The sequence below is a fragment of the Haemaphysalis longicornis genome, unplaced genomic scaffold, assembly GCF_048455015.1.
Source record: "Haemaphysalis longicornis isolate Haplotype H1 unplaced genomic scaffold, Haemaphysalis longicornis Haplotype H1 scaffold_13, whole genome shotgun sequence".
Lineage (NCBI taxonomy): Eukaryota > Metazoa > Arthropoda > Arachnida > Ixodida > Ixodidae > Haemaphysalis > Haemaphysalis longicornis.
This window is the reverse complement of record NW_027526233.1, coordinates 77,254,194-77,398,372: the sequence shown is the minus strand read 5'-3', so window position 1 is coordinate 77,398,372 and position 144,179 is coordinate 77,254,194. Positions and strand designations below refer to the sequence as shown.

Genomic DNA, 144,179 nt, shown 5'->3' with positions numbered 1-144,179 from the left:
AAAGTCCCTTCATCGGCTAAAGTCCCTTCATCAAGCCGATGAAGGGGCTCTACCTTCCATCTCCCTCTCCTAGTCGGAGGGAGAGGAACCCGCACTGCGAGATCACTGCACCCTAGTGGGTCAGAGAACCTTCTCCTACCTCTGCGTGACGAACGACCTACAGCAGACGGACGAAAAGACCCTGCCTACAGCATACCCGCTGTTAAAAGTGAAACAGAGCTGGGAACCGAATAAAAACAGACGTGTGTACTGATTGGGATTGCGCTGCGCGCGATCGAACTTGCTGAGAGCGAGAGGGAATACACTTTATTTTGAGGAATATCAGTGATGATGCATCTTGAAAGCGATGCTGGTGGTTATATCACGTTGGTGGCTGACAGCGCGAACTGATCAGCGACCTCGGCAGCCCTGGCGACCAAGCGGGCCTGTAGGTCCGTGTCCGAGCTGCGCAGCGTGGCCTCCCACCGTTCCTCGAAGGGTATTTCGGAAAAGGGGTTTTCGGGCAATCCCAGATATTAAATAGTGTGGCGTGACCGCCACATTAGCAGCAGGCCGAAGTAGGGTATAAAGTTAGGTGGATGTGGGCCAGGACGGCAGGATTTAGAAAGGCGCTTTTCTGAAGAAGTCGCCACGTGGGGGCCTTTGAATTGTCTAAAGTTTTGCCCGCCGGAGGATAGATCAAGCGGGAGAGGAGGTAGTGCATAGTTATGTCGTGAAAAGAAAGCAGGTGATCCCCCGTAGATCGCGCCCCATGGTAGGGATAGAAGCTGGGCCCAGCCCAGTGTGTCCTCGGGTGTGTTCGTGGGCCGGCTCGTTCTCTTCGAGGCCGGAATGCGCGGGCGTCCTGGTCAGAACTGGCTGCCTAGGGTCGGGCAGAGCTCCTGTCAAACTTTTGAGTGCCAGCTGTGAGATTCGTCCGGTGGATAAATTTTGAAGTGCAGTTTTGAAATTAGAAATTATCGTGCTGGGTGTGGAGAAAGAGACGAGCCGCGAAGACCCCTCCCGATGATGCCTTTAATCGAACACAGTTAACGATGATGATAGTGGGGCGCGAGAGAAGGATACTCACTTATTTCACAACATCCGGCGCATCGTCCGTCAAGACATCACGGCATTCATCGGCTACGTTGAAGACCTTCTCCCAATGACACGACCCTCAATAAGTGAGTTGAATAAGCTTGCTACCAAGTTAACAGTACTTCATGATGAATTACGCAAGATCAACCGAGAAGTGGAATATTCTGCAGACAGTGATAATCTGGAGGCTGAGATTGAAGACGCATTCAACTTTGACTACCTGGTTTGTGTGGCAAAAGCGAACCTTGAACTTAAAACAATTGAAACAAAGAAAGATCAAGAAAACCTGAGGACGTTTACCAAAGATAGAATTCAAGCAGAACATAGGGAAAAACGGGATAACAGCACCAAATATTTGAATAGTGACAAATCATCAGATGGAAATCACACTCCAGAAGAGACTCAATACAAAGAAGTGGTCACCCTTAATGCATTCCTTGCACGAAATGCTATGATTTCTTCCTGGAATGGGCAATCGCAAACAATAGAAACCCAGAATGACATTGACTCCGATGACTTGACTCCAAAGATACTCCAGTCCTGAGATGTCTTCTTGCAAAGGGGAAACAGCGCTTTACTTGACAAATGACGGAGACGGTGATTACTCTGCCGAAGACAAAATGATACATCTGTTATGTCCTGGCCTGCTTTGTCCTCCAATGTTCAAACTTAAGGCACTGCTGAAGCAGTACACGCGAAAGGAACAGAGAACTGAAAAGAAGAAGCGTTCAAGGACGGAGGACCTCAAAGGGGGCTCTGCTCATACCTTACCACAGTTCAAAAAGAATCAGCCACGCCAGCTCGTGTTGGGAAAACCAAGAAAACATCTCCACCACCTGAAAAGAAGGCGTGCAGTGCACCCCGGCTTAAAGCGCAGAACTGAAAGAGCAGCGAACACTAGAAGCCGAACCGTGGGCTCTGAAAAGATCCGCAACGAGAGTACGACTCACGTGCAGCCGGTTCTAACAAGGAAAAATAACTTGAGGAAACAGGAAGAAGTACATGCAGCCCGGACAAGCAAAAGAGTGCACCAAAGGGCTGCAGTAGCTTGGTTCACAGGTCAACGAAAGCCAAGGCATTGTTTCCATCGATGGAGGTGGAAGCCGACACGTGTTGAACTCTTTTCGCCCACTCGGACATGAAATTAGCTCTCATGGACTGAACAATTTCTTGAACACGAACCATACTCATTGTCGCGCGGGGGAGGATGTTGTGAAATAAGTGGATATCCTTCTCTCGCGCTCAACTATCATCATCAGAAGTGTGTTCGAATAAAGGCATCATCGGGAGGGGTCTTCGTGGCTCGTCCCTTTCTCCACACTGGGAGTGTGGTCGAACATAGAGGGCTATGGCCGCCTCTTCCCGCGTGTCTGGGCAGGTGGATCCAAAGGTGGACGAACCGAGGAGTTACTTGCGGTAGTTCGTGTCTACAAACATCTATGTGTCGTGGAATCTGTATTCTGCCGCGTCGACATAGACAACTCGGGGATTTTTGCCGCACATCTTCTGGAGTGTTTCCGCTCGCTTCAGTTTCCTAGTGACGTGGTGCACGGGGTGCAGATTGTGGGGAAACGGTTTGTATATTAGTTAAGAGTGTATTGACACGGGGATGGGATGTAGTTGTGCGAAGTTTGTATGGCGAGCGATACCCAGTTATTAAAGTATATGCGCCTCCGTGCTCGTTCGGGCCTATCGCTCATACTGACTCGTTAGGTGGGCTCTATCAGCTCTGGAGCTGTATTCTGTAGACCCATCCCTTCTAATCGGGCAGTGGAAGTGGCGGGAGTGAGTCGGAGCGCTAATTTATAGGTTCGCCTAATTAGCACGTCTATTTTATCGAGGGCGGCTTTAGTTAGGTGGAGATAAGGAGGGAGTAAACTAGTCGGCTTATGACAAAGCCTTGGAGAATCGCTTTCGGTAAAGACCCTTATGGCGGTTTATGACCCTGCGGACTGGTCTGCGGCTCGGTTCATTAGGTTTATGAACCTATCACTTTGCGGTTGCTTTGTATTCTTAATACTAAGATTCGGATTATCGTGACCTCTGGGATCGGTTTGCCGTTTATCCAGGAGCCTTATGTTCTGTTTCTGAGGTGTTGTTTGAGCCGGCGACAGAAGTAAAAGAAGCTCGGATTTAGATGCAATGCAAAAGAGTCCGGCTCTGCCAGCTTCCTCTGTGACGATGTCGATGCCCATCTGCAGTATTTCCTCAATTTGGGCATCGCTACCTCTGGTGGCCCACAGGGTGCTGTCATCTGAGTACAGGTTATGATAAAGCCCTGGACCTTTTTCTACTCTTCTCGGAATTTTTAACATGGCCAGATTAAACAAGAAGAGGAGAGAACAACTTCTTGAGGAGTGCACCTTCTTTAAACCGAGAGTATGGGGGTGACGAGGTCACCACGTGTATGATAGCCGTTCTGTCCAAGAGAAAGTCTTTGATGTAGTTATAGGGCCGTGCTCCAGGATTGATCGGTTGCAGGCCTTCGAGAATAGCCCCGTGGCCATTTTCAAAGGCTTGCACGCGCGTGGCCAGCACGCGCTAGAAACGGTGGCAACCGGCTTCGCGAGCTCGGCGTCTGTAGAGCGAGCTATTCTGTGCTTCGCAGTTGAGGCACGAACGCAAGTGAACTTGTGAGGAGAAGAGCACGCGGGAGATCACGCCAGGAACGCTGGGCAGAGTGTTCTAGAAGGCCGGGTCGTCCCGGCGCTCGATGACGTCATCCCTCGGCGAGGTTTTCCTACACATGTTCGTCGGCCCGACGACAGCTGGAGAGGCGCCAGTTACTGCGTTTGTCACGTTCCCACAACTCCGATATAGAGGCCCCTACGTCAGGGAGATAAAACATTGCATGTTATTCCTCCCGTCACGTAGTTATCGACGCACTCTCCACAACTTGTCTTAATAGCAACTACGGCAAGCAGAATAAGACTTAAAGTGCCACACAGCCCGTTCCTTTAAATCCCGGTATGCAACAATGAACGCTTCATGTTACGTTGATTCTTCCATGAGCGTGGCGTCTGCTAACTTCTGTTTCTGCCTGTCTATTTTCGCAGATATTGTGTCGTGGCTTTTGATGCAGAAAGGTTGCCAATCTTGGTGTTAGAAGCGCCCGCAACGAAGGGAAAAAGAAAGAAATTGGCCACGTATCTGCTCATTTCGCTGCAAACGCCATTCAAAGATGGCAGTCTTCTGCCGACCATGCCATGGAAATGTCTGTCTTCTCTCTCCCGCCAATCTTTCACGCTCTTCCCTTCCGATTTCGCTCCTCCCACGATTAGCTTTAAAGGAGATTTGCCGAAATCCGTTCAGTTTTACGAGTTGTACTGCTCACGCGCTACCTGTTGCTACCTTTTGTGGCTGTTGTACTTTGAACGCCGCCACATGGTGCCGACTCGATGCGCGCTCCCATTGTAGTTTTGGGCCAAAGTATTTTTTAAATGCGTATTTTTTTTATTCCCAGTCTAAAATCAGAACTGGGATACCGCAAAAACCTAACAGGAATTCCTTTCGTAAAACAAAAACATTGTTGCCACAACAGAGTCCTGTTCTTACTACGACAAAGCCATCTGTTGTTACGACACACATGTCTGTCGTAACGACAAAGTCAATTTTGCCAACGACAAGCATTACTGTAGTCACAACAAAACTACCGTTTACGCTACTCTGCACAATCGGCACTAACATTGAAGCCATGCATGTGCAACTCCTGTTGGTACATCAGGATCACAACAGGAAAGGAGTTCGGAACGACGGAACATCAAAATCAGGACAGGAATACTACACAGGACAGAACATCAGAAGCATGACACGACAAAAATACGAGAAGACGACAGTACGACACGCGAAAATACGACAGGCTAGAGAAAATTCTTTTGTCGTCTTTTCTACTGGGCTTTCTGTCGCAAAAATCAAACAGCTATGTATATTTAAATAGAAGAACGCTGCAAATACCACTCAGTACTCATATCTTGCTTCAGATATGCCTAATATTTTCTTTTTTCTCAGAAATGTTGAAAAGTATGAACATCGCGAACATATTTGGTAGTTTGGAAATATTTTAACGCGAAAGCGTTTTATTCCAGGATACACGAAGATTTAGCTGACGTCGTATCCATCACGGAAGTGACGCCAGTACAGTGAAGCAAGCGGCCAGTAAAGATTGCTTCCCTGCACACAGGGTCTTCTTGCGGGGAAGCAACCTTTAGTACTAAAGAGCACATTATACTTGAGGTTGTTCGTTTTCAGGTTTTATATCTTAACACGAAAGTTTTATGCCGCGATACCCCATGATTTCACTGACGTAATATCCATCACGGAAATGACGCCAGTGCATCTTTGCCGTAGCGACCCGCCAGCAGGACGCCACTCGCCAAGCACACCCACAAGACAGCCGCCAACCCTCAAATCATGCTCACCTGCAGATTTCGCTGCACATTTCACTTTCGTGTTTCACTGATTCCTATGACAGAGGAATCAACCACAGTTTTTTTATATAAACGTTTAGGTCAAGAATTCTTTTAACCGTTGGCCCGGCGGCTGAATCGAGGGAACGACAGAGAGCGAGACGAAAATTTCCGCGTTTAAGTATCCCGTGAAAGAGATGTGCTCCGTATTCATGTTGCGTCCCTCACCACTTCTTGTTCGTTGCAGGTGCTGCTGTCGCCGTCGAGGGAGGAGACATCGAGTGGGTAAACGACATACGAGAGCGTCGTGGCAAGCTCGGCGACTACGAACAGTACTTCAACACGCTGTTCGAGCACTTCGTGGGCGGGAGCAAGGCCGGCATCACCTTGAAACAGCTGCTCTGGCGTGAAGAAAGCGTCCTGGAAACGCTCACGGAACTGCTGGACGAGAGTCCCACCCCCGTTCCGTTTACTCCCGACCCCTAACGGCTGACTTCCTTAAAAAATGAAACAAAACACATCCAATTGCTTCGAGGCAACTATTGCGAGATTCGTTCCCTGGCTATGATGTAACGGTTAGCATTAAATCCATGGGCTGTGGGGCAATTTTGTTGCAATGATTTCAGTTGATGCCGTCGTATTATTTCAAAGTGCATCTTCCCATTGCGTAGTTGATGTACCACTTCTCATTTAGAGCATAGCAACGGAAGCACTCTGAAAAGACTTGCTTGGCACACAAACGTCCTGTCATTACCCTTTGGTAAACCATAGACGTTTCCTTGTAGTATCTAGCCGTTAGTTACCCGCTGTGAACGCAGCTACTTAAAATAGGATTTGAAAATCTTACTCTCGTGGATTTCAGCCCACCTTCAATGTTCTATGCATCCACAGCCACCCTATAAGTTGTATTCACCGGCGGCAGGCACACATGCAGCCAACCATGTGAGTGGGCCGTCACTGGTTACGTCGGGCTCCGAGGAATGGCGGTACGTGTCAGTGCTAAGCGCGTGCTTTGTGTTGGACGTTCCAAACTTTACCTTACCGAACGCAAAGTAATGCCTAGACTCCAATGTGAATGATGTTAATAACATCTCTGTTGACACCCCCGCTGAGACAGAGAGAGAGAGACAAAACTTATTTATTGAGCTAAGTTTAGGTGGGGTGTTCCTCATTTCAGAATCGGGTTGAAACGGAGAAGACGACGCACGTCGGTGTTTTTTTTTTCTGTGGCGCGCGGCCATTCACGCCATGTCCGTGGCGCTTCGGCCATGCCCGTTGCCGTTTCCAGTGTTGCCAAGCGAAGAAATTGGCAGCTAAACCTTTCGGTGAATACCATTTATATTCGAGAAAAGCGAGTGCTACGGAGAACATCGCGTTTTAAAAACGTGGGGCCCGTGGATGCTTCATGCAAGCTAACGAAAATACGGGAGGTGAACTAACGTTTCGGGGAAAATGACTTGATTGAATAAATAAATAGCAAAAAAACGTGGAAAATTAGGCAGATTCGAAGAAGGGAAAGAAAGATGACAAATCGAATTTATCTTGACGGCAATAGAAGTGCTGCCAGCAAATAACTTCCTCGGCCAGTTACGTCTACTTAAGTGCTTCGAATGCGAAAGCGGGGCGGAACTAAATAAAACTGTGTACGGCTACATTGCATTTCCACCTCTTCAATGCATTTGGTGTTTTGGCGGGTATTACTTCGAGTGATTCGTTTTCTGCAACACCGTGCACCTTTCTTATGCACATCTTTCTTACACCGCATCCTCTCTATAATCAGGTGTCTGCATTCTGCAGCCGTTCTACTCACGTACCATCCCGTCAAGGTGTCACGCGGCACGCACTAATCTACAAAATTGTAAAATTTCCAATTGATAGACGTAAATTTTGCGAAGCGGGCACACTGCCCTTCAAGGCTCCCAATTCGTAGCCAATCCCTCAAGTGTGCACGTGATAGGAATAAGGGAACAACCTTTGCTGTGCGCTGTTGACGGGCGAAAGGAGCGCAGTTGGCAGAACAGGCTGGAAGCCCATCGGAGCACACATACGTTTTATCTGCGGAGCACTTCAGGAGCCAGGCTTGTCGTAGTTCGTACGGGGTCACGGTCTCTAGCCACCGTAGTCACGCGGTGTCACGTACTCGATGATGGTTGGATGTTAATGGCGCAAGACCAACTGGGGCAGAGAGCGCCAAAACAATGGTTATATATGAGAGGTTATAAACCATAAACACTAAGATAGGTAAGCAAAAAACAAAAGTAAAATCAGAAATCGGCAATAAGCAGGGCTGGTGTATAGGGCCAGGGAGTGATCATGCATGGTATGAGATTAGGTCTAGAAATTTAACGTCTAAATATTTAAAAACGCACTTGATAGAAAACATGGGATCGTCAGACAGAAAAAACGCTGGGTGCAGTGGGACGTGTAGTCTGTATAGTTGTGGGAAGTGTTTGCGTCATGTGGTGTGAAGTGCTTTGAATCAAATGAGTATGTGAACTACGGATAGGGCCTCTCCACACCTGCCACACAGAGGTCTTGAAGACCCCGTGAAGAGATACGAGAATGTGACATGTGTGTGCCCTATAGGTCACCTATCAAGGGCAACGTCTGTGTATCTGTTGCGTGTGTCAGTGGTGTATTGTCCCAAGCGTGGTTTTATGACATGTAACTTGTTATCTGTCTGTTCACTCTAGTGTGTTTGCCATCTGTGGCGAAGTTGGTGTCTGATGTGTGGTTTCATGTCTGTGTACAGCATTGTTTATATGTCCACTGTATTCAAGAGTGTAGTAGCAGTGGCCATGGATGGGATGGATGGAAAGGACTTTATTGGGTAAATTTTCGATCTGCGGTTTCGTTCCTGGCAATTCCAGGGTGGCCTGGAACCCAACAGAAAGTTATTTCATGTGCAGCTTTCCCGCTCATGGCAGTCCTTTCAGCAGCGATTACTCTGCAATTTTTTAGCGAAATAAAAAGTTCTTTTGCACAGCTAATATTTAAGGTTAATACTTGCTTTGTGCACAGTTTCAAGTCGCGCACATTGCGCGACTGGGTTCGTGAGCCATGGGAACTATCCCATAGAAATGCATGGGGAGTTAGATTTGACAGAGAATTACAGAAAAAAATATTAAGAAACCTGAAATATTATTTTAGTGTTTTAATCTTCACGTTGACTTCTAGATTTATGCCAAATATCAATTTCCTAAAGTGGGTTTTCTAGGTTCCCGAGAGGTCGTAATTTTGAGCGAGAAAGCTGGGTATGTCAAGGTTTGATGCATATCCAGACATGATAGCCGGAAAAACATGAATAATGACAAAGTTTTTAGAACGCTTTCTGGATGCAAGTGCGCGTAAACGCTAAGAGAGTCTGTGTACACGATGGATTTTAAGATTTGATTTTGGACTATGTGATTTAATACCATTAAAATACCGCGCATGCTTCCGCTGTGAATATACTGCTACAAAGGTTCATTGTTTTACTGGCATGAAAGTTTGGCCCATGCGCAGCACAAGCCACATCACTTGTAGTCTTGGACGCGTCACTGTACAACTCTGCACAACGGTACTTATCCTGCACTAGCAAGAAATGCTGCAGAATCGCTATTCTTGGTGACCAGTTCTTGTTAAATTGCATAAAAGAGAGGTCACATGACACAGGGCGGAGATGCCATGGTGGAATGGACTCAATGATGGGTGTCTTGTGGATGCCTGAAAAAGAGACTGCCAGCTCCGAAGCTTCTTCTCGCACTCCTAAAGGAAACGGCATAGAGATTGATGGACGATTTAAAAAGAGTTGCTGTGAGGATGGATCACTAAGGGTCGGAGTAAAAGGTTGAATTGTCATAGACGTGATTTTTGAGGCATATAAAACGTCCATGTACGCCCTCTGGTGATCTAGGGACCATTTATTGCATTCTACATACAGACTTCGGACAGGGCTGGTGCGAAAAGCGCCACATGCAAGGCGTAGCCCTAAATGCAGCACCGGGTCCAACATTTTTAGTGCCGTTTTTGTTGCCCACCCATACACGACACTTCCATAGTCCAAGCGAGATCCCACTAGGGCGCTATAAACACGCAGGAGTAGTTGCTTGTCTGCACCATACGTCTGGTGGGAGAGCTTTAAGAATATTCATAGTTTTTAAGCATTTTTGTTTAAGATGTTTCAAGTGTGGAACAAATATTAGTTTGTTATCGAATATTACGCCTAAAAACTTGTGCTTCTTTTCAACAGGAATTGAAACGCCATTAAGAGTAATATCTGGGCCCGGACGGATCCCACGCTTTCTGGAGAAGACAACGCAAGGACGTTTTTCTGGGTTGAGTTTAAAGCTGTTCTTGTCTGCCCAGCTGGCAAGTTTTTTGACACCGAGCTGTTCTTGACGCTCACATATGGATCCATGATATAAAAGATACCTGGACGTCGTCTATTTACATTAAATAGGAAAGTGTTGGTGGTAGTGCCTTCCCAAGGGAGTTCATCTTAACTATAAACAGACTGCAGCTTAGAACTCTACCTTGCGGAACGCCGTTTTCTTGCCCATGTACCCTTGAGAGTGCGCTACCAACTCTCACACGAAATGTTCTTTCGGAAAAATAACTAGCAAGAGTGTTCATCATGTTGCCTGAGACACCAAATGACTTCAGGTCACTGAGGATCCCGTAGCGCCAGGCAGTGTCATAGGCCTTCTCAAGGTCAAAAAACACCGTTGCGCAAAACTGTTGATGAAGTGTCACGTACTCGAACACAGGCTTCGAAAAGGTCACCGCTTCCTTTGTTGGTAGGGATCGAACCGGGGTCCCTCGCGTCAATCCCACTCCACCAGGGAGCCGCACGCTCTTCGTATGCATCTATGCGCTTCACCGTTGTCACGGAGGAGGAACTCCGGGCCGCCCTTTAGCGACTCGGTGCACCAAGTCACAAACTGGAAGTCTTTCTGTTCCCAACGGGTACGGACACCTTCCGACGGGAGGTCTTCCAGCACCTCCTCAACTAAGTGGTTGTTACAGGACTAGTGCATCGTTTGTAGCCGTCGACCCTTGGAAGAGGCGAACGCTACATAGACTGTACCCCACTTACCTCCTTCCCCCTCTTTCTGTCTTCTTATCCTTTGAACCCCATTTCCCTTTCCTGGACTGGGTTGTATCGAGGGTGAACTCCCCGTTGAGTTCAACAATATCCCCAGTTCTTTTCACTGCCCTGCTTGGCTAATAAATCACCACCACCACCACCTCTTACTGCCGCCCCCTCACACTTTCTCCATGCGTCGCCGCCAACGCCTTCACGTTTTCACCGTAGACGCTGTCCCATTTGCCGCTAATACGAACCACGTGACATTTGCGCAAGAGGCGAAAACAAAATTTGCAACAACACGCTGGCCGACGGTAGCGACGCGCTGGGAGATGACAGTTTTAGCATAGAGGGTACCGTCCGCTAACTATACGACGGCGGGTTACCGGGACGCGACTGCGCATGCGCGCGCAGGGAGGGCGAGGAGGTCGAGGAGGTCACCCCTCACCGGAACGAATATCAAGCGTGTCCGTCCAGGAGGGCACCTCCACTTCACCTCGTCTGGCGACCACAGCCATCTCATATTGCAGAGTTTTAGCATAGCGGCTAGGGTGGGCTAACGCTACGGCGGCGGATTACCGGGACCCAACTGCGCATGCTTGCGGGGAGGGCGAGGAGGTCGCCCTTCAGCGGAACGAATGCGGGGGCTTGACGAGGCACGGACGCCGTCCCCGCGAAGCGAATGCGCACCTGCCTTCTTGGGTCCCAGCATCCGCCGCCGTAGCGTTAGCGGGCGCTACCCGCTATACTAAAACTGTTTAACAGCATAGTAGCGCGCGCTGTCGTATGTTCTACGATTGCTCGATCACTTCCTGAGAAGCAGCAGATCTGCGTCGCGACCCAGAAGACTGCGCCTCGCGCTGCGCCCAAATTACGCATTAGGGAGTATACTAATCAGCAGTGCATTTTACCCGCCGCGGTGGCTCAGTGGCTAAGGCGTTGTGCTGTTGAGCACGAGGGCGCGATTTCGATTCCCGGGCGCGGCGGCCGCTCTTCTGATCGAAGCGAAAAGCAAAAACGCCCGCGTGTACGAGATTTCGGCGCACGTAAAATATTCCCAGGTGGTCAAAATTAACCCGCAGCCCTCCACTAGGGCGCGCCTCATCGCCTACGTTGCATCGGCGCGTTGAACCCAACAATCAGCCAATCAGCAGTGCGTTTTTTGTCACCAGGTTCTCACAACTTCACCCCGTTGATTTCAGTGGCAGCATTGTTAGTTTCGGAAGGGTCGTAGGTCATGAGCATGGCTGTGTCCGCAGCAGAAACACTTCCCGCTCTATTGTCCTTTGTCCTTATCGGGCAGCGCCGCTCGGACCTGATAAGGTGTCGGCACCCCACGCCAAACAGCTTCGGGCCCTTTTCTCCACTCTTTACCCCGCCTCTTAAAACCTGTTAGCTTAGCTTAGAAGCGCCGCGCAAAAGCTAATAGAATGAAAAGAGCTTGCCTCTGTATAAGGTTGAGTTCCGTGAGACCAGCCTAGCGAATAATGTCGTTCTTCCCGTGGGCGTGCTGCTCAGCCGAAGCTTTTTTCGCTTACAGCCGCAAATTAAGCAGATGCTTTCGTCAACGGTCTGCGGAGTGGTGACATACGTCGCGATTTGCTCACTGTGCTCGGGGTCAAGCCAACTGCTACAAGTTACGAAGCAAACGTTTCGAAGTTGAATGCGCTCTTTAATCCAACATCTGTGGTCATCACTCAGTGGTTCCCGTTTGGCAAACGTGTCCGGCGACTTGGTAAGAGCATGGTAATATAGTTGCGTCTCGTTTTGAAACACTACGACATGGGGTCGGCACCTGCCGCCATGCTTCGAAACAGGTTGAAGCGCAGTGTCCGCGACGACGATGTTCCGTGACGGCTTCTTCTGGCCGAGCCCGATTTAGCCTTAAGGGTAGCTGAAAGTATGGGCGCGCAGGTGGCCCGCTTGATATGTTCTTGGTTCTCTCGGGAACTTGTTGCATCCGTCGCTGAAAGCCTTATCAAGAAGGTTAAGGCGGGTGGGTACCTGTTCTCCAACAGAAAACGGCGCCAGCCAACCCAGGTTGCGGCGGGAAGCACTACCGTATGTTCACCAGCTTACGCACCGCTTGAAAAAAGTGGGCAGAAAATGCGGTGTCGATGTACTGGCAACCGCTCCTGGGAAGTTGATGTGGATGTGCCCAGCCGTCAATGAGAATAACAGGCAAGGCTGCACAAAAAAGCACGCCACCAGGTTTGTCACCTGTAAAATTGGCGTTGTTTACAGCATTCCCTTGTCCTGCGGCAAATGCTATGAAGGACAGACGGGGCGCTGCATAAATGACCGTCTGAGGAAGCACCGAGCTGCAGTGTCATCGCTTGCCGCGGGGGGGCCCTTGGCCGGCCATTGGAAGCGGTTTCTTGGTTGTGTCCCAGCATTTGATGCCACACGTGTTTTAGGCAGTGGGCGCGACTAAGGGAAACGAGACATTTGTGAGGCCTCCCATATTCACAGGGAGGCAGATAACTGTATCAGCGTGCCTTCCATCGCTGTTACGGCGAAAGAGCTAAGCTTCTTCCAAGGGCGCATGGGCGGGACGTAGCTTGGCCGTGGGGGGTGGCACACATCGATGACTGTATATTGTTTTTTTATCATTTGTAAGTGTTATATTTTTACCCCTGTCTATTAGCGTTTTCATATATTACGTGTCTCAAGTAAAAGCTGTTCAGTTGAAGTCGTCTAGCTATTGTCCCGTCTACTTCTTTCTTGGTGCCTGTCCTTTTTTTCGCTAGTAAAATGGTTCTAAGTTATTCCAGTCACACGAGCAGCACCCCTTCTGTTCCTGCACTCTTGGCCACTCATGGTATGCACAGCTGCACACGCAACAGAATGATAGCTTGTAAAGTGTTGAAACGGGCTGTTTGGTACATGACCGAAGGAATGAGAACAGCGTTAGGGACTGGACACAAGGCAGAAGAGTCAAAAGCTAAATTTTATTCGCGTTTCAAGGGACCAATCGTTAAGTAGCGGAAACGTCCGCTGGTGGAACCCATAATTAAAACAATTAGAGGTGTATTTTAAAAGAAAATTTTGAACATCAAAACAAAAACCTTCAGCGCAGCCGACAGGATTCGAACCTGTGCGGGGAGACCCCAATGGATTTCGAGTCCATCGCATTAACCGCTCGGCCACGGCTGCGTGACGGACGGTAGGCCTTATTTACGAGCACTGTCATCCCAGATTTATTGTGCGGCTCGCAAAGCATACATACAATACTTTTATACTAATGAATGCTAGAGGCGCCAGTGTATAGGCGAGCCGCGGTTCAGTGAGCGCGCCGTTATGTACCACAGATAAGCGTTCCGCCGTTACTTGGTCTCGCCCATGAAGTTCTAGAGCGAAATGAGACCACGTGGCAAGCCAAGCCAAGCCAAGCAGGGCAAAAATGCTTCCAGCTGCTATGGCGGCGTTCGCGTCTGCTCGTAGTTTCAGCGGCAGATTTCCCCCTGGCATCTAATAGCATGACACTCTAGTAGTAGTTGTAGTAGTAGTATGAAACTTTATTGAGCCTTATAAAGTAGGAGTGGTTCCCTAGTCCGGGAATCCAAGTAACGACCGGGCGACCGACGCCCTAGATGCCAGTAGTTGCTGGACGTCCAGGTGGTCGCTGGTGATCAGGTTCTCCCACAGCTCATAGAGGGGGAGAGGGGAAGGAAAGGGTAGGAGGTCAGGGTTATGCGTACCCTCTAATAAAATGTGGACGAGTGTGCCAGGCTTAGAGCAAAAAGGGCATTGGGCGGGAAATTGAGTGGGAAACATGTGGTGTAAGCGAATTGAATGGACGAAGGTATCCGTTTGGATGCGACGAAGAGTCGTTTCTTCTGATTTGGACAGCTTGGAGTGAGGTTGAGGGAATTGTTGCCTGTCGAGTCGATAGTACTGTGTAATGTCCTGAATCGTAACCAGTGGTGTGGACTCCGCTTGTTCTTCTGGGGCCTGGGAGGAGAGTGCGCAGGCTTGATGATGGGCAAAATTATTGCCTGTCAATGTACAGTGGGCGGGTGTCCAGACGACGGCGACGTTTCTTTGTGGCTGATGTTGCGAGAGGAGGCGGAAAGTTGGTGGGGCCACCCTCCCCGCCAAGAAGCTCCGACAGGCAGCTTGGGAGTCGGTTAGATGGCCGCGCTCTTGGTGTGAATAAGTGCGAGTGCGATCGCCAATTCCTCAGCAATATGCGCGGATGTCGTGGTAATTAAAGCACAGGTATAAGGTCCGATTTGGTGGTGACGGTTGCAACCTTGTGCTGCCCGCCTGGATACGAGCTAGCGTCTGTATACGCGACGTCCCGACGGTTCCCATAGATGTTCTCGTGGGCTTGACTCCGTGCTTGTCTTCTGCCCGGGTGGAGATCAGGGTGCATGTTCTTCGGTATTGGGCGAACCCGCACAGCAGATCTCCAAGCCTCGGGGAGGACAAGAAGAGCAGGAGGAGATGCTGGGTGCGCGAGTCGTAGGCGTTTGAGTAACCAAAGGCCCGCAGGTGTTTGAGTGAGCCGGACACGTTGGCTGGCATATTGCAAGGTGGCCTTCAATTAATGTATGGTCTCGTTTCGTGCGGGTTCTGTGGTGGGCGGGGAACATAGGAACAGATTTTGGATCCTAACGTATACCGTGTATAGTACGAGGAACAATCGGCTGTGCTCACACGTGCAGAGTTTTGGGAGTGCAAAGACGACAGTGAAGCTACGCTGCCCAGCGCCTCGCGCCATGCTCTTAGCGTCGTGCGCGTTGCGTCGAGTGTGCGTTCCTACCAAAGCGGAATACTACAAGGCGGGTTAGGCTTCGAGCCTAACCGATGCCCACGCGGCACGCCAAACATAACAATAAAATAGTAACCGCGTGAGCCACTGAAAGTGAATTTATTGAGTTCAGATAATTTCTACAACCGAGTTAAAGCGACACTAAAGGTGGAAACAAGTTGGCCTGTATCGATAGCTTAAGATGCCGGGAGTCCAAAATCACCATTCTCGCAACTCGCAGTTCTTTAACAAGGCAAAAAAAATTCACCCCACCTCCCCGAAGGGAATCGTGAGGAAATGCGAATGCATACTTGCGACCGAGCGAACGGGAGAGTGTAGCGAGCGTCGAGAGGAGAAGCACCGAAGCACCGCGCCTACCCTCGCCTACACTCTCCCACACACGCGGGAGCTCCGGCGAGCTCCCGCGATGCGAGCGCCCTCAGACGCCCGAGCGCGCTCCTCCTCTCCACTCACTCGCCGCTGATCCGCTCGCACCACCTCCTCCGGTTGCTAGGGGTGAGGAGGAGCGCGCGCGCTCGCAGCGGTTGCTATGGGAGAGGGGGTGAGAGCGGAGAGATAACACCTGCGGGCGCGTGGACGCCGCACGGCGCCTGACATGGCTCGACTAAGAAATGCATTCGCATTTAAAATGCCATAAACGTGAAAACAGGTACCGACGCCCCGCACACTTTCGGGTAATACGGTTTGTGACGTTACGATAATTGTGCAGGGCGAGAGCTCATTGGAGAAGCATCTATAAATGTTTTTTTCCTAAAATAAACAGTTCCGAAGTGGTTGAGCCGGTGAAATAAATGTAAATCAAAGCTTTCCGTGAGCTGACTTTTTTTTTTTACGCAGACAACAGATTTTATACACTGCGAGACAGGCTGCTTTCCTCGCGCTCGTCAGCCTTCATGCTTTCAGTTTCGTTTTAAAAAGCATTGATGCGCAATTATAGAACGGTGAACACCGGAGCTTTCTGCAAGCAATATCTCCGGCAGGAAGCGGCAAAGGGAAAAGATGCACTGCAGGTGTTTAGCGACCCGACCCGCCTGAGTTTCTAATCCGTTAGCCAGCCGCCGCAGTGGCTCAGTGGCTAAGGCGTTGCGCTGCTGAGCACGAGGTCGCGGGTTCGATTCCCGATCGCGGCGGTCGCTTTTCTGCTGGAGGCGGAAAGCTAAAACGCCTGTGTGTGCGAAATTTTCGCGCACATTAAAGATCCCCAGGTGGTCAAAACTAATCCGGAGCACTCCACTACGGCGCGCCTCACCGCCTGCGTCGCGTCGCCGCGTTTAACCCTTTCACAACCCCACTGCGCATGCGCAATCCCCTGAGCGGCCAAGTCCCTAAGCAGTCCGGCAGGGGCAACAGACGACATTACCCACAGCTCCCGCACAAGCGGGAAGGGTTCGTGGTTGTATTTACATCGTTTGATTTTTTGCGTGTGCTCGTTGTGCGCGGAACAATGCCCACAACTTGTGCTGCGTTCCGCTGTAACTCGGAGTGCCGAAAAGGGCACGGTGTCGGCTTCAATCGCTTCCCGTAGGGCGCACGCGATCGGCTACGGCGGCTTGCGTAGCTCGGGTCGGCTCGGATGATGGGAACTTTAGGCTTAGTATCTTGGCGGATATTTGATCGCCGCTATCTGTGCAACTGCGAATGACAATCAGTAACACAATTTTTCATCACACTATCATCCCCTTTCTCGCATGTGGAACTTTATTTAAGCTATAACTGCCGTTTGAGCAATCGGTGACCAAGACATCTGCGTAGCCTGATTCGATGCTTCCGTGCAGGTATCGCCATATCTCGGCCGCTCGGTGCACCGCGCACCGCGCGCCGCGGCGACCGGTCAGCGTAGGCTTGCATCGCGGCAGATATCTGATCGCCGCTTTTAAAATAAGCCCTGACAACAATCCCTAGCACAATTTTTCACCACACTAACACCTACTTTCTTGCATGTGGAACTTGTTTTTAGCGATCAGATTGATTCAGAAGAGCAGCGACAAGCGCGGTTGCTACCGTGGCCTGCGTCGGTTCGAGCCGCTGTGTGTGCCGAGCTGGCAGGCGCGGCCGGCGTGTGCGCGGACTGTTTCCGAAGGCAGAAAACGCTTCACGATTGCTTGCTTTATCCATTTCTTGCGAACAAACGCGCAGAATCTACAAATTCAGCTCAGCGATCGTCGTAGTTGACCATGGAGCAAAAACAGTGGGCGGAGCGACGCCGACGACGCATCTCATGCGCGCATCGGGCCATGTGTCTCAAATTAAAGGGGTCCTGAAATACCTTCCGCCGATGCATGGATGTACATGTAACCAAATAAGACAATGTATGAGCAATCTCCTCCCGCAAGAATTTTGTTAAAGCGATGAGTATTAGCTGAGAAATCGTAAATCAAAAACCGCCTATTATCGTCGCGCCGCGTTTCCTCCTCCTTTCAACTTACTCTCCGCTGTTGACGGCGCGAGCCTTCCCTCCCATGATGCTGCGCTCATCGGCGGTGACGTACTTCCGCTATCGCGCTGCTCATACTGCCGTCTGCTACGGGCAAGCTTTGTTGACACCTTGAATCCCTCACTCCGCTCAAGGCTGGAAAAGCGAACGAAAAATCTGGCCGCATTTGTGCGGCGGCCTGGCCTTGCCCTTTCGCGGAGTGCGTTGCTGCAGGGCAGCACGTGACTTTTAATCGGCGGCGAACTCGCAGCCGCTCGGGGACGATCGTGCTCTCGGTCCCTCATGCACCGCGCACTGTTTATCCAAAAAGCGCCGTATCAGATATGGCCCCGCTGGTGCCGGGTCTTATATTGCGGCGGTGGTAATTCCTGCCGGCGGCATGTGAAAAAGACCTTTCAAAGCGATACAGAACCCGTGCACAAAACGCTTCAATCATGTGACCAGTTCAGCTAGGGGCGACGCGTGGTGGAGAGCGGCAACGTTGGCAAAACATGCTCCGGCGCGGCTCTGAACTTGCTAGCGCTGGAGCGAGCGCCATTTCTTTGACAATCTCAAACATCGGTTGCCTTGGCAACAAGGCACAAACCGCCCCAGAAGTCAGTTACGGTTGCGTGATCCCGGTTCAGCTCGGGGCCCCACCTCGCGACATGTGGGCACTGCAGGCATACTACTCACTCCCATTTGGAAGTGCGAGATGCGTTTGGCATTACAGGAGGCGATGGTGTGTGTGTTGTGGACGCCTTTGTTTCGTGATGAAATGCGACGTTGTGCTTCGGCGGGTGGATAGGGCTTCCCATGGTCTGGATTATCTTTCTCGAGTGACGTACGACTCAACCGCGGAATGGGTTCGTGTGTTAGGCTATGTTCAGATTACCGACACAAAACCCGCACCGTGATCTGTGGGCGTAAAAAAATGCCATGTCACGCATCGGTTGGCTGAGACGTGAAATGACGTCATTGAATATAGTCATTACGACAGTGGCGGCAACAGTCTGAACCCGGCCTTATAGAAACAGTAAGATGCTTACGACGAGGGAGGGACACAGGCAGTCACATGTAGCTTTGCACGAACAAAGCTTGGATTCGTCATGGGTTCATTAAACTAATTGGCTCAAGAATATGCTCCATCGCAAATTACGAGAAACGTGTTTTGTTTCGTGCACTCCGTGGACAGCTTTGCCGGTCATTCTTCTTCACAGAGTGAAAGGGCACTATTTTTTCTCTAAGCTTTTTAGTAGCGCGCATTACCAAATGTAAATTTTATGTACACCATTCTCACCTGAAGTCATTTGTAGCGGACACCAAAACACCTTTAGTATTTCTGAATAAAAGTTCTCTTCTGTGTAGACTTTTGGGCTCTGAAGCAGAAACACAGACGCCGGATAAAAATTTAAAACTATTGTCGTGTCATACATTACATACATTACATCGAGATGTGCGACTTTAGCCCTGACCACCCTCCTCTATTTCCATCAACTACCCAACAAGAGCAATGGGAGATGCTGCTGTCTAGGCCCTCTCTACCTACCCAGCTTCAGCGGGTGGACAGAACACAGTCCGCGCGGACTGCATATGGGCCCCGCAGAAGAAGGAATCACTCCCCAGGGCTGCACTCTGGACCGTTCAGAAATCTGAACAGAAGTGTTTCTTCTTCCTCCTCCTTCTCTGCCGCAAATCTCGTCGCCTCCGTCCGCAGCGTAGAGACGGAGAAGACAGATCATCTAACACCGGGTTGGAGCTGACTTTAATGTTATATAAAAAAAGTTTCCACTCTTGTGCTACACCAATACAGCTCAACCAAACACCGTTCATGCTTCATGCATTGATTTAACCTTAACAAGAATATCGCTTTGGAGTAATAAATGGTGTGGTTAAGTGCATTTCACTTCTATCTGGTTTTGCTATTTGTAGAGCAATGTGAGTGAATTTAAGTGACGTCGCATGGGTAATCGTTATGGGTGCCGTTTACAGCTTTGCTTTCCAACCACATTCACGGGGTGGATTGGCGCGATTTTTTTCATTTTGAAAAACATCTTATTGCTGTGCATTAGCATTTATGCCTTCCAGCTCACGCTGCGCACAAATTTTATATTAGGGAGTGTAGTAATCTTCAGTGCATTTTTGCGGTCGTCCGTGCTTCTGTTTATTTTTTGCTAAGATCTGATAACCGCGTACCGCCGTTAGCTGCCGACTGCGCAACTTGCCAAAGGGGTATCGGTGGAGGCGAGGGGGAAAATAGTTGTGGAAAAGGTCTTAACGGTCGTGAGGAGGAGCCCCGGAGCGGCGACGAGTAAATCGATGACAGCTGAAGGAAAAATTGGGTGGTTAGACATGTAATGCTTTGCAGTAAAACGGATTCATTATATATTGGTTCACCTGGTAACGTATCACATGAAACTGTCTGCTGCCCTTCAGTTGTTGACGGTGCCGCGCGGTACATGCATTAATTACGCCGTGTTTATTAAGATAAACGCCGAGGTCTGAAACGCACTACAACCTTCGACAGCCACTCTCTCATTGTGCACAGGCCACCGGAAAATAATAACCAATGACTGTGTCGAACTTTAGCGAGGTCCAATGCAGTGTTTTTACGAGAGCACCACATACGGTGCTAAGTTGCTGCGATGATCAAGTCTGAGTACTCGCTTGCCACAGAATCCCAACACTGATGAAATCTACAAGATTATAGATTTGAGCAAATCAATACGAATGTGAACGTACCTGTCTTTGGTAGTATCAGTGCATTTGAGCGGTACCGTACGCAGTCCGTAGCCTTAATTGTTGTAACCGCATCTTTTTTAGGGCATTTCACTTTGTTATCGACAAGCGACGCGAATGACGCGAAAGTGATCCTGTCGACGTGCTTCACGAACGGCACGAGCGCGCACAAAACCGTTGTAGAGAAAAGAATTGAATACACTGTCAAAAGTGTAGTCCAAAAGAGGACGTAAAACGAGCTACAGCGACATCCGGGCTTCTGCACGTACGCCAATAGGAGCTGTCAAACACGTTTGGAATGTGTGAAATGACGCCGGGCACAGGCGCATGTAGTCCCTGCACAATTTAAAGACGTTGTTGCTTTTCAGTTTGGGATCACTTATTGTTGAAGTGTTTTACTTACGTTGTAAAACGATTAGTGCACTTTATGTTGTTATGCATTTTAAAAGCTCAAAGTGCTACAATGTTCCTTTCCAAGAGCACATCCGGCTGGGGCTGGAAATATCTTTTCCAGCCAGAATTAGGAATTCCCCATCAAGCTGTAAATCTTTCCGGATGGATCAGAAATTTCCCGTGACAAAAATTGTGTTCTGGCTGGAATTAAACTTCTGCTCTGGGACGCCCAACACCCTGTACCACATGGTTTGGGAGTGTAAAGGCGTCACCAAACTACCTGAAGTCATCGCACCGACACAGGAGCAGTGGGAGGTCCTGCTGAGTAGCGATGTCCTGGAAAACCAGCGTGGCCTGGTGACCAGGGCCATTCGAGCTGCAGCTGGCCATAGCATCCCGGACTAGGGACGCCACTCACCATGGATGACCGACAACCATCCCGCGCTCCTTTCTTCCCGTTCAATGGGAGCAATAAACGTTTTTCTTCATCCTCCTCGCTGGGAACGTTACGTTTCTATCAAGAAACTGATCATCACAGCTGCGCTGGAAAATTACGCTGTAAAAGTGGCTGTAAATCCTCATTTTCAGCAAGAATATGCCCTCCATTTTTTTTTCTTCTGGGGATCATTTAGCTATTCACCTTACAATTATGCTAAATAGGAAAGTGTGTATTGTTTCTTCCACCTATTTCAACTACACCCAAACTAAACTGAATTTTTCTCTTGCTCTCGTTTGGCAGCATGTCCAAACCATGTCCCGTGGTCTCAAACATTCGCACAATTCAGCCGACAGCACAAGTTTACAAATTTTGCACTCTGCTGGTGTTCTTTTTAAACATTGTATTAAATTGGCAAGTTAATGCCAACAAATTCGCCCACAAAAACTGGCGCAAACTGCACACCACTCTTTGAAGGCAGCCAACGAAGAAATGAGGCCAGAGAACACAATGCTATGTGTGCAAAAGGTTTATTTACAACCCTACAATTGCAATCACTGCGGAGCAGGCACAAAGCTGCCGAAACATTGACTCCTTTAAACTAACAGCAACTGCAACAAACCTAAAAATCCTTTGCAGGTCAGTGCTAAAAAGAATAATCAACCAGAATAAATATATTGCAGAATCCATGCACAAAGGGCGAGATCAAAAGACATTCACAAGCCCGGGCCCCTACTACAGCCTTGTTGGTACTGAAGCAGCAATTCTTCAAACAAAAATGTAGGGAGACAAGAAAGAAATGCTGTATGTGCAATAGGTTTATTTACAACTCACAATTGCAATCACTGGGTAGCAGCCACAAACCTGCCGAAACATTGCCTCCTTTAAACTAAAACAACTGCAAAAACCTAAAATTTGGTTGCATGTCAGTAGTAAAAAGAAAAACCAACCAGAATAAATATATGGCAGAAGCAATGTACAAAATGAGAGATCAAAAGACATCTACAAGCCCGGGCCCCTTCTACAGCCTTGTTTGTACTGAATCAGTAATTCTTCAAACAAAAATGTAGGGAGACAAGAAAGAAATGCTGTATGTGCAATAGGTTTATTTACAACTCACAATTGCAATCACTGGGTAGCAGGCACAAACCTGCCGAAACATCGCCTCCTTTAAACTAAAACAACTGCAACAAACCTAAAATTTCGTTGCATGTCAGTAGTAAAAAAAAAACCAACCAGAATAAATATATGGCAGAAGCAATGTACAAAATGAGAGATCAAAAGACATCTACAAGCCCGGGCCCCTTCTACAGCCTTGTTTGTACTGAATCAGCAATTCTTCAAACAAAAATGTAGGGAGACAAGAAAGAAATGCTGTGTGTGCAATAGGTTTATTTACAACTCACAATTGCAATCACTGGGTAGCAGGCACAAACCTGCCGAAACATTGCCTCCTTTAAACTAAAACAACTGCAACAAACCTAAAATTTCGTCGCATGTCTGTAGTAAAAAGAAAAACCAACCAGAATAAATATATGGCAGAAGCAATGTACAAAATGAGAGATCAAAAGACATCTACAAGCCCGGGCCCCTTCTACAGCCTTGTTTGTACTGAATCAGTAATTCTTCAAACAAAAATGTAGGGAGACAAGAAAGAAATGCTGTATGTGCAATAGGTTTATTTACAACTCACAATTGCAATCACTGGGTAGCAGGCACAAACCTGCCGAAACATTGCCTCCTTTAAACTAAAACAACTGCAACAAACCTAAAATTTCGTTGCATGTCAGTAGTAAAAAGAAAAACCAACCAGAATAAATATATGGCAGAAGCAATGTACAAAATGAGAGATCAAAAGACATCTACAAGCCCGGGCCCCTTCTACAGCCTTGTTTGTACTGAATCAGTTATTCTTCAAACAAAAATGTAGGGAGACAAGAAAGAAATGCTGTATGTGCAATAGGTTTATTTACAACTCACAATTGCAATCCCTGGGTAGCAGGCACAAACCTGCCGAAACATTGCCTCCTTTAAACTAAAACAACTGCAACAAACCTAAAATTTCGTTGCATGTCAGTAGTAAAAAGAAAAACCAACCAGAATAAATTAATGGCAGAAGCAATGTACAAAATGAGAGATCAAAAGACATCTACAAGCCCGGGCCCCTTCTACAGCCTTGTTTGTACTGAATCAGTAATTCTTCAAACAAAAATGTAGGGAGACAAGAAAGAAATGCTGTATGTGCAATAGGTTTATTTACAACTCACAATTGCAATAACTGGGTAGCAGGCACAAACCTGCCGAAACATTGCCTCCTTTAAACTAAAACAACTGCAACAAACCTAAAATTTCGTTGCATGTCAGTAGTAAAAAGAAAAACCAACCAGAATAAATATATGGCAGAAGCAATGTACAAAATGAGAGATCAAAAGACATCTACAAGCCCGGGCCCCTTCTACAGCCTTGTTTGTACTGAATCAGTAATTCTTCAAACAAAAATGTAGGGAGACAAGAAAGAAATGCTGTATGTGCAATAGGTTTATTTACAACTCACAATTGCAATCACTGGGTAGCAGGCACAAACCTGCCGAAACATTGCCTCCTTTAAACTAAAACAACTGCAACAAACCTAAAATTTCGTTGCATGTCAGTAGTAAAAAGAAAAACCAACCAGAATAAATATATGGCAGAAGCAATGTACAAAATGACAGATCAAAAGACATCTACAAGCCCGGGCCCCTTCTACAGCCTTGTTTGTACTGAATCAGTAATTCTTCAAACAAAAATGTAGGGAGACAAGAAAGAAATGCTGTATGTGCAATAGGTTTATTTACAACTCACAATTGCAATCACTGGGTAGCAGGCACAAACCTGCCGAAACATCGACTCCTTTAAACTAAAACAACTGCAACAAACCTAAAATTTCGTTGCATGTCAGTAGTAAAAAGAAAAACCAACCAGAATAAATATATGGCAGAAGCAATGTACAAAATGAGACATCAAAAGACATCTACAAGCCCGGGCCCCTTCTACAGCCTTGTTTGTACTGAATCAGTAATTCTTCAAACAAAAATGTAGGGAGACAAGAAAGAAATGCTGTATGTGCAATAGGTTTATTTACAACTCACAATTGCAATCACTGGGTAGCAGGCACAAACCTGCCGAAACATTGCCTCCTTTAAACTAAAACAACTGCAACAAATCTAAAATTTCGTTGCATGTCAGTAGTAAAAAGAAAAACCAACCAGAATAAATATATGGCAGAAGCAATGTACAAAATGAGAGATCAAAAGACATCTACAAGCCCGGGCCCCTTCTACAGCCTTGTTTGTACTGAATCAGTAATTCTTCAAACAAAAATGTAGGGAGACAAGAAAGAAATGCTCTATGTGCAATAGGTTTATTTACAACTCACAATTGCAATCACTGGGTAGCAGGCACAAACCTGCCGAAACATTGCCTCCTTTAAACTAAAACAACTGCAACAAACCTAAAATTTCGTTGCATGTCAGTAGTAAAAAGAAAAACCAACCAGAATAAATATATGGCAGAAGCAATGTACAAAATGAGAGATCAAAACACATCTACAAGCCCGGGCCCCTTCTACAGCCTTGTTTGTACTGAATCAGCAATTCTTCAAACAAAAATGTAGGGAGACAAGAAAGAAATGCTGTATGTGCAATAGGTTTATTTACAACTCACAATTGCAATCACCGGGTAGCAGGCACAAACCTGCCGAAACATTGCCTCCTTTAAACTAAAACAACTGCAACAAACCTAAAATTTCGTTGCATGTCAGTAGTAAAAAGAAAAACCAACCAGAATAAATATATGGCAGAAGCAATGTACAAAATGAGAGATCAAAAGACATCTACAAGCCCGGGCCCCTTCTACAGCCTTGTTTGTACTGAATCAGTTATTCTTCAAACAAAAATGTAGGGAGACAAGAAAGAAATGCTGTATGTGCAATAGGTTTATTTACAACTCACAATTGCAATCCCTTGGGTAGCAGGCACAAACCTGCCGAAACATTGCCTCCTTTAAACTAAAACAACTGCAACAAACCTAAAATTTCGTTGCATGTCAGTAGTAAAAAGAAAAACCAACCAGAATAAATATATGGCAGAAGCAATGTACAAAATGAGAGATCAAAAGACATCTACAAGCCCGGGCCCCTTCTACAGCCTTGTTTGTACTGAATCAGTAATTCTTCAAACAAAAATGTAGGGAGACAAGAAAGAAATGCTGTATGTGCAATAGGTTTATTTACAACTCACAATTGCAATAACTGGGTAGCAGGCACAAACCTGCCGAAACATTGCCTCCTTTAAACTAAAACAACTGCAACAAACCTAAAATTTCGTTGCATGTCAGTAGTAAAAAGAAAAACCAACCAGAATAAATATATGGCAGAAGCAATGTACAAAATGAGAGATCAAAAGACATCTACAAGCCCGGGCCCCTTCTACAGCCTTGTTTGTACTGAATCAGTAATTCTTCAAACAAAAATGTAGGGAGACAAGAAAGAAATGCTGTATGTGCAATAGGTTTATTTACAACTCACAATTGCAATCACTGGGTAGCAGGCACAAACCTGCCGAAACATTGCCTCCTTTAAACTAAAACAACTGCAACAAACTTGAAATTTCGTTGCATGTCAGTAGTAAAAAGAAAAACCAACCAGAATAAATATATGGCAGAAGCAATGTACAAAATGAGAGATCAAAAGACATCTACAAGCCCGGGCCCCTTCTACAGCCTTGTTTGTACTGAATCAGCAATTCTTCAAACAAAAATGTAGGGAGACAAGAAAGAAATGCTGTATGTGCAATAGGTTTATTTACAACTCACAATTGCAATCACTGGGTAGCAGGCACAAACCTGCCGAAACATTGCCTCCTTTAAACTAAAACAACTGCAACAAACCTAAAATTTCGTTGCATGTCAGTAATAAAAAGAAAAACCAACCAGAATAAATATATGGCAGAAGCAATGTACAAAATGAGAGATCAAAAGACATCTACAAGCCCGGGCCCCTTCTACAGCCTTGTTTGTACTGAATCAGTAATTCTTCAAACAAAAATGTAGGGAGACAAGAAAGAAATGCTGTATGTGCAATAGATTTATTTACAACTCACAATTGCAATCACTGGGTAGCAGGCACAAACCTGCCGAAACATTGCCTCCTTTAAACTAAAACAACTGCAACAAACCTAAAATTTCATTGCATGTCAGTAGTAAAAAGAAAAACCAACCAGAATAAATATATGGCAGAAGCAATGTACAAAATGAGAGATCAAAAGACATCTACAAGCCCGGGCCCCTTCTACAGCCTTGTTTGTACTGAATCAGTAATTCTTCAAACAAAAATGTAGGGAGACAAGAAAGAAATGCTGTATGTGCAATAGGTTTATTTACAACTCACAATTGCAATCACTGGGTAGCAGGCACAAACCTGCCGAAACATTGCCTCCTTTAAACTAAAACAACTGCAACAAACCTAAAATTTCGTTGCATGTCAGTAGTAAAAAGAAAAACCAACCAGAATAAATATATGGCAGAAGCAATGTACAAAATGAGAGATCAAAAGACATCTACAAGCCCGGGCCCCTTCTACATTCTTGTTTGTACTGAATCAGTAATTCTTCAAACAAAAATGTAGGGAGACAAGAAAGAAATGCTGTATGTGCAATAGGTTTATTTACAACTCACAATTGCCATCACTGGGTAGCAGGCACAAACCTGCCGAAACATTGCCTCCTTTAAACTAAAACAACTGCAACAAACCTAAAATTTCGTTGCATGTCAGTAGTAAAAAGAAAAACCAACCAGAATAAATATATGGCAGAAGCAATGTACAAAATGAGAGATCAAAAGACATCTACAAGCCCGGGCCCCTTCTACAGCCTTGTTTGTACTGAATCAGTAATTCTTCAAACAAAAATGTAGGGAGACAAGAAAGAAATGCTGTATGTGCAATAGGTTTATTTACAACTCACAATTGCAATCACTGGGTACCAGGCACAAACCTGCCGAAACATCGCCTCCTTTAAACTAAAACAACTGCAACAAACCTAAAATTTCGTTGCATGTCAGTAGTAAAAAGAAAAACCACCCAGAATAAATATATGGCAGAAGCAATGTACAAAATGAGAGATCAAAAGACATCTACAAGCCCGGGCCCCTTCTACAGCCTTGTTTGTACTGAATCAGCAATTCTTCAAACAAAAATGTAGGGAGACAAGAAAGAAATGCTGTATGTGCAATAGGTTTATTTATAACTCACAATTGCAATCACTGGGTAGCAGGCACAAACCTGCCGAAACATTGCCTCCTTTAAACTAAAACAACTGCAACAAACCTAAAATTTCGTTGCATGTCAGTAGTAAAAAGAAAAACCAACCAGAATAAATATATGGCAGAAGCAATGTACAAAATGAGAGATCAAAAAACATCTACAAGCCCGGGCCCCTTCTACAGCCTTGTTTGTACTGAATCAGTTATTCTTCAAACAAAAATGTAGGGAGACAAGAAAGAAATGCTGTATGTGCAATAGGTTTATTTACAACTCACAATTGCAATCACTGGGTAGCAGGCACAAACCTGCCAAAACATTGCCTCCTTTAAACTAAAACAACTGCAACAAACCTAAAATTTCGTTGCATGTCAGTAGTAAAAAGAAAAACCAACCAGAATAAATATATGGCAGAAGCAATGTACAAAATGAGAGATCAAAAGACATCTACAAGCCCGGGCCCCTTCTACAGCCTTGTTTGTACTGAATCAGTAATTCTTCAAACAAAAATGTAGGGAGACAAGAAAGAAATGCTGTATGTGCAATAGGTTTATTTACAACTCACAATTGCAATCACTGGGTAGCAGGCACAAACCTGCCGAAACATTGCCTCCTTTAAACTAAAACAACTGCAACAAACCTAAAATTTCGTTGCATGTCAGTAGTAAAAAGAAAAACCAACCAGAATAAATATATGGCAGAAGCAATTTACAAAATGAGAGATCAAAAGACATCTACAAGCCCGGGCCCCTTCTATAGCCTTGTTTGTACTGAATCTGTAATTCTTCAAACAAAAATGTAGGGAGACAAGAAAGAAATGCTGTATGTGCAATAGGTTTATTTACAACTCACAATTGCAATCACTGGGTAGCAGGCACAAACCTGCCGAAACATCGCCTCCTTTAAACTAAAACAACTGCAACAAACCTAAAATTTCGTTGCATGTCAGTAGTAAAAAGAAAAACCAACCAGAATAAATATATGGCAGAAGCAATGTACAAAAAGAGAGATCAAAAGACATCTGCAAGCCCGGGCCCCTTCTACAGCCTTGTTTGTACTGAATCAGCAATTCTTCAAACAAAAATGTAGGGAGACAAGAAAGAAATGCTGTATGTGCAATAGGTTTATTTACAACTCACAATTGCAATCACTGGGTAGCAGGCACAAACCTGCCGAAACATTGCCTCCTTTAAACTAAAACAACTGCAACAAACCTAAAATTTCGTTCAATGTCAGTAGTAAAAAGAAAAACCAACTAGAATAAATATATGGCAGAAGCAATGTACAAAATGAGAGATCAAAAGACATCTACAAGCCCGGGCCCCTTCTACAGCCTTGTTTGTACTGAATCAGTAATTCTTCAAACAAAAATGTAGGGAGACAAGAAAGAAATGCTGTATGTGCAATAGGTTTATTTACAACTCACAATTGCAATCACTGGGTAGCAGGCACAAACCTGCCGAAACATTGCCTCCTTTAAACTAAAACAACTGCAACAAACCTAAAATTTCGTTGCATGTCAGTAGTAAAAAGAAAAACCAACCAGAATAAATATATGGCAGAAGCAATGTACAAAATGAGAGATCAAAAGACATCTACAAGCCCGGGCCCCTTCTACAGCCTTGTTTGTACTGAATCAGCAATTCTTCAAACAAAAAAAAATTTCTGCATTTCCCCGAGGGGAAGAATGTGAAAGTGCGAATGCACGAGTTGAATTCGCGCGGTTCGGTAATGTTCGCGAAAGAGAGATCACACACACACACACACACAACTACAAAGAAAGAAAGATGCATTTATTCACAGACCCCTATTTGTGTTGTCGTTGTACTTGATTGCTAGAGCGGATCTCAGCTTTGAAATTTCGTGTCAGTACTCCTTTAAGCGGGTGCATTAGCCCTTCTCACGCCCGATTCCTGGCCAATCCCACACGTGGGTATGTGCCATGTCAGCAGGAACAACAACAAGAATGAGCCATGGGGACGCGGCCAGGCAGCGCGCGCCCATCTCCCCCCGTTGCTAGGGAAGACGAGGAGCGCTCGCACCCGCAGCTGTTGCTATGCGGACTACGGCGGCGGACGATTCAGGCTCGCTTAAGATGTGCATTCGCACTTAAAATGTTGGGAGACAAGGAAGAAATGCTATCTGTGCAATAGGTTTATTTACAGCCCCACAATTGCAATTCCTGGGGGAGCCGGCACAAACCTGCCAAAACGTTGCCTCCTTTAGACTAAATAACTGCAACAAACCTCAAATTTAATTGCATTTCAATACTAAAAAGAAAGCCAGAATAAATATATGTCACAAGCCATGTACAAAATGCGGGATCAAATGACATCTACAAGCCCGGGCACCTTCTAGAGCCTTGGTTGTACTGAAGCAACAATTCAATATAAAAAGGTCCAGAACTGGCCATGTTAAAAACACCCTTGTCAATTCCCCACAAGTAATATATCACTTCATTCGTAAAAATTCTTATATCACAGTGCACCTACATGCATAACACATGTATTTCGTAATGAACTCATAGGCAGCAGTGAACAGTTTAAGCATTATTTTTTAACAATTTTTCCCACTTAGACATTCCAATGGAGAAGCATATCTTAGGCCACTGTGCAAAAAATGCTTGATGTAAAAAGAATCACGTAAAAGTACAAAGGCTTGCACGTTCGCAAAGGAGTAGAAAAAAGTTAAGCTGCACTATTTACAACACCTCATTTTGAAGGTGGTCACTAGGAGGATAAAAGCAGTTATAAACAGTGTGGTGCAGTTAAAAAAGGTATGCTAAGAAAAAAAGCCTTTAATAGCTGACGTGACTAGGCAGCCCTCAGTGCCGACGGATAGGGGTGATCTGCGGGCCGACATCGTTGTCCAGGGAAGGGAGGTGACCCCTGCAAAAGCAGGAGTTGCAAGTTCACATTTTCTTCAATGGGCAAAATGCTTTAACAGCAAGATGCTGCAGGCCGAGATATATGACAACGTCCATAAAATCGCACCTAGGACATACGGAAGGAAGCCACAAAACCCTGATTACTTTCTTATCTTTAAATGTACCAAAGAAAGGTTGCATTCATTATTTATTTGGCTGATTATATTCACTATTCCAGGATGAACAAGCATAAGAGTGCCGATTCCCTCGCATTATCTTCTTGACAATCAGTTGACAGCTGTGACGACACTCGCCACTTCACCAGGCAATTCAAGCTCTAAACCTCCTTTCAGTAGTTGAAGGATTACATAAGTTAACTACGCAGAACAGCCCGAAATAAATGTTTTCTGGGATTGCTTTATTGAAAAGCAATTCCACAGAAAAGCTTGATTCATTGGCAGCTGTGCTTGATTTACACAATAACGTTTAACTGAATACCAGAGGTCGATTCCTTCGTTCTAAGAGGAGCCACACAGGCCGCATATCCCATGACATTACCTGCAGGTAATGTCATGGAATATGCGGCCTGCATATAAATTCAAATTTAAAAATTGGAAGAACATATATATTCAGGTAAACTAAACACACGTGCACGCTGACTGTGTGCGTTGCACAAAACATGCAATATTTTGACAGTCACCCTCGACTTAAGCCCCGGTTTCACCACATAGTAAAAGCGGGGTAAGAAATGAGAGAGCGTCTGCATTACCCAAGTCTGCATTACAATTACAGTGTTGGAATAAAACGAAAATCGGAACCGAAAAACAGAAAAACGATATTAAAAACTTTGTTTTCGTTTTTTTTTGTTTCGGTTGTTTTTGTCTTACGCCAGTGGCCTAAGAAAAGACAGCGTGGTTGGGAGGTGGTGCAGGGTTCCTCTATGAAAAGTGGTGGCACCATCAACTTTGTTATATGTGATATGGTAAAATACACTGCTTGTAACAATGGTCATTTTTCTTATTATTGGTTACAACAACTGAGCCTGACGGTATGAGCCTGCGTAAAGTATGGTATTTGGATATCTGTGAGAGATCATGGCTGCATTGTGTGTGACCAAGCACGACTTTTTAAACATGAACTAAGTCGAGGCAACTACTATCTTTCCAACACTGAGAAAAAGATGGTGCCTTTTATGCATTCATGCTATCCCTGAAGGAAATGACCTCCTGACTGCCCCTCTCATCTCCTGCTGTCAGCTGGTTTAGGCAGTAAGAGAGGACGGGGGCAGCTCTTCAACACTGTACAGATTAAAGTAAAGCTACTGTTGATTACCAGTGTTAAAAAGCAGACAACGCGGTATGTCATGTGACACTTTTGCAATGAATCTAAAATTATCTTTCAAACAATAAAAATATGCAGGGACTACAAAATGGTCTGTCGCGCGGCAGATAATAATAGTAATTACGGAATGCTAGATGTAGCGGCTGAAGGGCAGTTTGTGGTGCAACAGGTAATTTGTGTATTGCCTACAGGGTGTTGCACAACAGAAATTTCTGTCGTACAACAGAAATGTCGCATGCGACAGACATTTTGTAGTTCTACTACAAAGGTTTTTGTAGTGCACCATGGGACTACAGAATGTCTGTCGCATGATAGATATGTGTGTTGTACTGCATGAATTTCTGTCGTACGACAGACATTATGTCATCACACTACAGAGATTTCCATCTCGCAACAGACCATCCTGCATTCCCTACAGAAATTCCAGTTGTGCGACGGAAATGTCTGTCGTACGACACATTTTCTGTAGTTGTACTACAGAAATTTCTGTCTCACGACCGACCTTCCTGTAGTCTCAACAGAAATCCCCGTCGTGCGAGAGAAATGCCTGTCGTACGACAGATTTTCTGTAGTTGTACTACAGAAATTCCTGTCGCACGAGAGACCATCCTGTTGTCCCAACAGAAATCCCTGTTGTGCGACAGAAATCCCTGTTGCGCGACAGAAATTTCTGTTGTGCGACAGAAATTCCTCTTGTGTTTTTCGACTGGGCTGTGCCACTTTACTAACATGCAATCTGCCAATCATCAAAAAGAAAGCAACAGTCAAGGATTTGATGCGGAGACCTCCTATGTGAAGGACGGTGTTCTTTTGTAGGGCTACTGTGAAGTAAGTTGGCACACGCATGGCTGCATCTGGGTGGTCGGCCATGCAAGTACAATTCCGTTTTGTAAATACTGGGTGAAAACCCCTAAATGTTTACAAAAGGAACTTTTTCTGCCCAAACTGGCTGTAACAATTACTGATTATAACAATGGCATTTTTGTAGCACTTCAATATTATAAGAACAGGTTAGACTGTATAGAAATCGGTAGTGCAGACTATTCACTGCTATTTTGGGGTGAAACGGTTAAGTGTAGGCCCTTTTGTCTTATTATGGACACTAATCCACAAAGCGAAAAGTAGAAAAAATGACTGGTAACCCCAAGAGGCCCCAGCCAGTACCAGGAATTGACTGTTGGCCGAAGCATACAAAACCGAAGCATGCATTTATCTCTGAACGCTCTTCCTGTACCATCGAATCAGATCGAGAACATTAGGTACACACCTTCGCTATTAAACAAGATTGCCCGGCTCGGCCACCCCAAAAAGAGCAAGTACTGAGGCTGAAGGCAAGATAACAGGACAACAACAGGCTGCGACAATATTCGCTGCACTTAAAAGGCAAGGCTGTACGCTTCTCTGGTCAGTTCGACGGAGGAACTGGCTGGTGTTACGCATTAACGAACCGCCCTTCCCGATCTGCTTAAAAAGAAAAATATGCCAATTCAAAAGCACCACACCTTCAACATCTGTTCAACAGGTGAAAGACTGGAGTAAAAAAAACTTTGGCATTAATCTGGCGAAGCGGACGGTGCCCACAATTTTAAAAGAACCCACACCTCCTCGTTCTTCGGCTGAATAAACAGTGTTCTTTTCCCGAACGATTATTCCTTAATGTTTGTGTTTTTCACCCTGAATCGTTCTTATGGACGATCCACATTACGGAGCGTCGATATTACATGACTGCAATTTAAACACGATATACTAACGAAGAAAAAATGCAACATTTGGCGTGATTCTAGTAATACACAATCAAACGCGAGAACAACAGATTACAGCAGCAAACTCAGTAGAAACAGCTACAAGGTAATGTTGCCCCTGTATGTATGGGCTGCCAGACCACAGTGGGGAAAGCTTTCACAAAGGGCCGAAAGAACAGTGCGAGGCGGGGCATTTGTACATTTCTTATAGTTTTTAGAAACAGACTCTTGTAATACAGATGTGTGCCATGAATATTCACCAATTTTCTATTTTCTCGTCGCCTGAATGTATAGGTGGTGGCTGACAGTACTCATGTTGATCTGTTGCTACCTCATCTCATATCATGCTTTAAAATTAAATAGCAAAAAGGTGCGCCGGAGTTTTAGAGTGCCCCAAGAGACAGAGCATTTGAAACTTGTAAAGATAATATCACAACTATACGAGGTGTTTAATTTCCTTATTTCTTCCTAAGATTTTTAGTGGTCGGGTCCATGACCAAGACGGTATACTCTAAATTTGAGCGCATGCGCGCAGCACGCTGGTATTCTGAGCACTTGGAATGTTCGCACCTAATAGTATACCTCACGCCAGTAGAGCGCCACAAAACACTACCGTCTAAATCAAACCTGGCTGCCAGGTTGAGGAACGTTGGAATCTAGTTTCTGGTAACCAGCGTGGAAACTCTCAGCCCTTTACAGCTGCGCCATCACGAGGTACGGCAAGAAATGCTTAGGGGTCCGATTTTTTGCGAGCAGTTGAGTCACGTAATGAAAATTTACAAAAAATTAATTAGTATCACCTAGAATTAACACTCTCATAAATACCAATTATTTAAAACAAACTCACAAATGTCGATTTTTCGCACCCCTAAACACAAACCATTATGAACCATTACAAACTATTAATTTTTTAGTTCGAGAGCTGAACTGGAACGCAACGTTTCTTTGTGGAACAAAACAAACTGGAACAAAAAACATTTCGTCTTACATCCTGCGCACAATAAAGAGTTCATAGCACCAAATAACCAATGCTTTTTTCCCTCCTCTGATCACACAATGAAGGTGTGTTGCTATGCGGGCAAGATTTTCGCTCAATGTATGATGAGAGAAGGTGCAATCGAAGTGACTGTCGTGTGATGGACGGGGCACATACCAGTCTTTACATGAAGGGCAATGCAGACCCATAGGAAACGGGTCACTGCAACCTATTCCAGGCAATTCCGTGCAGCCAAAGCTATGCTGGGGCTCATAGCTCTTGCTAGATACCCTGTCTACCATACCTGTAATAGCTAGAGCTACAATGGACCACACACGCACAGCCCATCGTTAACACTAAAGTACCCACCGAACGGGAGTAGACGACAGCCGGTTCGAAGGAGACTCCCGCACGGGAGCGAGTGGTGCCGCCCTTGTGGCTGCAGAGGAGCCTGCCCTGGGTGGCAGCCGTGAAAAGCCTCCAGCCACTGGTGGAGAGAAGGGAGAGGGAGACGACTTGAGAACCCCGCTCACTGTTCTAACAGAAGTCTCAGACTTTACGACTTGAGACATCAAGTCAAAAGCGATGAAGGTGATGAGGCGCGCCGTAGTAAAGGGCTCCGGACTAATTTTGACTGCGTGAAGATTTTAACGTGCGCTGAAATCTCAAACACACGAACGTTCTCGCTATTCGCCTTTATCAGAAAAGTGGCCACCGCTACCAGGAATTGAACCCGCGTCTTAGGGCTCAGCAGCACCACGCCTTAGCCTCTGAGCCACTCCGGTGGGTCAAACAAAGCAAATGGCTATTCGCTGGGATAGCAGCAAACCGAGTAGTTTTAGCAACAGTGCACACCAAAACAACAGCTAATAGTTGCCAAGCCTCCCAGTTTAGTCTGTGTACACTGGAATGTCATTGAATATAGATGTGGTAAATTTCGCACTATAAGAATATGGACAGGCCTGTATTCATACTTGCTTTAACTCGTTAGAGTGTTCAGAGGTGTTCGATCGGGTGGGGAGAAAAAGAAATGTTCACTCATACTCATGCAAAAGCAATTTTGCAGATACAATTAACTAAAATGGTAGTAAAGGGTGGTGGACTGCAGACGTAAAAATTCGAATTATTGGTGCAAACAAAAAGTTAATGTGCACCTTCGGTCATCCACTGTTCGCAATATTCGTGTCTGCAGCAAAACAGTCACCTGAACCCAAAGAAAAAAACACCTTGGTGAGGGAGGGGGTCTATTAAACGCAGTGTCAGGGTGACGTCCGAAGTAACACAAAATCAGAAACTAAAGTTACGTCCGACGGAACTTTAAGACAGTGTCTAGAGTCACGCCCGGCTTAACCTGTAAATGATATTGAAGTTACGTCCAACGGAAATTAAAGGTACGCCGGACGTATCTCTACCTGAGCGGTTAAAGATACGTTGGACGTACGCCGACCCCGGAAATCTTACGATACGTCAATATGGAGTCCCTCCTCAGTTGAAGGGACTTTACGTCGGACATACTCGATGCCCAGAGGCTAAAGAAAGGTACGGTGGACTGACAATGCAGGCCAGTCCGACACACCCGCAGGTGTATCCTAAAGGTTGTGCGATGTGGTGGCCTTGGTCGCTCGATTGTTCGTCTTGTTGGGCGACTGTTGGTGCGATCCCGCCTTGCTTCGTGGCGGCGAGGAACCGCCTCGCGCTCGTGAACACGAGTACTAGGGTCGAATCCCCCTGGTTTCCTTTCCTTTTGTTGAGACAATGACCATTGCTATGCCTTTTTCTATCATTTTCATAAGATGAACCTTCCTAGGTGCCAACCGCCATTCGTAAGTTTTCCCCCGCACGCGGTGCGAAAAAAAGAGGACCCATCTGTAGCATGCGATCTATGTCTGTGTTGCTTTAACCAAGTCTGTCCTTCCTTGACCAGCCGAAACAGTGTTTCATCGACAACCCACAACTGCGAAACGTTCATTTGTGTGCAGTGTAGCATATTTAACTTTCATTCCTCTTTTGTAAAGAGTTTATGGTGAGCCTGTCCTAAGTTCCTTGAATTTAAACCCTGTTTTTTTACGCTGTGTGGACCGTAAGCTAAACGGTACCGCTCGAAATCAGTTTCCAAAAATCGAGTGATCGTTGCAGTGCTTCATGTAATGAAAGCAGCGCAATACGTACCACTGCCATCCATCTTCTAAACATGATGCAGAAATGTATAGCAATGGTCATTATCACAAAAAAAGGAGGAAAGAAAGTACTGGAGCTGGTGGATTCGAACGTAGGACTTCTGTTCACGAACGCGAGGCGGTACCTTGTCGCCACAAACATAAGAGTTTCATACTAATATTAGTAAGAAATTCTATGGCCACGAAGCCAGACTGGGTCGCATCTTGAACAGAGACTTAACAAGACGAACACTCGAGTGACCAATATCCTAGCAGTAATCTCGTCCGATATAAATCGTATGAGATCACAGGGGAGGCTCTTCCTCCGTGGCACCGGATTTGGATTTTCAGAGGGAACTACATAGAACAACCTCAGGATACACCTGCGGGTGCATCCGACCGGCCTGTACAGGCATCAAAAGGCTAAGTCCGCCGTGCCTTTCTTTCGCCTCTGGGCATCGGGTACGTCCGACATAAAGTCCTTTCATCTAAAAAGAGAATTTATTCCGACGTAACGTAAGATTTTCGAGTTCGGCGAACGTCCGACGTACCTTTATTTTCACTTACGTCGGACGTAACTTCTATCATTTACACGTTAAGCCGGGCGTAACTCAAGACACTGGCTTAAAGTTCCGCTGGACGTAACTTTAGCTTTCAATTCTGGGTTCCGTCGGACGTAGCTCTGGAGGCTTGTATAAAGTTCCGTCGGACATAACCTTAGTTTTAAACTTTGGGTTACGTCGGACGTAACTCTAGACACTGCGTTAAATAAAATGCAGAAAATAACCTTACTAGACCGCCCATAGGTCCACTAGAAGCACTACACAACAAACATCATTTTCACAAACAGGAAAACTCGTCAAACAGGCTATTACTGAAAAAAAACTATTGACAGAGGTCCGCTAATTATCTAGTCTAGATGACCTCACATGACTTTGTAAAAGTAAAACAAAGAAAAGAACCTCGAGCTCTCGGTGCTGCAATGCGTGAGCGAGGCAACTGGGCCTTCATTGGCTGCAACTCCCCACGCGGCTCTGGATTCGGCTTCCCGTTGGCCAGAGGTAGCTTGGACAGGGCCGCCCGCCCCTTCGACGCTTCTCCGAGGCCAGTCGGAGCAGACGGCCTCGACATCTTGGAACCTACATCGACGATTAAAGCAAAGAAAGCAGAGGAAACACATGCACTTAACATTCATTCCTCCATTTCTGCTTTCAATGTCTGGAGCATTTCACGCGAGTTAACTGTGCTGATGATTACTCTCCAGCATTGGCAACGGGCTTCCACTGCTCATCCGAGTAGGTTAACTTAGACTGCGGAGAAGCAGGTGTTTGGGGTAGGTTGTAAAAATGCGGCCGAAGATGGCGGAAACTGAGGGACAAGCTATTCGGATGTGAAGGATCGCGAATGTCCTTTTAGGCCCAATGGAAGGCGAGTATCCTGTCGTGAAGAGGCTATGGAAAAATGGGTGCAAGAACAGTGGCACAACGACCTGAGCACCTACCATATTGTTCAGGTGGAACATTGCAGTGTCGCAAATGAGGAGGCAACCTAACAGGTGAAGTTTGAGGAGGCACACCACCGTTTTCCAGAAGCTACCCGATGCAGTTCATCAGTGAACTGAAGGTGTACGATGATGAAGGCGGTTGCTGATCTGCCCAATATACAGGCAGTGAAACCTCCCGCCTCGCGGTTCGCTGTCTCCAGACGTTTGAAAAGGCGAATTGCTTCTCTGCACAACACTAATAGAAAAAAATGTGCTTGATCCCTCTTTCATAGGAATCGGTAAAATACGGAAGTACTATGTGCCTTCACAGTTCAGTTGAATGTTTATTCTGCATCATTATGAACTTGCACATCGCTATATTTCGTCGGTATGACACCATCAGACGCATCAACATCAGACACTGGATTGCCCGTGCCGGAGCACTGCGTAAACCTGAATGGAACTACATGCGCTCACGAACAATGCGAACGAAACCGAACGGGTTGCCAGAAAATTGTTTGGTGAACTCACGGTCCGCTCAGCGAAAAAGTATGGTTGGCGGGGCTGCCTTGTGGGTGTGCTGGGCAAGTGACGACTGGCGCGTGGCTTTGGCAAATGTGAGACCACTGCATTCCTGCTCCGTGTAGTGTACGCAGACGGTTGCGTTCCGACGAGCTCAGCTGACGCCAACTGTTGGCGCTCGTTAGCATCGTGATGCACTACTTCGCTTCATCTCTCCTAGCAGAACCATCGAAATGGAGGTTATAGGAAGGATATATGGCGCGTACATACAGCTGTCTGCGCTTCAGCTCATATAGGAGTTGGTAAAGCGCCTGGCACCTCCCCTTGCGGCGTCGGAGTTCCCGGCTTAAATCCTGGCGCAGCCGCGTGAAGGAAAGTTTTTCTGGCGATGTCATTTCCGTGACGGGTATGGCGTCAGTCATATCTTGGTGGATCCCGGCATAAAACACTTTCGTGTTAAAAGCTATATTCGGAGGTACGCCAAGAGCAAAGGCAGTTGGGGTACAAACAGTACAAACACTGCAAGCCATTTAACTCTTTCTTAAACGTAGTAGCCCGAAGCACAATACCGTTTCTATTGAGGTTTTTTTGGGAGGCTGCTGGTTGACCAGCACAGCTGGGGCATCGTTTCAGGGTTGCAAGAAAGAAAAAGATGGAATCAGTCATCCGACACAGTGCACCCTCCGTGCTGTCCCCTAACTTCGGCATAGAAAAGGAAAACGGCCCCCTTTAAAGCGGTGCATTAATGCATTCGGTTCTATGGGAAGCAAACCGATGGTCACAAAAAACCTGCGTTATATCCCCTCCAGCACTGTAAGCGGTTACATTATAAAGTCTACACTGTATAGATATGTTTACCTTTAGCTTATCTGGGACCCAGGGGTCAAAACCCTAGCGAAAATTCCAATAGAAATTTGTATTGGTCCAATAGAAATAATGTATTGGTCCTATAGGTCAGGCTATTGGTTCTATTTGAGTATCTATAGGACCAATACAAAATCTATTGGTCCGATAGAGTGACATGTATTGGTCCAATAGACCAATTCGTATTGGTTCTATTGGTCCCAATGGGACCAATAGCTATTAGAACCAATAGCTATTGGGATAGTGGGACCAATAGTTATTGGTTGTATCAGCCTAATAGACCAATAGGGTATATCTATTGGTCAAATACATTGTTCGGGGCTATTGGTTTAGAGACACTAATAAAAAGTAGAGCTGTTAGCTTTTTTTAGGCGGTGTGCTGCTAAGCCCAAGGATGGTGGTGCGATCCCGGCCGTAGCGGTTGTTTTCCAGATCGAGGAGAAAAGTAAAACCGCCCGTGTGTCGATCTCGTGCTGCGGCGCTCGATCGGTACACACCACCGGTGGTCAAAATTAATCTGCAGCCCAGCAAGCAATGTTTCTGCCCAAAGACATTCGATTCACGTTAGCGGCAAGCATTTTGCATTTAGCACGCCTCAAAAATAATGTCCCTGTAGCGCTCAAAAATTTCCTGGTAGCAACGAGTTGCAGCCGCCGGCGCATGATTGTTGCCCGCAATGCTTGCGATAAGCAAAAAACACCAAGCGTGTGATTCTGTGCCTACAGTAGTTACAGATTTTTTTCGCGAGCGTCAGCGCTCTCCTTCGTAACCATCGCCTCAAATTTTTCTAAACTCGCTGTGCCGCGGAGCGGCCATATTTGTTTTGGGTGCCGATTGAACGGCCGATTCTTAAGATAGGTGTCGTACTTCATATATGTTTGCAGAAAGTAAAGCCTACAAAATCAAAATTAACACCAAAATAATTAACCGCGAATTTTAAAATGGCATCATAATTTTTGGGTGAAATACATGCATTAAAACTGCTCAATAATGCTTCTCTGAAAATATGAACCTGGCGGAGGTTCCGTATGCAAGAAAAAGCAAAATGGCTTCTTCCATGTCCGGCGCTTCGGCAGCTTCGGCACGATCCGCGGCGTGGGCGTTCATCTCAGCGGCCAGCCACCGTGTTTGTGAATTTTAGTGCCACACATTTTATTTGTTAGTTTTAATGTTACGAGGACATCATCTGTGGAGCACTAGAACGTAAAGACACCTTCGACGTCGCTCGTATTCAAGGTATATTGTCTTCACGCACGGCGAGGTGACGAACGTGCACGCATTACGCAGCTCGGATTTTTGCATTGAAGGTATGTACAAATTTCTTTTTACCGTGAAGCTGTAGAAGCTTTTTATTTCCTGATAAAATTTTTTATTAAAAATAGCAGAGCAGGTCGACAAGCGGCGCTTTCATTTTTGGAAAAGCCACTATCGATGCAACCACGTGTGAACTGAGTACAAATGCACGTAGGACTTTCTGTTCCGATTAACGACTGAAGTGAAGTGCCGCGAGTAATGTTTCATCTAGATGGAATCGAAACGTAATGTCTAGCTTTAGAAGCGTTCCGACCACATCGGCGTACTGACGCACCGTAGTTTGTTGGGGTCGAGTGGTGTGCTGCCGTAGAGTAGTATGTTTCGCCTGGACCAAATGCTAGTCACACTTATAAAATTGTGCAGTTATTGCGGAAGTTCCTAAATATTGCCATACTGTTTTTGCAGGTCTTGCAGCTCTGACTCGAGGAATATATGCACCGGAAATTCTACAGCCTGTTGGGCAATAAAACTGCAGTCAACCAGCACTTATGGCTTTGTGGTATTTAAAGGGTAGTGGGACCACGTTGTGTTTAGAAAATTGCTGAACCAAGTGTAGCATGGCCAAATGAATGCAGTGAACTAAAGGCCTTGGCATGCATTTGGCATTGGTGCTCCAGTGGGCCCATGATACCAATACACCTATAGGTACCTATACACCTATAGAACTAGACCAATACACCAATAGGTACCAATACACCTATAGGACTAGACCAATACACCAATAGGTACCAATACACCTAGAGACTGATACACCAATAGCTATTGGTGTCAATAACCCAATAGGCTATTGGTTTTGTCTATTGGTAATTTTTGCTAGGGAAGCTACAGCGGGGGGCAACTTACATTTAGAGCCTACTCATAAGCATTTGCACAATATACGGTACATATTAGAAAAAAAAATGGTGCATGTTGCACCAGTGGTGCAAGGCTGGAGCAACAGCAAAGCTGGAGGTTGACCTAGCTTCTCTCCACACTGACAGCGAATCCCAGGAGAGATGGAGTGAAAAATCATTTTGGACGGCACTGGGCCATTAAAGTATGTACAATGTTTTATTTAGCCGCAATCGCCGTCGTTCCTTTCGTCGTCGTCATCGTCTGACGGCACAGCCGCATAGGGCAAATCCTCTCGTAGCGTGGAATTGAACTCGGGGGTCGTTTTGCTGGCGATTCCGCTCGTACTCCACATCATGAGCACGGTAATCCAGATTTTCCTCTCTTCACTGCCATTTGGGTGCAGTGGCTTGGATCGTAGCCATTTCATAATGTGCTTTTTCCTTGGGAGTTAGGCTTCTTTCGCCTACCTGCATTTGTGAGATTGTAAACAGTGTGCGCAGTGCAGATTACCGAGGTGCTGTGTGCTGTAGCACAAGCTTTTCTGGGCATCGCACTTGAACTGGCGAGGAGAAGAGCGCGCAAGCGATCACGCCACAGAATGTTCTAAAAAATCGATCAGTGTGGGTGCGCAGGATGACGTCATAGGGTTTGGCTCCACCTACTCCGCTGTGCAATCGTCATGCCGGGCTCCTTCACGCCAGAGGACTTTTTCTTGGTATTTCCTTTGCAAACACCAACAAACAAAGCTAAAGGTTGAACAGCTCAGTAGTTAAAAAGGGAAGATTGAAACTCGAGTGCTAAGCTTTACTTTCCATCTGTTGTTGAATCTATCCCGGCATTGAGGCCTGAAATGCTAGTCAACTGCAGGAGCACATTGCCCCGTGAGAAGCAAGGATTGCTATTCGTTCAGGAGCTGCGATGTTTGCGAGCATTTGCACACTGCAGGGCCTACCAGCCAAGTCACATCTTACTCCTTGGGGAACCATTTCTAGTGAGCGTCCCGAGCCCCTATTCAAATGGTCCAGTCAGGTTCCACTCACTGGAGGCTGCACTATTTGATGGGGCTAGAGGCCGCAATGGTGGTCGGGTGGCCATCGATGGTGCCGGGGGCACCGCACTCGTCGCCACCACAACTGACCGCCTGGCAGACACTGTCCGTCTCACAGCCCCAGTGGCCACACCCGGAGCTGCATACGGGTTACAAGAGCGAAGAGGGTTTCTTGGACGGCACATTGGCGCTTCCAATTCCACTAATTCCCTGATGCTTGTCCATTGTCAGAAATAAATGGTCACCCATGCCAACATGCATTCGCAAGGAGACTACGGTGGAAAGCACAGGAGAATGGCATAGCGACTGAAACTGCATCCCACATTTCGATTTTGGCCACTACACCCTCCTAGGGTTGGTTCGTACAGAAGGCACCACTGCGACGGAAATGGCATAAGTAGCAATTTAGTTCTGCTTTCTCACGGATGCCGGTGGAAATCGGAATGAAAATCAGCGGGAGGCCGAGAAAACCTTTGTACTGCACAAAAGAAAAACCGACAAAGCACATGGGACAAGCAATAAAGATAATCCTGTTCTTTACTGCACATTAGATGGCACAACGCACGTGTCATCTGATGTGCCGTAAAGAACTAGAAGATTCTCGTGTTGTGCTATCTGGCGTGCAGTATCAATGCCTAGCACTTTGCAGGCGTTGTCCTTTCACTCCATTCTCCTCGTTTGGTAAGAAATTGTCTTGTTACCATAACTACAAAGAAAGCTCGTCAATTCAAATTCAAATAGGGCCATCAATTAGTTTGAATTAGGTTAATTTTGAACGAGTGGGCAAACGTTATAATGAGTGGCCAACTCATTCTCACACATCCTTACATTGCAGCTGATTTCAGATTTCATACTATAAAGACCTGCAATGGCTCACACTGGAACATTGGCTGTTCCGGCCAAAACTCACAGCATGCGAAAACTGAGAGCAAGCACCGGAGCAGTGGCATGCGCTGACTCCGCCAGTCAACTCCACTTCACGTCTGTGCCTGCTTATGCTGCTCTCGTTTTGAGGCCAGTAAATTCAGTTTCATTTTTTTAACGGATTCACTCACTATAATGGGCCGACTTCTATCTCCAAGGAGCGGTGCAAGCCAGGGGCTGCTAGTATGTACCAATTGAACCATTGTGAATACGGTCGCGAATCATCGGTAGTTCGAAAGAACTACGTTCGCATTGACAGAGTAACTAATAAGCTTCCACAGTACTAACTAGCCCACACTGACACTCGCATACCCGGCATGCTCTGCCTTCCCGCAGGAGAGGCTGCCACTGTAGCGGCTGCACTCCCAGGTCCCCGGGGGGCGGGAACCTTGGGCCGTACCGATGGTGGCTCCTGCAAAAAAGAAAAGGAGGGAAATCGGAAAATAGCCCCTCTCAAGTCACACGTGGATCATTTCACGGCACTGAAATTTTATACCTCAGTAAACAACAACAACCAAAAAAAAACTCCAAAGAGATTAGGAAGCCAATTGAAAGATCTGTTCGTAGAGCATTTGGGATTTGACAAAGTTGCACGCATTATGTAACCAAGTGCCTGTGAATAGGTTGTGAATTTCACTGCTTGAGGTGCCCAAACAAGGGCACACGCATTAGATCCACCGCAGGTCAAAGTCATGCACGAAAAAGTATTCCCACTTTCGCTATACGATGTTTGCGTCCGCTTCAACACGCACACTCAACGTCAGCTTCAACTGTGGATCATTTAGGCATCAAACAAGGCCATCGAAGTGGAGACGCGCACCTTGCATTTCAGAATGGACATAATCCAAGGCATAACCAAATTCCATGTTGTTATCTGCTTGCAGACACGTGATGGCCAAATACAAAATACTGGCCACTCCTCCCATGCTTTCGATGCAAGGCATCTGAAGTTTCAATCCAACCTTGAGGCCTGCTGGTGAGCCCATGAGAAAGAGGAGTTGCCAAACAGTGACAAAAAAAACTTCCATAGAATTGGAGGGGGAGGGGTCCATTCCTGAAGCAACACTGCATTTTGCTTTCTACATTTGTGTCCAGCAAGCCTGCAACAGCCAAGTGACACTACACCAGCCCAAGAACAGTAAAGTGGAATATCTCAAGTCAAGATTTACAGAAGGGGAGAAAAATGCCGGGGTTGTGCACAGCAGAGCCCCCCCAGGAAAGTGCCCAGCCCTGCTAACCTGCTTCTTAGTCTGCTGCCGATGGGCCACCTTGAGCACACCAGAATGGGGCGCCGTCGGTGCAGCAGGGTCCAAGGCGAACGTCGCGTCCGCAGGTTTGGGGACGCAACCAGGTCGACCCAGTGGCGCCTTGGCCTTCACTGGTGCAGACGGCCCCTCTGGACGCCGAGATCCAGTGGGTGGCGCTGCAGAGACGAGCATATGATAACCGACGTGTGCTATTGGTGTGGAAGGTCGCCCAGGTACCTTTCAAAGAGAAGTGACAGAGCTGAACTTAAGTGTGGAAACCAAAAAAATTGAAGGCCAATTTTTCAGCTTTAGTTTGATCTTGAGTAAACTGAAGCCATACAACAGACAGGTGGGATACGTGTTGTGGGCAACCCAAAGATTAAGCTAACCGAAACTATGTTCTGCAAACGTCTGAAGAAGGGCATATTTGCTTTGCACTGTCGTCGTTGATTATGCTTCCACTAAAATGCCCATTTACGCATTTCTTTTGGGCAAGTTTGTTCATCTTTATACGTGTTAAGCTCATTGTATGCATGCACACACTTCTATCACCAAACCAGTCTAATCCAGAGGACAAGCTGAATGCACCACCCACAGCTACAACTACAACAACTACAACAGGGACATAGGCTCTTACGCAAGAGGCTTTTTCGGGTGGCCAAATTGCTGCCGACAGGCTTGGACACCGACTTGCGTGGCACCACCACCACGGTGGAGTTGGCCGCTGCAGAGGCCTGCAGGTTTGGGGGGAGCAGAAGGAAAAGGATGCACGCTATCCAAGGGGAAAACACCGGGCAGCAGAGCAGGGCAGTGCGGAAAACACTGGTCTCCGTTTTATACGCTGTGACAACTGTGGCCCCAAACTTGGGCATCCTTCTCTTCAAGGTGAAACACAAACACTTTCCCGAGTGTGAAGCCAAAGCTTTGTCTTCTCAACGTCAACTGCCCGATGTTTCAAATTACGCAGTTTCTATGCTACTGACCTCCTAGAGTAAGTACCCTCAAGTCTGCAAAGTAGGGAGACGTTCCTGGTATGTCAAACTTCTAATACGCAGCACTCTAATACTCTATAGTATATACAGTCACGAGGATACACACCAGATATGTTTCTTAGAGATATAGATGCCAGACAGTTAAAGCGTTTACGCATTTCAGAAAAGAGCTAAGCTGTGTTTAGCTCTCTATGAAACAACAATCCATCATCCCCATTCCCTTCTCAGGCACTGAATGATTTGAAGGTAAACACGCACCCTTATGGCAATCAGAACTGCGGCCACATTGCCTGCCAAGCCAAACAGCAAAAGTGCCACTACTGGAGTACAGATGAAGCCAATCATGGGAAATTCTAAATAAAGCCTTGGAAGGGAAACCATACAGCAACAGGTGGAGTTTGAGTGTGTCAATAACCTCACTGAGAGTCAAGGTTTCACAGATATCAAACCACAATTATCTAGGTGAACGTGCTGAAGAAAAGACATGTGAAACTGACAAGCGAATAAATCTGCCACAAGTATGTCACCAATACTTGGGTTATTGGGTACACTCCTTACAACAGCAGTAGAACAACTGCATATAGAAGCCCCACCTCGTGAATTTCTCAAAGGAAAAAAATTCGGCCACCTTTGCTATCGAGATGTGAAGACCGATGAAACAGCAATGCTGGTGGTGTTCACTAGCTATAAATTGGCTTTTCTTAAAGGGGCATACCTAAGAGAAAAATTGTAAAAAAACGACGCTTTCTCCACGCGGACCGAGTCAAATCGAAGTCACAATCCACCTTTCCGGAAGTCTAAATTCAAAACTGTCACAGTGCACTTCAACTCAGCTAAGCTTCAAATCCAACACCCGCACTACAAACCCAAAGGAAATGCCATGCGCACCGAATCCAATGATACGGCATTCGGATAGGCTCGAGTTTCATGAGGTTCCAGGTTCTATTGCGACCACGGAAGATGTTATTTCTAGGGGCGCGCACTCCACACACCTGATCGTGGGCTACTTACCTCCTTACCCCTTTTACTCACACTTCTTGGCCTAGTATTATTATCGTCTTCACTTTGCAGAGCGGAATTTCCTGTTACCAATCCACATTGACAGAAAAAAGTTAGATCTGTACAGCCAATCTGAACAGCTAATCTGCACTGCTAACTGAACGCGTTGGCAGCGACAATGCGTTTCGTTAGCATGGCGATAATGCACCCTGTTCCTATTGTAGAGACCCAGGCTCACTTCCCAGATGAATTTCAAGGTGGCTAGACTTGATCTTTACACCAGTGGGCGTTTTCTATACTGCACAAGGGCAACGCTGGTTTTTCATACAGTTGGTTCCTTTGAACGGACCATGAAGGCAAACTACAACCTTGCTAAGTTTGCTAGCAAGGTTGTATTTTGTAGCAAGTTTGTAGCAAGTCCTGCCTACGCACATAGTGAAAGCTCTCATGATAGCTACAGCGGCATCTTTGGCGCCCGGTTATCGGCACTCACGATGCTGCCCTACTGAACTCTGGTGCTTCAGCGCATGCGCACAGCCTGGCTTAGCAGCTAGCACTATCGTAAATTGCCGCTCTGTGCATACGCTGGCACCTCGTTCTTTGTTTTTGTTAACAGTTTTAACGACTGTACATTATCACTCACATGACATGATGCTCAGTCATTTTTCTTGTTGGTGGCTTTCGTCCGTGGTCGCCAATTGCACGAAGATTCTGATGTTATAGAGACGTTCACAAGAAACAAGTGCTGGGGAGTCGCCGCTGCTTCCCCCGTTTTGCTACATTATTTGTTTGAAGTTTGCAGTAAAATTGTTTTAATTGGTTTATAAAAAACTGCTTTGTCCTCATAACAAACTTGCATTTTGTCTTCGTGGCCCCTGGAAAGGCACAAAGGTTAAGCTGGAACACGAGCAAAATGTGGTGCCCAGGCCGACTTGCCTTCGTGCGTGGCCTGGCACCTGGATTGGTCGGAGGGGCAGGACGGGCAAACGTCCCCTCTGACGCGGGCAAGTCCTCGGAAGCATCCGAGGCAGCTCCCGATGCACTGAAAGTATGGTCTCGGTCACCGGCAGCTGGATTGTCACCCAACAGCCCAGGCTCGTCCCTCGAGATGACAAATGACCTCCAGCTGGGATGCATCGGGGAGTCGTAGGCGGCTGGGAAGGGAACGCGATGTGGAAAGGAATCAACTTGAGAGAGCTTTTTCACAGTTGACTTGTATGGTGACGGCAAAGTTCTATGCAGCAACAAAGGAGCATTAAGTGACTTCGAATTTTCGCGCCATCACTGAACATTAGAAGTAAGGGGGTAATTGCGCTCTGCAGTCTCTGCGGCGCTTCGAGAATTTAAATTATTTGCCCTACACCATATTAGATGAAGGCATCCACAGAAACACAAACAGGTTAGTTGCGTGTATGAAGTTCAGGAGTTCCGTTGAAACTGTCCGTGCCCCCAACGGTGCAGGTAAGGAGGGAGGCCAGGAGTACATGTTTGTACGCATTTTCAATGGCTCTACCAGGACTAATTTATATAACAGCAAGCGCAAACTCCGAAACAAAACAGAAAGCAAGTTGAAAACATGTGCACCATTTTGACAACTTGCAGCACAAGCTTGAAACACAGTGCCCGAGTGTTTAATTATAGTTTGACTAATAATAAATTAAGAATAGTTAAAAGGTACTTGGTACGTATATATGGCTTGATTCGCGCACGTTTCGGCTGTAGTGCAGTATCACTTATAAAGCAGACTTAATTAAGCAGTTTACTCCGCACTGTCAACTGTAGTGTACTGAAAGCCCACAGTCTCATGGCTTTACCACTTGAGATAAAATAAAAGGCACCAAGAAAAAGCTTACTGACGAAACTGTCCTCTCCTGTCAAGGATGAATGTGTATGCGAGTCACCGGTATCGCAAGCAGCCGGGAGGTTTGGCGAGGCGGTGGCAGCGGCCTTGTCAGCCTCAACAGGCTCGGCGGCTGGGGTCACGACAAAGCTGAGACGCATGTTCACGGTTGTGTTAGAGGGCAAAGGCGCACAACCTGCTGCCTCGTCAACCTCAGCATGATCCACAGCCAGAGCCACAGCCGGAGCCACGATGAAGCTGACGCTCCTGTTCAGGGCCTTGTCAGGAGGCACAGGCATGGTAGCAGTCGCAGTGGCCTCGTGAACAGGAGCCATGGTGTCAGTCTTGTTGAAGCCAAGATGCCTGTAGAAAGGCACCAATAATTGCTCCTCTGCCACCCGATCGAGAACACCGGCTTCCGAATCTGACTTGGCCAAGAAGCCATGGGTTGGCTTCTTAGGCCCGTCCGGGGTGAAGTAGATGAGGGGCATTGAGTCCCGGAGGGGAACTGGACACCCCTCCAACGGAGTCGAACTGATGGTCGGAGCAGTCAGAGCAGCTCCAGCTCTTCGGCTCTCGAGGAACGATAGCTCGTGATCGTCCAAGAGAAGGCCTCTACCTTTGATGCACTTGTTGGAATTATCTTGACCGGCCTCCTCCAGCTCAAAGGTCGGTGCTGGCTCCGCCATGGAACGATGTTCTGGATCGTCATCGGACCTGCCGTTGTCATCGCCGAAGTGAAGATTGTCCATGGCTGTGGCGAGTGAAGCAATGGGCCCGGAAGGTGAACGCTCCGTGTTCGTTCTGTCCAACAGGCTGCCGATAAAAAAAGAAATGTGACAAGATTGGTGTGAAAACATGCCACGACACTTATGTAACTGTTGACCATTGGGTTACATTGACAAAGGGATGCCAATGCGTAACTATCTCTACCAACACACGCCAAATGTGGAGCAAAGCCAAAAAGTGTGATTTACCTATTGCTAGCAGTAGTGATTTGTAAACATTGCGGGATTACTAGCGCAAATTGTAGTCCGGAGTCCATAGGGTATGTTTCGACCACTCCAGCGCGTTTACGCGAATTTATTTAGTAGAAAAATCAATTCGAAAATGCTGTCCTCTCTGCATCCTGGCCCATTTTCCATGGCGTTTTCGTGTGACGTCAGGAGGAGATGAGCTGGCAATTGGCTGCGCTACTGCACGGCTCGTCAACCTTCCGACACAGTCAGTCGGCCCAGCGTTTAGTCCGACGGCCGGCGACGGATCGTCGCAATTCGCTCGCTCAATTGAAACTAAGCCACAACACGTTTGTGAATGGAGGAATTTGCCTTTCTTAACTTTGTTGGTTTGTACACTGTATCAAGCTCTGAGTCCGGGTCGCTCCGCACAAGCCCTGCACAAGTGCACATGCGACGCTTCGCTGACTGGTACGCTAGTAGGAAAATCTAAGGCCACTTGAAGGAGGAGTAGAGTCAGCAAAGTCAGTATAGGTACTAAACAAATAAAATCAACTGAAACTTACCATACAGCGTGAGCCGGAAGCTCTTTTTTGCGCTGGGTGAACAAGCACAGCGGTCAGCTGCACGACCACACATCTGCGAACGCTTTTCCGTCTAAGAAATGCAATTGCTAGACGCGAGATATTGTGAAAGTTTGGAGGATGCTTACTGCACGAGCGCTATACAACAAATAGTCACCTAAGGTACTTGAAATGCTAAAACTAAATAGAAGTGTAAACTGGTTGTACATTATATACCTTATATATCCAACCTTGACCGCGCTGGCTCATGGCCGAGTGGTCTGAAGCGCTAAAATTATTGTTTTGCAAGTAGCAAGTTCGAATCCCCGAAGGTACATGCTTTTTTGTAAGTTGATTTTTTCGTTTGCGGCCGGTGTTTTCTAAACTGAGTTCACCAATTTTGAGCCATAACGTTCACTTCTCCTAGAGTGAGTTCGCAGAACGCGCGCAAACTGCCACTGACGCGCTAGTGAGTTCTCGTTGGCGTGCTGTTGCCACAAACACCGACTACTTGCGGGCAAAGGGCACAGTCCAGAATCACCAGACCCTTGGCTTGGTACGAACACCCTTTTTACGTACAGGCATGAGTGAGGCAAGCTCCGAATATGCGGGGAAAGCGCATGGCATTTGAGAGTCTGCAGTGACGCGGAGGGCGTTCATCCACTGCGTAGGCTTCGGCTAGTGATCGCTACGATTCCAAGCCGTCCTGGGATGCTTATCTTTGGCATTTTACTGCCGACAACATGGCAGAAGCGTAGTACGACGATTACTGAGATATCGAGAATGCCCATCCAACGATCGCCATCCTATGTCAAGCATGTTTTACAGAACTGAAACCGAAGCTTGTTTGAATGCTAATCTTGGACATCGTCCAATCAAGGTGCATCTCCTCCTGTCGTCACAGCCTTTAGTTGGTGCGGCCGCCACAGACCGCGCATGGTAGTTTTTCTTTCCCGCTTTATAAAATAATTACCGGCGTATTAACCGGACAAACGATGAAAAGTATCGTAATTTGAGCCCGTCTACCAGGTGCAAGCAAAACCGGGAGGTTGACAAAGTCGCTTCAGTGTCCCTTTAAGAGGGGGAGGTGGCTTTCAATGCGAACTTTTTTTTTTGGCTTAGAGCAATGAACTTGGAAATGGCATTAATTAAAGAAACATGAAGTTTCACCAAAATATGTCGAGCTTTTTTCTACGAATGTTTGCATTTGCTTGCTTATGACAAGCCTAGAATGGTAATGCAACACGCTAGAAAGCTGCGATTACTTCTCATGTTTACCTCAAGATATGGTTTAAAAACATCTTTCATTGCCAAAATGGAGCTTGGCAAGTTACCAAAGGCTAGTTCTTGCAAACCGAACAAACTTGCACCTTGTCTTCAAGGCCCCTTAGAGGCATTCACGTCGAAAAGCAAACAACGTACCAGACTGCGCCTTCTCCCCCATTCTGTCCTGCTGGCGACAGGAAGAGCTGGCGACGTGCCACGTCCCCAGCGTCTCCCGGAGTGCTCGACACTGAACTGGACAGGGTGAAGTCCACGAGGCTGGGCTGTTCGATGTCTGCGATCGGAGTGGCCATAAGCTCCGCCAGCTGGGCCACTATACGCTTGCCTTCCCGCAACGCCATCGAGTGGCTGAGCACGGGGGACTCCGCTGCGTCCTCCTCAGACTTCTACAGGGAGAAGGGAATGGGAAACGCCAATGGTTGAATTCTAGGGTCTAAATTCAAGGCACTGTGTGTAGCCTTTCCAGAACCTTTTCACAGTCTTGTAAACCTAACAAAACGAAAGGTCATGGAAAGAGGGAGGCGCGGAATGACGAGAAATCACTGAAAATGGGATCGTTGCTACAGTTAATTCTTCAACAAGTCCCTTTTTTGAAACGATTATTCCACCTATTTTGAATAACTGTTTGTTAGAGTGACACGAGTAAACGCTCTTAAAGTGAAAAAATGCAAACTTATAAATTTGCTACGGAAGATCCAACAAACACTCGTTCAGTCCTTGTGTACCCTCATGTCGCTTCAATGCTTGGGATCTAAAAAGGTAAAACTTTAATAAGATCTTATTGGTGTAAACACTCCGGGAGTTTCGATACCTTAAAAGCAGCCCCTTAAATTTTAAAAGTTATGAACTACCCATATAAACCCCAAAATTTACTCGTGCACAACCAGAGAAAGGAATGTGGCAAAACCGCCAGACTAGTGCTAGCCAAGGAAAATACAGATGTTACAACACAGCACGCATGCTGCTGCTTTTGACTAGTTTTGCGGTTGCACTGTTATTCGTAGCAGTTTTTCCACAGAGGGCAAAACAAAGTCACGCTATCTCACACACACAGTGATACCACAAAGTTACTGCAGTAGTGCAACTTAGAAAGCAAACAACCCATTTCAATCTATGCATAGATTTGATAAAATAGTTAACCAATCCAACCAGCTATCCACATAGTAAACAGATGTTGAAGCTGCCCTGTTAAGTTGCTTCGATGCATGGGTTTAATGTGCTGTCTGCCTCTTTGTTAGACCAATTTTAGCACGCATTGATGACTTATGTAACATCAACACTTCCTGGCTTGGAACATTTGAGGGTCACTTAGCATCTACATGCTGACAGGGTCAAAACTTCTGCGGCAGAGACACTGAATCGTGTTCCAGAAATATCTACCCTGCAGTGTTCGAATAGCGGGCAGAGGCATCATTCAGCATACAGAAAAACACAGAAAATGGCTTTTCCATATTCAGGAACACTGTGCTGCATGTCAATGTTAGAACAATGTCCACACACAGTGCGATGAGAACACGTGGGAAGAAAAAGAAAGGGGGGGGAGAATATATTTGCTCCTTAGTAGTAACTGTAGTCGTGTACTTACAGGAGTGCCCTCTGCCATTAATTGTGTTGGAGCTTGAGCACGTCCTGTGAAAAACAAATCAGTACAACTCAGAAGCATTACATCAGCACAGCCAAAAAAAAAAACGAAGGCCCGCACAACTTGTGGACTACAAGCTAAAGTGCACATCACTCAAAAAAAAATAGCTCAAATCCACACTGTGAAGCTGGTTGGAAAGCAAAGCTTTAAACGACACCCACAACAATCGCTTATGCGACGTCGCTTGAAATGTAATGCCCCCCACACACATGGCTCTACAAAGAGTGAAACCAGAGATTCTACCAGCCGTTACCCGAATTCGCGGGGGCGGCGTCCCGAAAGCAGCAGCAGCGTCGGCCACGGCCGAGCTTTATAGAGCGGCGGACGCCGCCGCTGTAGCCCGGCCGTGACTCGGGAGAAAGAAAACAGGGAGGGGTGTCTTTGTGTGAGACAGCGGAAACTAGCCATCGTGACGCGCTAGCTTGGGGCTACACCACCCCTCGACACAAGCGCAGACACCGAAACAATGCGGCATGTGAGCTTAGGGATTCCCATTTATACCGATTTAGACTTGTTACTTTAGTAAGATTGAGAATTGTGAGAAAGATTAGGGAACTTTTATAATCGCTATATATCAGAACCAGTTGCTACTTTCGCCTTTTCTAATATCTCTCAAGACATAACCGAATTTGTAATCACCAATTTAGAAAACGGAGTCTCATTCGTGGCAAGCAGTGCTCAAAAGGTAGCGTTGCTCCAGCGGCCATATGTCTTCATGCGGTTTGTACAGTCGGGGACTTAATTTTACAGACCACGCGAGCGCCTGGCAAAAGCCACCGATGCGCGCTCTGGAGGCCCAGCGGCCCGGCGCCTGTTGTCGAGACCGGCGCGGCGCGCATGCGCGTCCTGTTTTACTCGCAGGCACGGCGATTTTCTCGCTTACTGCAACGGTGCTGCAATGATCACTCAAGCACCGCATAGCGACGCCCTTGTGGCATTCCTTTCTTCCCGATGGCACATTTGGGGCCTAACCAAGGTTACATTTACCTTGACCTAACGTGACGATTGCGAGGGCTTTGGCGCAAGTGCTCCTCGAGTCCTGATAAACACTTGTGCGGAATGTTTTATTTGTTTGTTTTGTGCTTTGTCGTTTATGGACGATGAGACTAGCGGCTTGCGAACGGCGTCCCCGAATGAAGCGCGTACGAAGCACAGTCTCACGGTACCGCGCTACCGACGACGAAATGCCAGCTATACGAATAGCGAACCTTTATTCGCCTTGTTTATTTTGTATTTTGGCCACTGAATATATATTTCAGCTCGCTCTCAGCTGCCAATAAAATAGACGATTTTCCAAGTTTTATAAAAGAACTCCTGTTTTATTTTTAATGTCTACTTGCTTACTTAAAAATGATTGAAAGAGATACCCATTTAAATTGTCTGTTCGTTCTGCGCGTCGGCATTATTCAAACGGCACCTCGACCTGCAATCGAAGAATGCCATAACATTAATCGCTACTTTTCGCCGTAATATTAATAGCTCCTTAGGGCCTTTCGAATATTTTTGTAACTAATTAATGGGTGTTCAACAACTGAAAAGCCATCAGCTGCTTGTCCTCCTGTTTCGTTGTTGACCTTGTACAGCCGGCAAAAGGCTTGTGTATAACGCGCGAGAGGCGTGCTCCAGACTGCGCGGGAAACATCTATAAAAAAGTGAACGCCTGGTCTGAGACCAGTAGAATGTGAGCATGCGCGACCCGCATCAGCGCGATGGCTGTTTCCCTTGTTTCGGTGCCCGTCGCCTTGGCTTCCGTACCTGGGCCGGGAGACAATAGTGGAGATTAGCGATTGTTAGTACTGCGTTGGGTGCGTTTAACTACGTGCAGCGCTTAATTTTTGCGACGACCTACGCAATTTAGACAGCGGGTTTCTTTCTGTGTGCGAAAATACGAACAACAATCACCGAAAACGCATCGGGGCCGGTGTTCAGGGTGACTATATATCGGTTCGTGTTCGCTTGCACAGTGCATTAAAGGAGTATTGACACTAAATTTCTCGCTTCCAGTTTTTATGCTGTAACGAATACCTATTGGCCCAGTAATTACGAAAATCTAACCGAAAGCCATCAGCCGCCAACACAGATTTAATTATAGCACGTTTATTGCAACCAGTTTCAAATTCGGCCGCCGCGCGGGAAAATGGCCGTTCGAAGGCCACCCTGCAAGCGGGCCAGTCTGACGTCACGGTCTCACCCGTGACGTCAGGGACGTTCGCCGCATCGTCTGCTACGATTGCACATGGTCCGCACTCGCCCGAGCAGTCGACATGTCGTCTGAATCGTCAGACTCGGATGAGTCGCTGCCACCCGACAGACAGCAACTTTATTTGGCCAGGCGATTAGGCCGGCGATGTCTTCGCCGTCGTCCGTTTTTTAATATCACTGCGGCTCGAACCGGCGCAGACCGTGACAGCAACAGCTTGTGATCACTCTTCTAATCAATCTGATCGCGAAAAAGAAGCTCCGCATGCGAGAAAGTTGATGTTAGTGTGGTGAAAAATTGTGCTAGGGGTTGTTATCAGCGCTGAATTTAAAAGCTGCTTCAGACATTTGCGGCGATGGTAAGCCTACGCGGACCGGCAGCGGAGGGTCGGCACTCTGACCCAGCACTGCCGGCACCGCAGTGCGGCGAACGGCCGAAAGATGGCGCCACCTGCGCGCTAGAATCAAAACAGGCCACGGCAGATGTCTTGGTCACCGATCGCTGAAACGGCAATTATCGCCAAAATAAAGCTCAGTATGCGAAAAATTCCCCCCACCTCCCCGAAGGGGATCGTGCGGAAATGCGGATGCATTGGGTGCACCGAGAGGAGAGAGCCCGTGCGCGAGCTCTCTCTCCACCGAGCTCCGCGATGCGAGCGCCCTCACACGCCCGCGCGCGCTCCTGCTCTCCCCTTGCCCTCCACTGCTCCCTTCGCCCGAGCTACCACCTGCTCCGGTTGCTAGGCGCGCCACAGCTGTTGCTAGGGGCGAGGAGGAGCGCGGAGAGATAACACCTGCGGGTGCACGCCGGCCAACGGAACACGACAGCCCCCGACTAAGAAATGCATTGGCATTTAAAAGGGGATCATGCGGAAAAAGGAATCGTGCACGGGCGCCTCCGCGCACGAACATAGTCTACGTTTAGCGCTGCATGTCGTCGCGTGGAAAATAATGCATCTTGGCGTCGTCGTCGATTTGCTCGGACAGGCTTCCACGAGCAGTATTTCGCATTCCGCGAGCTTGCCATAGCACAACTTGGGCGAGCTCGGCGACGCGCACCGCCGCGTCGCCGCGGTGCGCGTCGACATCGCGCATCGCGCGGTGCCGGCACCGCGCAGTTTTCGGCACCAGTGCAAGGGAACACCATGCGCCGGCCACGAACTGAAGAGCAAAGACGTCGAACACGCAAAGTGCGCAAAGTTTACGAGCATTGCTCACAGAGCTACACCCGTACGCCTCCTGCCCAAACGAATACCACCAACAGCAGCACGGGATATCGTTTCCGGTTCCGAAAACAACTATATGACGTCAACCTGAACCGGCCAGACACGCCGGCCGATGTTTCGTCACGCCGAAAGCGATTTCGCTAGTGCTGCCGATTTGTGGACGCTCGCGGCCGGGACAATCAAACTAGATTTTAGATGTGATCCCGTCCTCAGTTCGCTGCAAAAATTTCTGTGAGGCATCTGTACAAACTAATGAAGCCAATTATATCATTTTTAGGCGTCAAAATTTGGTGTCGGTACTCCTTTAAGTATTGTGGCATTAGCCCGTCAGCAGTGCACGACGTGCAAAGCCGACCGCAAAAACCGAATAGTGGAGCACGCGGCACAGATGCGGCGTATTGGCAGCACGATTACGCAATGAAAAGCTGTGCGCCAAAGCCAATGCAGACGAAAAAATTTCCCCCACCTCCCCGAAGGGTATCGTGAGGAAGTGCGAATGCATTTCTTGCGCCGAGAGTACACGGCGTAGTAATTCTGACATCGCCTTGAGAGGCGCCCAGCCAGCGAACGGTCTAAACTGGAGCAGAGCGAGCCAGGAGACTAGCGAGAGAGCGCGCGCGAGCCGACCCACGGAGGTCTGGCAGTTTATCGCTGCATATATAGGGGGGGCACGCCGCGCCGAGCGCACCGAGCCAGGTGGCTGAGAGAGGAGGCGAGCGCAAGGGGAGAGGGACGCGCGCAGCGGCGCACAGCAGCTGCAGCCGAGCGAGGGGACAGGAGGTGCGGGTGCGTGACGTCACGGCGCGGGGAGGGAAAGTGACACGCAGCGGCGCACGGCAGCTGCCGGGGAGAGGGGTGGAGTGTGTGACGTCACGGCGCGGGGAAGGGATAGGGACGCGCGCGCGCACGCCGTCGCGCCGCGAGGAGTGGTGAGGGGCGTGTCGTCACGTGGTGAGTGACGTCACTGCCCCGTTGCTACCGACGCTCCTCTCCGCTCCACGCCGTTGCTAGGGAGAGGAGGACTGCGGACGCCGCCGCCGGCGGTGGAAGGTTTGGGGTCGCTTATAAAGTGCATTCGCACTTAAAACTCGCACAGCGCGCTCTAAGGCGGGTAATCTCCGCTTTTGTTTCCAGGCCCGGCAGCGCAGGCATGTAGCGCTTATTATGGTCAAAGGAGGTACAGAAGCCAAAGCGACAGGCACAGCGAGGAGGGACACAGCCACAGCGCTGATACGGGCCGCGCATGCTCACATTCTACCGGTCTCAAACCAGGCGTTATCACTCGGTGTCTCCCGCGCATTCTGGAGCACGCCGCTCGGGAGTTATATACAAGCCTTTTGTCGACTGTGCTCCCGCTCCACTGGCCATCTGCAAAGTGGCCGTTTTCTGATGGCGGCGAAAAACGTAAATGCTCATGTGTGTCCGGGATTTCGGCGCATGTTAAACATCCCGAGGTAATCAAAATTGATCCGGAGCTTTCAACTACGGCGCGCCTAATCGCCTGTGTAGCATCGGCGCGTTAAAACCTCACAATGAATCAATGCAAGCCGACCTTCAAGAATTGCTCCGGCTTTGGAGCAATTCATCCCCGTAGGCATGAATTCCTCGACTAACAGCATCTCTTGGCCTATTAGTCAGACGGCAAACGTCCCTTTGAAAAACGGCTTCTCAAAAGTAGCGAATAGTTTTACGGCATTCAATAGGAACCCGAGGTGACATCTTTAGGAATGCGACTGGCAGAGCGAACAGCCAATTTATACGAGTACGTATTTTTATCATTTTGAAGAAATTAAGTAGGCAGCAAAATCACCGAAATAAGTTCTTTTATAAGACTTGAAAATCGCCTACTTAATGGGCAGCGGAGAGCGCGCTGAAATATATCTTCAGTGGCCAAATTACAAAATAAACAAGGCGAAATAGGTTCCCTATTCGTATAGCTGGCATTTCGTCGTCGGTACCGCGGTACCGTGAGACTGCTTCGTACGCGCTTCATTCGGGGACGCCGTACGCAAGCCGCTAGTCTCATCGTCTATCAACGATAAAGCACAGAACAAACAAAACATTCCGCGCCAGTGTTTATCAGAACGCGAGGAGCACTTGCGCCAAAGCCCTCGCAATCGCCACGTTAGGCCCCAAATGTGCCATCGGGAACAAAGGAATGCCACAAAGGCGTCGCTATGCGGTGCTTGAGTGACCATTGCAGCACCGCTGCAGGAAGCGAGAAAATCGGCGTGCCTGCGAGTAAAACAGGACGCGCATGCGCGCCGCGCCGGTCTCGACAACAGGCGCCGGGCCTCCACAGCGCGCACCGGTGGCTTTTGCCACGGGCTCGCGTGGTCTGCAAAACTAGGTCCCCGACTGTACATTTTCTTTCGCCGCCCTGCAAACCAATCCTTAACGTATGTTTGCCACTTAGTTCCATCAGGTGCAGGTTACCCTGGAGGCGCTGTCGAACAAGTTAGGCCGTGCGAAGCCACCGTGCAATGGGCGCGAGGCTGCACCAAAACAGGCCCAAAATAACCGTCGCTAAAGCAGACGACAAAGCCGTACCGCCGCCGCTGCTGCCGGCGAGCAAGCGGAGAACGCTGGATTAAGGGACCTTACGCTGGATAAATTCGCGGCGCCATCTACAGTGTGCTACGTGAGTGAAACCCTCCGCCCCCTCCCCTTCCCCGCCGCCGCCTTTGACACGTTAAAGTTTGTTTTCCCGCACGCAACGAAAGAACCAATGGCTGGTAGAGCTTGAAAACTTTGCTTTAAAAAATTGGGGCAGCTTGCACTACTGGTGCAAGGCTAGAGAAACTGCCGAGCTGGGGGCCCCTAGCTTTCCCTTCGTCGGAGATCCGGCGCTTACTTTACCATCAGCAGCAGCCCACTAGGTCCACTGCAGGACAAAACCCTCTCCCATCGACGTCCAATCACTCCTGTCCCGTGCCGCTGGAGTCCATTCCTTGCCTCAGAATTTTCTCATTTCGTCCGTCTATGAAGTAATCGGCCTTTTTCTTTTAAACTGAAGCTTTTTTCTTTTAAACTGAGGCGTCGAAATCTTCCTGAAGGGGTGTTGAGTGGGTGTATAAATCCCTGCCAGGTTTGACTCCGACCACTGAGAGGTTTTTTTTTTATTTTATTTTATTTTTGCTTTTCAATTCACTGCACGTGTTATTGTTTCTCAACGCTGCAAACCCCTAACCACTCGCACTAGGACCTTTAGGGTGGCCCCATGGCTACGTCGCCGGTTTCATGGTATGCAAGCTTTGCCCTGGTATGCGTGCTTTGCACGGGGCAGCAATTGCCTGCATCTTGCGCTGTCGCGCGTGTTTTATTAGCCGCAGAGGTCTGCGTTGCATCCTTAAGAGAAGTCAAATTTTCCTGGATTATTTTTTAACCGCACAGTTGCTTATGCATACAAACATCCGTCCGTCACACACACACACACACAAACCCGAAGCCTTAAGAAAAAAAATGTGATTAGGGAGGTCCCAGCTTAAAAAAGCTGTTAAAACAATCCAGGACAATTTTACTACAGATAAGAATGCGAGGCCTCTGCGGGACTCTCACAGGCTTCATTAATGAAATGCACGCGACAACGCAAGGCAGAAAAATGTTGCCCCTACTGCAAATCACGTATAAAATGAGAATGCGTTATGAGAATGGTTGCGCTAGCGAAAGGCATATTTAATATAAGGACCAGGAAAAAACGTCACAAGGACATGTCAGCGCAGGCGCTAAACAACTAGATTTAAAAATGTTTATACGTTCGCTTTCCCTATAGTCAGCATGGCAAAGTCAGAATCGAGATAGCAAATTATCGCTTCTTAATCGATTTGGAAAGTTCAAAGGACGGTTGGTGCGTCAGGGAGTTTCGGAAAGCTTACGGCGGTTGTCCCCTAGTTTTTCACACACTGGAACGCCTTTGCGATATACGAGAGGCCATTAGCTGAGCTAACAGACTGAAAACTAGTGTTCCAGCTCAGGTCCTGACTATAGCTTAGGTTTTCGCTGGGGAAGGAGGGGGTGCGGAAGCTACGGGAATGAGTTAATAGTCAAGAAATAACCACGAAACTTTGATTTTGAAGGAATATGCGAAACGATAAATTGAGTAAAGTGAGGTCGCGCCAGTGACCGGCTCTCGGCCAACACCCCTCGGTTCTGCATGGCCGAACGCAATCATGGGGTCCGCCCCCCACGGCTTCCAACAGCCACCGTCCCCCAGAGTCCGACTACCATTCGAAAAAGAAAGCAGCTGAACGCTTCGCACTGCAGGCTTTGCCCTGCTGATAAACTGAACGGCAGAAACGGCTGCCTCGGAAGAAAGTCAGCGCCGTGCACACTTACCAGCTCTGCTGTGCCGCTCTTCGGCCCGTCGGTGCCGGCGACGAACGGCTGGCAGACTGGCGCGGCCGGAGTCAACCCCCGGTGTGTGACTACAGCGTGACTGCCCGGTTGGCCCGGTTCGAACGGTGGCACGGGCACGGGAAGCACGGTCGGATCTCGCGCTGCTCAAAATCGAATCACGCGCTTTGTGCGAGACTGGTGCGAGAGAAACAAAGTTCCCCGCATTTCCCCGAGGGCAAGAATGTGGAAGTGCGAATGCACGAGTTGAATTTGCGCGGTTCGGTAATGTTCGCGAAAGAGAGATCACACACACACACACACAACTACAAAGAAAGAAAGATGCATTTATTCACAGACACCTATTTGTGTTGTCGTTGTACTTGATTGCTAGAGCGGATCTCAGCTTTGAAATTTCGTGTCAGTACTCCTTTAAGCGGGTGCATTAGCCCTTCTCACGCCCGATTCCTGGCCAATCCCCCACGTGGGTATGTGCCACGTCAGCGGCCAGGCAGCGCGCGCCCATCTCCCCCCGTTGCCAAGGAAGACGAGGAGATTCCTGGCCAATCCCCCACGTGGGTATGTGCCATGTCAGCGGCCAGGCAGCGCGCGCCCATCTCCCCCCGTTGCCAAGGAAGACGAGGAGCGCGCGCACCCGCAGCTGTTGCTATGCGGACGGCGGCGGACGCTTCAGGCTCGCTTAAGAAGTGCATTCGCACTTTAAAAAAAATTCCCGCGCCTTCCCGCAAGGGGAACACGAGTAAATGCAGAGCATTGGGGCCTCCGTACTGGTTGAAGGCAGTGTTGCTTCCATCGCTTCTTCCGTGATGCTGGAGTAGCAGACACGAGTAAACATGGGAGCGAGCGTCAACCAAGGAAGGAAGGAGCAACGCAGTGACTTAAGCACGAGCGACCGCTAGCCGCTTTATATTTGCAGCGCACGCAGTAGAGGGAGAGCAGTACGGAAGGGAGAGCGCGCATACGCAAGCAGCGCGCGCCCTTCCACGCCCCACCGCGGTGCTATCACGCACCTGTTACGCCGAGACATCGCCTCCTGTATTTTTACAATGCCAAACGCATCAGCCCGGACCGGCCGACCAAGCCCTCTCCCTCTACTCCGGCCACTCTCCCCCAATCGCCAGCCTTCCCAGTGCTTTATTCACGTGACCGGTTCATCCTGGGGCGACGCGTGGTGGAAAACGGCAACCAAGCTATTTTGTTCTGCCACTTCTCATAAGGGGCGCTGCAGTGATCACATCTTCTTTGTATGAATGTCAGATTGCTGTCGTTCGCCAACAGTGGCCGTAGACGCGGTGGATGCGATTCAGGCCGTTGTAACCTGAAGCGGCGCATTCATCGCCTCCGCTTGTTTGTTTTCTGGCCGACCTGTCTCCTTTTAGCCAAGGCTAAAAATGACTGCTGATAAAGTTGATTTAAGCACCTTGGCGGCTCGGGCGGTCGGCGGCTCATGTTGTCGTCGTCCTTCGTCGTCATATTCTCATGTGGTCGCGGTACTAAAACACCAGGACACTCGTTTCCCAACGCCTCGCGCTAGAAATGTTTCATGTACGTGGGAAAAACGCGTCGCAGAACAACACACCGGAACATCGCTTTTCGTTCGCGCTTCCTTGTTTAAACCTATTCCGCACCGTAGTCGCTTAGTCTTAAAATTTGCAGTTCTACGTTTCCAATTTACCTTCTCCACCGTCTTCGTAATTGGGATGTCTGGCGCTGTGTGCTAAGAGAGACTTGCAATCTTTGAATACATGTATACTGGGCATGCTTCGCCCCCCCCAGGTTTCGTGTTAATGTACGATGGCCCGGTCATTTTTTACTCATTAGGGCCAACAAAAAAAAACGTTATCATCAGGTAAGCCTACTAAGAACATCTGACGAACTAGACAGGGATTCAAAAAAAATAATAATAATAAACAGCGACAAACATCGTGCTCGGCAGTTTTTATTCGGACGAATATTGAAGTGGTGTGGAATTCAAAAATTTAGAAGAAAGTAATAGATAAGGAAAGCGCTTGACGTTTGTTGGTTCCGCAAAACTGCATGCCTAAATCGCCTAAAATGCAGACGGCAGATGGGCGGGTTTTGTTTTCTGGTTTGTACAAATGAAACTAGGGCGAAGTCTAACTGAAACTTTCACAGGCTATTAATTGTTGTCGCAGAAACGTGTATTGGCACAAAGAAAAAGTATTGCGCTAATTTTATAACAGTTAAAATTAGTCTATTCGTTTTCACTAAAGCTCTTACTAATGACCGGCGTTGTCAGGCATAATCTCAGATGACCCGCAGACGGAAATGGTTCGCGCAATACTCCAGCAAACAATTCCGCGTTATATCATTTTTGTATTTGTACCATATATTTTTTTTTGTTTGCCTCCAATGTAAATAACCCCCTCTCGCAGCGTGTTTGCCGCCCATCGCGCATCTTTACAGCCGCGAAAACATTCAACCAGGTCGAGCAGTTTGAAGGAAATGCAAATTGGACCTCTCACAATACGCTGGCACGGCTATATGTCCTCGAAGCGAGATTCGTCTCGAGCGTATGCAAAAAAAAAAAAAAAAAACTTAGTAAATATAACTTCTGTCGGCGAGCATTGATAGCGTCGATATAGCTTTGAAGTTAGTTTACAGCCGTTCGTCTTGGACGCGCCACGCCCACAAATAAATCAAACATGCAGTTATTGATGGGTTTGGCGTTTGCATGGTTAAATAAAAGTACTTTTTTTTAATACGGCGGGACATGGACGGCTGCAGGTTTAATGGGAACCATACTTTCGCGAATGTCGTACTTTATCAAAGAATGGGTTTGAGCTAGTTGGTACTGCATGATCAGCAACTTCAAGCCCGAAAATTCTCGGACGCAGGACGAGACGGGCAAGGACAGCTCATGTCGTTGTCCGGAATGTCCTACATAAGAACTTTTTCCCGCTAAAATTGTTAATCGCAATTTATGTTTTTAATAACAACGGCTGCGTGAGTATCGTTCTTAGTATTTTTACTTTATTACGAAATAAAAACCTTTCTATGTCTACCATTGCTTGCCGAGTGCCCCCACAGCCAGGACCGTGTAACACCCTGCATTTCCACAAAAAAAAATGCACAGCTCGCGGAAATAACACCCGTGTTTGTTTTAATTGAGTAGATTGAAATAATTGATCGAACATAATTTCGAAAAAATAGAAAGAAACACAAAACAAAAATTTAACAACAGCGAAGTGACGAAATAAAAAAAATTCCCCCGCATTTCCCCGAGGGGGAGAATGTGAAAGTGCGAATGCACGGTTGTCGGCCCGCTTGCGGCGCTTGCGCTCGGCCCCCGCAGCCCACCGCCTCGCCGCCTTCTCTTCCATCTCTTCCATCGGGTTTGTAGTATCACGTGTACACCACGCAGTTATCAAGCCGCTATAACGCCGCTGAGTCGCCAACGCACGCCGCTGACGACGTAGTTTGAATGCGTTAAAGATATAAGGCGCGTTACTCACACTGATATCAGCGTGGCGTCCATGGCTTAGTCGGTAGTGCGTCGCGCTGCGGCCGCAAAGTCCTCGGATCGAAACCTGGCGCCGGATGCTGTTTCTTTTTTAAATATAGAGGAGCACTGCGGACGCCGCCGCCGCCGCCGCCGGCGGTGGATGGTTTGGGGTCGCTTATAAAGTGCATTCGCACTTAAAAATGTGCGCATCCTGCGCGCTGGCACCGTTTAAAAAAGCCGCCTGTACTAAAGAATTGTTCAGCGCCAAGCAGAAAGCTTTGTCACGGCGCCTAGGCGAACTGAAGCAACCAAGAAGCCGGAGCGAAGTGAACAGGCATCAGAGGGGGAGGCCTTGACAGCCACGAATCGTCCGCTCTCGAGTTGATTTGTTGCCCCGCTATAGCCCGCTCCCGTCCCGGTTCATCCCGCGGCCCCATCTTGTGGCGAATCAGCGAACCAGGCGTACCCGGCTCTCCCATTGAGAAGCGGGCGATGCGTTTGGCATTGTAAAGATACAGGAGGCGATGGCCGAGACATATCTTGCTTTGTGGCCGAGACCGCGACGGAGCGAACGGGCCGACTACGACGCATGCGTGGCATGCGCGCGCCAGCTGCTGTTGAGAGAGAGGAGGGAAGGAGGAGAGGCGCACCTGCAGCGGACGCGGAGCTGTTGACGCCATCCGACGCAGGAAGAGGCGAGGCTAAGAAATGATCTGCATTTAAAAAGGAATGAACGAATGAAAAGGAATGAAGAAGGAATGAACCATCACGCATGCGCTGTGCGTGCCGAGCGATAATATGCTTCAAGCGCGCACACAGCGTCATCGGAGCGTCTGCGTGTCGTTTGCTATGTTTATCGCGCGTGTAGAAGGTGGACCTATCAGCCACTGTATGAATGAGTGGAAATGAATGAAATGGAATGAAATGAAACTAGAATCCGCATGAAAAATCTTTTAGTGTGAGCGGTAATTTGTTCTTTTGCTCCAATACAATGGTTTCGGTACAGCAGCGTAAATCGCCCACTTGTATCAAACAGACTCAATCAAAAGATCACGCAGATTTTAACAGCACTTTATTTTAAATGCAGAGCATTTCAGTAACTCACGATGTCACCCGCGTTAACGTCCGTAGTCGTAGTCCGCATCGCTCCCCGTCGGTCTGGCATTGGATTGGATTCGATTGGCTTGGTTTGGATTGGATTAAAGTGGATTGTGTTGGATTGTGTTGCGTCATATCCGCGCCACGTTGCGTCATAGCCGCTCCACGTTGCGTCATAGCCCGCCGCAGGGGTTTTTGCATTGTTCTTGTGAGGGCATTTGTCAGCACAAAATGTCATTTTAAATGCAGAGCATTTCAGTAACTGACGATGTCACCCGCGTTGACGTCCGTCGTAGTCCGCACCGTCGTTGTCCGCACCCCTCCCCCTACACTATATAAGAAAATACTATCCGGCGCCTGGTTTAGATCCCTCGACCGTGCGGGCGGAACGCAATGTACATGGTGCTGTACCCACTGCGCCACAAAGCCGACACAGAATGGGAGGCGACGAACGCGCATTATATCCTTGACTAATTCAAACTACGTCAAGAAGCTGCTGATACAACGCATTCACTACCACCAACTCCCCAAACACTAAACGTTAACGCAATGCACCCACCCCCTATGCGACGCATTTACTCCAGTCCCCTCGCGGGGAGATGGGCCCAATTTTTTGCAAGTGCTTACAAAAAGTCTTGTAAATGCACATAGAAGCACATATTTCAAGGCTTCGAATGTGGTCACTCAAACCTGTTGCGCCGGCGCTACGACCTTCATTCAATATACGGGAGAAAACTGCCACATTTTTATATTTGGGCATTTTCGTGCAAGATTACAGGAATCGCGGGTCAAAGGAAGGTACCATTAGCAGACGAGACGCAACATAGCAGACGGCTAGCAGACGCTCCGATGACGCGATGCGCGCGCTGAAAGCAAAATATCGCTCGGCACGCACAGCGCATGCGTGATGGTTCGCGCTGGGCACGGTAGGCTGCTCTGATAGTACCGGCGGCCACGCGCTCCCGTGTTCACCCTTAGCGAGATCACCACTCGGCGACGGTCACGCCCATCCAGATAGGCGCCTCCTAGACGAATAACCTTTTCTTAGTAGCTTAGGAAATACAATCGCCCTCTCTAACCAAAAGGACTAACGAAGAACCAGACGTTCTGGGAACCAGCTCGGTTTCGTCCTCAGGGGCGACTGTGGTCACCTGAAGCGCCGGCCACTCACAAAGCACTAGGCTGTGGAGCATGGTGCCTGCGTCTACACAAATGGGAGGGTTCGGAGGGAAGGATTTGTTTGTTTTTTTAATCGTCCTGTATACAGATGCACCTACCAAAGCGAAATATTTAGTTGATCAGCTCCAAATATTTCTTACACTTAGGAGTGCGTGGGACCCCACATGAAAACCATGATCTTTTTCTCAAGTTGGTCAGGCTTTCGAAACATTTCACCGAAGTTTTCTTTTGCGGTCTGATGCTTCGCAGTTCTGAACGACTGTTCAAATTTGTTTCCGGACATCATTCTTGCTCTGCCTGACTCGTTCCAGTAGATTTTTCATCTCTCCAGTGCTTGAGGAGGAGCACTCAGCGCAAAAAGCAACACCGGGTCTCCTGTCCTTTGTCGCACGTACCGTCCTTGACATTTTTTTTTCTAGTAGCGTTCAAAAAGCACTCAGCAGAACACTCCGCCTGGCACAGAAACTGCCCCTCTCACCCCCTCTCACCCACCTCAATTTATGGTCGCCCGACCATCTTGGGGGATGGGCAACACTCACTGGATCGAATAGCTAATAATAGAAAGGGGGTGACGTACCAGGTGTTTATCTTTTTGTTATGCAGTTAATTTTGTTGCCCTGTCCTTTTTTTTGTCGACCTCTACTTTTAAAGATGCACCTACCAAAGCGAAATATTTAGTTGATCAGCTCCAAATATTTCTTACACTTAGGAGTGCGTGGGACCCCACACGAAAACCATGATAAAATAAAAAGAATTAGCACAAGGCTATTCGCTTCCTTAATGTGCGCAACACAGAAAACACGCCAATACCCATTTATTTTGCTTTTTACTGACATGGGAATGAAATAAAAAATACGGAGATGCACGTGATTAACAGTCAGGTAAATAAAATAAATCCCTATATAACTGTTCTATTGCTTGCATAGTTTGTTCCACAAGCTACTCGTCCGTTGTTTTTCTTTTTGCTTGTTTAATTATACGGGGCCGAACGAGATACACCCCGCCCCTTCCATATATCCCCATCTTCGTGCAATCGTCACCCACTGACTGCGTCGCTGGGCACGATGAACGAAAGTCAACGGCTTAAATTATGAGCTATTCACACCCGATGAAAAGGTAAACATTCACCATGAGCGCCTACACATCTATTCTGCGAAAAAAAAAGCTACATGGAGAGCCTCCGAGAACACATGAACAGAGTCTCGTGGGCCCCACAACATAATGACGGTACTAAGGAACTAAAGTAGTTTTAGCTGTTCAGAGATTTTATATAAATACGCTTTTTTGTCTTTTTGGGGCATCGAGGAAAAAAAAGCTTTTTTTCCTCCATGTTTTGGGGTAATTTACGGTATGCTTGTGTTGTGTTAGCTGGCCGAGTGGCATCAAGCAGCAAGCAGCGCTCACGATCTGCCAAAAACTAGAAAAGAGGTCCGAATTAAGTAAATGAAGACGCACTTTAACTTGCTTCGTCTTTTCCAGCACACGCACCACACAAATAGAACCAACAAGAAAAATGCGGATTGTATGACTGCGAAAAGATCAGTTTCAGTTCTGGATTCATGCAAGCGGCGCGACGCTGGCGACGCTCAGCGGACAACGCCGGTAGCTCCGCTGCTGTCATGGCAGTCACCAGCTGGAAAACGCTAAAAATGGATCCTGGATAAGCTGGGCTCGCCTTGCAAAATAGACGTTGCAGTCGGTGCCGCGCAGTTGCGTTCACGAAAAAGTACACCGTTTATAAGCCTCCAAAACAGCTCGCAACAAGAGCATGGCACACGTAAAGAAGCTTTGTATTAGCGGCTTCCGCACGGACGACGAAGGCAATGATGGTGTCAAAGTCTCCTACAAGTTTGCCAGGCCTGGAGAGTCGACGGCAAAGAACGACACCGCTACCTTGTCCCTCGTCAACGACTTATCGCAGCTCGAATCGCTCATCCGAGGAGACCTGTACGGCTCAAAGAGGACTTCTCGTAACTTCGGTGACTACACGCACTGCCCCGAGCTTGGTCTTCAACACCGACAGCAGCTGGGCTTCAATGAGACGTACGGCACTCGACACCTACTCCAGAACGGTCTGTATCGTGAACGCGAAATCACCCTCGGTCGTATGAACAAAATCTTCTGTTCGGCGTGGCTCTCGGAGCGCCCAATCGTGTTCGGCACAAAGTGCAACAAGGTCATGATTCTCGACTCTGAGAACGGCAAACTCTGTCAGATCCCCAGTCTGCGCAGTTCGCAAGCCAGCCCGCCGCCAGAGAACCACTGCGGCATCCATGGGCTGCAGATGAACCCGTCGCGAACGCTGCTAGCCACTGGCGCGCTACACGCCAACGACACGGCCGTCTACCGGTTGCCGACGTTGGACCCCGTGTGCGTGGGCGAAGGGGCGCACACCGACTGGATCTTCGACCTGGCGTGGCTCGACGACGAGTTCTACGTGACCGGCTCGCGGGACGCCACTCTGGCGCTGTGGAGGGTCCGCGAGCCCCGCGGCCTCGACACGGGCTGGGACGAGTCCTTTCTGCTGCCTCCCGCGTACACGCAGATGCGGCCGCTAGCCGTGCGCGCCTGCAAGGACGCCGACAAGGTCCGCTCCCTACTGTTCAGCCGCCGTCACGGCGAGGTGGTGGCGCTCTCCCTGAACGCCTACATCCACCAGTGGGACGCGTGCAGCCTGCGCTGGAAGGCGTCCCACAAGATGCCTTACAGCCAGGAGAACGTCTGCTTGGCGCAGCAGCCGGACCGGTACGTCTACGCCGTCGGCTCCAAGTCGTACGTGACTTTCCTGGACTCGCGGACGCTGAAGGAGACCCACAAGGTCCCCTCCAAGTACGTCGGCTGTGGCATTCGCTCACTGAGTTTCAGGGACGACCTCCTGACCATCGGCACTGGCATAGGCGTGATTCTGTTCTTTGACCTGCGGGCTTTCAAGTACCTCGAAGATGCGGGGCGGCCCATGTACAGCATGTTGAAGGCCAACAGGGGCTGGGTTTACGCTGACGAGCTGTACCGGGAGGTCTTCTGGAACACGGAGAACAATCCGGCCATCTACACTCACTGCTACGATCCCTCGGGGCTTCGGCTCTTTGCTGGCGGGGGACCACTTCCGGCGAGCCTTCAGGGAACCTATGCCGGGTTGTGGTACTGATGACAGCAAAACTAGGGACTGCCATTGGTTGAATGTCATTCACCTTCATTAAGCACACTGACGCAACTTTTGTTTTTATGACGCGCATGACGCTACAGCCACAGGTACACTCTTTTGTTGATGGTGACTTTGAGTATTTTGCATCAGCGTGCTTTCTTCACGCAGCATCAAATGGGAGCAGTCGTATCACTGCACTTTTAGATTGCGTTTCAAGTGCGCACTCAAGTGAGCTGTGGAGCTTTGGTTTAGATTCATAAATTCAGGCAGCGCCGCCTGTATCATCATTGCCTAACGCGTGAGCGAAAAATGGCCAAACAGCCACTCTCCTGTTGCTCTCACCTACCCCTTCCCACGCCGTAGCCTTCCTAAGTGCTTTTATGTCCGCCAGCCAGCGCCGCTTCTCAGAAACAATGCCAAATAGTTCACAGTTTTTCTAGCGTTTCCCAAGGCGCCGTTCCTACATCTTCTTGTCCTGTCTGTCTTGGTCTGTCGCTGATAAAACTGCCTTTGCCACGGCAGATGCAAAACCACTTATGCTTCCGCAGGCTGGTGCTGGCTTTGTGCGCTTACCTACTTGAACCACGTGCCGCGAAATTTTCCGAGTGGTGCTTTACCCCCTCTGTCCTCTCTACATATCGGCCTTGTTTTGTCTATGCAGTTCTAAAATTGAGAACTGTACTGTAGAAGGGACCAGACCGCATCGCTGGGCCCTCAGTTTTTTATTCTTTTGTTTTCTATAATTTACTGAAATTTACAAGCACGGGATATTTTTTTTGAAAAGTAATGGTAGAAGCAAGCGCTTGAACAAGAGATGTGCACGCAATTTTTTCTTCACTAAATCCTCCAGAGAGAAAAATATCAGTAAAATAATGGCTGTACCATGCGAAAATAGAGTTTAACTGTTTGCTATTTGTCGACCCGACAATTAATATGCTCTTACACTATTTAACTTCTTCCTCCATCAGTCATCTTTCGAAAAATGCAGTAGGTATGAAGCGAGCGACACTTTCAATGAGATCCCCAGTGTGCCCCCGAACTAGCGCCCCGTCGCGGCCAAGATGTGAGCGAAACGGCTCTTGAATCCCAACAGGCGGGCTGACAGACACGTCATAGAAGTGGGCGCAGCGTTCGCCACTCGTGAGCAGTGATGCAAGGTGGGACGTCCGCCGGCACGTGCCACATAGCGGATGAGTGCCTGAACTAAGTGTCCCCACCACTCCCATTGGAAAGCGAGCGACGCGTTAGGCAATGTTTATACAGGCGGCGTTGATTCAAGTATTGCTGAATTCGTCCCCAAGTTGCTTTCGCTTGAGGCTTTGAGGTGTCTGTGCTTTATGCACTTGCAAACGCATGCAGCCAGGGTGCATACTGCTGTGTCGGTAACACTGAGTTTTATTGCACTGCATGTTTGATATTTTATCGTGTAACATTGAATCGTAGGTTAAACAATTTTTTTATTGTGCTGCCTAAGGTGCTGCTTACCAAGCACTCAGAACTCAGTTTGAAATGGGATTGTGCAGAAGGGACGACTCATTTTTGGTTTCTTCAAGGGAGAGCGTTTAGTGGAATGAACAGGCTGCGGAAGCACCACAGAACTGGAGTAGAGAATGACGTGTGCTGTTTTTATCGTTTCGCAATTTGCAAGCTGTCGTCGATGGTTTTTAGCAGTAAGAATGGGAGTGTTTTTATTACGTGGCCCGTAGATCAAACTGCCTCACGGCTATGCAGGCTTCAAATAATGGGCACCCAAGCAGTATTAGTGCCACTTGCATTGAACTGCTTATTGTGTATGATTCAAACACTGGGAAAGATGAACATGTTGTGCGTACAAATGCCATTTTGGTAATGTTTTTATTCTGTCCAGTATTGATTGATTGTAGGGTTGAACGTACCGATGCTTCACAGGCGATGAAGCATGCCGTAGTGTAGGGCTCCAGATTAATTTTGATCACCTGGGTATCTTTAACATGCGCCGAAATCTCGAGAACTCATGGGCGTTTTTGCTTTTCGCCTCCATCAGAAAAGTGGCCGCCACGGCCAGGAATTGAGCCCGCATCCTTCGGCGACATAGCCACTGAGCCACAACTGTGGAGGTTTTTTTTTTTTTTTCCCACCCCCAATAATGCTGCCACATGAAGAATCTCATTGTATAGCTGCTACCGTGCATTGTGTTGTTCACCTACAATATTCGTTCGTACGTTCGATTTTTTTCCAGCTTTAAATTTCGATGATGACACTTCTGTATTTTTAGTAACTCGTCAAGAAGCCACGAACCCCAAAAATGCTGGCCTTGTTCTGTTTTTGCTTTTAATGTCTTCTAGCAGAAGAATGGGTAATTGTCCCAATTTCGATTCTGTCGATTATTGTGGTTCTGCTTATGCGCACCTGTTGTGACACACTTTGCTGAGGTGTGCGTATGCCCAGTTTCTAAATCCATTCTTGATTTCCATCTTGTGTATCGTATAATATCGTGACATGTTCTAGAAAAAAAAAAACGAACTTTGATTATAAAAACGTCGTGGCAATGATATCTGGTGTCGAATTTTGTGAAAAGTGTGATGGCCGCTACTGGAGTCCTACACAGACTGCGTGCACAAGTGGTGTTCTCAATGGTTTTGCGACTGTCTTGGAGTTTTTGTTTGATGTGCAATATTTTTTCTTTTACCCTTGAGTCAGGATACTCTTTTTCAAGGTTGTGGGGGCGGGAGGAAAGCCAGTGTGATTGTGAAATAGAAAAGCCGTTTTGTACCCGATCAGTCGTACCGTTTTTGTCAGCAACACTTCGCATCTTCACAAACGACTCACGTTTGTCACCGTAATCTTAAAGGAGTACTGACACCAATTTTCGGCATTAATATTATTGCATAGTTCGCTTCCTTTACTCTACATAATAGCGTGGCTGAAATATGAGCGTCCTGCGACGCGAAGAACGTACTTCAATGGGATCTCATTTACCGCTCCGACGGAACAGCACGCGGAGTGCCACTCAGCAAATGGATATCAGCGTGACATCATCCCGTGGTAGCCAAAAGTAGTGATGCGGCAAGCGCTCATCAAAAACTGGGGATGTCACTTCATGCACGCGGCCCCGCGAGCGGTGACTGGGCGCCGGCGCATTCACAAACGGGTGCACGTAGCCAAAGATACAGGCATAACCGCTGCCCAGAAAGGCACTGTTCGCAAAAATAAAGTTCCACACACGGGAAAGGAAGCGATGACATAGCCCAGAATCGCAATAGAAGTCACCATCAGGCATCAGGACTTTTACTGATTATTGAAAGCGGTCATCGAAATTTCCGCCGCAATGGTAGGCCCGACACCTTCAGGCAGCTCGGCCATCGAGCTCTGGCCAAGGTAAATATAACTGGTAGCGAAGCTTCCATAGAAGCCCATACGTTCAGAAAATGGCGGCTCTTAAGCTGCTCATGGGGCTTAGCGCCATCTGTGTGAGGAGGGAACACTTCCGGCGAAACAAAAAATAAACAGGATGTGACGCAAGATCCGTTCAGAAAGTGACGTCATTTTGGTGGCATTAGCGGGAAAATCGGACTTCAAAATAGCCTTAGCAGGCCTCTGATCGCTGAGGGCTCATGTGATTGCCATCTGACGCAAGTTCGCGAGCCCTTGGCGTGTGTGCTTTAAGTCAACGCCAGCTTATACTCGTGACTAGAGAAACGCACTTTAGCATACTGTCATATGATTCGCCTCGGTGTTTACAAAAACATCTTGCATCTTCTCTGAACCTTTATTCTGTATTCATGCCTTCCACTGCTGTATAAAAGCCATCTGTTGTTTATTTTGATTGCAGTGGATGGCAAACGTACCCCCCCCCCCCTCCGACCGGAATTTTTTTTCTGCCTTGGGATACAGAGCACAAAATGACACTTGACCACTCTCCCCGACCCTCCTTTCATATAAAAAACGTGCCCACTCCTTACCCCGATACCAATTTCTACCAACGCCACTGCTGGGTTTAATCGCGTCGCACATAAGCAGGTTGCGTGCGTGCATTAAGATCAAGGTTACATAATGCTTGCTCAGTTTGTGTACTTCTGTTCTAAGAGAAGAAATAGCGCATAGTCATGCTATAATCAAGACATTTGTATTTTATTCCAGGATAAACATAAAACAGCTTTACCACACTGCACAAAATCAGCACGTATACAAAAGTACAAAATGTTCGTGGGCACTAGATGCATTGTGATTTTCCTTACGCGCCGAAAATTTTACTTTTTATTTTATTTATTGTAGGGTTTAACGCACCGAAACAACGCAGGCGATGAGGCGCGCCGTAGTGGAGGGCTCCGGATTAATTTTGACCACTTGGGGTTCTTTAACGTGCGCCGAAATCTCGTACGCGAAAAATTTACCTTACCCGTAACACATAGCATTATGAGCAATGAAAGCGTCAACAGCAGAACTACTTCCAAACAAGAGAAAAGAACTAGGCACTGCATCTTGACGCAGAAAACCGGGCCGCAGGAATGCCGATTCACGAAAGTGCAGCGAGCACACCGCAGCTGTCCCGGCGTCTTATCAAGTAGACATGGGTTTCTACAGAAGTTCACTCAGCATTCACGCCTGCAATTTCCTGGTTGCATTATTAGGCAAGTGTCGCAACAGATAAGTAAAAAGACGAAAAATGGATCAATGCAAACGAAAGCGACGGCAGTATGTAAAAACACATAGCAGGAAAGATTTGGCAGCAGCGCAACACGGAGCAGTACAACACAGTACTGCGATGGAAATAATGCTTGCGCATGCAAGTGCGGGAACCAACGAGCACTACAAGCGTTGTAATGCCATAGAGAAGACACTGAGATAGACAATTAAAGCGACTCGTTTAAATTCGAGTGGTACTACGCTGAGAAGTCCTACAGTAATTGACATAACTTGCTCCGAGCCAGCCTGAGTTGAAATCAAGAGATAACTGTGACATAACAGCTTTAGACCCATTTTTTTTTTCTAAGCACCACCACGTCCCCTTACACAACCCCCGTGCACGTATTAACAGTACTATAGTTTCGCGTTACCTGTGGAAATGAGAGGAAAATGGTGCAGTAAAACTACAGGCGTACGGGAGTTGCTGTTCCTTGTACAGCACATCGTTTCCGTAGGTACCGTGGAAAGCGATCCGCTCCAACCGTTGCCAGCATCGTCCCGTAGTTCACCGTGCCCTCCAGGAACGGTACTAAACGTGTTCACCGACGATACAACGCACCTTGCAACTCCACGCACAGCAAAAATTAAGTGCACACCAAATTAACAAGGAAAAACGAATGCAAATCCGCACCACCAAAACACGCGAGGGGCGTTTCATAGCAGACGAACTTTAGGAGCGTCTTTCCGAACACTACAAGGACTGCATCACAGAGCAATGACATGTGCCATTCTTCAGAGGGCGTTACAAAAAAGGTTTTTGAGAATGAACAACATTTTCATAAATTATTTACACACTGTGCCTAAATAAATGTTATTCAGAAATAAATATTGTTCGTAAAATATAAATGTTGTTTTATTGTTGAACAAAACTTGGTTTTTTGTTACTAGCGTTTGTTCCCTCCTCACATAGTCGCGCTTCAATCGCCAGTACCATAAGCCCCCACGCTGATATCGCTGGCAATAGATTCTGAACCGCTTTTCGCCCGAAGCTTCGCTACCATTTATATTTACCTTGCTCTGGCGGTGGCGCGGTCGAAAGAACGCCCCCACCGGCCTCCACAGTGTTTTGACGTCCGCACAAAGCGGTGAGGTCATGCCGGGATTCTGTCATATATGCCTTTCAGGCTGAAAGCGCGGGAAATTTAAACACGATTTTCAGGCGGTTCAATGTAATTAATTATTGCGCGCTGAAGTATTTAAAGTGCTGTGTCGGGTTCGCCAGACCATTAAGCATTTATAAAAGCAACAAAAATGGAACAAAATTTTCGTGTCAGTTCTCCCTTAACGTGCTGAAGCGAAAGCTGGGCCTGTAAACTTTCATGGAACACTGAGTTATTAATTTTAAATTTACCCCGACCAAACCCTGCACTCAACTTTTGTAGCGAGCCGACCTGAGTATTGTACCAAGAGGAAATTCTAGGTGTCCTAATTTTGATCCTGCATACATTTAAAAAAGGCAGGAAACAACGTTAAGCACGCCTTGATGGTGCTATGGCAGTTGAATTTTGCCAGGTGGTAGTTATGATGATTGCCTCCACACGTCCAGAATTGTGGGGGAAATCCCTAAGAAAAGTGGCGAGAGTCGACAGGGTTTGTTTTTGTTAAAGTAATGCGTACTGCAAAGCACAGTTCGACTTCCACTCGATACGCCCTCCAAGCGAAGACCACAGAAAATGTAAGTCTGTTAAGAAGTTGCACTTTTGCACAAGTCTCTAGCATGTCTCACCTGTTCATGAAGTAGATACGTTCTTAAAAGGGATTTATTGCTTATGATCATATAACGCAAGGAGGATCGTCTTTGTGCATATGTACGTCGCAACAAACCTAACCATCCATATAACATCACAAACCTTCTAATCCAGTTGGTTAACTTTTGTGCCGGTAGAGGGTGGTGTATAGGCTTCTTAGCCTGCCAGTCGGACAAATTTATTTTTAGTTTTTGGAAGCTTAAAGGGACAGCGAAGATGAAATAAAAGTTTAGTTCATTCAAAAGACTGCTATGTCCCAATAACAATCATACCAGTTTTTTCAAACAACTAAACTAGATAACGAGGAAAATTATTGGAGGAAGCTCACACGGAAGGAAGGAAGGAAAATGAAGGACGCTCACACTAATGCAGAAGACTTGAAGGCAGCGAAGCCATACCAACTTTCACGACCATCACGATGGTTTAAGTTCATTCATGATTGCAGCCGATTTGCTTCCTCTTCGCTGCCAGAACGACCTCTGCTCCACTATTGTTGCTGCAAGTGTAAGCTTTCTTCATTTTTTTGGAAGTGACAATCATTGGACATCACCTTGGAGGGGCGTGTGTATGACACGTCTTTCTCGTTTTGAGCTAGTGTTGCCATGATTACGACGATTGCTGGAGTTCCTTCTTTTTGCCAATCTTGACCAATCTTCCTAAGTGGGTACGCTTGGCTTGACAAATGTGCTCCGGGGACGCTGGGCGGTCGCCGCGAGGCACGCACACACGAGCGCTTGGCATTTTCGTGGTTTTTTTAACTGCCGGGTGGTAGCCGCAAGACACACGCTCATGTGTGCGCACTCCCATTTCCTTGGTATTTTTAACTGTGAACAGGAAAAAAATTACACCATCTTCCCGTAGGGGAACCCTGAGTAGTATGCGAAGCAGCCATCGGGTCGACTGAAGTTCCCATTAGTTTTCAGTTCGTCGTTTCCGTTGACGTTCAGGTTCTTGTGCCTAAGTTGTATCTGTAGCTTCTTGACGTAGTTTGAATGAGTGAAGGACATAAGGCGCGTTCCTGTCTCGGTTTGTAGCGCAGTGGGAAGAGTGCTACGTACCTCCCGTTGCGGCCAGAAAGTAGTGGGATCGAAACCGGGCGCTGTCTATTTCTTTTTATAGTGGACTGCGCTGATGTCAGCCTAAACGCTGACGGGGCTGAAGCAACGCGCATGCGCATAGAGTGCGGACAGCGGACAACGACAACGAGGGAGGGAGCGACACAGCCCCGAGCAAGAGATGCTTCGCATCTAAAATTACAATTTGCTAAACAGATTCGCTGTTAAAATAGGAGAAGTAGTGACAACTCACCAGCCACCTTTCCACACTACCCTTGTAACCTCACAAAGACATGTTCGTGCTATTAACAGCTGCCGACCAAAGTAACTGCTGCCGACGTTGTATAGTACGAAGCTTGAATGTTTGCTAACAACCCTTGTCTTTTCTTGGAGGAAATGTCACTTTTTGTACAAAGGCTGGAACTGAGTTGAGCGAGTTACCGACAGTTAATTTTTAACAGCCAAGCTGTTCTTGGTTGAGGTTTTCATGGGCAAAAAGTGGCAATGTGGCCGTAGCGATGTGGAGAGGGCAAAGCCTAGTGGGTAGGGGAGGGAGCAAGCGCCCGGCACACTTGCAGCAAGTTAAAAAAGTGCTTGAACGAGATGTTTAAATAGGCATTTTCTAGAACTACTAAATCTGGTGGCGACGTTTTTACTTGTCAGCATTGTTGAGCGAAAAGAAAACATTAGGCGTATTTGAGGCAAGGCATCAATACACAAGTGATATCTGCATATTCCTTTTAATTAAAAATGCAGGGCTGCTGGATTTTTGCAAAATATGCCTTTAAATAAGTCTCGACCTCAAAATAGTAAAAGCGCTTGCGCCAGCCCCCTCGTGGCAGTGTTCCAAGTTCAAAAGTAACAAAGGTTCCACTAGATGGCACGAGCAGTGGAACACGGCAAAAATGAATTGGCGCGAATGGGAATCCATCTGCTGACTTTGAGAAGGTCTTTGAAGCTTAGCTTTGCAATTGGGGAACTCCAGGCAGCATCAATGTTGAAGTCAGGTCAGTGAGGCTGGGCATATTTAAAAAAAAAATAAAACAGGGCTGTATTTTCTCTTCATAGCCCCTTAAAGTGTCAAAATGTGAGAAAGGGAAACAAAATTTTAAAACAAATTTTGAAGTCATTTCACTTCGCGAAGGTGAAAGACTAGCGGATCTGTGCAGCGCCTTGGGGAGTATACAGGTGCGCAGGGGGGTATACAAGTATACAGGGAGTATACAGGCAAGGGTTCCCTTGCACATCTCAGACACTTGGGACGTTGCAACACCGGCCTTGCACGTTGAAACACCGGCATGCACGAAAACGTCCATTGCATAGTCCATTACACGTCCATAGCAACACGTCTGCTGCAACAAATCAAATACGTGCTTCCATCATACGTATAAACTCTCCGCGGTAAGTGCTTGGAGCCACTGATCTCGTGCATTCTTTTCTTTCTTTAAATTGCATCCTGATGCCAAAAGATCAAGAAGCAAAGAAAGTTGGTACCTTGCCGATACACATTACCTTCAACTGTTTTAAACCGTTAACGCAGCTTACACGCGACCAGTAGTGCATTCTTTTTCTGATTTTCGTTATCTCATAAAGTTTGTAGTTCGAGCACTAATTTCGCCATTACGCGTGTTTATACAATAGGCATGGCTACAGGGATTCGGTTAGGGTAGAGTCTCTAGGCCAGTGGAAGCCAAAAAAATTCTTACAACTCCACCATTCTCACGAGCTTGTTTCCAACTGTATGTGCGCGCTTTCAAAATTTATGCACGTCATTCACTTAGGTGGGGAATCTCGCTGGTCGCACATGCTGACTGTCACACAGCACTCAGGTTGTCTCGGAACACTTTGGACTGCCTGGGAATGCTGAAAATGCATCACCGCAGTGTCAACATAGGTGTTTTGCCTTCGCTGAAATATAGCACCGTGGTTGGGCACAAAATCCTGCGAAATCAAACCGAGCGTTAAAACACCGGCTTTCCAGACAGCTCTTTCACAGCACATGCCCTTACTTTTCAAGCGATCAAAACATGCACAACCAAGTCTGCTCAACACACGTTGTTCAATTTGAAAGATGTAGCCTTCGGTAACTCACTCAGCTCTATTTGAGCCATGGCAGACATTTTTTAAACTGGAAAATAGCAACAAATGCTGACTCCGAAATTTTGTGCTTCAGTGACGTAATATACGCCACCACTAAAAACATCTTCAAATGTGTTAACTGCACATTCACATCATCCAAGTGACACCATCAAACAGAACTAGTAGAGGCTCCACTACTATCGCTATCATGTTTCTTGGCGGTGGATTAGGTCGGCCGCCGCCAATTTCCCAAACAAGATTACGCGATTTCATAGAGAAATCGTCGCCAGAAAACAGCCGACAGTGGCCAAAGCCTCAAATGCTTTTCTTTTTTTTTTATTATCTCAATTATTTGCCCCACACCTGAGATAAAATTGGCATCGTTGTTATTGGGTGTACTAGTCTTTTCAATGAACTCAACTTTTGTTTGCTCTTCATGCTTAAAGAAAGAATAGAAAGGCTGCGCTCCCTTTGGAGAAATAGTGGCAATAAAAGAAGGCATTCGCCCGCACGTTGAACCCGTCAAAAACGTGACCAAGAAAGATCCGCGATGCAAGCTCACAGACATGGCACACTATTTCAGACTACGGCTCTTTTATTTCAGAAGTACTTCTTCAGAGGTTCTCCTAGAATCTGCTCCACTTCGAGGATGACATCCTGGCACAAGTGCTCCACTTCCGTGCTCTCGTCTGGAAAGAGAATAAACTGAAAAAATTACCCGCAGATGAACAAATGAGACCTTTATCGGAGAAAGAAGGGAACCGCCTGCGTAGACATTACTGCAAAGCAAACTGTGACAAAGAAAAGTTGGCTGACAATACTCCCTAATGCAAAATTTAAGCGCAGCGCGAACTGCGGTCTTCTTGATGACGGCATACAGCTGCTGCGTCTGAGGAAATGATTACGTCGTCAGCGAACACACGACGGCGCGCACTTTTTTGGTGTTATCTTACAGCACGGTGCCGACCTGCCACACGTGGCCTCTGCATACCACCCTTCCCCTCACACTCTCACCATATTTTCCTCCTCTACTTTTCTGTGCACTCTATCTTGTCTATGTTCGTTCGCTCGGTTGCAGCGAAGCCGACGGCGACGCGAAACCACAAGAGCGGACGCCTAGAAGCTGCGCTGTTAAAACAAACTAAGCTAGCTGAAAATTTTTGTTCACATTTATTGAGCAATGTCTCACAGCAATGAATGTTTCGCAGGACTTAATGTGCTATCATGTCGTGAACCGACTGCGCAACCTTCACCATTTGCATCAACGGAACAGTTGAGGGTGTTGTTCCCCAAGCCACACGCAAAGTGCCTTTGAAACCAAGCTAGAAACAAGACTCGTGCCGGGTGCGTTTACTTTTCACACACACAAAAAAAGCGAGGCACAGCCTTTCCCAAAGAGTGCAGGCTGCACTGTGTAACAACGCCTGAACATCAGAAGAGGCTCACAGTCTCCCCCAACTAACTCAAAGCATGTGACCGGATGCCACAAGACATGGATGAACAGGCACCTTTCCCTCGCTTTGAAAACAGCTGTACAGTAAAACCTCATATTACAAGAGACCCTCGAGGGACCCAAGAAATGTGTCTCTCGTAACCAAGGTCTCTTGTATGCGATGCTGCTAACATGGTGAACATAGGAAAACTAGCCAAGTCGTCTTCCTTCAAACGTCTCTTATAACCAAGTGTCTCTTGTAACGGGGTTTTACTCTACTATCACCGTCGCTTCGTAAAAGAGTGGCAAGTTGGGCTACTTCAATATACTTTACTATTAAAACAACAGCGCACACACTGGATGGGATGAGAAAAAAAACTAAACTGCACACACAACAACAGCGCTTGTTGAATCCTTGAATCCCTTTTAGCGTTTTCGTCCCGCCCAGTTCGTGCACTGCTTTTTTTCACTCTTTCCTTGAGCACCTGGTACTGTAGTATGGCCAATACTCGACGTCCTGCAATGTCTCAATTTTCCGACCAACTTTGGATACTGTGACTACGAGCCATTCTTCCCCACCCACCTTCCATGAGTTCAGCCAGGAAAGGCACCGCCTCTGGCAGCAGGGAGAGGTAGTCGTCACCCAGCTTTCGGACCGCCTCTCGGAAGGCCAGCAGTGTCGTGTAGCGAACCTGCAAAAAAGCATCACAGGGGCATGCTCAGAACCTTCCAGGAATGAGAAGGCGAAAGCCCAGCTCCTGTTGATACACTGCTGAACTTTACGGCTGCACCCTTCACCACAAGACCAGCGCACCCTCGACAGCACTCTCAGAAGATCGTTCCACTCACTAGCCAACACCAGCAGCGACCTACCTTCCCTCGGTGCATGCTGCGTTGACCTTGCTCAAAGCTCTCTCCCGACGCTCTTCCGACACCACTGTTTCTTGGCACGTAACCCCCAGCTCGCCCCTTGCACTCTCATTGTTTGTACAATTCTGTGTACCTCACAATGATTTTTTTTATTTCGCATGTTCCGTGGGGCCTAGACATCTAAGGCTCTCACCTTAGAGTGAGCCGCACACACACGAGTAAAGGCCGCACCCTTGCTTGCAGCAAAGATCAAGCGGCCACCCAACCGACACTTCCGCAACACGTGGGGCGGTACTCTGATGTTATGTGTCCACTATGTGTCTATTCCAAAAGTGTCCGTTTTGAGCGAGCCCTGATTGGCTATAAGCAAACAACTGGATGTGACGCAACACAAGCATGGCGGAGCTACTGCATTGAGCCACGGCTTCTCAGAGCAGAAGATTTTGGTAGTTCTAATATGAAAGTACCGGTTGTTGCCTTATTGGCTCACCGGCGAAACAGGAGGGCAAGAAATAACGTTGGCCCGTTCAAAATGCATGCAGAAGCATTCCGCCTCTCGAAAAGGACTGTGCGGTCGCTGCCCGGCAAGCTGCGAGACGAACTTGGCTGGTGCCAGCGCGGACGCAGTGTCAAGGACCAAGTGATATGTGCCCTTCATTTCTTCGCTACCGGTGGCTTTCATTCAGCAGTCGGTAACGAAGAAACGACATCGCTGTCACAGCCCCCCCGTGAGCCGGTGTGTCTACGCCGTCTCCATCACATGGTGAAATAAACGATCGTCTGCGAGCCTGACAGCTGTGGAAAAGACGACCAAACTCACACAAGCACTTGGTATGAAATTGATAAAGTTTTTTGGTTCATGATGAATACACATACCAGCTTAATAAAGTTCATAGAGGTGACACGAGGAAACAAAAATCCTGACTGCTAGTGCTGGTTTTCACTCGGAAAGTACCGCAGAAATGCCAACAAAAAGCTCTCATCAGCAGGCCGCAAGTGCGTCGACGCCAAAATGTGTAGCAGAGGGTTATTATCTTGATACACGGCCATTTTCATGAACATAAAAATCGTCGTTCAAGCGTGATAAAACTGAGCAGCCATAGCATTGTCTAAGCTTTGCTGCCACAGGAAATGGCTGGCTGCAGCTGCCATAGTAAAAAATTTCAACGTCATCATAAAAAAATTGTTTAGGTTTTCAAAATACGCTCAAATAAACACTTAAAAGGTAGTTTCAATTAGGCTTATTCGTTTTAAATGTGTTTACAGAAATGGCTGCGCAGAACTCAACCGAAAGCCAGCTTACAACAGTATGTACGTCATAATATAACAGACGTAAAATTGACATTTTCAAAACGGACCAACTCCAGAATACCACACCTGCTCAAGCTCAATGTGGGCTTCATTAAATACAGTGGAACCCCGACTATACATCCCTCGATCTTATGACTACCCGCCTCTTACGATGAATCATTGCGGACCCGGCAAACTCCTCATAGAAATAATGCATTAAAACCCCAATGATACGACCCCCGGGTGCACACGATCCACTTCATACGACGAACCCTGGCGAGGATAAACCGGCATTTTTCCCATCTTTTACGCTGCTTCACCGCCTCATCCCGACCTTTTTCTATTCTTAACCTTCGTTTGACGCTGCTTGATGTGCACAGTTAACCTTCGACGGCCCCACATGGCAGCAGAGCACCAACACGCCAACCGCAAGAAGTCAAAGTCCAGGTGACCAGTGGCCCGCAAATTCGAAGCTCCCATTGAGCCAACGAGCGTGAAAACACATACGACATATCCATACAACTGCTGCTACCCGGCAATAGCCGCTATTCAAGCCCAGAAGAAGGAACTGGAGGAGGTCGTTGGAACGTTGGGAGCAAGCAAGGCTGGCAGGAGCGAAGGGCTGTTCGCTGAATGTGACCGGGCGCAGCGAGGGCAAGCGCAAGTGTCGAGGCAACCATGCAGTAGCGCCGGGACGCCGACACCTTTTGCCGGCACAGCGGGGCTGGCACCGTAGGGCCGGACACTCGTTCACGCACCAACTCCAGGCACTTGGGCTTTACTCCGCGGCCTCCACGGCCTCCATGGCATTTGGCATACCAGCTGTCCCTCCCACATATCAAGGCACCTGTGCTGTGCGTCAGGAGCCTCAGCTCGCCTCTTCCGTTCCTGCCGCCGTGTCAAGTCTTCTACTACTCCGACTAATCAAGGCAGTGGCTTCGACGCCATTGCGCCACATCCATCTACTATGTCTACGATGACATCGCCTTGGGCAAACATTTCTGCGAAGTTGACGCCTGTCCGCCGAAAGCTCTACCAGGAACCATTCTCTGTAAGCTTGTTCTTACCATTCTCACAGAAACACTTGTTAGCTGGTAAGCTCCCGTTTCTATCCCGACGAGAACCGCAGTCCTCAGCTTTTCTGTCTGTAGTTTTTCTGTCTATTAATGTTGTTCTCCCGTTTTCTGGAACTACATGCTGTTACGCTGTCTTTGCCTCATGCGTGCGCGAGTCTCATTGCTAAACAACCGAACCCTGACATCATCATCGCAGTCGGGTTAGGTGCAGAGGGGAGAAATATCACCACATTTAATAAAAGTTCTGCATCAGACCAGAAGTGCCCGGCTGCCACTGACTTGGAAATTGAATGTGCCGGGGAAAAAAAAGAGTAAAAACCGTAGAACGAGAGCCAGAATCCTTGCCCTTAAAAGAGAAGTACACGGAAGAACATCCTCATTCCAGCCTTTCTGAGGGGAAACCTGTCGTTCAATGGAAAAACCATTATCCGAGCAGAAAGAGCCATGCAATGCAAAGATCATAATCCAATAAAAAAAAGAGAGTGATTTGAGTAGAAAGACAGTAATCCGAGTGGAAAGACAGTCACTTGAGTACATAAACAGTCATGCAATAGAAATATGGTCATCCAATAAAAAGACCATCATTGATTAGAAAGACAGTCATACAAGTGGAAAGACAGTGATGTGAGCAGAAAGACAGTCACGCGACAGAAATACTGCCATCCAATAAGAAGACCGTCATTTGAGTAAAAAGACAGTAATGCAATTGAAATACCGCCATCTAATAAAAACACACTTATCAGAGTAGAAAGACAGTAATCCATAGTGGAAAAAGCGTCATACATTAAAAAGACTGCGATTGAGTAGATAGACAGTCATCCAAGTGGAAAGACGGTCATATGAGGGGAAAGGGAAAGTTATCCAGTGCAAATGCTGTCATTCAATGGAAAGACCGTCATCTTAGTGGGCAGACCGTCCGTCGAGAGGAAAGAAGACTGCCACTCACCCGTGCCGAGGAGTGCCGCATCTGGTAGAGCAGCTTCTGGTGCCACTCCTTGCGGCAGGTGTCCTCGCAGCCCGTCGCAAAGTTGGCCAGGCACGGCACCAGGCGGCGCTCAACGCGCTCTTGCGTCGCCTCCTCGCCTCCCAACTCGTTCTCCACCTAGGGCGAGGGAAGAGCGTCTTGTTACTTCGAGACCTCCGGCTCAAGCAAGCGATGATTATAGCTCTCAGAACTTCTGAATGACCGCCACGAGAGCATCCAGTGGTGATGCAGTGTGCTGACAGGAACGAGAATGAGTGCTCATGTACAAAATGCAATCCAGAGCAAGGGATTAGTGGAAGCTTACCCGAACTAGAATACCTGCCACATGAGTTTGTTTCTTAAATCTACCCTGCTGTTGTCGCGTCTCGAAGCATTTTTATTTTTCATCGTACCGACAATGCTTTTCTGGCGGAGGCGAAAAGCGAAAACACCCGTGTGTTCGAGATTTCGGCGCACATTAAAGATCCCCAGGTCGTCAAAATTAATCCGAAGCCCCTCCACTACGGTGTGCCTCATCGTCTGCGTTGTGTGTATGCGTTAAACCCCAAAATCAATCAATCAATAAACCGACAACGCAGTAAACACCACCGCATTTAAAGAAAAGAATCCCAACAACTGTCTTCCTACCTGGTTTATGAGCGGCTTGAGGAGAAACTTGGTCCGGTCGCGGGTGAGGAAGTCCTTGCCACCATGGTGGAAGCAGCTGGTCAGGGTGGCCAGCACGTGGTTGAGCAGGCGGCAGCTCTTGGCATCATCCTCCTCAAAGTAGCTCTCCTCTGCAGAGAGGGAAAGCGAGAGTTTGGGTCGCGAAAAGGTCACAACGGCCATCTCTGGCCAAGAGGAGGGGCCCCTCAGTGCTGGGCTAAAATGAGCACACCTACATAAAACCCCCACACTGCCTTCATAGCCACTGAACGACTGCAGAGGCCTAAAAAAGGCCTACAGAACTGGGGATGTGATAAAGCTGCCCAGTCCGTCTAAAGTAAGTGCACTTGGACAGCTTAGTGTGCACCGAAATAAATAAAAACAGAATACACATATCCGAACAGCAGTGGTGCAGCTGGAGCTGCAGTACAGTCGTCTATTGTGCAACTTGAAACGCATCATTGTTTGGGCAGCTGAGGACCGTAGCTTTTTGTTCACCTTATAACCATTTCTCAAAAATTACAGGAGGAGGATGACATGAGGGCAATGCGGCCTCCATTTCTGCGCTGTCGTCATTTTGCTTTGCTCGAGGCCGCTTAGCAAAGAAGAACTCGGTTTGCGCATTTATATATTTTTTCCAAATTTACCGAAAGGTCACGCCGTCAAAGCTCAAACGTATTGACACTATTTACACGGGCTAATATAAAATACAATGATACCCTAATTATACAACTTTCAAGGGACTACGCAAAAGCATCGTATCATCAGGGTACGGGTAAATTCCAGCCTAGTAGACAGTCTCATGTGACAGGTGGGCTAAGAGCTTACTTAAACTCTACATTCAGTGCGTTCTCACATAATTTGCGAACCTTTAGCTAAAATTTTAAGCTTCTAAAAAAAAAAAGGAAAGAAGTAACGCCTATTTTGTGCCCCCCTCCCCTCCACGGCCTCTGCGCTAGCCTGGAATCAAGGAAGGAGGAAACTGGAATAAAGAAGGCGAAGAAAGTGGGTGTACGGTCATCGCCGTGGGGGTGCGTCGTATCTGTTTTCAGAAGGAACTTCAAATTCATGGTCTGCCAGCCACCTGGACTTTGTCCTCTCACAATTGGCCCATCGGCATTCTGCTGCCGCGTGGGGCCATCGAAGGTTAACTCCCGCCCACCAGTACCTGCCTGCTCGCTTGCATCTGCTCAGCAAGTGGTCTGGCCCGCCTGTAGACCTTTGCACATAAAGCAGCGTCAAACGGGGGTTAAGAATCAAATAAGGTCGGGATGAGGCGGCGAAACGGTATAAAAGATGAGGAAAACGCCGATGTATCCCTGTCAGGACTCATCATATGAAGCAGACTGTGTGCCCCCAAGCATTGTATAATAGGGGTTTTTGATGCACTGTTTCCAAGCCAACGTTTACAATGTTTCCAAGCCAGCCAAAGTTCTCATGTTAAATGTATATTGCAGTAACACCTCGTTACAAGAGACACTCAAGGGACCCAAGAAACACGTCTCTCGTAACCAAGGTCTCTTGTATGCAGTGTTGGGAACATGGCCAAGATAGGGAAACCAACCATACTGCCTTCATTCAAATGTCTCTTATAACCGAGTGTCTCTTGCAACAATGTTTTACTGTACCCGGGAACGGTCCTGCATTGAAATAAAACGGCATACGTACCCGCTTTGGTGCTGTTGGTTGCAACCAGCAAGTCGGCTGCATGCTCCACAAACACACCCGCAAACAGCACAAACAGGCTCTTCAGCATCTCTGACAGCCTGCAGGCGGGAAATTCAAAAAGGGAGAGGACGAAGACAGGGGGCCGGTGAAAAAAAAAATGGCCGAGAGAGATACGATCTCACTTCTGTAATATTTGGTACAGTTATGCTGCGATTACTGTGGGTAAGCATGCAATGATTTCTTCAAAGTCTAAAAGAACAAGAAATATGCGGGACGCCTAGAAGCACCCGTTCATGTAGCACGTGGCACCAACGGAGCACAAAACATGCTCAGTGCCTTCACACATACGCAACTTTCAAAGCAAGGGCTTGGCTAGTGGAACTGATTGCGGCCTGTCAAAAAACTGTGATACGATCTCTGGACACATGGCACGTGCACGAAACCGGGATTCCATTGTGTCCAAACGGCTACTTAAAAATCGCGAAAAAAAGAACAGTTCAAGATAATACAATATGAAGAAGCAGTACAGTAGTATACCTTTATCTCATAAACCGCATATCAGTATGCATTTAGATCGTTTATAGATATGCTTACTCGGTGCTCGAAAAGACGTCACATGGGTTCATTCATCATTCCTGATTTGGGTAATTGAAGGTTTGACGATCTATTGCATGCACTTTTGGTGAAGGTTGGAGGCACTCTTAGCGAAGGTTTTGACGCACTCTTGACGCAATTTTGATGTCAAAGCTTTCGGGCTTCTCTAAACTTTCTTTAGGAAGGGATGTTAAAGCTTTTTCTTTCCAGAATAACGACACATACTTTTCGGTGAGGTGGTAAAACGTGAGGACCTTGTTCTTGTCCACGTCTTCAACAGTGGCCCAGTTGAACAACTGGAAAAATGTTCGGGCGATTTCGAGCGACGTAAAAAATTTCTTTCGCAATACACCCGCGACGCCAGATGAATTGCTCTTGCACGAGAGATTTTCGATGTTAGCTGCGCCACCAGAGAGACCATTCAAAATAGGATAGACAGCTAAGGTCGGTCTGCCATGAAGACTACCCCATTTACCCGACTCAACAGACAACCTATCCTGCAAGAAAATAAAGTACAACCTCAACATGACCAAAGCTGATAGGAATTCCGAGGTGATATGAAAGTTAGCATGATTCACATTGTAAAATTCTAGGGTTAATGTGCATTACACAAAATTGGCTGTATTTCAGGTGCCATGAATGCATTTTCAAGCGCATGAATGGTTAAAATTGGCAAGGGTTCCCAAGGCCCTCGCCACAAATATGTTTTCTTTATTAAGAAACACAAATTATACTATGTTTGGCTCCTTTTGGCTCCTAATACAACTCTGTATTTCTGCCGAGTCTTGTTTCATTCGCTGCCTTAGATAAATATGCGACGCGGCCACATGCGAAGCCTTTCGGTCACCGCAAAAGCGAAAATGGCTGTAAAACGAGTTGTAATGCAATTTATTTGAAATGTATTGCAACACTTGTGCTTGCTAGATACAATGACAGCCCCAGCATGTTTCACTGCACTAATTGTCTTGAAGTAAGCCTAATTTAAATCTGAAAATTGATTTAATTAGTAACGCACCCATTTGGTCACGGGTTATAAGTAACAAAAGCAGTCTCTATTTTCTGCCGTAAAAATGCAGCCAGAAGATTGACAAGTGAAGAGTACATTGCAAAGCCTTCAGAATGCACGATTAGCATTCTCCAGGTAAAAAAAAAGAGCCAGGGAGGTGCAACAGCCTACTGAGAGTACAAGCAGAGAAACAAAATACGCATTTCTTGTGTACCCTGCTTGTTATTTTGTCACCTGACGTTACGAACTGCGGACAAATTGAACAATGCTCACCACCCAATAAGGTTCGCACCGTCAAGAATCTACCGAAACACTAAAAATCACGTACGTGTCGGAGTTGGGTTACAAACTGAAACAGCACCTATAATAGTGGCAGGCTTGCTATGATTTATCGGCCATAGATGAACACCACTCCCTCTCGATGACCTTTGCTGGCATTCATGGACAGACTTTGCCACCAGCAAGCAGTCGATGCATCCAGCTGCTAACAGCTTCACAAGTTGTGCTTCAACGCAGTAATGGGCTGTTCAAGCGCAAACGCAACGAACGCACAAAAATTAAATTGCTGAACTTGTATCAAGTGCACATCTTTTTTAGTATTGCGCCAGCCAACCTTTTGTCTCAAAGCACTGACTTCTCTCCCTCACCCCCTTTATGTATCATTGCAACTTTAGACACTTAAAATATTTAGAGCCCCTACAGTGAACATACAAGACCCGCAAAGCTGTATCGGTGGATAACTATGTGGAGCTACGCATGGTGAGCTATTGTATTGATTGAATTAAGACACGCTCATAACTTCCTTAGAATTCATTCCAAATTAATTCTCACAATAATGGATAGCTTCGGTTAAACAAGAGCCACAGTCGTTCTCAGTAACTGTGCTCCCTTTGCGGACAGCCACGTATGTATGGTACTGACAGCAGGTGGGGATTTGGCAACGTTTAAAACTTCACTGGGAACAAACTAATTATGCAAAGTAAATAAAACTCCGCATAATCTTGGAGTTGTCTCAGCGGTCAATTTAAGTGTGATATTCTTTAAGATGCCTGTATTATACTGACCGCTACAGAGAATTGTACACCAGCTAGCTGTACAGTGAGGGCGCGTGCTTTGTTGACGCTACTTGTACACTGGGTGTGTACAAACGTACACTAGGTATGTACAAATGTACACTGGGTGTACACTGGGTGTACACAAACATACACTGGGTGTGTTGACGCTACCCTTTTGTTGACGCTACCCGATAGACACACGCAACTTTGGTTGCAACTTCGGTGGCAGTTGCTCTGTGAGTGCCTCTACTCCCGCTCGCACCAACCCACCTTGTAGAAGAACGGCCGGAAAGTGGTCTCCGACAGCTTGAACGACAGGGACGTCACGACGGCCACGATGCTGGCCTCCACGGTGTCCACTTCTTCTGCCTCCGCCTGAAACAGAGTGGTCACATGGTAAGGGCACCTGCCCTCAGCTCCACTCCCCCCTCCCCACAATGGGAAGAGGACAGGAAGAAGTGTGGTGAAGTGGAATGCTTGCACAACGGATTCCGTTTAGTAGCGATGGTGATCAGGCAAGGGCCAGGCAAGAAAACAGATCATCAGTGGTGCGCTGACCAAATGCACCCTGATGAGGTGTCTGTGAAATATTTGTCTTGCTGGGGGAAGAGAACAGCTGGCAATGAACACAAAGGGAGAAAAGACAAAAAAACTGTCCACATATCTGATTGCTTCGCTGCAAATGTCTTTGAAACTACATAAGTCCTCATATCTGTTCCTTGTGTTTTCTGGGCCTGTGTTCGCGTTTAGACTTGGCACTTCATGACCACTGCCATGGTCACTGAAGGGTGCAAAAACGCGTAATCTAGCACCATCCTTTCCAGAGCTATGTGCACTGGCGACACTGGTGGTGCCACCAGGCGCCACCAGCAGGACAGTGGTCCTGGGAAACACAGACGTGCGTACCCACGGTCACTGCCAGGTGGCGCCACCAGTGCCTTGGTGGTGCGCTGCTCATTTTTTGTACACTGGGTGTGTACAAACATAAACTGGGTGTATACTGGGTGTACACAAATGTACACTGGGTGTGTACGTTTGCTACCACAAAAATGAAGCATTCATGTATTTTTAATAAAAGAACACTGCAAATATCACTTGTAACGATGCTTTGCCTCCAATATCCATAATGTTTCGTTTTTGCTCAACAAATGTCACCAAGAATAAATTTAGATGTTTACAAATGGCGTCGCTCATATAGACGCCTCGTTCAACAACTGCCTTAACTTTGGCCGAATGGTTGAATCAAGGGAAGACAGACACAGACACGTGGACAGACACGTACAGATAGAACAAAATTTCCGCATCCAAGCAGCCCAAGAAAGACTATCGTCTTTAAAAAATACACGAGTAAAATAATAGAGACCAAAACAATGCCATGATACGACTATCAACGACAAGCCTATGAAAAATAACAATACCAAAAAAAGGAGGGGGAGGGATCGACAAGCACTTCTGCTGTCTTTAAAGGAGAGCCCTGCCGAAACATCCAGTGCCTTCCCACTCACCTCCTGCTTTAGCACAGTGCATTTCCTGCCCCCAACTTAACCCTCCAATGAGCTTGCACCAACCTGATCACCAACCTCCCCCCCTCGAGATATTCAGCCTGCCAGTGCTGCACTCTAGCTCTCACGTTAGCCCTCCACATCACACACGTTGTCCCTTCAACTTTTAACAATGAGCCAGTGAGTCCCCAAGACGAGCTTTCTCCCATAATCCACAATTCCTGCTTCCCCTATCCACTTCAGTACAACTTTCAGAGCAAACGGACTTAGCCCCTATCCGTGTGACACGGGGAGGTGTTCTGAAGCTCACCTCTGGGTGCTCCATTCGGTATGTGAGCAGCTGGAGCACCAGCGCTTGAAGCTGGGGCAGGTGGCCCTTCAGATCGGCCTTCTCCATCGCTCCAATGAGCTCGCCCAGAATGGACATCAGGGGAGCTAGTGCGGCCGGCTGAAAGAGAGAGAGAGAGAGAAAAAAAACGGCTGACTTCTTTGTCATAGGAATCGGTAAAACACGAAAGTGAAATGCGCAGCGAAATCTGCAGCTGAGCATGATTTGCCGGTCGGCGGCTGTCTTGTGGGTGTGCTCGGCGAGCGACGTCCCGCTGGCGGGTCGCTTCGGCAAAGGCGTACTGGCGTAATTTCCGTGACATATATGACGTCAGTGAAATCTAGGTGTGTAGCGGCATAAAACACTTTCGTGTTAAAATATCAAACCTGAAAACGAACAACCCTAAGTATAACCTACTCCTTAGTACTTAAGGTTGCTTCCCCGCCAGAAGACCCTGTGTGCAGGGGTGCACCCTTTACAGGCCGCTTGCTCCGTTGTACTGGCATCGATTCCGTGACGGATATGACGTCAGTGAAATCTTCATGTACCCAGGAATAAAACACGTTCGTGTTAAAAAGGGCGAAACATAAACGGCAAGCGTTTGGCAGACGAAGGTCACAGTCAACCCCAGTTCCCAAAACCCACAAGAGCAGCCATTCAGTGGAATCTCTCTCCTCCCACGACGTGTGACTTTCCAGTTACTTGCCACAATTCTTTGTTGGAGACAAACACACTTGAATGCAGTTTAAACGGTGTAACCTTGACAGCACAAAATGTGTAGTCACGTTTCGCACTCATTTCAGCGCAATTCACTGTGTCGTCTGTTCTTTAACCCTTCCGTTACGTTTTTTGCAATTTAATGCTACACCAGCTATATTGATTAGGATTTATCTTTTAACCACATCATGGCTATGCTGTTTGAATTGCACGCTCTTCCTACTCTTACCATGCAGTGAAGGGAACGTACACGTTTTAAGGTCGCCTCTGCTCAAACCACAGGGCAGGTATTTTAGGACAAAGTACAAGAACCGTGAACAACCCTGCCAGTTTCTTTTCTTGCGTGCATCAACTTAAAAAAAAGCCAAAAATGTAGCGATCTTTAGGATCAGAACAAAGACATCTCCCAGACTGTATTACCGTGATGACCCCTACTCTGCAGAAGGCAGTTAATTGAAATAAAAACTGTGCAGTATGTCTGTTTTCTGTCAAAAAAAATCAGAGGAAAAAAAAACACCAAGCTTTCAACCATGCAACCCAAGTCAAAGTCAAAGTCCGAAATCCGAACTGCTTCGACCGTGTCGGAACGGATAGACGTCGGCTTCATAACACGAGAGACCCAGGTTTGATTCCGACTACGGGAAGCGCTCGTTTCTTGAAGCGCTTGATTTGTAAGTTGGCATTCCCGCAGTGCATCTTGGGCTCAACGGTGGACAGCACCGGTGAGGCGTAGAAAGCTTTGCTTTAATAAAATTGGCGTCATCCTGTGCTCTGTGACAGCCCTCTGCCTTGTGCTATCCCTCCCATTGTGCTCAGAATTGGGGCAGTCACATGGGCACAGCCCTGGCATGAACAGTGCACAGTCTTAATGAAAAACGCATGCATACACAGCTAGGGACGGAAACTGCGGAGAGGATCACTTTTGTGGCCCACGCACTTTTTCCTTAACCGTACATCTTTTTCCACCCGGCAAGTGTGGTTAGTCCAAGTGGTTGCCGCATGCACTGCGAGTGCATTCTGACCTCCGCAGCCAGTTCTCCTACTTTTCGTATGCCCTGTCGATAATTACCTGGCCACAACTGCTTGGTAGCAGGCCTACTGGAATGATAAAACAGAGATGGCACAGCATGACAGACCACCGGTCACTTGACGCCCTAGAGTGCGTCCCACAAATGGCGGCTGCTCCTTTTACTTCTAAGGCAAGGCGTAAAACAGAGGCCGGACAAAACCGGAACAACAAAGAAAGCGTTTAGAAAAGAACTTACATTTAGACCGTGTGAAAGCTCCAAACTGCTTTAAAAATAATGCGGGAGGGTAATTTTCGATCGTCCCATTTGCTCTGCTAATCACTGTTTCACAGCAAATCTAATGACACTTACGAGTGACATGACATTGGCTGCTAACATCATGAGTTTGGTGTGACATTAGAATACTGAGCGGTGTTCCACACGAATATCATTCGATGAACACATTCGCATTGGCTTCCGAGCTGAATGAGCAGCCTTGGCAGGAGTGCGCCACTAAACAAGGACATTTAATAATAACTTAGGAGCACTGTGCATAAAAACTATCACCAAATCAACATTTTCTCCTGAATTTTGTTCTACATAGAAAAGGAAGCAACCAACACCTTTGCAAAGCTCCTCCATGTTGCGGTTACCCGAATACGGATTTGCTGTTTACCTGTATCGGTTTGTGATGTCTACTGATGTCACTGAAAACACTGCGTAACTTTTTACGACCTAGAAAAAGTTCAATTTGTTTCGTTTTCAAAGCATCGAAAGGTATAAAAAATAACGGATGCATTCACGTCCTTATCTGGCAATTCCATGGATTCCCTAATCATCCCTGCTGTCACCACCAAATAACATTTCTTTGCTGTTTACACCTGCACGGCCAAGTCGAATGCCATTTACAGCTAATGTTATTCACTTTGAATGACATTAGTGGTCTCTTTCTTTTGGCTGCTCAAAGCAGTTCGAGCAGCTCCAAACAGCTCCATATTTTATTTGCCGATAAAATATCGATGATGGCAGGAGTGGTTTTGGGCTGCTTAGAGCTGCTCTGAGCAGGCAAAAAAAAAAGAGAGAGAGAGAGAGAGAGAGAGAGAGAGAGAGAGAGAGAGAGAGAGAGAAGTTCCTGCGTTTTTGCAGCCGCCCCTTTCCATAGGGGCGATTTCCCGTGCAAGCCGGGTGAACTTCCCAAGCGTTGTAGTCCCACACTAGGGCCGAGCACCAGGCAGGGGAGTCGCTTGTACCTATTTTACCGGTAGGTGCCCGGCGCCACCAAGGAACACGAATTCACTTGGTGCCTTCCACAGCCACGATGGACGCTCAACTCGCAACCGCCTGTGGCAGGACATCCTGCCAGACTCTTTCACCCCCGGCAATGGCGCAGCGCGGCATGATGGCCGGGGACCACGCCAGATGGACAAGGGTCAGGGGCCCCTCGATAAGGTAAAAGCAGCTTTCCAGACGTTGATTCCCCTTTCAAGGGTCCACACTCGACCAGGGACGCCTGTAACCATTAAAGAAACCGGTGGGTGCCCGGCGACACCAGAATTCGAACCCAGTACCTTCCGCATACGAGGCGAGTGCTGTACCTCTGAGCCACCGCTGCGGTTCTTCTTTTCTCTTCAATTTCTCAAGATTGGTAGGGTTGTTAGTTGTGGGAGGGGCCATGTTCAATCCTGAAATTATTTTATCCGGTCGTAGAACTCCCGAAGTTTTCAATCACAAGCTGCTAGGTCGTAGTTGCCAGTGTGCAGCCACCTTCTGCCTTTGCGAGAAAGCGTTTCGGTTACTGTGGACGCCTGTGTTGAGATTGCCTCGGTGCTTTCCCTCTGTGCAGCACTCGATGTCCCACGTGCTTGACTTTGGCCTGGCCCTGTGCGGCCAGTTCGAAGTGGCCGTCCAGATGCAGACGGCCACTCGGCTGCTCCGGTTTGCCGCTGGCCTGCCGGGTGTCAAAGGTGCGTTTTGTTCTCCCCAGGCTTCCTTTGCATCTCTTTCCATAAATTTCTGCGTAGCCAGTGTACAGCTGTGTTTTTATTGCTACGAGTGCATCTGTGTGGTGGTGGAAGTCGCTGGGCAGCAGGGATTCCGCTTAAGGGGGGACGCCGCGGCTTTCAACTTCAGAAAAATGACCAAAACATCGTTTTTTTTTTGAAAGCCACATATTCGGCTTCTATGTTTCCTAACCTGTGCGTCTGCAAAGTTTTTCCGCTGGAAAGCGTCGCAAAGAGACATAAAAGAAATAGTTTTGCCTGGGGCGGTAACAAACTATCAGCGCAAAAGGGCGAAAAAACGGCAATTTTAGGAGCGCAGTATCTCCGCAACGGTGCCACCGGGTGTGGCCATTTTGGTCGGCTGAGCGTTCGTCTTTCCGGTTCCGCTCGTCTCTTTTATGCTCGTTCATTCGCAAACGCACGAACGGCAGAAAAGAAACGACGCCCAAACGAAGCTAGTAATAGATGCTGAAGTGCTATTCGTCCTCCTGTCGGGGAGCGCTAAGACGACCCTCCTGATTGGTTGTCGCGGCGCAATGCAAGATGGCGGCCGCCTGAGTATTATCGAATCCCTTGATTCAATGAGCGGCGCTAATTTAGCCCAAATCAAACAACATGGCGGCCGCTTCCATCAGCCGCCATGTTGTTTGTTTTGGTATCGTGCGGCAGTGGCTGCTGCCGGTTGCTTCGATGGTTGTCACCTCGCAGCGAATGTGTTCTTGGCGCTCAACGCACAGCGCATGGTTATTCCGGGTGCTTATACAAAAGCTTTTATTTTTTAGCATGTACCACGCATACCACGAGCGCACGGCTCTTGTGGGAGCATCGATCATGGATGGTAGAGCCGCTGTATGGGTTGCTGGAAGAGCTTTTTTTTGAGACACGACTTTCTGGGCGGCACTTTTTTAAGAGAGAGAGAGAGAGAGAGAGAGAGAGAGAGAGAGATGCAACTTTTGGAGGTCGACCTTTATTCGGGTCGACTTACAATCGTGTAAATACGGTAGTTCACGAGTTAAAAGGGCAAATGAATTTAACCAGAAGTAAGTAACATCATTTCTTCATGTCGTCGAACCTGTGTCGCCACTTGTACATCTCCCCTCCCTGCGTAGCGACCCATCGCAAAGCAGGATACAGAGGACACCGATCGGGATATCCCTCCCTGCATGCGTGGTTGGATGTGTGGTATGCCGCTAGAGCGGCTTGTTCCTGTCTCTCCTCCGCACTTGTTTTGTTACTCTGATAAGGCGCCTAGAACAATGTTCTAACGGGGACGTCCCTGTGACAGCCGGGCTCGCTGCCTGCAGGGTCACAGCAAGGAGGGGCGCGCATTCCGCTCCACCACGTGGCAGCGGCGAGAACCCTGCCCGTGGTGTGCGGCCCTGAATTGCCAGCAGGAGAATAGGGGGATTTGCCAGCCCCCCCTCCCAGGGGACGCCCCCCCCGAGCCGCAGCGGCCCAGTGGCTGCATGGCGTGCACAGCCGCTGGGCGCGAAATCGGGGACCGGCCACCCGGCTGCGGCAAGGGCGAAATTCACCCATCACTGGGTCAATGCATGCGCGCCCGTGTGCTCGGTGCCTGTAGTGAACGTTAAAGACCCCACCATGCGTGTTGGTGGTGAAATTGCCCTTCAGCAGAGGCACCTGCCGCCCAGTGCGGCAATTGCAACCAATTAGGCAAAATTCCAGTTTGGGGACGCTGGATACTCGGATTCGGCAAAATTTTTTGCACTTCTGTGGAAGAGTTTTCGAGCGAAAGCGTTAACATGTGTAGACATTTTACACATCGGGAAACTTTCCCGGTTCCTGGGAACAACCCAAGCCTCGGCTGCTTGTTGCACTGTTTCAATTGTTACACTGATGACGCACCTAATCCGTAACACTATACTGGGGTTCTTTCGCAAATTCTAATCAATTAGCCGGGACTGTATTGTAGGGGTGTCACAAGCTGCCACCAGTGCTGGGCTTGTATGGACACTACTGCCAACGTTTCGACGCGAATATGTGCGTGCTGTTTCTTCCTGTTACCTTTTCTTAAACGTATCTGAACGCATCAATGCCACCGGGTAAATAAGTCGGAACGGGATCCAGTGTCGACGATGAATGAGAGCTGTTTACTTGGGAGTGCGGACCTACCTTATAAACAGCAGCGCATTCAAAGTGTTCTCAAACCGCGCGATAACGCATTGTGTTAATAATTACCTCATAGCCCAAATATATGCGTACTTACGATTCCTCGAAGCGGTACGTCCTAGCTCGCAAGTGTTGAAAGACGATGCTCATGCTCCATGCTCCCGATGCGAGCAGCTACTGCTAGATCTGCTCGACAACGTGTCTATATTTGTGCCTGGCCGAATGGCGATTACGTTTATGCGGTAGGTGGGCTTTCTATTCTGGTAGTTCTGCAAATAGGGGGAGGGGGGGGAACAGATTAAAACAAGACTGGGTAGTAGAGGAGCAATCACGTTGGCTTATATCCGGCTCGCCTCTCGTGCGCTGCTACCCAAGCATTCAAATGAAGTGAATGGTGGAGCCAGAAGTTTCATTCTAGACCTTTCAATTGAGTTTGCACCCAAATGCGCAGTTGTTTTGGACACACGTTTGTGAGCGCCGATCGCTTCCTTGACGCCGCGGGGCTTTCGATGGCGCAGTTATCAGTGATGCTAGTTTAGCGGATTTTCCGCTAAATCTGGGAGATTTCATTTTATTCTGACGGGGAAAAAATTAGTCTAGCGGCTAGTGGATTTTGTGACGGGCCATTTTATACATAGCGGATTTCTGGCGGATACCTCGCGGAGTGCACCGACTCAAAATCGCAGTTTTAACAACCATTTCTGTGTCCTCTAAAAATGCAGGAATTGTTCAACTTCAGAGGGTAGGGGGGGCTGCTGTTCACTTGCTCCGCCTATCTCGGACAAACAAATTCGGGAGGTTTCAAAGCTGCGATCGCTTTCTTAATGCTTAGTTGGGATCTGCTGGAGATGAGAGGTGACCAAACCACCGCACGGAAGTTGGGGTGGGGGTGACCCTTACACAGGAGGGGGGGGGGATCAGGGAACTGTTCATGCAGGCAATACAAAAGTAATAACTTATAAAAGCTTGTCTTTACGGATATGAGTTCTCAAGTGAGCTCTTTTGAGGCCCCTGGGGAGAAGACGCTGCATTGCAATAGCTCGATCACTAAATGATGTTTTTTTGAGCTATGCGAGACTAGATTTGACGTTGTTTGGTTTATGAGGCAGCCGTAGAGGGCTCAGCAAAAGAAAGTTGTTGCCCCTTTTTGCAGACGAGAGCAGCGACGAGCGTCCGAGTCACCCGGAGGTGTATGACGTGCGACTGCACTCGGACAAGCAGCTGCAGCGGTTCCGGCTCACCGTGGCTTCCTTTGTGGCCAACCACCTGGGCTCCCCAACCTTCTTGGGACCGGTGAGGTGTCTTGGGAGAGGGGGAGGGATAGAGAGAGAGAGAGAGACCTTAGATTTGTTGTCTGACGGGTAAACGCCCGCATAAGAACGCCATTTTCGGCAGGAGCGGAACTGCTGCTTGACTGAAGCCACTTTTGTCTTGTGCTGTGGATGCAATATACTATGCGACCAGGGTTCCACGAACTCACGGTATCGCTCAGCCTCTCGAAACTCTCTTCAACAGCTGGGATGAGAACGACGGGTGGAACGTGCCGGGCGAGGTGTGTGGAGATGAATTCCAGACGTTGTCCGAGGGCACTGCTGCCGCTGCCGCTTGAGACGTTCATGTTGCACAACTGGAAGTGGGGAGCAAAAAGAGAAGATAAATGAAAGCAAACACTCGGCTATTCGACCGTCCCCCAGCTTTACCCTCCGAGTCCTGGACTCACCGCGGATGTGTCCGCAAGTAGTCCAACGATCCCCCACATCATAGAAATATATGTGAAAAACAAACGCCGCATTGTTTCTCGTGGAGTCTGTGACGAGCACGAGAGTAATAATCGAAGAGCCTCACCATTGTAAAGCAAATACTTCTGTCTATTACTTCAGTTGCCGAAACAATGACAGAAGAAGCTCTCCATTTTGATTTTTGATTTGATTGATTGTGGGGTTTAATGTGGCCAAGCTGCACAGGCTATGAGGTGCGCTGCAGTGGAGCGCTCCGGGTTAATTTTTACCATCTAGGGATCTTTAACGTCTGCTGAAATCTTGACACACAAGGGTGTTCTTGCTTTTCGCCTCCATCAGAAAAGCAGCTGTAGTGGCCAAGAAACAAAGCAGTGTCCTTTGGCTTAGCACCACAACGCCTTAGCCACTGAGGCGAGTGTTTTTCCGTTTCCCAATCTAATTAATGCTCAAATTAGGACCAAGAAAACAGATTAACTTGGAATTCATAATTCCAATTTTGGGGGTTTTATGCACCAAACCTACATGAGAGCTACAAGGAGTGCTGTAGTGGAAGGCTCCGGATTAATTTCAACCATGTAACGATTTTTTAATGCATGCCAAAACCTCAACAGGTGTCTTTGCTTTCTGCATACATCAAAACAGACAAACCTATTGCCACTGGATTATATTTGGTGCTTTATTAAACTGATTACACAATTCCAAATGCCTAAAATAACAGACACCTTATTAAATTCAACACGGTCTCTATAAAAGGGCCATAGAAATAAAATAAAAGTTGGGTTATTTAAAACTACTGTTTTGTACCAGCTTCAAACAACTAACAGAGACACTAAAGAAAACGCGTGAAGCAGTGGCGAATCCACAGCCACCTTGGCAACGTTTTTGTGACGTCACAGAATCTTGTTTGTGCGATTGGAGGCCGCTCGACCTAAACCACCACCAGGAAACATGACTGGGAGATTGTAGGGGAGCCTCCTGATTCGTTCGATTGTACAGTTGAAACCCATTATGAGAGATACGTAGTGAGAAGCAGGACACAAATGCAGTTAGTGACTGGTGGCGCCACGCCTAAAGTTGAAATGTCTCTTACAAGCGAGATTGTTCACCAACGTGTCCTTTATAACCAACTATCTTCTACATCTGATGTGTGTTATAAAAGAGGTCAATTTATTGGGAAAGCTAGGGCGGCCAACCGTGAGGGTGAATGGTTTCTCTTATACCCAACTGTCTCTTACATTTATGCCTCTTATAACGAGGTTCAACTGTATCACTTGAATGCTAACATGCAGCTAAAACGGACTGATAACTAGGTTTAGTGCTGCCCCATGGCACATCCCCTTGTCCATATCACGTCAATGTGGCGCGAAATTCGAAGATTTGTCAGTTCCTCTTTGTGTTTTTCTTTTTGTTGTTTAAAAAATCTTTTGTGGCTGAAATGGAGCTGTCGGAGCCACTGGAGGCCAGTTCTTTCAAGTTAAACAACCTGGTATTTTGTCTTCACGGCTCCTTGAAGCTTTAATTTGAAAGATTCTGGCCAGAAGGCAGCTAACGAGAACCGCAAAAGTCTCAAATTGGCATAACCAGCTTGAACACAGACGATATAGGACACTGCGCAGAGCTGCGCTACTTGCAAACTGTTCTGGTGTTCACTGGTCCATTTAGAAGAGAAAATTAAACAAGTGAGGGAGATGCTGATGGGCTCCCTGGTTTCACCGAAGGTCAGTGCTACCATTGCAATTCAAACTAGGACATTCGCGACACAAGTGAGAGATAAGGACCAGTTATAAGGACATGCAACAGGGCAGCGGCAAGCATGCAAGCAGTGCAACGCATAACCCAGCTGTCATGAAACGACCTAAAGGAAAAGGACGGCACATCTTTGATGGCGATTTCGCACAGCGCAGTTATGTGGCTAACCCTTTTGAAGTTTTTCGCCAACTTAATTTGAAAATTCAACTAAGCTACAGTGAACTAGAATATTGTAATAGTGGCAAAAGCGGCACAGGGAAATTGAAGCCAGAAATACGGAAATCCGCTAGGGGCGCTGCTGCGGAATACTGGACGGGACGTAGTGTAGTGAATAAAGTGTCCGCCTTCCAATCAGCATTCATGGGTTCGAATCTCGGTGTGGGAGAGCTTGGTTTTTTTTGCGTATGCATGGGGCTCACGAACAAGTTGCCTAAACCACACTTAAGTTGAGGATAATATGTCCTTTTTCATAGCGTAGCTGAATTACGTTATGCTTTCATACATTTTTCGGTGCCCTACGTCGCGGGCACTCCATGTCGTGGCGGCCCTATGAATTTCCGCCCCACCCCCTCCCCTTCCTATTTTCCCTCTCTCTCTCTCGATGCCCTCACATCAAGACGCGATAAGGCAAAGCCAACTTTATGCGCATGTTTTTAATGCGCGAGGCGTCCAAAAAAGCGAGAAGTTCATGGCTGCGCGCCTATTTCAGAGGCTCCAAATGCGTTGAAGCGCGAAGCTTTCTGAAACACGTGCTTGAACCCGGCAATGGCCTAAGGAAACAAGCAGTGGTGTAACGTGTAGGGGACTGATCGAATGCATTTGTAACCGGAAGGTGGAAGGAGATCGCGAAGAAACCTTAGAGAACTTGGGGCGGTTAAAGATGATTCAGAAAATAAGAAACAATTTTAAACAGAATTAAAACACGAAACTATAGATGAAATCAATTTAAAACTTAGATAAAAACTTCGCTATGCCGTCGATGTGCTTTTCAAGTCATGTTTTCTTAACACGGATTCGTTCATTGGCGCTCCTTCCCGCAGATATCTTGGCGCCGCTAACAAGAACGTTTTGTACGATGACGGATCAAATTGTGGTGGAATTAGGAGTCTAAGCTGTCTTTTGTTGCATCGATTTAAAAAAAATAAGTCTCGGTCGTCATAAAGATGGGCGTGCCATTCTTCCATCCACCCCCGAGAAAACCAAAAATTTTGGGAAACAGAGCGACCCCTCACCCCTGCAAAACTATTCCTCCATTAGGTACAGCTCATCATGCTTTGTGTGTATTTGTCCTTGAAGAAAAAAATGCTCGTGCCTGCTATGGGATGTCACAAGAGCTCAAACGCCTGAACGTGCGTGTGCCCTGAGCCACCATTGCCGCGAAAAAGGCTGCGCGGCCCAGTGTTCCTTTCCCTCCACTTCATTTTTGTTTCAACGCGAGAAGGAAGGCAGATTAGGAATGCCACAGAAAATGTAGGCTATCCCGAATGAGAACTTGTCATACGAGGTCTTGAGGATGAATTTTCTTCCGAGCGGAACTTTAAGAAGCGAAAGCTGCTTGGGAACAGTTCAGTCAAATATTCCATATATCTCTTACAAGTAGGCGCCTTTGATAGGGGAATAGAGGGATTGGCAATTGGGGAAAGCGTACAACCTTCGTATCTGCTTACACCGAGCAAGACTATCCGACTCTCAATGCCCAAAATGTAATAGCATTCTTTGCTGAGTACCTCCGCAGCCAGGACCAAGTAACCCCCTGCATTTCCAGAAAAATGCAGATTTGTCGAAAAAAAAACAGCTTTAATTGTTACAATAGCGTAAATGGGTATAATTTGTCAGACAGCATTTCAAAAAACAAAAGATAAAAAAATAAAAATTAAATTTTCACAAACATTATCTCCCAAAATCAAAAATATGCATCTTATACATTTCCTCCCACAATCGAATAAACTAAAAAGCCCGCAAAAGAACGTCAGAAATGCTAATAAAAAATAGCGTAAACGCTCCAACTCTGCAGTACGCCTTTCACCTTCGGAAAAAGGTATTATCAGCCAGCTATTAGGCGCTTCATCCCTATAATACTAAAATTTTTATAATTCGCGAAAAGAAACAAACAAAACTTCAAAATAATAAAATAAACCAACGACTTTCGCTACTCATACTCGTATTTGGCTACAAAGAACTCACACTCAACACAAGTAGCACAAGAACGCTAGGCATTAATAGACAATTCTGTGAATTTCTGCAGATTTTTTCGCTGTCAATAATGAACACAAGCATTAAATCAGTCGGTGTTTAGCACAGAGCATTTGCTTTTATTCGTGTTCCTGGTCCACTACACTATTTACCCTCTAGTATTCGATGGCAGCGCCCCTTGCGGATTTCCAGTTTTTCGGCCTCACTGCCTCCCATTGAAAATGCCCTTGCTTTTGCCACTCTTCCAATATTCTAGTTCACTCTAACTAAGCTATACAATCTCCTCCTTGCACAGGAAAAGTTTCACCACCGATACAGCGACGAAGTCATCGCCTGTCTCACCTGAACGAGAATCGTCGTCATGTAGGCGCTCAAGAACGGAGCCAAGTTCTCGACAAGACGGTGGAGAGCCGTAACGAGAGCCAAAGTCACAATGTCCGGCCTGTGACAGTGAAAAAAAAAGAGAGAGAGACCAGAGGCTTCAATCGTCTATTCCCCCCTGAGACTTTTCTGAAAGCATGAACCAGACTTGACATGCGGCTGCTAACGAATCGCAGCTCAAAATTTAACGCCAAAGCCGAGAAAAACAACAGAGCAGAGGACAGGGCAATTGAAAAATTAAGACAACATTTGCCCAATACGCGTGCTATGTTAGCTATTTCACAGTTAGATGAGCGGTTTTACGAAAAATTAAATGACCAAACAAGGTGTCAAACATTCCACACATCGACTAGCGCACACACACTGCACCGAAAGCCCTGCGAGTGACAAGCCTTGCCCTGGTATCCTGAATCCTTCCTCCACTCGAGCCTCCGGTGGAGGAGATCCTTCAAATCGATTTCCCCATGCATAAACACTGCGGAATCCTCTTCCCCGCCGAGTGGAGGGAGCTAATGGAGTGGAGGGGGGACTCAGAATATGGTCCTTGGTGTTGCCATTAAGCCACACTGTTTATGAAGCTCAAAAGTTACCCGCCGCGGTGGCTCAGTGGCTAAGGCGTCGCGCTGGTGAGCACAACGAGGTCGCGGGTTCGATTCCGAGCCGCGGCAGCCGCTTTTCTGATGGAGGCGAAGAGCAAAAATGGCCGTGTTTACGAGATTTCGGCGCACGTTAAAGATCCCCAGGCGGTCAAAATTAATCCAGAGACCTCCACTACGGTGCGCCTCATCGCCTGCGCTGTGTCGGCGCATTAAACCCCACAATACAAATCAAAAGCTGAAAAGTTGGACAAAAAGTTGTAGCTGAGAATAGACCGCTGACAGGACTTGTACCTGGCTTAGTGTTACGGTTGATGGTAATCGAGTCATAAAATACTGGGTATGACTCGACAGAAAGGGTCACATAAGTGGCAGTGTTGACTATGCCAGTTGGCCAATGTCGTGTCAGATGAGCCCCACGTGCCCAATGACTGTGCAGCACCGTGCGCACCGTACAGACTAGTGCTTCCGTGTTCACGTGTTCGTTCGTAAATTCTGTTGTTTACCCCTCCATTCTTACTGCTATAAAAAGAGTGCGCACTAAAGGTGGGAACTGGAAGTTGGGAACCAAAAAACCAGTTTTGCCTTCCAAGCCCAAACTTCAAACAGTCGTAACTTCTGCTACAGACCAGACAGAATGATGATGTTAGTCTTATTGCATGCCTTGATTTGTGCACAGTTCACTGGTACTTTGTTCAGCTGCATCACTCCAGCAGTTGTGTTACAAAGGCCGTCAGAAAATCAAATGTAAAAATCCGAATAAAATTGAATGCGGTCGTTTTACGCAAAAACAAATTTTATATCTACAATCAGAGTGAAAAACTGTATATGTCCTCCAATTTCTATCATCATAACTGCAAAAATAAAGTTTTCGACTAAAGACCCATGTGCCCCCTTAAAGTTGCGCATCGCACTGGACTCGAGAATGCACCAACTTGAGCACAGTATGCCGCGACAACAAAAGTGTCAACCCAACCGCGACAACAAACAACCCAACGCAACAAAAACGTCCCCAACGGCGACCGACCTCTTTTCAGGCGGCCGCTCCAGTATGGCCAGAAAGGCGGGCATGAGGCGGCCAAAGTGGCCGATGGTGGGTGTCGCCAGGCTGTGCCAGAGCTCGGCAAAGCACAGCACGGCACTGCTCAGCAGCAGGGCATTCGCGGCTCGCTTCTTCTTGGACAGCAGGCGCAGGACAACCTCGTAGACCTGCATCGAAGGGCGCCAGCCGTTAGCAGGGCAACCCACAGCCGACGTCCGCACAATGAAACACTATGAACACACCGCAATTACTTGATTCTAACGTTCACCTTTTTATTTTCCCTCCTGAAAAATACGCCCAGAAATCCTGTGCGTAGCAGAATAAAGCACAAAAAGAAAAAAAAACGCTACTGATTGCAGACCATTACTGCCACTCAAAGTCGCACGGTTATGGGAGCGCGGCAAATTGTCAAAGACTGCATGGCTCGCTGCAACGTGCACTCCGAAACAAAAATGCGCAAAACGTTTATCCTTCTCTGCAGGATGCAGGTACATTGTGCCCAAAGATGGTACTGAAATTTGGAAGAAAGGAACGATCTCACACCCAATTATTTGTGTGTAAACTTGGCAGCTGCTGGACAGTATTAGCTTTGCCACTTCCTTAGCCACTTCCCCACTGCTTCTGAACGGCAGATGTGCATGCCTTCTCTGCGAGGGTGTGAAAATCACCAGTTGCACGAGAGGCTATGTGATGCTGTGCACAGTTTGTAAAACACATGCAGATGGCAAGTGCACCTGTCTTGCTTCCGCACAAGAGAACACACTACCAACGCAATATTGCCCAGGTCACCACTCTTTGCTAGTGAAAGGACAGGCATTACCGCGATTTTTCATGCTCCAAGTTACGGTTACGGTCAACAAACAATTTCATCAGCTATTCACGCACGAACTACGATGTACTTCCGCTCCACTGCTGAGGGTGCTCAACTCCATTTCCTTTGCCCCCGGGTCATTCCATGCCAAAGGAGACCCGGCAATTTTTCAATCTTCCGGATAGGCTTCAAAAATTTATTTTAGCAATTTTGAGTCGAGAAGTGATACTCGGTAAAATATTTCTGGCGAAACAATTTTTTTCGTCGTTACAGTGGCCTCCAAAGACCTGGAAAAAATGTAAAAAGTGATAATTTGAATTTTTTTGCCAAGGAGCCAATACAGCTTACGATAGCATGTTTGAGCAGTTAAACAGATCTAATCAGAGGCTACGCTGCTGTAAAAAATAAACGCCGAGCTAAGCGATTTTCCACCCGAATCAACAGCGGGAATCTCAGAAAAATTGTCAAAGTATGGCAATTTTTTTAGTCAACTTTTAATCAAATGACCACAGCGAAAATTTTTGTACTGGTTCTCTAGGACATCTACATTTATTTGAAACTTTTCCAATTACAAAGCCTCAAGAAATTCGTTTGGTAATAAACGAATAATTTTGGATTTTTACAAAAACTGCCTCTAAAGGGGACCAAAAACGGCCGTGTGGGCAGCGGTGTACGGTGTTTACAAAATACTCAAAAGATAGCCCAATGTTATTTCTAAAGCATATAAAAAAATTGGAAAAGTACTTTTTCATATTGCGGAGAAAACATTTTTTTTTTAAATGAGTCCTCACAGGTGGCTCCGCGGCACCCGCCGGAAGTGCGAGCGCCGCCCTCCGCGACACCTTCCACTGTCGTCTGCTCTTGGCTGGCCGTGGCTGGTTCAGACCGGTTTAAACTACTGTCGTCTGCTTAACGTCGTCTGCTTAACATCCAGACGTCGTACAGACGTCTGCGTCGTCTGTACAGTAGCAATTGATGGGGTCTCTTTTGCGCTGCGATGTAAACAGTAAAGTGACACTTCTCAGGTACCATGTCAGGTGGTAACAGCACGGACATTTCCGCTGCGACGGAAAGGTACGAACATTCAAAATACTTAGCCAAATTAGAGGATGCGCCATATCAGTCTTAGGTTTTGTGAACATAGTGTTAGGCTGCACGAGAATGTTGCACTTCCCGGGGCCTGTCAAACTGCACGGTTTTATTGCGTGGAATTGGCGTGTTCTTTTGAGCGCTTCAATATTTGTCAATGCGAAAATACCAGAATGTACTTCGTGTTACGTGTTTGAATTAAGCATGGTAACTCAGAGAAATCGATGTTTACGTACAGCCTGACAAATTCAGTGCAATCCCACTCTGTCAAGGAGGATGATTAGCGACGCTGGGTGCAGTCCAAGGAGCGGACGTAACAAAACACGTAGCTTGAAATTTGCGCTTGAGCGTACTTGTCATTCAGCTAGCTAAATTCAACTTGGAAGTAGCATTTCTATTCCAGCCGACAAACATGAGGCTCTTTGTTTCGCTCCTGCAGAAGACCATGTATCGAGAGCAGGCGGTAATCCTGGAAATTTACAACTTCACTGCGAACTACGCAATTAAGAAAAGTAAATAAAACTCTGTCTGTTGATAGAATCCGCTTAGCGACTCATTGCCTCATAATTTGTTTTGAGGTACCTTTGATTAGGTAGGAGTTACACGCGTTTTTCTAAGAATACCCCCTCCGTAGACGGTGATGCATTGGCAGCAGAGAGAGAGAAACACGTTTCATTTCTGACCAGGCTTGTGAACAATTCAGCCCCGGAAGCAAAGCTCTGTGGTCCCGAGCCCTGTCGACCAGGGCGCACTAAGACGGGCGTCCGAGCGCGCGAGGGCAGACAGCCAGGTGTCGCGAGGGGGGGGGGGGGGTCGGGGAAGAAGAAGCAGGGCAGGGCAGCAGACAGGCATTACTCGCGTGTACTACTTCTATGTGAACAATTTATAACAAGTCAATAAACTCGGCGTAATGGCAGCGTCGTGTTAGAAGCTAGTTTCGAAATATTTTTTTTGTAATATCTACATTTCATTAAGAGCTACGTAGCGATTTACATGGCTGTGGATCGAGTGCGTGCGATTTTCTGTCAACGTGACTTCCATTAGCTCACACTAAATGGGGAAACCGAGACATATACAGCTTCGCTAAAAACGTGAAGCGCCACTATGTAGCTGTAGCCAAATACTTTTTGAACATGAGTTCTATGAGCAATGAGCAAATACTTTGTTTGCTATATTATATCGTACAAAATAGTTTTACTCTCACAGCTCCAAGGTTTATGAAACAACCGCTTGACTCATTGTTGCAGTGTCGTCAATCGTCCACCCGATTGTTCATTCGGTCCTGGGAGCTGCCATCGTAGATACTACGCACGAAGTGCCTGGATCAAGCAGTTCACTGACCTGCCGCCTGACCAGCAAGATGTAATTTCTGATAGGGCCAGAAGGCCGAAGATGGCCATCACCAACATATGTGCGCACCATTATTATGTGTACTATTCTAAGTACACTACTCACACAGCCTCGAAATTGTGCACGGATCCACTTGGAAACCACGGACGCCCTTGTCGCGGAACAACGGTTATTACCAACACGCTGGCGCAAAGCTTGAAGTCCTTGAACTTGGTGTCTGGGGATAGGCTCTGTCCCAAGTGTTACATCCAGTGTACCAAAATGAAAAACATGGCTGCACTTCAGTCTGAGGAAACAACACAAATCGTATGCGCTGAAGTTTCTGACACGTTCCCCAGTCCAGCGTCGGATACTTCAAGAAGGAAGCGTCCTGCGAGCCAACCTCCCATTGTTGCGCCTAAATCAAGAAAACTGCTAAACTCTACGGTCGATGCAAGCGTCAACACTGACATTAGTGTGCCTCTAATAAAAGTACTAGGTGATGACGGAAGACTGGCAGAAGATTACAAGATCCTGCTGTCCAGCCTTCGAAGCAAATACCGCAATGCATGTTCCAGGCAGCAAAAGCTCGGAATCCTTGCTTTGTGCCCACAGTCTTGGACGATCCCTCAAGTCTGCCAGTACTTTAATTGCGGGAAAAAGCTGGTGCGATCCGCGAGGCGCCTCCGTGAATCAAAAGGCCCTCTAGAAAATCCCAGTCCAAGAAGAAATCGTCCCTTGAAGGCCATTGTGAAAACTTCGATAACGAATTTTTACCAAGATGATCGCATATCGTACTGCCTTCCCGGAAAAAAAGACGTCGTGAGAGGAAACCAAAAGCGCCTGCTTTTGTTGAACCTAAAAGAAGCTTTCGTTCAGTGGAAGCAAGAAAACCCGATTCTGCAAGCGTCGTTTTCCACCTTTGCATCTCTTCGACCTCCTTGGTGCGTACTTGCTGGATCGGCTGGTACACATTCTGTTTGTGTGTGTGAGTACCACCAGAACGTAAAGCTGATGCTACATGCATTGAGCATACAGGAGACAGCTTCTGCACTCATGGCTATGACGGTCTGCAGTCTGGACAATCAAGACTGCATGCTCAACGCCTGCTCCCGATGTCCCGGCCTTGAGCCGCTCAAGAATTTCCTTCGAAACCACGCCCCCAAATGTGATGAAATTAGGTACAAGCAGTGTGTGCGCGCTGACAAGTGTCTCTTAAAGGGGCACTGGCACAAACATTTAGCATCTTGTTTTTTTCGTTGCGATAAGTAGCTAGTGACCTACTTATAACCTGTAGAAACCTCATTTGCTTCAGCGTGCGACGGTTGTTTAATTAGAGGGATTTTAAATGCGGCCAGTCGCAGTTTCGGTTTCAGCGAGTGCCGCGAAACGATGGATTTTGTGGATTTCGTGTGAACAAAGCTGACCACGTGACCGTCGGAGGGATATCACAGAGCAGAGCCGCCGTAGCACTGTCGAATCCGTATCGACGGCAGTTTCTGCGAATGCCCCCACGTACTGATCTCGTGAGGGGCTTAATTAAAAAGCGACCGTGGATGTGACGCAGGCGCTGCGAGTGCAAATGCTACCGCGGCTAAAGAACGACGCGGGACGCTCGAGGCGGTGGGTGGCAAGACGCGCGCTGGGAGCAGCCGGCCGGTCTGCCTACAGGTCCGCCTACAGATGTGTTCGGCTCAGCACTGCGGCGGATATTCGAGTGCCGCTCTCGTAAGCGGTGCAGATGACAATTTTTAATGCAACCCGCCATCGCATCATTAACTCCTTTTTCATTTAAGCCACTATGGTCGGGACTTGGGGACAATTTCGTGCAGCGGTAACAAGCTATCACTCGAGCTACCTGCGCCGGGCTGGGCCACTTCGCGGCCGTGGTCGCCGCCTGCACAGCGACCGTGCGGTTAGCTCAGTGGGCTTTTCGTGCCTCCAGCGCGTTTTCGCATCCAATGGTAATAAACAGTAATAGAAACAGAGTGCCTGGAATCGCTGTAGAACTTTGGTCGCGGCCAGCTGCCCGATTAGCTGACGAAATCACGGCGCCTCCGCCGCCAACGATCGGGTCGCTCGTTCTCGAGAGCAGAAGCTCCGCCCTCCGGCCCTCCGATTGGAGCGGCGAGCCGGGCGAGCCCGCGTAAAACGCCGGTAGTGCGGAAGCGGCAAACACAAACTCGTGACGTGTTTGGATGTTGTTTATTTACAATTGCACGTGGTCCTCTGCTGGCTGCTCGGTTGCGTTTCGCACACTTCAAAATTGATTTTAAATATGTTCTAGGCTGTATTCGCCGCTGATATTTTGCAGATGATATATATGTGTTCCCACCAATCTATCTCCGACGTTATCTCGCCTTCAAAATTTTGTGTCAGTGCCCCTTTAATGACAGTAGTTTCAACTCCATCGGAGTTAATGGATGAGCTCGTTGAAAGGCTGGAAAAACTTAAAAGGCACCATTACGTTAGCAAATCGCAGTCCAATTATCTTCGAAGTTTGAAAGCCATCCTTGCCCCAACTGAGGCAATCGTCTTAATGGATTTCGCGGAAAATTATAACTTCATTGTGCAGGACGCCTCACAGTCTTACCATTGGAACACCTCCCAAGCTACGATTCACCCCATTGTCGTCTACGTTAGAAGTGACGATCACGAACCTGGTTCAACCTCTTGCTCTTGTGTTTCCTACGTTGTCATATCTGACGCCCTGAAGCACGACAACGCAGCGGTTCATGCATTTCAACGGCATTTCCTGCACGAACTCAGGCTAAAAAAAGAAAACTTAATAAGAATACATTATTTCACGGATGGTGCGGCATCGCAGTACAAAAATCGGAAGAACTTTGTTAATCTCTCCTTTCACAAACAAGACTTCGGACTGGAAGCAACGTGGAATTTCTTTGCGACTTCTCACGGCAAGAGTCCTTGTGATGGCTTAGGGGGCACGCTGAAAAGGCTGGCTAGCAGAGCCAGCCTTCAGAGACCGCTCGACAACCAAATATTGACGCCAAAAGACCTGTATGATTGGACAAGCCAATCAATGAAAATGGACAACGTACTTTGGGTCCCCGACAGTGCTGTCACAGAGGAAAGACAAAGCCTTAGCAGCCGCTACGAAACAGCTAGATCTATTCCAAAGACGCGCCAATACCATCATTTAGCACCGAAAGGACACGGATGCGTCTCAGCGAAAATCACGTCGAGTTCTACCGCCGAACAAGTGTACTCAGTGCAATACTGAAACCGCCCAACTGCGCTTCAACAATGGTGTGAAGTGACAAGCACTCCTGCATTAAAACATGGGCACTGAACACGGCTGAAATTGCCTCTTTCGTTAAAATCGTTCAGTACGACGTGTCGGCATAGGTTGATAAAAGAACAAAAAGCTGCATAAAAGTGTTTTTTCTCTTATGACCCGAGAACACTTCCTTTATGAATAATGCCGGTCATCGTTCTGTACGTATTAGCAAAGGATTGCAAATGTCGCTACGCAGGAGCGTGCCGCAGAGCCACCTGTGAGGGCTGATTTTGAAAAACTGTTTTCTCCGCAATAAGAAAAAGTACTTTTCCAAATTTTTTATATGCTTTAGAAATAACATTGGGCTATCTTTTGAGTATTTTGTAAACACCGTACACCGCTGCCTACACGGCCGTTTTTGGTCCCCTTTAGAGGCAGTTTTTGTAAAAATCCAAAATTATTCGTTTATTACCAAACGAATTCCGTGAGGCTTTGTAATTGGAAAAGTTTCAAATAAATGTAGATGTCCTAGAGAACCAGTACAAAAATTTTCGCTGTGGTCATTTGATTAAAAGTTGACTAAAAAAATTGCCAAACTTTGACAATTTTTCTGAGATTCCCGCTGTTGATTCGGGTGGAAAATCGCTTAGCTCGGCGTTTATTTTTTACAGCAGCGTAGCCTCTGATTAGATCTGTGTAACTGCTCAAACATGCTATCGTAAGCTGTATTGGCTACTTGGCAAAAAAATTCAAATTTATCACGTTTTACATTTTTTCCAGGTCTTTGGAGGCCACTGTAACGACGAAAAAAATTGTTTCGCCAGAAATATTTTACCGAGTATCACTTCTCGACTCAAAATTGCTAAAATAGATTTTTGAAGCCTATCCGGAAGATTGAAAAATTGCCGGGTCTCCTTTGGCATGGAATGACCCCCCCGACACATGCCAGCTTTATCAAACAGTCTTTATTAGGCTGGCAAACAAAATAGGCGAGTACGAGTTTAGGTTGCCTTCCTTCGTGGTAACGTAAAACAGCGCAAAAGGCGAGGCGAAAAGAGGGCAGACGAGCATCAGCACTGCTTTTCCTCAGCCCTTGCGTCATTTTTTGTCACTAGGATCAACCACCTTTCCCTTTATCGTCTCACCTCTGCAAAGGTGTCCGGGTGTTCGGGTCCCAGTGTGCGAATGAGCATCTTGATTGACAGCAGTGCCGCCTGGCGGTTCAGCGCAAGTTCCTCCTCAGAATCAGCCACGGCTTCTTCACCGTCCTCTTCATCGACCTCCTGGGAGTCACTGGCGAAGGACTTGCCTCGGGCCACTCTAAGCATCAAGGGCACCAGCGCCAGAAGAGACTGCGTCTGTCGTCGTTGTCGGAGGGGACAAACAAAACAAGTACCGGATTTACACAATTTTAACGCACCCCTAATTGTAGCGTGCAGGTAAATTAGCGTGGGAAAACGCCAAAAAGTAATTTGACGCCTCTTTTACCAAGCAGATGTAAATGTTGTGAAACCAGGTACTGAGCAAAAGCTACTTTAGTCGACACACGCAGCTGTGGCAGCAAAAAAATCTCTTGTGTAATAAATTGTTTTGTGGAGGTCTTTCTGGAATAAAAACTGTAGTCGGGAACATTGAAAGCATTTGCTATTCTAGACGCCTTCACCTTCACCATCCCCCTTCAGGAACCAGCTGAATTGGTAGGGAAAAATTTACACTTGTGATGTAGTTGGATTGCAGTGTTGGTGATGCACGTTGAACCTCAGCGGAAGCGATTGGGACACGGACAAAAGAAAGAGGATGAACTGACTTACAACTGATCCTTATTTTCTCCAGAAACTTGGTATATATAACCAAAACCGATGAAAAGAAAACACAAAAACAACAAACCCGACAACTACAAGTCATCAAGGCATGCCATGGTAAGATAGTCCAGGTCTTTCTTCTCGAGTGCAATCTAAGGGCACAAACGTTGTGACAGGGATAGCAGAAAACAGCCAACATCCTGACATCAGTTTGTGCGACAACATGCAGGCTCTGGTGCTAACTACGGCAGTGCCTCGTGGCCGAGGCATGGCTTTGGCACACCAAACTACTAAAATATTAGGACCCTCCAACTCACGTCGTCCTCCCTGAAGTAGCCCTTGGCAGCCAGCTTGTTGTTGAGCATGTCCATGGCACTGCGGCGGACAGAGGCCAAGCTGTGCTTCATCAGCGACTGGACCATGGACACAAACTGGCTGCTGGGCAGCAGTCCGTTCACCTGCACTCGCGCAAGAAGGAAAAGGGGAATGACCATCGAGACTAGGAACTACCACAGGAACACGGACCGGATATTTAGAAGCTCTGGCCTTAAAGTGGTATGAAGCAGCCAAGATGGGCAAATGCTAGTTAAACTACACTTGACAGTATTAACGGCGCAAGAAAGTGAAGAATATAGAGGAAGAAATGCATACAACAGTGCAGGGCCGAAATGTGCGTGTCTCTTCCTCTACTGTCCTTGGGTTAGCCTCACCCATCATGAACCAACCCGCCCACATCAAGCATTTGTTAAACTATAGTACCTTTGCTTACGATAAACGCAAACAGATTCCAAAAAGTTATGCAGTTTAAAACAAAAATGACACCCTCGGCAGGTGTCTCTGTGTTTGGCATGGTGTTTTTATCATTATTTTTTGCTCCCCAGATGAGCAAACTTGCAAGAAAATGTCCAGGTGCTTTTGCCAGTCGAAAGTCAGGCAGCACACATTAAAGGGGTACTGACGCCAATTTCTGGTACTAATATTATTACGCAGTTAACTTTTTTTAGACAACAGAATACTCCGGCTGAAATATGAGCGGCCTGCAACATGTAGAAAATACTTCAATTTGATCTGATTTATTGCGCCGATGGAACAGCTCGCGGAGCAGTGCGCAGCAAATGGACATCAGCGTGACATCACTCCGTGAGAGGGAAAAGCAGTGACATGGCCGTCTGCCTCCTATGCTCGTCAGAAACTCGTGACGTCGCTCCACGCACGCGGCCCGGCGAGCTGCGATTGGGATGCTTGCAAAGTGATACACGTAGCCAGATCTACAGGTATTGCCGCTGCCCAGAAAGACACTCTTGCCAAAAAAAAGTTTTAAGCACGAGAAAGGAGCCGATAATAAGCCCAAAATTGCAACAGCAGTCGCTATCAGGTCTTTTATTGAAAGCGGTCATCAAATTTCCAGCGCAATGCTAGGCCTAACGCCTTCAGGCAGCTCATCCATTCAGCTCCGGCGGCAGCGCGGTCGAAACAACGCCCCCACCAGCTTCTGCAGTGTTTTGACTTCCGCACGAAGCGGTGAGGTAATTCTGGAATTCTGTCATATGCGTCTTTCGGGCTGAAAGCGCGGGAAATTGAAACGAACGATTTTAAGGCCGTTCAATGTAATTAATTATCGCACGCTGAAGTATTTGAAGTGCTGCTTCCAGTTCACCAGGCCTTTAAGCATTGATAAAACAAATAAAAAAGGAACATAAAATTTTGGTGCAAGTACGCTTTTAAAGGTTCTGCAGCCCAAGTACTTGACTAAGGGGGGGGGGGGTGGAGGGGTTGACGATTTGGAAGTAGAGTTCAAAGGTCGAAATTATACTCGTACTTCGCTGCACACCCCTACTTCTAGAACTGACGTATAGCAAAAATTGTCCACATTTAAGCAGGCTGTACAGTTAAACTTTGTACTACAGTTGAATGCAGATATACCAAACTCAAAAGGGATTGGGAAACAGTTCCGTACAACCGATACCACACTACATAAAACGCACAATAAAAAAAATTTTAGAAATAAACATTACAAACTGAACAATAAAAAACTTTACACACAGTTTATTTTAGACGGTATCTCGATCTTAACTCTAACGCGTAAAAATTTGGGTTTATTTCAACCTGGTAACCAGGGTACATCAGGGTTTTCTAGAAAATTTCTGAGATTAACAGTGCGAAAGAACGGGACAACAGAGGAGTAGACAAACACAGCGCTGACTCGCATCCCGTTCTTTCGCGCTGTTAATCTCAGAAATATGTACCAACTGGCTCGTCTCCAATCCGTGTTGCAGTTAACTTCTAGAAAAGGCTCTCAGAAATTTGGCATTTGTTTGGAAAGGAATCAGTAATGATGACGATGAAGAAAATTGATGACTTAAAAGAAACGAAACATTTTATTCCCAAAGAGCTGGTCACGATTTTTATATCATTCTCGTTTACAAACGTTACCATCTGCTTGCTCAACATGTCGGTCTCCACTCGACACCTGCCTGATGATTGAACTTATCTCAGCTGGGAGGAAGTTCTCTCGACATCACAGCTTCCATTAGCCAGGCACAACAATGCGCCTCTTCGATTTACAGTCTCGGGCTCATCGCGGACTCCCCGAGAAGCAGTCCAACATTCGATTTTCCCGTGTATCCCTATGGCTTCGGGGAATCCTCGGGCTACCCGCGGGCAGCCCGCGGGGAGCCAGAAGTGGAAAATCGAAGAGGCCCAATATTACCAAACAACGGCTTCCGGGTGCCCAAGTGACCAGCACGCTAAAAGGCCCTTCGAGTTTTTTCTCCTACACAAAACGTGATGAATATCGCCTGCCTGAAGAGATTTCAAATGACTATTTCAACCAATTGCATTACATCGCCCCATCAACAAATGTGCGGAAACAGTATCTAACACTGATTTTTTTGTGAATACGGGAGAATCCCTCTGCTAAATATGTGTATGGCAACCTCCGAAGCTGCGGTTTTGTATACCTTGAACATACCCGCAACTCCCCGAGAGGTTCATGGCTACAGTTGTTGTGGGAACATTCAGAACTTCAGTGATAATTCCGCCCCATGTGTTAGAAGTGATTGCGTTATATTGCAACGTCGGTAACCACTCATAAAGATGCATAAGCATGCCATATCGGAAATCTTTTCAATGAGGAGCTGAATTCGGTGGACCTCAGTAGAACAAATGCAATGAGTGCTTGCATATTCTGAATAAGCCAGTAACCTGAGAACCAGAGATTAAATGAATAGATCAGTGAGTTTGCTTTCAACCTTTATTCATTTCAACAAATGGTGTCCATTCGGAAAGATTATCCTCGGTGTGGTTTTCACTACAGATGTATATTGAGGGCTGGTGTGTTGCCGGAGAAGGTTGGTGTTTTGTCGCGTATGGGGGTGTGAAATTTGTGTAATATCCCACGTGGGCACAACTAGCGCTGTGGGCTTAGCCACACCGCTCATTTGTACAATACAGTATTCAATTGTTCGTTACAATGACTATGATTTTCATGTTTAACTGGTGATAGACTTCAATTAATCTTCGTTCATTACCAACACCGCAATTGTTCTTAAAGCAGGCATAACTTTATGGCAGAGAAATAAAAAGCATTCATTGCGTGGTCCAATGCTCTTGGAATTCCTTTTATTGTGTCCATATCCGCCACGCTTCTACTTCACAGCGCGGCTGGAAATGTCAATATTTAAGTCACTGCCCACCACAATTGCGAATAATATTGAAAATATCGACCTTTCTCGCCAAATAGCTATCAAATAAATACATTGAAAAGGTGCTGAGTGAGTAGGGGGTACCCAAATCATAGGCTGCTACTTCGCAGAAGTCTCTCAGGCGAATTTTTTTGCGCTTATTTAAGCGCATAGGAAAAAAAACCAACGTAACGTGCCCTCACGGACCATTCAGTTTGGCCACTGAGAGGCCTACGCACGTAATTCGCCATCGTTTGGTTAAGCCCGGGAGTCGCAGCCAGGCATCTCAGGTGAATGACCATAGTATAGGGTACTCTCAGCCTCTTTGTCGCAAATAAATAGGAGACTGCAGACAATGACAGCGGTACGCCTTGCGAAAACCACATATAATATCCAGTCAGCTTCTTTTAAACGATTGCGGGGTTTCTTCGGTGAGCAAAATAACATTCTCGAAATTCGGCGATCTGTAATAGCATTAGTGGTGAAACCTTCAAGGAGGCCGCCACAACACGTAGAATGTCGTATTCCGGTTGCTACTTTTGTTGGCGGTAAGGTGAAGTCAGGGAATAACAGAAGCCCTTGCCTCCACTTTTTGTTGACTCCTTAACACTCAGTTTTGTTTCGGTCACCCCAGGCAGGACGCAGGGCTAACACGTAATCACAGCTTACAATCTAGTCACAATCGCCTGTTAGTTCATGTTGCCACTTTGTCGCTCAGCGTTATGAGGAAACTTCAAAGACCACATCTTCATCAGTACCATGATTTTTATAATTTTTATATTGCGAATAGAAAGACGAGTGAGACATCTATAGGTCCACAAGACAGGCGAGTGAGAAATATATACGTCCACTGTGAAGAACACCTGCGGAACTCCAAACTATCTGACTATTAAAAACACATTTCTTGACACAGAATTCTTTCTCCGTAAGGGTATCATGTTCGGTTACTTGCTGGGGAGATACAAAGGAAGGAACAGGGCATATTTTGATGAAGCACGGACAGAAACACAGATCTCTGTCGCAGTCTGTCAACTGATCACTTTAATAAATGTTGAGGATAATAAATAGCACATTTACCTATACTCAGGGACAACTGTTTGTGGCAATGTAGAGAAAGCTACAGGAGAGGGGGCGATGTGGCCGGCTGAACGACGACATTTTACTGCGCAGTTGGAAGTAGTTATACAAACATTATACAATGTGCATAACCTATGCATTCCAAAAACATATATTTCTTTTTTTAGCCTTGCATGGACAATGCCAATAAATCGGCAGAAAATAATCGCAAGTACGCGTTACTTTTTTTTATTTTTCTGTTTTGTTTTCCTGCCGAAATTACCACTGGCGGCACGACGGTTCTCTTCAGAAAAAAAGGCGTCTTCGTCAACAGCAGCTACTTTTCCGTCCGATAGCCCGCGAGTTAACTCTCCTCAAAGAATTTTGAAAAAAACTTCACAACTAAAAGCTGTCAAAACAGACCAAGCAAGTTGTCTTCAATGTGTACGCCCAAGTCAGACTAACGCAACCAGGACTATCCGTCGTTTCCACATTTCGTTCGGTTAGCCTGCTTACCGGCGTAAGCGAGCGTACCGTCGCACGGCTCAAGAATGAGGTTTTGCGTGGCACCGCGAAGTCACCAAAGTGCAAAAGGCTTCGTTTGTCGACTGGGAAACCGCCCGCAGTTACAGGAAAGACAAGAGTACAGCGGTACGACAGCTTCAACCTTGCGGGTGAAAAGTCCGTCAGTACTTCAATCACAACGAGGCGCCAACTGCAGAAAAGATCCTCAGCGATTTCACCAGCGGCCCCGACATGGTGCTGCCGAAGCCGAGTGTCTGAACGATGCGTCGGCTTCTGAATGACATTGTATTTGGTTTTCGGAAGCGAAAACGTAACTCTGATCAAACACAACACAACAAACACAAGTTTTTAAATACCGGATTGAAGCCCTGGCCAAAGTTGCTGGTCATTACATTGTTCGGCTTCCTCCTTACCACTGTGAATTCAATCCTATTAAAATGGTGTGCAGCCAGGTTAAGGGGTATATTGCTCCGAACAACATTTCATTCACTCTCGCTTCAGTTAAACGACTATTCAACGAAGCCATCGCCCTCGTGACTCGCGAAAACTGGGTCCAGGAGAGGGCTTATGTGGAGCGTCTTGTGAAAGAGGCGTGGGAGCGAGATGATGCAATCGACACCAGAATCTACAACGTCGTGATTCCGCTAGGTTCCGACTCCAGTAGCTCTAGTGACTGCAGTGGCAGCAAAATGAGCGGTGTAGAGGAACTGTGATGAAACCGGTGTGCGCTTACTTATGTGGTGCTGGTCGTTTGTGGCGAGTGCCAAGGAGCTTTGTTTACGATTCTGGTGAACGGAAGCTTGGAAGTACGCTCTGTTTGTGCTGCTTTTGTGCGGCAACATACAGAGCCCCTGTTTAACTTTCCCATGCCCAGCAGCTGGGAAATACGCTTTGTTGGTTATGTGGTGCTGGCCTTGCGTGGCAAGTGACGAGGTACTTTGTTTCCCTTTCTGCTGGCCAAAAACCTGGAAGTAAGCTCTGTTGGTTTATGTGGTGCTGCTTGTATGCAACAACTTACAGGACACCTTGTTTACCTTTCTGATGCCCCTCAACTTAGGAGATAGCTGCTAACAAAATGCTGGATTTTTCCAGCACCAGGCATACATTAGGAATGCTTGTTGTCAGTATGCGAATTATTCTTCAAGTTGTCGGTTGTGGGTGGCAGCTAAGATGCACTTGCTGTACCTTTGTTATGCGTAAAATGGAACCTGACGCCGAACGCTGGTAGCAAGAAGTGAGGAGGGCACGCCACGTATCCTGTTTCACCCAGAAGAAATGCATTGGGAAAATTTGATTACAACCCAAGAGGTTGTAAACAGCCTCTGCAAATTCCAGTTAGCTGTGCATGAAATGACAAGACTTGAAGAATTATTTCACAAGAACTGCGCGATGGGAGTGATGATGTCCAGAAATGCATTGTTGAGTTGTCTATCATTTGTAATTGTTTTAGTCATCTGAAAAAAATATACTACCATCAGTTGCACATTGTGAGTGAGGTAATCATTTGTACTCACTTGCTCATGTTTTGTTGCTCTTTTCGACTACAGAGGGTAGATTGCTAAATAAAACGCCATTTCGCGGCTGAAATAATTTATTTTAAATATGCATTTAAGGGGGAAATGGGGAGTAGTAAAAGGAATCTTCAATGCCTCACTTTCAAATGTCGAAGTGCTGCGGGTTTCCCTGCTTCAATACTTAGCGTTTGTAAAAATAGTAGCTTCCCGTACCCAGGGATATGAGGTCGAACACCCGAAAGGTGACGGAACGCTCTCATGAAACAAAATTTACAGGAACGTTCACTGCCATCGGGAAGGGGCAGTGTCAGTTTGTTATGTTTGTTGTGCAATGCCTGGGACATCTATGTTGTTTTTACGTTTATCATGAAGAAATCACTGCACACTGTTACTTAGTGAATGCGAATAACTTCTAACAGAGCCTGAAATGTTTGCTTGGAAATACCTGTCTGCGTGGCTTTGAGTGCTCAAGTGGGCTTGAAAGATGGGGCCACGGTTTTAAAGCTGATTATGAGGAAATCAATAAATGAAACAAAACGCATTTTTCTTCTGCTTGAATTTCACGTAGCACACATTAAACCTGCTGAATAATGCTCACGGTGTACCGATGTCAAACTGTTTGCAATAGGCGGTGGCAGTCCTGAGTGTCGCAGTTTTACTACTGGTTCTGGAATTGTGTGTGTAAATCCTGGCCATACCCACAAAATTGTACATTTTTCGAAATTTGGGAGCACTTCAGCGATGGTGGGGTGTCACGTCACCGCCTAATAAAAATTGGTGAATTGAACGGGCAGGACCATCACTGTTAAAGCCACCTATAGGCCTTGGGTACAAGTGAGAGCAAGGTGAGGCCAAAATGAAATTTACAACCAGGAATACGAGTCTGCTATTATTTTATTGTAGAGCCAGCCATGCTCCCACAACATTGATGTAAGTGACAAAGAAATCAGGATGTTGCAGTCAATTGAAATGTCGATGAAGAGATAGCGGGTATACGCAGCCAAAGCGAATTCTGTTGCCTGGTTTGGAAGCCAATTGAAATTTTTCTGACAGCCCCAGTTGCGGGGTTCTGCAATCGGTGCTTCTTTCGGCAAGTGAGCCAATAAGTGTCCGAGTGATCAGACATAAAAACTGGAATGGGGTGGCTTAAATACCAATCAGAGAACGGCTCTATATATATTGGCGTTTGGCAAAGTTAGCTAATGAAATTTACTTTACGATGTCAGTGACCACAATTATGGCAAAATGTTTAGTGACCAATTGTTTTTATACTTTACGACCAGCGCTAACTGTGCAGGTGGTTTTACAGTGTTACGTTATTCAGCCGTCCCAGTGCTGACACGGCTTTATGCTTTAAATAGGCAACTTAGCCAGTGCAGAAACCTGGGCCACGTAGCATAGCGAGACATGCCCGAAAGCCTGCATAGTATTCATCAAATATATTGGAATAGGAAGGCGTGAGTATTGAGCGCAGGATTCATGGTTTCTGCAGCACGAGCTCCCTTTCCCAGTAGCGGGTCACCAAAACGTCTTGGGGCCAGCGTAACGCAGCGCGATCCGAGTGGGAGTTCACTTCGCGCCGTAGTGTGCGCGTGCAGCCCTCATGGTATAGCGAGCCTGCGCTATGTAACACGCTAAACGTGTCCATTGGGCTGCCCAGTTTTCGGCTAAAGAAGAGTTTAAGTATCAGTGCCTGCCCTCAAAACTGCCGCGCTGACAAAATTGACGGCGCTTCTCAGAGTTCAACGGTACCGTCCACGCTATAATATATTAGGTCGGCCACAGTTCTCCAGTGAAAGCATTCGGTTTTGCATAGAATGAAATGAAACGTAGAGAAGGAGACGTCAATATGCCTGCCTGATTGGTGGTTGTGGTGCAGCGCACTCAACTAAATAGCTCATGCGAAGAAACGAACTTTAGCAAAATGCGTAGGCGTCACAACGAAACCGAAACCGAAACTAGTTTACTGGGAACTATTTTGGCACAGAAACACAAAGCAGTTCGCCCAACCCCCCGCGCGTAGCCTTGTCTCCATTGCCAAAGAAAGTTGTCCCCGAGTATAAAAGATAATAGCGCGCCCCGAAGAGAGAGAAGATTGGCTAAGCTGTCAAACCATTATGACATCAGTAAACTTATCGCTATATCCACCTTTCCATGGCCTTCCCTAAGCTATTTATTTTCCGCAACCAGTATTAAAGCAACCAGTTCACAGTCGGCGCTTGTAGTGTGTGTGCTTCTGTCCGGCCTTCGAAAAAATGTGTGCGGTTTCTACCTTTGCAGCTTTATCGGTGATTTGAAGGCGAAATCACGCATTTAATATGAGGGAGCTAGCTTATGCACAAGTTTACACGTCGAAATACAAGGTATGCTATTTTACTGTTTTTAATTTCTAAAACTTCTACCCATTCTATTTTTATCCATCCTAATCATCCATACACCACCTAAGTCACACCATATTTCAGCAAAGTCACTGTTACTTCACCCTAGTGTACCTTTCTCTCTATCCGAATGAATTTTATTTCTTCCTAATACACAACTTTCTGACTGGCACAGGGATTGTATTGTTTCCACCTGTAGTGAGGTCATCATCTTCCCATCTCCCCACCTTTGTAGTTACCACGGTACCTAGATTCAAAAACAGAACGTTGAGCAGCGAGATTGATTCTTCATGTCCTGGTTTTTGAGAGGCTTGGCTCTGTGGCCTAATGTGTTCTTCGTGGTACGGATCTGACTAATAAATATATATATATATATATATATATATATATATATATATATATATATATATATATATATATATATATATATATATATATATATATTCCTGACCTTTTGATAAAGGGTGTTGGGTACAGCCCATCAGCCCATGTACTTTATTCCCGAACAATTTCGCCCTGTTGGTTTTGACAACGACGAGACCACCGGTCCACAAGGGGAGCAGCCAGTGTCTGTGAGGCCTTGATCCAGAGTTCGGCCTTCTGACAAACCAACAAGTGCTGTCATGGCCACTACGGTGAGCCAAACCGATCAGTCTAGCGCGGCACCGTCACCACTGCTTTTTCAGTTACCGCACAGTCCACGGTACTTTAACGGAGTCGTCTTTGAAGACGTTGAAGATTGGCTTGACTTTTTTGATCACTTAGCCACATTCAACGAGTGGGACAACCTGAGGAAGCTCTGCAATGTTTAGTTTATCCTGGAAGACTCCGCTAGGACGCGGGTAACTGATCGTGAACACTCCCTGACAAGCTGGGAAAAGTTTCGGGACCAGTTGCTTGACACCTAAGGCCACAACGGGAGTAAAGGGAAATCGAAACGTGCTCTTTAGACCGGCTCGAAAGCCAAATGGGAGCGTCGCCATATTTGCCCAAGACATGTGGCTCTTGTTTAGGCGTGCTGACCTAACCACCAGCGAAGCAACGAAGGTGCGTTACCTCATTCGGGGCTTCAAAGAGAGCTTTTTGCTGAACTTGTTCGAAACCCACCAACGACCGTAGCCGTGTTTGTGCGGGAGACGTCAACAATGGAGCACTCACTGCAGCTACGCGCAACGCAGTACAGGCGCAATGTCGGATGGCCAATAAAAGAACACTTGAAGCTTGTTGAAATATAAAAATTTTCTGCAAGCACACCGGACGTCCATGCAACTTGCAGATTCCTTTTTTGCATGAAAATACCAAAAACGCGCGACAACCTTTCAATGATGTGCGTTTTTCCTCTGAAGCACTCATTAGGTCTCGTGTGGGCCCGGAATTTTTCTGCTGGAGTCGTCAGATTATTCTGTGCATTGATTTGACTAAGGAGCGTAGCAACACAATTGATGAGTCAACCCGAGAAACTTTGATTTGCGGTAGGCACTTTTTCGGCTGCCGCAGTTTTAGAGCGGCGCGCGTGACAGGCGTTGTTGACGTTGCCTGCTCGAACTTGCCTAAATAGTCCCTTACCTTGGCGCTTACTGTCAGTCCCACACGCGAGGGCCCGAACGCCACAGGACAGACTCCAATTTTGCGGCGGTTGAAGGTGTGTTTCAGAAGAGTAGACGTGTGTGTCGCTGGTGAGGCGGGAGGGGCCGTCAACCGAGGGTGACTGTCGTGCTCATTCCACTGATCCCCCACAGAACACGCTGCTCGTGAGGCAGCCGGCGATACCCGCAAAGGCCCCGATGCAACCAACGGACACGCCGCCATAACCGCCCACGAGGAAGAAAGACTCCCACCGTCACCGGCAACAGCCTGCGAAAACCGACACCGAATGATATCCTGCTCCTTGCGAAGGTGGCGCATCTGGCCCTCCGCTTTCCGGTTGTCTGCACTGAGCGACACTAGTAGTCACTGCCTTAAGAAGTACTGTTCCTTGACTTTCTCCCGCACAGGGCAATGCACCTTGTTTTGCGGATCGCTTAGAACCCGGATGATTTTCCCGGGTGGCTGCCTCTGCTTTATCCGCAGCTTTTATCAAAGATGCTGCTTCCTCTGTCCCAAGGGAACTGCACGACGGGGAAACACAACGCACACCTGCCTGCCGTGCATTCAATTGAAGGCAGTACCACTTAAACTGAAAGGCCTAAATGCGGCCAGTCAACATACCCCAAACCGTGATGTCCGAGATAAGCCTAACTGCTGAACTGCGCCCTCGTGAAGGAAAAATTGGCCATGTGGCACTGACGCCCAAAATGAGGCAAAAGCGAGACATGTTAAGCTTTCGGACGGTGCCTAATAACTGCTGATAAACGGAACGGACTCACAGTAAATGTTAAAAACAAGAGAGGCTAAACACAGGACCTTCTTTCTGGAGAACGAAAGAAGCACAGATGCCCAAGTCAGTATAGGGGAGTCACGACAGATGACCCAACTATATGCTCGCGGCTAAAGCACTTTCCCTGAAGCAAGCGTCTAAAGATCTTTCTTATACGCATGTTGGGCACTGTGTCGTCGTTGTCGTCGTGTTCGTAGTGGCAGTCTCGGTCATGTCGGGTACGCATCCCGCCCTGTGGCTGTCGTTGTGTTCAAGAGTCCACTCAGGGTTAGGTCGGGTCGTCGGGATGAGGGCATGTCGTGAATCACAGTCTTCGTAGCGTCCTTGAGTCATTTGAGGGTGTCATGTTTTTCGTCGTAGAGCTACTTCACCACCAGAAATTGCTGCTTTTAGTTTCCTCTGGGGCCGCTGAGTGACCTTCCACGTGCGAAGTCAGCAGTTAAGGCGACTCAGAGATTGGTATGGGTTGGGCGATGGCGAACGGTTGATGCCAGCGGGACCTTGGTTGGTGTTTGACAGCTGATCCTCGATCTCAGTATGGCGCTGGCCGGGTAGGGAAGGTAGTGCGTCGGCAGAGAATCTTTGCAAACCAAGGCTACTAAAGGGGCAGCGATGGTAGATTGTAGATGTGGTCGAACTCTTTGCAGTGGTAACATGGTGGACGGTTATCGGTGGTTCGCCAAAAGTCGGCCTTCCTCCGCGTCTGGGTTTGTGCTGAGGATGGTGGCGACAGTGGGGATGGCGGCGAGAGTTGACGGCAGTACGGCGGAGGTTCTCGACGACGGGTTGTAGCTGGCTAGGTTCGGCGAACAGCCGCGGAGTAGGTCATACCCTGTCGTTGGCAGGTTGCTTCGGATGGCATGGAAGTATTCAAAGCGTGTTCAACTTCTTCCCGGATCTCATCAGTCAGAGAACCGACGAGAGGTTGTTCGGTCATCGGGAAAAGTTTCCGCAGGTCCATTCCCAGCATTGCACGGATGGTGTCGTGTAGTGTGTTGCAGCTAATGGCCCCGGCACCAATCGCCTCCGAAACCAGCGCATTGATTGGGCGGTTATACTGCCTCGTTCGTAATTCAAGCGTCTTCTAGAACGCAGTGGCCTCAGACACGAATTCGGCCACGGTATTTGGGGGCTTGTGGAGAAGGCATGCGAAGAGCTCTCCCTTAAGCCCTCGCATCAGAAACCTTAGTTTCTTTTCTTTGTTCATTTCTTGGCCGCACGGTTACCAAGTCGCTTCAACTCCTCAACGAACACGAACACGCTTTCACTGGGATGCTGCCTGGATGTCTGCAGCAGCTGCTCGGCCCATTCCTTGCGTACCAGAGTCGTAAACGCTTTCGAAAGCTCAGTCTTGAATACCTCTGAGGTCGTCGGCGTACGTTCATGGTGCTGAAACCATATCTGTGTGGTGTATCCAAGGTAGAAAAACACTTGCCTGCATGTTTCGTCGTCATCACAGCAGTTAAACGTTAGGGCCCTTTCGAGATCCTCCAGCCATTTCTCAGGACCTTCTGGAGTTGACCCGTGAAATGATGGTGGCTCCCGTGGTTGCTGCCGAACTACAGGAGTGCTCGCTGCATTGGTCCCAGTCGTGATGGCTTCCGCTTTAAATTTCTTCGGCAGTAGTCCAAACACCGGCTTTAGGCCTTGCTGTCTGCGCCCGGCACGAGTTTTGCTTGATTGACGACTTGAAGGGGGTGATCCGGTGCGCCCTTCCCCCTGCTCTTGTGAGCGCCGCTTTTAAGCCACTCAGTTTGTTGTCCGCAGGTTCCGGGTTTGATGCACACTACACGTATTTGTTCCGCATCACTGCTCATCACACACGCGCACATGGGCACATGACGTACTGACGCCACTATCGCTGTTCGACCCGCGCACTGCACTGCAATCTCCCCACGCGGGCGCTCCTAGGGACTGCGTCCCAACAACGTCATAATGATATAGCCCGACACTTCTGAATGAAGAGCTAAATTGTAATTATTGCAGTTTAAACATATTTAATATGTAACCATTACAGTGGGGCTTCTTGGATGAGTCACAAAAATGTAACTTTGAGTGAAAAGAGTCGCCTAAGAAGTAGTAGAAAAGAGAAAACACACAGAGAGAGAAGTGAAGATAAGTACAATTCCTAAAATATACCGACGAGGGTCCCAAAGGCGATTGACTGTCACAGAGACCTCCATGAGCAAATACAAATCATGAACACTTAAGGGAACAGCAATGAGAAATTTATGCGTTAGTAACGGTAAAGTGGCGATGATGGTTGAGATTTTTATGGCTCAGAGCCGATTAGGGCAACGAGCACCAATAAAATCAGAACAAATTGAAAGGAAACGCCAAACATGTATTTAGAAATATATGTCAATTGACTTGAAAGACACTATAGATGAGTAGTGTGAAGGGCCAGGGTGTCAACATGCATGATAAGTGATGAGGTGTAAAAGCTCGACATCGCCAAGAAACTTACAAGTACGCTTGAGCAATTAGGGGTTGTCCCCTAAAAAGTACGATGGGTGTAGGTGAATGTGTTGTCTGTATAGTAGTGTGAAGTGTGTGTGTCAGGTTGTTTCTAGTCTCTTGCATTGTATTATGATTTGTATCATGGACGCGGCCTCTCTATATCTGCTGCACACACGTCTTGGATATCCAGTGAGCAGGTGCGAGTGCGTTGAGTTCGTGTGCCCTATCCGTAATCTAGCCAAGGCGACTTCTGTGCATCTCCTGCGTTTGTCTGTGGTGTATGGTCTAAGTGTGGTTTTATTACGTGTAACTTGTTGTCTGTTTGTTCACTCTAGTGTGTTTGCCATGTTTTGCGAAGTTGTCTGATGTGCGGCTTCACGTCGATGTAGGGTTATGTGGTTATGTCTACTGTATTCGAGAGTGTAGCAGCAGCAGCCAATCGATCCGGGGCTTCATTCCCGGCTATACCACAGTGACCAGGGACCGAGCACAGGACCACTTAGAATTTCTGAACATACACAGACATAATACCCGTCGTGATAAAACTGACAACGTGCTTTTTCGAAGACTTTGTTGAAGACAGTGCCCGCAGAACACTACGGGAATCTGTAGAGATAATGTGTGGTGGGATGTCGCTTTGAAGTATATGATTAACAACAAGAAGTACACCATAAGCCTCTGCCGTAAAGACACTAGTATTATTATTCAGAGTTTAGTGACATTAAGGCCGACTCAATGCGCAGCGCAGGCCACAGAGGTCGCAGTTTTTAAGGCGTCCGTATAAAATTCAGAACACTGATACTTAAGCTGCAAATAATATCAGTGTTGCAGAATTGCAGATCTAGGAGCTCTGTTTTTATCTGCATGCGTGAGCGATGTGTCGCAAGATACAGGGAAGAGATGCCAGCGTGCTATAAAGTATGTTGCAGAAGTTTGAACGGCATCTAAAAAAGAGACTGCAAGATCTGACGCTCCCTCTCTAACTCTGTGCGAGATGGCTGCAGAGAACTATGGTCGATTTAGCAGGAGTGCAGTCATAGATGTATTATAAAAAAACTGATTTAAAAGGATGGTGAGGCAATATTGAAATTTTAAAATCGTAAAGGAGATCCGTGTATGCTCGCTGACACTGTTGGTTTCATTTATTACACTCCTCATAGAGGCTTTCCACCGGGCTAGTGCGGAGTGCACCACATTCCAGGTGAAGCCCCAGATGCAGCATTGGTTCCAGCATTTTGAGGGATGTTTTGCTTGCTGACCCATAAAAAACACTTCCATTGTCGAACCGTGAACCTATGAGGCTAGTAAAAACACGAAAAAGAAGTTGTTTGTAAAGACCATATGAAGTGTTTGAGAGGACCTTGAGTATAGTCTTAGCCTTTAAGCATTTACGCTAAGTTATTTTATGTGGAATGAATGTGAGCTTTTCGTTAAGGACTACACATAAAACTTGTGTTCATTTCTGACTAGAATCGAACACTATTATGGCTGATGTCTGGATCCGTCCGAATGCCACGCCTTTTCGAAAACAAAACACAAGTACACTTTACTGGATTAAATTTAAAACAGGTGCTATATGCCCAACAGCTAGCTTGTTAACACCAAGCTGGACTTCGCGGTCGCATATAGACAAGTTACAAGTCTTAAAGGATAATCGCACAACGTCTACATAGATTGAGCAGGAAAATGATGGTGGCAGTGCCTTTCTGAGTGAATTCATGTTTACACTAAACAGAGTGCAACTCATAACTTCGCCTTGCAGCACGCCATTTTACTCCACATGAACCCTAGAGAGTGCACTTTTAACTCTTTCTCGAAAAGTTCTTTCAGCCATGTAGCTGGCAAGCGTGCTCAGCATGATACCTGACATGCCAAGGGACTTGAGGGCGCTTAAGATGCCCTACCACCAAGCAGCATCGTACGCTTTATCCAGATCAAAGAATACCGTCACACAATATTGCTTTTGGAGGAAAGCATCATTTATATACGCCTCTAATGCAACCAGTTGATCGTTGGTAGATCGCCCCTACCTCAAGCCTACCTCGCAGCCCTCGAGAAGAACATTGTATTCTAAGTACACGAGTCTTTTGTTGATCATCTTCTCAAAGAGCTAGCACTGGCAGCTTTTCAGAACGATGGGTCGATAACTGCTGGTAGAGGAAGGGTCCTTCCCCTTCCTGAAGAACGCCACTACAATAGCCTCCCTCCAAGATTTTGGAATGTGCCCTGAAAGCGACAAGTTGTATAGGTGTAGGATTGTTTCAAGAGTGTCTGGTTGTAAATGTGGTATCATGGTGTATGTAATCTCTGCGCCTGCAGCTGAAGGTTTACATGGGCTCAGGGCAGCCCTCAACCCATAGAGTGTTACTTCAGAATTGTAACCAGATTTTGACCTGTTATTGTAATGTACGGACTTCTTTTCACAAGCATTTTTAGGTTTCAGGAAAGTGTTTGTGTAGTGCGCAGAGCTGGAAACGTGTTGGAAGGGTTGAGCAAGTGTGTTAGCCTGGTCTTCGATTGTGTCCCCTGTTGTACTAACCAGGGGCAGGCTGTGTGTATGACGTCCTTTAGGCATTCGTATTCTTGTCCAGACTGTGTGTGTGTGTCTGTGTATGAATTGATGGAAGTGAGGAAGGTGCACCAAGTCTCTCTTTTCGCCTCATGACGCTGTTGGTTCCCATAGGCCTTTGCCTGTTTAAATGGAATGAAATTATCTGACGTGGGGTACCGGCGAAGGACACCCCACACGTTGTTCTGGGCCTCTCTTGCCCGCCTATAGTCCTCGTTCCACCAGGGCGTCCGTGGGCGCAGGGACGCACTGGAGGCCAGGGGAATGGACTTTTCGGAGGTGTCGAGGATGTGCGCTGTGGTGAGTTGCGTGGCTTCCTCCACGTGTAGGTGGTTTATGAATGTTGGATGTCTGGTGTAGTTTAGGTGTTTCTGTGAAAGTGCTCCAGTTTGCTTTTGATTCATTAAACGTGTTGTGGGAAGATGGTCTGCTTAGGCCTCTACCTATCTACGTTAGTAGTGGGGAAATGGTCACTATCACATGGGTCCGTGCCCACACGTCACTCAAAACATAGAAAGAGAATTTCAGAACCAATGGCCTAGTCATGATAAGAGTGTGTATTCTATCCTATGTTATGGTATGGGGGCTGTTTTTTGTTGAAAAGGCATGCTCCCTAGGATGTAAGGAATTTCTCTAGCAAGCGACCTGGGGCATCCCTTCTAGAGGAGCCCAAAAGTGAGTTGTGCGCATTAAGGTCGCCTGTGAGGATGTTCTGTTTGTGTAGCTGGCCAGCCAGGGGCTCAAAATTAGAGCTTAAAGTGTAGAATCAGGAGGGATGTATATACCGTTATCAACCTATTAAATATTATCGTACGAATTGCTACAGCGTCAAGGACAGTGTTTAAAGAGAGAGAGTGGCATGTTAATGGTTTCCGTGTAACAATGGCCACACCGCCCATAGAGAGTGTGCGGGAAACCCTGTAATTTCTGAATACCATGTACATATTTAATAAATTGGTTGGTTTGGAATTGAGGTGTGTTCCTTGGAGACACATGAAACTTGGCTGAGTGGCATGCAGCATCTCATACACATCGTCACGACTTTTAAGCAGGCCTCTGCAGTTTCATTGAATGAAGTTTTCTTTTACCATTATTTACATTTAAGAGTGACTGCAGTGCTGTGTGTGTGTGTTCATCTGTCGTCTTTTGGGGCTGCTACTCTGGAATTGCCCTTTTTGGGACTTTCTGTAGTCTTGGACGTCGGAGGCCGCTCCTTGGGCTGCATTGCAGGCAGGAACGGCCCGACATTCATGTCGTCAGATGTCAGTGGGGTGCCCAACTGGCCAGGCACCAGCACTTGGACCCCCTTAGTGGACCCTGCGTTTGACCCGCCACCGCCGAAGGCGTCGGGGGCGCCAAAGGTAGCACAGGCGGAGCGGTGGGGGCCGATGCGGGGCCCCTGGTGCCCATCGCATCGGCAGCCTTCAACGTAGTGGAGGAAGAGGAGAAAAGAGGCGGGAGTGGCATCGGTCCCCAAGGACGCAGTTGCAACCACAACTGCTGCTGCCTCAGCGTGCGGCGTGGTGGTGGCTTGGGCTGCCTGATGCATCCCAGCTTGGAGCAGGGAAGAGAGCAGGTCAGTCTCGCTGAACTGCGCCCCTGTAGAAACCCGACACCGCTCCGCCCCCTGGCGAGCTGCGTCGGCGTACATCCCCAGGGGAAAAGAGGCGAACCTCTTTCGCGCCTTTGGAAAGGAGATGTTCTCAGTTTTCTTGATGTTTATTACCTTTTTTTTCCATTTGAAATTGTTCATAGTTGCGGATGTACGCCGCATGCGGCCCCCAGCAGTTCACACAAGTGAGGGTGTCGGATGGGCAGTTCTCACTCGGATGATCGTGTACCGCGCATTTCGCACAAGTTGTTTGGCCACGACAAGAGTTTGTACCGCGCCCGAAACGCTGGCACTTTTAAGTGCCAGCGTTTGGGATGTAGGGAGTTTGGGCGAGTTTGGGATGTAGGGAGTGATGGAGCACCGGATAAAGCACGCATTTATGTGTTGTGGACGAACTGCACGGTCAAAAGTCAAGATAATGTACTTGGTCGGAATCTCCTTGTCATCTCTGCGGATGGTGATAAGTCTCGCGGCAGTGACGCCCTGATCCTTCCAGCCCGCAAGGAGAACTGCATCCCTTTCGTTCAGAAGATCTGTATCGGACATTACACCCTGCGAGCTGTTGAAGCTACGATGGGGTGTGACCCTGATGTCTAGATGAGACATTCTATTCTGAGCTTGAAGCTTTGTGGACTTATGCTTGTCATTTACCACGATTGGGAGTTCACCCGTTCTTTGGGTTTTGGCCTTATAGGATTTTCTTATTATGGCTTCAAGATATTTTGCAATCAACAAGACGGACTGCGATGCAAGAGGGTTTGCTGGACTGAGAGATTCCATGGCAACAAATCCAGAGTAATGGTCCGCTTCAGGAATAGTTAAACATGGCAATGGGAAAAAGATACTTGGGTGCGGCCCGTTTTCAGAAACCGATCATGTTTGGGGGGGGGGCAGTGTAAAACCTACCATATAGCGTAGTATAACAGCAGGTAAACGCGGATACTTTCTTTATCAATCAGCTTTACCCTGATAGCTGAAGAGTTCTCGGAGCTCCCTGCCTGGTAAACAGACAGCGAACCCATCCGGCGGAGCTTGACCTGGGCTCCGACGGCCATCGTTTAATGTTTCTACCCTTCATCTTAAAACATATTGTCACGGTTGAACACAACTGATGCATGTGTGCTCGGGGTCGCGGTGTCGCGGTGTTCTGCAGAGGAAGATCTTTGAGCGCTTTTTTTTTTAATTCCGATACGGACAAGCAGGATTTTAGGTGCAGAGGCAGAGTGTTTCACAGAGAAATCGAAGAGAATTAAGTACTCCCTTTTCCATAGTCAGTGTAAACAGTTTTCAGTAACAAATTTCGTTGACAGCAAATCTGGTGGGGTTTGGATTACATAAATACTGATTATCCTTATTTCTAAAAAGCCTTGTCGGTCATCAGTTTCAACAACATTACAGAAATGTTGTAATAAAACAATATACTAGACTTGCGTTGCAGTAATGTAGAACTGTAGTAAACAGTACTATTTGAAATGATGCATAATTCTCGGTTTTGGATGTGTTGAAAACAGTGCAAAATGTATTTATAAGTGTTGCCGCATGCAATGATGCCATAATTAAAGTGGCTGTGAATGAATGGAAAAAGAGTGAAAACAAGGTATGAGTAGCGAAGTAATTCCTAGCCTTGATTAGTGCTCGAATAGCGAAAGCTCCCTCTTTTTTAGGTTGTTTGTATGATAGCTAAACTTAGGCAAAATTGGAGGCGGATACCTAGTAATGTAGAGCAGTCACAAAGGAGAATTGAAGTATTACCGAGCGACAAGAAGGAGACTAGCGGCAACTTTCTGTGGCTTGACCTAAAAATCATGTTTGCCTTCCTAGGATGAATAATGAAGTTGTTCTTTCCTCACCAATCCAAAATATTAATGAAAACAGAATTTTTTTATTTGTCAAAGAACTTAAGCCTTTGCCACACATCGAAACGGTTCTGTCGTCTGCGTATAAGACACAATGAGAAGACGCAACCTTACCAAAACTATTCATAGCAGGTCTGGAGGGAGTGTTTACAAAGCTTGACCGCGAAAACATAGGGGGGAGCAAAAAAGCCGAACACTTCAGCCATATCACGTTTGCAGACGACATAGTTTTTTTGAGTGAGGCTGAAGAACAACTGCAAACAATCCTTGAGAAACTACAATCAAAAAGCATGGCCATGGGGCTAAAAATAGTATGAACAAAGTTTAAGTAACGAGGAATATGGATGCGCCAAACCTACTTTTTTACTAAGGAAGCGAGCCGCTAACAAAATTTAAAGAATACTACTACCTCGGATGGTTACTTAGGGCTGACCCCCAGCACTAAAGAGAAAACCAGTGCAGAGCAGGTATGGGTTCGGGAGCACTCTGCAAGTCCACCGAGCAGCACAGACCACGAGTGGTTGTATGTGAATTGGAGATGCCTTGGTCCTGTGGTGGACCTGAGAAAGCTGATGATTAGAGACCGAAAATGTAGGCAAAATGCCAGTTTTCCCACTGAGTCGGTTACAAGCCTATTTAAAACATAGCCATGAACCAAGAGAATGGGGAGAATTTTAAGCAATGTGTATTATCCCTATCATCGCCTGTTTTACATATGTGAGCTTCTTAATGAATATATAGATCGTATGGGCATATATTGACTTTTTATCGCCATAAATGCATGTTTTGTGTTATATATGCTTTGGTTGTTCAAGCTAAAGCGTAGAACCTTAATAAGTAATATACGTTGCTTTTTTCAGCAGATGTTTTGCAAGAACTGTTTTTGCTTCAGAAGGCCGCCACAGGGTGTTTGTCGTACTCCATTTGCGAGACAAATGCCCGAGACGTGACAAGCACGCCGATTAACGCCAACAAAACTCAATTCGCTGCCATTTCCATCTCGTCACACCGGCGAGCTCCCCGAAGCCCGCACGCAGTGACACTTAGGCAGCCAACCTCACCGACTTAACTCCTGTGCACACGAGCTGTTGGTGGACCAACAGCGAAAGCTTTTGCAGATCTTCTCTATCTATTCCGAACTCAACAGAAACCAAGCAAACAAAACGAACCTGACAACACTCGCACATGCCGCTCAAGGTCAAAGGCGCCCCTTAAGGGAAACGCGCATGCAAACCTTACATACCCAATTTCTAGGGTGCCGCAACAAGCAGGTGCACAGTCTTTAGGTGATCACGGGTAGACCTCAGGCCGGCAAGATGGAGCCCGTGTAGGATGAAGAAGAAATGAAAAACGGAGCTCATAGCATTAGGCATCTTGGCACTTTTCAAGTACTGTAGCCATGATAGCCGTAATTTACCGTGTCAGGTAATCTTGAAAGGCATTTGATAGTGGAGAAATAAAGAAATAGGTTCACAGAATATTCCGTATACCGTGCACAGTTACTAAATGGTGTTATTACCGCAGCTTTGTTAGTCATCTGGCTTGGCAGACCAGAAGAGCTCAGTAATTTGTACATTATTCCACTTCCCTGTAGTATCCATCGAATTCATCGGTGTCGTCATGGGCTGAGGACGTCGTTCTCATCTGTCAACAACTAAATACCTGACATCAAGATCTTTCTTCTAGGCCAATCTTCATCTTCAAGCAACAATTTCAGATTGTGCCTGTTCCACCACAGCCTGTTCTTCCTTTTAAAATCTAGGCTAATGGCAGGAAGCTAATACAAAACACGGGATGGGGGTATCAACAAGTTTGCAGTCGACAGACGCGTCGCAGCCCAAATTATCTACAGCACGCTACACTTGAACAAGATATGGCACATTCAGTTGCTTGTTTCATGCTCTTAGCAGGAAGCATTTACGCAACTTAAAGCTTGGACGCGTCAGTGACAAAGAAAGCTGAGTTCATTACGAAGGCCCAAGACAGATACGCCACCATCCCCGAAGTGCCGGTTGCTGATAGAGCCATTCTCGTCTGGCATTCTGTCATTCTGTCTGACCTAACATTTCTGGGTCCACGGTGCTAACAGAGCTGCCGAAGATTCTGACCCCAAATATTTTGATATTCCATTTGGAATCAGGTCCTGGAGCGTGCCGATATACAAGCACGTTCCGTCAACTTCAGAGGACATTGGGTGCTGTTTTTTTCGCCCACAATTATCTACAGAATTGAGGTACGTACAACTTTCTCCAACAAATGATTATATGGGTATGACTTGTCATTGCTTTTTTTGTCGAATCACCGTGCATTTCACTGAATCTGTCAGAATAGTAGCTCTCGTGTAACTGACTTTCAATAACACAATAATATGACTGCACTAGTCCAAGACTTGTCAGCATTTTGTTCTACAATTGGTAAATTGGTGGTAAAATATGCTGCTGAAGTTAATGCAAATTGGGCCCATAGGTGCCTAAACGAGAGTATTTGGTGCCTGTTTGCCTAATTGGCACTTCTCAGTGCCTGTTATAGCCCCTAGAACCTGGATTTTTGTGCTTAAAGTACTCGTGTCTTCTGATGATGGCGTGATGGCGACAATGATCATTTAATTAATGGCCTTTTGTATTCGACAATCATCTCATTATCCAGCGTATTCTGTAATTTAGTACGGGGTCTTGCCTGCGCCGCTTGTGCAAAAAACCGAATTGTTCCTTTGCGCTGTCGGCACCACAGAAGTGTATTTCTATGTCCTTCGTTCCGGTGCCGCCACTCATGTTGGTGGCTCACTAGCATGTGAGAAGTTAGAACTCGCACAGACGGAGCAAAATATCTTCTTTTTATAAGGCGTTCTATAAGTGGAGACACACTCGGTTCAGTTTCCTGCTCATTTGGCAAATACCTGCCATGTGTTCATTATTTTTAAGTATTGATTTCAAAACTCTGCATTCTAATGCACTGGCCCAAGCAGGAGTGAGCCAAAAATGCGACATTTGCTTGTTGTTCTCGTAACCGGCTCAATACCATTTTTAAATATCTCTTTACTTTTACAAGGCAGGAAAGAAACTTCCAAAAAAGAAACTGAGTGTGATTGACGCAAGCCGCAGAGCGAAAGAGAAATTTGGCATCTCTCGCCGGGAAATACCCTAAGCGCAGGCGTTTGCAATATTTTACGGAACAGTAATCCTGAAACTAGGTCCTTTTCAGACTAGGAACTAGGAACGCCACCAGGAACGCCACCAGGAACGCCAGCTAGGAACGCCACCATTCCGCTAAGGGTTCGTAAAACTGTGAGGGTAACTGGTAGTTTTACGAAGGAAGAGCAGATGGAACGGCGCTCCTTGTGTAAACGTTACGTTGCTAAGATTTCGCGGTTTTTGGTCAAGAGTTAGGTGCACTGAAGCTCTTACAAAAAGCCAGAGGCCGCCACACTAGATCTGTTCTTGTAATCTGACCAAATTGCCCTGCCATTCGCGGAACGTGATTCGTCGAAGGTCAAAGGCAGAATAATGACCACGCAGCTGGAAATAGCCTGCGGGCAGGCTGCAACGTTTGCGAATGACCTTGTGGCTACGGCGGCCTTAAAACACAATGAAACATTTGCTACGGTGCCCCTTAGATCAGTCTTCCGTGGTGACCCCTCTCTTCTACAACCACGTACACAAAAGTTTGAGAGCTCTTTTGCTTAGCCTTCAAAGCTTAAATCCAAAGTCGCGCACTAGCAGACGCGGATACGTCATCCGCACTCGTGGAAAACACCTGCTAAGAATATAACCTTGCACAGGTGGATTGTACCACCTACGTTGTGCACGTGTTGTCGACACGCAGCCGAGCCTACCGAAGGGGCGTGAAATACTGCTGGGCCGGTGGTCAATAGACACCTGGGTCGCCAGTGTTCTCTTCACCGCTTGTATTCTTCGCAGCTTGGGATTCTGGAAATATTGCCCGTGTCGGCCATACCTTGGCGAGAGCTGGGTCTCATGCGCAGCAGAAACTCTCGATGCAAAAGAGAGAGAAAACGTTTATTAGGTATTTGCACGGGGCGTGCTCTGTTCGCAAATTATAGAGGAGCTCTGGTCCACATTACAGAGACTCTGCTTGATGCACGGCGGCGCTAGTTGACTTCGTTTTTCGGTGTTGCGTCTTGCGGTGAGGCATCATTTGTAGAATGTGTAGCATCCCTGAGAGCGTGAAGCCGTATCTGGTCTCTGAAGTTCTATTGTCCCATGGCCGAGGACATGGCGCTCGAACGCGTCGCCGTTACATTTCCCACCTCCGAGCAGACAAACGGATTCGACATGTTTGACACGTTTCCTGCGACAATTTGTTGGGAGTGTTTGGGAGGATATATTGCGCCTCCTTCCCATCGCATAAAAGCAGTGCGAAAACTACAGTGTATTGTTACGGAGCGGTTTCAAACGGTGCTGCTGCCTGGCACCTATGGCACTGGTTACCTGCTTCCCGCAGTGACCGTCCTTGAGAAGGGAAGTAACTACGAGGCTATTTAGGAACTAAGATATTGCGGGCCTGCGGCAAGTGCAGTTCTCAAAAGGATGGTAAAAAGGCAGGTGAGGTCAGCATTCGGGTTTGGATATGCTGCTTTTATAAGGAATTGTCGAAATGGCAGGTTTCGATAGCTCAAAGGAAAGCGCGAGCTCGTGGTTACCAGTTGTTGATTACCAAGGTTTACGCTATCAGGCGTACCACTCAGTTTTATGCGAGGTCAGGGTACAATAAAAAAAAACGACCGAGCTGGTTGAGGGGACCACACCAGCCCGAGCATATTTTGCCATCTCTGCCACGCCCGAGGAGCAGCAGTAGGAGCAAAACTTCATTTACACTGCTTTATTGAGTTTAATAGCTGCCTTAATAAATTTATTAACAGCTCGTTTATCAAGTCCACAATGTATCGAATGTGATAAACTACAATAAGAAATCAGGACACGCAAATCCAACATTCGAGCACTGAAATCTCCCAACACACCACTCAAGAAAACATTGGCATCACCCCCACCAACACAACCGGGTATACCCACTGAAGCGGCTTCAGTGGCACCCATCACATCTCTGACACAAGCCCTTCAGGAAAAAAAACGAAGACGAGAACAATTGTCACAAATGCAGGAGGAAAACGAGCCGAACTACATACCCAAAGAAGAATTACCGGTTAGTCTCGAGCAACTCACTACCCTCGTTCAGGACCAACTGAATACCACTTCAACTAAGGTGGGACAAGTTGCGAGTCCAGTTGCAAAGCTTTCGAGACATATGCAGGGCACACAAACGAGAATCGAGCTCCTCGAACTCTAGCACCCTGCAGACGCCGCCCGAAACCCAAGATGGGAGGAACCTTACATCCGACAAGGACAGAACAACACAATGGACGAAAAATACGCCACTGCTCATGATGACGAACTCCAAGAAGAATGCAGGATCAACACTATTAATCTGACAATGAAATATTCGAAGTTTTAAGATTAGGAATGGTGACGTACAAGATTTGTACATAGCCAATCTGATCCCTCCGACGTAATGGCCACGCCCGAAGGTTCCGGCTTATTTCGGCACTGAACCAATCCCGCCAAAGCAAGGAGTGAGCTTTTGCGGTACATGCTGGCACCAGTTGGGTACCTGTTGTCAGGATGAAGAACTTCAAATGACTTAACCTACTTTTCCTAAAGTCCTACACGGGACTACTGTGAAGCACTTCGGTTGAATGGTTTTTCAACATTGCCAAACAAAGTGTTGACAAAAAAAAACGGGTTCGTCTGTCCGACTGAAACATCATGATGCAACACTTGCTTACTTCTTACGAAGACTATACTAGTTTGCAAATGTGAATTCCGGATATTTTTTTCGTACTCATACCGTACTATTGAATCAGCGTTAATCAGGGTTAAAGTTCCTTTCGATGCGATTTTTGGTGAAAGAAAGTTTTTTTTGTTCGTGCAAGTTAGTAATTTTGTATGTGCACACGTGAAGCGCAGTATCCTGACTGCGCATTTAAAGACCGAACTGGAAAGTGTCATGTGTGCTGCACCTATAACAGTCGAGCACCAATGTTTCAGTTATACATGTTTGGACTATGCCCAGTATTCGATGAAAAATCCGCCTCCATGCGTCCCTTTTGACTCTTTTTATCTATAGATGTTCTAGTGGCTGCGGTGTTGATGTTGGTATAATAAACGTTGTTAGATGTATGTTTCAAATTGTAGACTCCTTCGGGCATCTGAATGCCCCGACACTATATTTACTAGACAAAATCAAATGTCATAATAATCTTACCTGTCTAACGTTCGAAGTGTAACTGGAACACGTTCTTTTCGCAATAACGAAGCTTCTAACGCGAACGCGTTACTAATGTGGCAAAAAAGGAGAAACGAGCTTCCGTTGCTGTTTTAGAAAGATTTGTACAAAATATCACATTTGTGAAGTAGTTGGCAAGCGACAATGATGAACAGAAATCTCTACTAGCGTTTTACGGTTTGGTGCAAAGAAATACGCAGAGAAGAGTGCCCGAACACACCTCATAAGCAGCCGAGCGCCCTTTTTCAGTATTTGATATTTACTTTTAAAGTTCTCCTTTTGGTAATCGAAACAAGTTTGTACGGCTACTATAATTTTTGCGTGGTTACTATGGTGCCAGAAACAGAAAAACATACCCTTACCCCCCCACACCCCGACGTGCGGTATTAGGCGACCCATGAGGATTACGTATGTAGCCAGCAATTTCACAGTATCTTCTCTTTAGGAATGGAACAAACGGAAATTTTCTCGAAGCATTTATATGTTGATAGTTCGCGGTCACCAAAATGACAGCGACATATCTAAGTGTTCCGTCGTGTTTAAAAATGCGTCATCGTGGCTTAGTTTCAATACGCAATGTTGCGTAAGTGAAATTCACGGCGGTAGCTTGCGTGCAGGTTAGCTTTAAACCTTTCAACATGTTTGTGCTTCTTTGATTCTTATAACACATTTGAGGACGTTTTTGGGAATCCGACCTGAAAATATTTAAGGGAGAGAAATGCATAGAGACCTCGAAACAGGATGTATTAAAACCTGTGTTCGGCAAAAGAAAGAAAATTTGCCTAATTATTTTTAGTAAACAAGGGCAATAAGACGACTGTAAAAGAACTTTCCGGTGTGGGTAACACGCATATTGAATAACAAACTAAAAGACTGTTAAATTTCGCACAGTGAATATTAGTAATGTTCAGAAATCACAAAATGTAATAAATTACTTGTACAGCACGCCTCTGTAGAGATGCTCAAGTTCTTGTTCTAGACCACGATGAAACAGCTGTAAAAAATGAAATATGCCATTCCTCGACTACGAATGGCAGCTCGAACAACAAATGACCTTTGCGCATCGAGAATACAGAGCATGACATGTGTTTAAAAGAACTGACGATTCCGTGTTTTGGCCTGACGGTGTAAAAAAGTAGAATGAGAAAGATTTTGTTGAGCAACAATTACACGAAGGGGTTTTCAATCTTTTTCAAGATGAAGTGTGAGGCCAATCAAAGCTTTTCATCAGCCTAGTTGGTTTTAACATTTGTGAAATGTCTAAGGGCGCTGTCTTAGGCAAAATTATATTACTGGCAAGGAGAACTGCGCTTCACCAGAGTCCCTCAATGCTTTGTAGGACTGTGGTTTAACCTTGCCTCCGTGGTGTTCCCGATCGTTATACATCTTTGTGTAACGCAGCGAACGCACACGTTCCAAATATAATACCACATGGAAAAGTATACCAAGCATTTTTGTCGTTAGAATAACACTTTAGAACTATCGGTGTAAATATTTAACCAATATACCGTATAAACCGGAATATAGGTCGAGTTTTTTTCCAAAAAAATCCGCCCAAAAGTCACCCCTCGTCTTATATAGCGGTCATTGGCAGAATGCAAATTGTTGTCTGGCAACAATGTGCAAGCGTAGTCCGTCGCCATCGCCATTCGTGTCGGACTGCTCTCTCGCAATATCAGGCCTTTATTTTCTTTCGCTTTTCTCTAGTTTTTCGTCTTTTACTCGTCTATTGTACGTGCATGCGTACATTTCTGTACGTGTCTGTTCCGAGATGAGTGGCGGCAGTCGACGTCAGTTCACCGCGGCGTTTAAGATGGCGGCGATTGAGTCGCCGAGCAGAATGGGAATATGGCGGCGCAACGCCAGTTAGGCGTTTCGGAGAAAAGTCTGTGGTACTGGCGGAGCCAGAAACCTCAGCTGTGCGCGTGCAACACCCGAAACCGATCGTTCCGAGGACGTCAAGTGGTGCACCCCGAGTTGGAGAACAAAGTAGCGGACTTCGTCCGGGAACTATGCTCACGATCGCTCCGGAGGCCATCCGCGGACGGCTCCGCGAACTGTACAGTGAGTGGATAGCCGGCGACAACAAAAAGACCCATACGGGCCGGCTGCGACCGTGTCAAGCTGGGTGTCCTTCTATGGGCAGTCGCTGCCCGACTACATGATTACACGAGCGTTCAGGAAGTGCTCCATCAGCAACGCGCATGACGGCATGGAAGATGACAGTGCGAAGCTCAGTCGTCCTCGGACGACTCTGAGAGCTCGGACGAGTGACTTCGCCAGGCATAGCGAGTGGCAGTGACGGACGGGCGTTGAAAATAAATATAGACATTGTGTGTGCGCTTCTGTTCCGAATTATTTTTTTTTTGTCAACTTTTCCCACCTCAAGGTAGGGGGTCGACCGATATACCGGGTCGACCTATAATCCGGTTCATACGGCATTTAAAGTAAAAAGCAGTGTAAAATATTTTGAACAGTTCAATTTAAAAAACAAATGGCTTATAAGTTTCGTAACAAATTGCATGTTAGCAAAAAGAAAAAAAACAACTTGGGTAATGTAAAGCTTGAAATTTTCCCAGTTATTATAGTAGTTTGTGGGTATGGGATCGCCGGTGTTAAACTCTGGGCTATTCTTGGACGTGGGGCTATGCCCTGTAGCCAATTTTGATTTTTGGGTGGTAGACAGCGTAGCACTAGAGATGGTGTAGCTGACTGGAAAGTGTGGCAGGTAAAAGATATAAAAAAAATTGGCCGCGTATCTGCTCCTTTCGTTGCAAATGTCGTCAAAAGACGATAGTGTTTATCGGCTATTGCGAAGTAAATGCCTCCCTTCGCTTTGCCGCTCACCTCTCATGTTGTTCCTCTTGCGTCGCGCTCCTCCCAAGGTAAAGACGTCAAGGGTTTGCTTAAATCATTTTAAATTTCCCGCGTTCCACTGCTCTAAACCGGTTGTCTCGATGCGAACGCTGCTGTACGGCGGAGACGCGCGTTAATCGAGGCGCCCTACTTCAACGTTTATAGAACCGCGTTTCCCTACTCCACGTGCGTTGCAAGCAGAACGTGGAACCTATCTAGTGGAACCTTGCGTAACTGTTGCCGGTTTATTTCTTAAAATGGCGCCAGAAGCTATAGTGGCGCGGGCGACAGTAGGCGACGGCGAAGTGAATTCTTTTTCTGCAGTTGATGAAGTATTTATTCTGGCAAAAGCAAGCATGTTTGATTTTTTTATAAAGGAACACTGCAAATATCACTTCTGTATTGATTTGCTGTCTCATATTTGCGTAATGTCTTGTTCTTCTTCAACAATGTTGACAAGTATGAACCTTACACCGGACATAGACGGATAGATTTAGCTGTGACTATATAAGACTAATGGGCAGGCATTGTTTTGCTTTGGCCGGGTGGCTGAATCGAGTCACAGACAGACAGACGGACAGACATAGAGACATACAGACAGACCAAAATTTCTGGGTTTAAGGAGCCCAAGAAAGACTATCGTCTTTAAAAAAACCTCCGTCGTGTGCCCCCGCGCGAGGGACACGAGTAAATGCAGAGCATTGGGGGTGGTCACGTGGCGTAGGTTGTGGTAGTTGGCGGTGGTAGTTGTAGTTGTTGTCGTAGGGGTTGGGTAGTTGGGTTGCTAGACGAGAGAGAGAGACAGAGACGAGAGACGTAAGTACGTAACGTGTTATTTATTGCCATCGTTTGCACCCCACCCTCTCTGCAGGGCAATCGGTTGGATCTTTATTATTATTCTTTTCTTTCTTTTCTTTTCTTTCTTATTATCCCCCTCGGGAGGGCAGTCGGGGAGGCGTGTTGCTTCCGCGCTTTGACGGTGGGGAATGCCTCTGGATTTAGTCGGGTCCCTCTCCGTGGGAACTCGGTGGAGGAAAGCGCAGGTTGTAGAATGGAGTGAGCCGCGCCGATACCCGCTTTATATTCGTAGCGCGCGCAGTAGAGGGAGAGGAGGTAGCACCTGCTGCTGCAACGCCTCTTTCAGCGCCGGAGCACGCTCATGCGCGCCCGCACCTGTTGTTGAGAGCGAGGACGAGCGGGGGAGGGGCGCACGTGCTGGCTGGCTGCGGACGCCGATCGCCAACGGACGGCAGACATTGTGAGTTAAAGAAATGCTCTGCATTTAAAACAAGAAAATGCCGAGTGT

General features: G+C 47.2%; 2 protein-coding genes, 1 non-coding gene and 1 pseudogene across 3 annotated transcripts; 1 reads left to right on the top strand and 3 right to left on the bottom strand.

Annotated features, from left to right (window-relative positions):
- Positions 1-13,625: 13,625 nt before the first annotated feature.
- Trnas-cga (transfer RNA serine (anticodon CGA)) lies at positions 13,626-13,707 on the bottom strand. Its single transcript has one exon. It is a non-coding gene; the product is annotated as a tRNA-Ser (tRNA).
- A 15,832-nt stretch (positions 13,708-29,539) lies between these two features.
- Positions 29,540-61,121, bottom strand: LOC144164109 (uncharacterized). The gene is made up of 12 exons (XM_077694661.1): positions 60,958-61,121; positions 53,141-53,184; positions 51,694-51,941; positions 48,766-49,568; positions 47,849-48,066; positions 45,559-45,655; positions 44,913-45,097; positions 43,987-44,086; positions 42,743-42,889; positions 37,648-37,824; positions 34,899-35,016; positions 29,540-30,492 (listed from the first exon to the last, which is right to left on the bottom strand). The coding sequence occupies exons 2-12, from the start codon at positions 53,156-53,158 to the stop codon at positions 30,429-30,431; spliced, it is 2,175 nt and encodes a 724-aa protein (XP_077550787.1). The 5' UTR covers positions 53,159-53,184; positions 60,958-61,121; the 3' UTR covers positions 29,540-30,428.
- A 7,050-nt stretch (positions 61,122-68,171) lies between these two features.
- LOC144164351 (DDB1- and CUL4-associated factor 12 homolog pseudogene) lies at positions 68,172-72,394 on the top strand (annotated as a pseudogene).
- Positions 72,395-79,987: 7,593 nt separating this feature from the next.
- LOC144163899 (HEAT repeat-containing protein 1-like) lies at positions 79,988-131,798 on the bottom strand. The gene is made up of 14 exons (XM_077694567.1): positions 131,496-131,798; positions 114,005-114,145; positions 113,031-113,243; positions 105,401-105,582; positions 103,739-103,838; positions 99,196-99,342; positions 91,844-91,981; positions 90,302-90,406; positions 88,196-88,266; positions 87,377-87,474; positions 85,691-85,839; positions 85,025-85,180; positions 81,426-81,534; positions 79,988-80,099 (listed from the first exon to the last, which is right to left on the bottom strand). The coding sequence occupies exons 1-14, from the start codon at positions 131,796-131,798 to the stop codon at positions 80,011-80,013; spliced, it is 2,001 nt and encodes a 666-aa protein (XP_077550693.1). The 3' UTR covers positions 79,988-80,010.
- Positions 131,799-144,179: the final 12,381 nt, after the last annotated feature.

Excerpts from the sequence above, each read along its gene's own strand:
- LOC144164109 (XM_077694661.1), bottom strand. Across the intron at positions 48,067-48,765 it reads AGGAGAGGACAGTTTCGTCA|CCGCCTACGACTCCCCGATG; the intron begins GTAAGCTTTTTC and ends TTCCCTTCCCAG. Across the intron at positions 45,656-47,848 it reads GTGCCAGGCCACGCACGAAG|GCCTCTGCAGCGGCCAACTC; the intron begins GCAAGTCGGCCT and ends CCAAACCTGCAG.
- LOC144163899 (XM_077694567.1), bottom strand. The coding sequence starts at position 131,798 with ATGCATCAGGCAGCCCAAGCCACCACCACGCCGCACGCTGAGGCAGCA. Across the intron at positions 90,407-91,843 it reads ACCGAATGGAGCACCCAGAG|GCGGAGGCAGAAGAAGTGGA; the intron begins GTGAGCTTCAGA and ends ACTCTGTTTCAG. Across the intron at positions 85,840-87,376 it reads AACCAACAGCACCAAAGCGG|AGGAGAGCTACTTTGAGGAG; the intron begins GTACGTATGCCG and ends CCCTCTCTGCAG.